Source organism: Leuciscus leuciscus (assembly GCF_965113295.1).
Source record: "Leuciscus leuciscus genome assembly, chromosome: 4".
Classification (NCBI taxonomy): Eukaryota; Metazoa; Chordata; class Actinopteri; order Cypriniformes; family Leuciscidae; genus Leuciscus; species Leuciscus leuciscus.
This window is the reverse complement of record NC_138728.1, coordinates 23,929,696-24,047,282: the sequence shown is the minus strand read 5'-3', so window position 1 is coordinate 24,047,282 and position 117,587 is coordinate 23,929,696. Positions and strand designations below refer to the sequence as shown.

Here is a 117,587-nt window from a genome sequence, read left to right as displayed (position 1 = left end):
AATAAGGGTTAAATAGGCCTATACAAAAAAATTACAAGACCGACTCTGACCACAGCTTTATTATAAACAAAGCTAACGAACATGCTCACAGTCTCTCACTGACAGGTCAGGATAGTAGTTTAACTGCTATCTCACTGGCGGAAGAGAGAAAAAAAGCTATGTACACATCTTTATTCTGCTTTGCTCTAACATAAGCGTTCACAGTAGCCTACTATTAAAAAAGCATCATGTAAACGTTAGTTACCTTCATCAAAACAAATTAAAAACACCCACAACATACACAGAGATTATTCTACAATTTCCATTTACAAGAAAATAATTATAGGCTAAAACAGCTGTTTCTCCACGGCGGGAGGGACATTTCAGTCCAGCGGATACTTGTCCAGTTTCACCTGGTTGGGCTTTTCGTCACCGAGATCCTCAGGTGGACCTTGAAGTGTAGGAAGGTCTGGTCCAAATGTAGTGGAGCTGGAGCTACAGGTGCTAGCTTGGGAAGCTGCGATGTTAGCGGCCACGGAGTCACAAATGTTAGCCGGGCTGTTGTCGTTGTCTTGTTGTATGGGGTCAGCAGAATCGTTAATCGACGTTGTAATGGGAGATTTTTGATTTTCATTACTTACTTTGATTTTCATTAACATACACTAGATTGACTACTATGTGTGTTGCTGACCATGTGATATAATGATTGATGTGAAATGCCTGCGAAGCAGGAGAAGAGGGGGAGAGCTTTGAAGGCTGAAGCCCTGACCCCTAAGGTCAAAGGGCTGTCCAATTTAGGACTTGCAGACTGTAAGTTAAGCTAAACTAAAGTTCAGTGTATAATAGGATCACTAGTGGAGTGTCTTATCCATCTCTGGAGTTTAAAGAACCTTGGAAGATAACAATAACAGAGTATAAAGACTGGCCTGCCCCTCCCTCCTGGTCGCACTTGTTTCACAGACTGTACTGACTACCTCTGTGTGGCAATTGGGCCTCTTGCAAGATAATAAATTACTTTTTAATGATCATTTGATTCCAGACTGTCTCTTACGCCAAAGATGATTGTTTAGTGAATTAAATTGCCATAACAGTTGGTGTCAGAAGTTGGGATTCCATGGCGGTTTCTTCTGGCCCTGAGTAAAGCGGATTGACGACTGATCATCCTGAAGCACCAGGCTTTAGTCTTACCTCGCAGAATGGAGAGAGAAGAGCCAACTGCTATCAGGGCCAGGAGGAACTCCACTGGAATCAGAAAGAATCCAGGTGGCAACAGAAAATCTTGGGTAAGAGACAGCAAATTTATTTTTCATTTGGGGATTTTGAAAAGAAAATTTTGTGGATGAACCATAGTGGCTGTATTTGAGAACTGAAACTAGAGCTGTGGTACGAGGAAAAGAAGAGGCTTTAAAAGGGGCGAGGAAATTGAGACCTAGAGGAGGTCAAGACATTGTCCGGACCAAAGCCGAGTACTCGTTATTGAAATTAATAGGGGCTGAAATAATTGATCGCTGGAGGAATTCCAGGGAAAGAAATTGAAAGTAAGCAGAGATTAATTCCAACCTTTCCTGATTTCGGGTGAAAATTAGAGTAAGCGCGCTGAAGTCAAATCCACATGCAATAGTGAAAGAAGGAAAATAACAGCCATTATGGGGACATCTAATAGTAAATACTGCACACCGGTATACTGTGCAATGAAAAAAAGGTTTTATTAAGCAGAATGGGGAACAATTATATATTTTATTGGTAAAATAATGATGTCTAGAGAACTTTCGTAACAGGAGTTGAAGGAGGAGGCAGCTATAATGGCTGTCTGTGCATTTTAGGGTTTTGATTGTGTTTGGATATGAGTAATATGACATTTCGTTTTTTTTTTTGTGAAACAGCAGAGATAAGTGGGACTGAGAAAATAATTATAACATTAATTTGGATTTGTTTTAATTAAATTGATGGCATATAGTACAAATTTTATACTTTATGAAGAGAAAATTAATGTGCTGCCAATGATAATGATGAAGATTATGATTTGGCTATTGCGATTGAATCCGCCACTGGTGGACTGTAAAAGAATACAGAGAACTGCTTATCAGTGGCTCTGTTTACATTCCTGATCGGGACACACTGCTTCAAGGGTGTGCAGTAAGTTGGAGCCGTTTGAAAGCTCAATGATCAAACTATAGGCAAAGAGAGTGTTTTTATTATGGTCAGCAGGGCCATTTAGTCTGTAATTGTAAATGGACACTCAGAAAAGAAAGTGATAATGTGAAAGTGACGTGTATTAATGTGGGTTTGAAAGTAGAACAGTAATTAAATGACGATATTAAAGTTTTCGTCTGAGAAAGAACTAAGAATGTGAACGCAGTGTTAAAGAAAGTCGAACGTACGAGTAAGTGAGGTAGAAAAGAAAGTTAAAGGAAAGTTGATAGATGGAAGTCGTAAGAAGATTGAAGGTTAAAAGAAGGTTGAAAGATTTAAGTCGGGAATCCTTTTGAAGGAAAGAGCTAGTGAATTGAGGAATACAGGTTGCTAAATGTAAAATGTGTAGAAAGGCATCTGATTAAACAAACAGATTGTTAAGTGTTTTGAACGTGGATGGAATAGTGTTGACCATGAAAGAACTAGGAGCTGATGTTTTGCTTTAAGAAGATAAGCTTGTGATTGGCTGAAACAGTTTGCTTATCTGAATCTGGTGTGTGCTGTGGCTGAAATGGCCAGTGCGACAGAGACCCAATCTGAGTGGAAAATTTGTAATGTCTAAATTCCCTGATGTGGGCAAAAGACAAATATGAAATATGGTTGTTGGAAAATACATGTAAATTCTGGCAAAGATGCCTAACGCTGGGCTAGATTTAAAAGATGGTAGATTAAGTTTGATTTTAGAAGTTTGCAGTGTACCAGTCCTAAATGCTTCAGGGTCTCTCTCTCTCATTCAATGTCAGCTAAAAGCGGTTATCTGAGCCTGTGTCATAAATGATAATAGGCTATTTATAGTAAGGCACAGTGTTTTAGTTGAAAACCATAGATATGGGGATGTTAAAAGAAATCATGCTACAGGCATTTCATACATTTTAAGGGTAAATGTTTTAAAAACAGTGTTGTGCCAGTTCACAGCTTTTCTGAACTAGTTCAAGTTCAGTTCATACATGCTCAAAGTGAACAGTTCACGTTCAAAGTTCACAATTTTAATTCTGAACTAGTTCAAAGTTCAGTTCATTTTACTTTTTTCGTGAGATATTCAAATAAATACTTTTTTTCACACTACGAGCTAGAAATCACTATACGTTCTTTGAAGCTGCTCATTGTAGACATTTGCTCATGACACTGCAATTGTGGGTTTCTTACCAGGTGATGAAACTTGCAGCAGTACAGACAAGGTAGACCAGTTCTATACTTAGTGCAATGAAATCTACCAGCATTTAATTAAAAAAAGAATAGGCCTATATAATATGAAATATGTATATATTATTTGATATATATGATATTATATATACATATGTGTGTGTATGAAATGAGCAAAACTCTTGAATGAAGGTAATGAAGGCAAAACTCAAAGGCACAAAAAACTTTATTTTTAAGGAAACTCTCGTCGTTGCCTGCTACGCGGCGTTGCTATGCCTACCCCGCTCTGCTGCAATTCATCACGGGTAACGTTGTGCGGAAGCCAGTATGCTATTCAACTATTCTCAGCCGGACACTACGTTGCCCGCAATGCATTGCGCACACAATGTCAAAACCATTTCTGTCTGGTGATACATGATTTAAGCGGCACCAGCGAGAATACAGGAGGGAGGAACTTTCTCTCGTTGCGTTTCAAAAGAGAAAACAGATGTCACTCAGTTTTCAATGGAAAACAAATTCCAACGTTCATTTACAGTGATGTCTGCCGTTCATGACACATAATGTGAACTAATTCACGTTCAAGTTCTTTATTAAAAAATGTGTTGCGTTCAGTTCAACGTTCACGAAAAAATGAGCGTGTTCAATGAACGCGTTCTTTTGAACTCGTTCACGCACAACACTGTTTAAAAGTAAAACTGAATGACTTTAAAGAAGTCTTAAACAATAGAAGGGACGTTTTTGACTAGTTTAATTCAGGACCAGTAACTTCTTTGTCTCATTTTAGCCTCCACCATGAAACAGGGCTGATGGGTCCGGCTACAGATGTAACAGTACACTGGATAGACGGATGTGATTAAAATTCACTGAGATTTTGCTGGTTGCCTTATGGGCAAGGGAAAAAACTATAGAAGTGTTGATATTGAAATAATATGTCTGTAAGATAGTTTTAACTCCTGAAGGTCATTAGACATGTTGGTGGCTAAAGATGAAGACAGCTTGTGATGAGTTAAGAGAAATTTCTGGATAACAAAGGTTAGGTGAATTGAGTATTTAAACTAAAGATAACCTTAGAAATGCTCATAGCATAATGTATTTTAGATTGTTGTAATGGTACTAATTTGAGTTAAACATTTATATTTTAAAATTTGTGAACTATTAAGGGTTCTAGACTATGATTTATTTAGTTACAGTCTTAGGGGGCTGTTGAAAAGATTATTTGTTTATAGTGAGAGAGACTGCTGAGTGGAGGAAGGGTACTCTGTCTGTCTTTCTGTTATCGGCCTGATAAAGCAAGCTGAAGCAAAATAATGATAATGAACAAGAACAACCCAGCTGATTTTTCTAAGAGAAAATGAAAAAAAAAAATGAACAGACGTGCTTTGAAACTGGTTAAGAGACCATGTAAAATTAGATCAAAGCTACAGGAAAATGAGAAGTTTAAAATCTTATTTAAAATTTAAATATGTTTTGAGTAAACACCAAAAGATATGAATATGAGAATATGAGCGGTTCATGTTTGGTATGTGTTTGTTTAGGGGAGCTATTCCGTTAAGGCAAATGACAAATTTTAAAGAAGCCAAAAATCTGATGAAAAGACAATACAGAACACGGGGCAAGCTTTAAGGTGATTAGTCATCAAGCTCTGTCTGGCAGTAATTATTTTTGACATTTATGGTGTTGATTTGAATTACTTTCTGGATCAGTTTAAGTATTTATGTAAATCTGAATTGTGAAGTTGCAGATCGTCATCCATTATGTTGAGAAAATGGTATAGATTTGATGGCAACAACAAAAGTGACACATTGGCGAAGGCAATATCAACTTATCCAGAGAGCCCTTCACATTTATCAATATTGTGAACTGAACAAAGAAGGGGAATGTTGTTTGACTGATACTGACCAAGTCTGTACACCACGACCTGACCTGATAGAAACAATTGATGACTTTGACATTGGAAAATGTTTGTTGATGACTGACTTAAGAGACCAAACAACAGGCCTGAAAGGCAGGATATGCGGTGAAACTGAGGGCCGCTGTCCTTCAAATACTTCGATAAGAAGATGAGATTGTGGCTTGGAGTGAAGAATGTAATGTTGGATCATGCATCAAAAGGGGGATGGTAACAATTGCCATACCTAGGGGTTCACATTTGCTGAATGCAATCGCACAGGTGGGACAATAAATGTTGGGAGGACACTGGGTTTAACTGTGGTCATTCTTCTCCCTAACAAAAGTGTTGTATGTGTGTGCTAATAACAGGGACTGTTTCAATAGGGAACGCCAGGGCAGATGCGGCAGCACCGCAGACAAAAGAAACTACGTACTTTACTATCTGACAGTAACCTCGACATTTGTTTTTCTTTACAGAGCATGCAGACTTTTGATACAGGGCAGAATGTCAGGATGGATTGTGTCGAACAGAACTGATTCTGTTCCAAATGTAGAAATATTGTTTTGTTGACATGAGCAAAGTGGACTGAGTGTTTTCGGGTAAAACAAGGACCCTAAATGCTATTCAGTGAGCAAAATTATCTGGTGACAATATGTTTCAGGCGGTTGATTCCACAGGTCACACCAAAAGGGACGACCGGCTAGACAAGCGGTCAATAACAAAATAGCTAGGGTCTGCATTCACAGGTGACAGCAGGCAGGAAATGGTTCATTCCAGTGGCGGTGCAGTCAGGATCTAAGGGAAAATCTTGTAAGGATCAGAAAGTGGTTGGAGAGGGTGACACCTGGGTCCACGCCTCTCACCTTAGACTACACCAACCAACCTCAGCAACCCCACGCGCCGACGCGGAGGGCAGTGAGGGATCAAGGACGTGCTAGTAACGTACCTCCTTTGCCAGCGAGGGAAAGCCCATTGCAACGGCACGCAAAGTGTCATATTGGTGAAGACGGAATGTCCATGGGGCTAACGAGATGATCAACACACCTGGAGGAGGATGTGGACCAACTAATGGTTTAAGTTTAGAAGAATAATTTGTTTTGTGACGATTTTGATGATTTTATTTGATTAAATCAAACTAGGGCTTAGTATTGATATGGATCTAATGATTTGATTGGTGCAAATGTTTTCAGGGAAAGTAGAAAATCTATTCAATGATGACTCTTATGGTTAGATTTTATTAAATAGGGTATTAAATAGAGCTTACTAAGTAAAACCATTGCCCTATTGAATTAAAAGTTAACAAAAAAATGAGTCTATTCTGATGATGAAACTGGTGAACAAAATGTGACTTTGATACTGATAGCGGAAGCTATAGTAACATGTGGTAAATGAATGTTTTCTGTATGTTTCTCTTTATGTTTTTATTTTCTTATTTCATTTTTGTTTAATTTTTCTGGTGTTTTATTTTTTGGAACGATGATGATATGTAAAGAGGGTTAAAAGCAGTAGCCATCCGTGTTACGAGATGGCATACAAGGACAGGGTTTGAACATGAGGGATTTTCTTATCTACTTTATCTGTTTTTATAGCATGTTTTGTTGTTTTCCTACTAAATATAATCCAACTTTTTCTTGTTTATACTGTAATGACTGAGGGTCCGACCTATAGTGTTGGGGATGCAATGACAGAGCTTGCTCGTCTAGCCCGGTTTCAGAATAAACCTTTATCTGCTTGCTGTAAAATTAAGGGCCTATCCTTGGGAAAATAGCCTGAGCTTATTTCATTTTAATCTTTTTTCCAACTAGTTTTAATTTTAATCTTTTTGCCTTATAATGAAAATTCTTATTTATTTTCTTATTATATGAAAAGTTATATGAAATTCAGAAATGAGAAGTATAAGTGTGATGTAAGACTTGAACTTGGTACGTTTCATTATGATTATTAGTACTGTGTGAGTGTTTTTGATGAAACAATTATCAATGAATGATAAAAAGGGAGGAGTGTAATGGGAGATTTTTGATTTTCATTACTTACTTTGATTTTCATTAACATACACTAGATTGACTACTATGTGTGTTGCTGACCATGTGATATAATGATTGATGTGAAATGCCTGCGAAGCAGGAGAAGAGGGGGAGAGCTTTGAAGGCTGAAGCCCTGACCCCTAAGGTCAAAGGGCTGTCCAATTTAGGACTTGCAGACTGTAAGTTAAGCTAAACTAAAGTTCAGTGTATAATAGGATCACTAGTGGAGTGTCTTATCCATCTCTGGAGTTTAAAGAACCTTGGAAGATAACAATAACAGAGTATAAAGACTGGCCTGCCCCTCCCTCCTGGTCGCACTTGTTTCACAGACTGTACTGACTACCTCTGTGTGGCAATTGGGCCTCTTGCAAGATAATAAATTACTTTTTAATGATCATTTGATTCCAGACTGTCTCTTACGCCAAAGATGATTGTTTCGTGAATTAAATTGCCATAACAACGTGGAAGGAGAAACTGTGGTTTTGAACCATTTTCTAATGTCCATTTTTGGACAGTTTTCATCTGTTTGCTTTGTTTTGAATGCAGCCAGGAATATTGCGCCAACTGAAAGTCATTTCATTCATGTATTAACGTGCAAGTGATTGGGGGGACGGCAGGGGGGTTTCCTCACTGTGGTTTTATGTTGGCTAAGCTTTATTATATTTTCAGCTAATGAGCAGTTTGTAGACATATTTTTATTATGTCTCACTAAATGTAAATTAAACTGATATTATTTTGTAAATTATATCATAATTCAATTTGGGGGGGCATAAAAGACATTTGGGGGGGCATTGCCCCCTAATGCCCCCCCATACCGCCGGCGCTGCCTGTCTGGATCTGGTCACCAATCTCTCACTTTTGAAAGGCAGTGTATCTAACTTCCACAACCGTTCAACTTGACTGAACAGCTCAACAGAAGGGGAGGAAACTGTGGTGAACAAGCACTGTGTGGTAGGAAGCTGTTGCTGCAGGTATTTTGCTGGACCCTGGAGTGTCCAACCGAGCTTAGTCTTGACTGCTGCAGGACCACCAGGAGGACCCAGATGCACTGGCTCAATTGGAACGATCAGATCAGCATTATCCGATCCAATCAGGAGGGTTGGCTGAGCACCATCGATGGGTGGGATTGCCAGACCTTGTAGATGCCGATATCTTCTCTGGAGCTGGGTAAATGGGTAGCTGTACTGAGAGAGGCCTAGGTGTTCACCTGTGAATGCGCCTTGAATGGAGAACCTCTTTGTTGGTTGGGAAGCTGGAGTGATCGTAAAGGACACACGTGAGCCTGACAGTATCTTGTGTCAGTGTGAGGTCTTCTCCTTGACCCTGTACTCCCAGGTGGCGTGCTGCAGACGAAAGCAGGATGGTTCTCTCAGAGCCATCATCCAGCACTGCATACGTGTTGAGCACTTTATCCTGGATTGCAAATTGACTCTGACAATCTTTAACAGCACCTGGCTATATCTATTTGGCTGATCCAGGTAGTGAGTCTCTGCTGTTGATGTGATGGTGGGCTCGTTCCCACTCCTCTGGTTGACCTCGTGAAGGACGGAGAGGTGTTTTGACTTACAAAGACGACACGGCTTCTTGAGGTCACAAGCAGAAGCTAGGTGAGAACGTCCGCATCTCCAGCACCTTCTCTTGACTTTAATTCAGTCCACCATCTCTGCTTTAGTAAGCTTAGCGAAACTCTCACATTGGCTGAGGTAGTGTTCTGCCTCGCAGTAAGGGCAGTATATCTTACCCTTCCCTTGGGTTCGGATAGAATGAGCTGCTTGGGAGGGCGTGTCGGACAGATAGTTACTGGAACTGCCTGTCCCATGCATAACAGTAGTGATCTTAACCTTGGACTTCTTCTGCTTGAATTCTCTCTTGTCCTTCTCACTGTGAGCTTGAAGTGAGGGTTCAATGTCCAGGCATCTGACTTCTGCCTTCAGCCACTCTGAAAAGTCAGTGAGCGTTAGCTTCAGTTTATCTGGGTCCTTCCTATACTGTTGACGACGAAATCTCTCTTGCTAGTGCTTGGGGAGCCTGCTTAGAAGGCGCTTCACATTGGAGCCGCAGTGGAGTTCCTCATGGCCTTCACCTCGGAGAGCTTTCAGCATCCCGACAAGTGACTGCACTCTGATGGAGAACTCATCAAGAGCCCTATCATCTCAGATGGGGGGTAGGCGTTCCATGTCCTCTATCTCCTTCAGCACAAACTGATATGGACGTCCATAGCGTTCATCCAGTGCTTTTAGAGCTTCAGAGTAGGGCATATTAGACTCTGCATGAGCTAGCACGAGGCGATGTGCATGTGGCACCTTGACATGCTTCAGCAAGATGGCATACTTGTAATGCTCGGACTGAGAAGGATGAAGGAGTGTGCTAAACGAAAGGCGTAGCTCCACATATTGAGCTCTATCCTCCCTTGGTAAAGTCAGGAAATGTTGGGCCTTCTATATTGGGGGGTGCATGCTGATACCCGGTGGAGGGATAATGGGCCAGCATGGCTGGGTTCCCTTGGTAGAAAGGTTGGGGTACATAAGGAGGCTGATGTATTGACTGGTGCACAGGTAGAGGCATCATCTGATTGAAAGCTGGATTTACATGTAGCGATCTGGGAGGAGCCACATGTGGGAGATGTGATGTATGAGGCTCAGGTGGCACCAGATGTGGATTTCCCAACTGAGGCTCCCTACCTTTCTCGTGTTGGCTGCTGGGTGCGGCTGCGTTGGGCTTACAATTACTTGATATGGGGTAGGACGAGAGTGAGCCATATGATGTGGCATTTCTTAACAAGCCTACTGACTGCTGTAGACCCTGGGGTGACCCTTTGGGATGGCTGGGCTGAAGATGAGCGGCTGGATCATGTTCAGTATCCTGCTTGATATCCTGAACGGCATAGCGTGGATCGAGCGTCTGCCGAGGGGTTTGAGTGACTCGGCTGAGAGGCGGAGGAAGTGTCATTTGTTCTAGCTGGTGGGTTAGTTCTGCAGCTACACTTGGGTGATCCTCAGTTCTGTGTTGGTGAGGAGTAAGGACTGGAGGAGACTGTGGCTCACCTCCTCTGTCTGGGTAGAGGTGGCGTACTGGGGTCTGATGCCGTGATGACCTCCTTGACCACTGAGCTGAGGTCTGAGGGGAATGGTGCTGCAGGAAAAGCTCCAAAAGCTCTGTTTGTTTCTTGGCCGTTTCACTCTGTTGCCGCGCTGTCTCCAAAGCCTGATGAACAATGGCTTCATTTGCATTCTGCATTGGTTGCATTGAGGATGTGCTTCTGGCAGGACTGAGTAGCTCCCTCTCATCTTCGTGCCTGTGCATCTGCGCTAAGCTATGCTGCTCTGTATATTCGACTAAAAAATCATCCAGATATCTTGGGCGTTGCACTGAGCGTTTGGGGCGCACAGGTGAAACAGGGAGGCTGATTCCTTCTTTACTGGTTGCCATATCATTGACTCTATCCGGCTCGAAGGACCATAAATTGTAATGGGGCTCTACTGGTTATGAAAATTAGTCAACGATATGGGGTGTCTAGTCAGGACACGGAAGGCAGAGATATTCGTTTAAGGGTTTAATATATCACTTTTGAAATACAGATGCACAGGCACTATTTCTTATAAACTTTACAGTGTAGGTGTGGTTCTAAAGGAAAAGAAATAAACATCGATGTTGACTAACATAAACACAATTGAGGCTAATAACTCTCCCTAATTACTTAAATAAACAGTGCTAAACATGTCCTGAAACGTGAAATACAATAAGAAAACCATACAAGCTATGCATACAACAGAGATAAAGGCTCACATGAATTGCTAATATTAACTTATCTATACAATATAATTGTAACTTACTTGTGGTCACTGATGCACACGAACACAACCTGAAGCTTAACTTAAACTGAAACTCAACTGACAGCCGATCTCTGCAAGCCAGGGCATGTCGCAACATGTCAGAAAGGGGGCGTGGTCTGAGCGAACACACGTTATACATGCTTGGTCAGGCTTACATCACTTGAGCCTTTTACACATAACCCTTTAAACATTAAAATTCCGAATAAACTTCGACTATTAGTTCTTGCTCTGCTGAGGAGAAAAACTGAGCCCGCTCTTTGGCCACGCTGAGCAGCCAATAGCAGCGTTGCTGATCAATGTTTCTACTATCGATACATATCCCCTTTTAAACCAGCGCATGAACGCGCAATTATCTCAGATAACTCAATCCAGCTATACTAATCATATCCGGCAGGTGTGTTCGAAGAACCTAATTAGCCAGATCATGATTAGCACGATGATATCATCTTGGATGTGTAATTTGATCTCGGATGTTTTAAGCAACGTACGAAGAATGGGCCCCTGGTGAAGTCAGCAAATCCTGTTAGAATTAGAGTAAAACCAGGAGTTCAGCTGCCAAGAAAACAACAATACCCATTAAGACGTGAAGCAGTGGAAGGAATAAGAAACACAATTGAAAGATTGGTAAAGGCTTAAGTGCTGGTTGAAACTACTAGCTATTGTAACACTCCCATTCTACCAGTTGAAAAGGCCAATAAGTACAAATGGAGATTAGTGCATGATTTAAGGGCAATCAATGAGATAGTGGAAGATTGGCCGGCAGAGGTCCCAAATCCGCATACGCTATTGACTAATGTTCCACCTGCTGCTAATTATTTCAAGTCAAGTCAAGTCATCTTCATTTATATAGCGCTTTTAACAATGTAGATTGTTCCAAAACAGCTTTACATTGATAATAGGAAATTAAAGTAACAGAGATTATTTGGGCTTTATAGCAGCTCTAGAATAAAGTTATTGTCCAGCTAAAGTTAGTTTGATTGATTCACTTCCGTCGCAACGATCATTAGTTATTAACTTAGGGGCCGCTAACACGACACTGTTTTAACAGAAAACTCTTAAGTTCTTTCTGCGCAAACGTCAAAAACGCGAACCAGTGAGAACGCTGATGGCATGCACATGCGTATTATGAGTTAAGTCTATAGGTATGCGCGTTTGAATATATGTGCACAGGCGTGTAGTTCTTCCCTACAAATCAACCCTCAACATACTACTTGTCTGGCCTTAAAATTTATAATACAGAATTTTTATCGCTTCCACGTAGCCACGCAAGCCGGAATTATCCCGGCAACGCTTTATCTGTGGATAGGTAAAGGGAGGGGAGGGAGGCCTTCACAGGGAAGAGCCTAGTTGACATTTCAGGACTGCATCAGGATTTATGGGGAGTGTTCCCAGTTCCGGCTGACCTAAATCTATGCAGCCTAACATTGGATTATAAAAGTCTATAATGTGTTATGTGTATGCTAGGTCAAAGAGATGTGTTTTTAGTCTAGCTTTGAACTGACAGAGTGTGTCTGCTTCCCGGACAATGTTAGGAAGACTGTTCCAAAGTTTTGGTGCTAAATAGGAAAAGGATCTACCGCCAGCAGTTGATTTTGATATTCTAGGTATTATCAACTGGCCGGAATTTTGAGAATTTCACTGTAATTGATCTCTGCTCTGCATTTTTCAGCATCCCGTTAGCGGACAAAAGCAGACACCTTTTATACAATATACATACACTATGATGCCCAGAGCCGGATTAACGCAAAGGCAAACTAGGCACGTGCCTAGGGCCCGATTGGCGGGATGGGGCCCAGACAGAGGGACAAAAATAAATAAATAAATAATAAAATGTACAAATGTCCTATCTACAATTTATTTCAATATTTATTAATTAACTAAAAAATAGTGACGATGTTTATCTTAACCATAGACTGTTACATTACTGCAGTTAAACCAATTAATGTGTCCGTTACAAAGCGGGTGCCGGCTTCTGAAAGTATGTGTAACGAACGCATCCATCAGGTGCTGCGAGGCAAAAGCCTAATAAGCACACAAAGAAGCACAGCTCATAATGCAGGTGTGTGAGTTGTCGTCATCTATTTTGGAGTGATTGCAATGTATTCTAAATATAAACTTGTACTGTAGATCAGCGTCATTTCTGGAAAAATCATTCACCGCTTTATTACGAGTTTAAAAGAGCGCGAGCGTCATTAACGTGCCCAGACGAGACGCTTTGAATTTGCGCGTACAATGAATAACATCGCGTCGGGAGCTGACTAGTAAAAAAGCTACAAAATTAAAAGACAAGACGTCTGTATTCTAAGTTAAAAAGCCAACACACTACAACATTTTTAAATGTTTCAAATAAAGGATCTCATATCTATGGGTCTATCTTCTAAATTCTGCTGATGATTAGATTATACCCTGACATTACGCCAATAATATCAGTTTATATATTTTTTTCTGCTCAGTAGCGATCGTGTCTTTCTCTTCCACTTGATTTGTGTGTATAGCATATTTAAGGTAGCAATGCAATATAAAAGCACTTATGCTCATCTACTGAAGTGGGATTCTGGAACTGTGAATAAATTGAATAAAACAGCAAAATAACAACAACAACAATAACATCTTCATTAAACAAAAAAGAGATTACCTTAGATAAAGTTTGAATAATATGTACATACAGTACCGGTAAAAGTCTGGACCCATTACTATTTTTAATGTTTTTGAAAGAAGTTTATTATTATGCTCTACAAGCCTGCATTTATTTGATCAAAAATACAGAAAAAAAAACAGGAATATTCAGCAAGGATGTGTTAAATATATAAAAAGTGATAGTGAAGACTTTTTTAAAACAACTTTTTAATAATAAAAAATCCTGAAAAAAAGTATCAAAGGTTATAAAATAAATATTAAAGGAGAAGTTCACTTTTAAAATGAAAATTCTGTCATCATATACTCACCCTCATGTTGTTTCAAACCTGTATGAATTTCTTTCTTCTGCTGAACACAAAGGAAGATATTTAGAAGAATGTCAGTAACCAGACAGTTTCTGGTCTCATTGACTTCCATAGTATATTTTTTTCCTACTATGGAAGTCAATGGGACCCAAAAACTGTCTGGTTACTGACATTCTTCTAAATATCTTCCTTTGTGTTCAGCAGAAGAAAGAAATTCATACAGGTTTGAAACAACATGAGGGTGATGATGACAGAATTTTCATTTTAAAAGTGAACTACTCCTTTAAGCACCATTTCTAACATTTGATAATAAATCAGAATATTATAAAGTTTTCTGAAGGATCACGTGACACTAAATTCAGCTTTGCATCACAGAAATATAAAGTATAGTAAAATAGAAAACCATTATTTTAAATTTTAATAATATTTCACTATATTATTTTTCTGTATTTTTGATCAAATAAATCCAGGCTTGATGAGCATAAGAAACTTCTTTCAAACACATTAAAAATAGTAATGTGTCCAAACTTATGTAGGGGAGAACCGGGGCGAAAGTAACGCGGGACGAAAGTAACAAAGCGATTTTCTCAGAGCCCTGACTATATTAGCATTTCAAGCTATGACAGCACGTTCAGTACGCAACCATTGACGGAGCTGCCAGATATCACGTGATTTCGTCATCGTTTCCCGCAGTTAGGTCCAGTAAGCAGTTTTCGAGTTCGATAAGTAAATTACTGAAGCGGTACTTTTTTTTCTAATTACAAGATGTGTTTTTCGTTTCATGTCAAACAGTAATGATCAATCTACATGTTATTAAGTGCTGTAACACATCCTGAAGTTTGCCTTGTTAGAGTTTTTCAGTATAAAAGTAAATCGGGTTTAAACGTCAGGAGTTCCTGTCGGGACGAAAGTAACACTTGTTACTTTTGTCCCGCTATAGTGAAAACAAGTGTTTCTTTTGTCGCGCTGCTAATGTGGTGACTTTCTCTGTGTTGCAGCATTTATTAAAACATGTTTATGTCATATTATACCAACAGAACATGGCAAGAGTGAGGGTCAGTAAGACAGATAGAGGTCTGATTCAGCCAGATGTTTAAGAGAGGGCGTTCACATTTAAATCAGCTGATTTCTGTGTCACCATTCCATTTACCTTAGTCACATTTAGGTTTTAGCCATACCTTATAGCTTTTCCACCTCCACCTATGTATTTTCAGGGTTTCCATCCTGATGTTTTAATGCAGATTTTAAATTTATGCATAAAACCTTGATGGAAACATGACTATTGTTACATTATGTTGAGAATTTATATTATGGTAATTTAATTTAATTTTCATATTGTTCATGTTGAAAACACATTTTATAAAATAGATTGACATTGCCAATAAAAAAAAAAATTCTAAACAATTCAAATTTGTACTGTTGGGTTATTTGAAACATTGATGAAACTGAAATTTAAAATGAAAATGTAAATTAACAATTTTTTACAAATATAAAGGCCAAAATATGTTTGCAGTTACATGTTAACAAGGTCATATACTCAGGTATATTTAGGCTAATAAAAAAAACAAAAAAAACAAGAGTAACACAAACAATCTAGCTTGTATATTGTTGTGTTACTTTTGACCCACCTGTGTGTTACTTTCGTCCCAACTGACGGGGTCGAAAGTAACATGAGCAGTCTTAAGTTCAAAGTGAAATTATACTGAAGTCCTTCTACATTTTTACAAAATACCACCTGGTATTGATAGACCACACTTGTGAGTGACTGACCACAGCAAAAATATATCTCTGTCTAAAACATCATCTTTTCAAATTATGTTTTTCTGAAAAATGGTACTTTCGCCCCTGCTCTCCCCTACTGTGTAAGTAAAAATATACTGCTTTTAAAATTAAATGTTGTATAAATAAAAAGGTTAGGAATCATATTTGTTTCAAGTGTTTTTTTATTGGGGGTGGGGGGCCTCCAACATGAATTTTGCCTAGGGCCTCCTAATGTCTAGAACCGGCCCTGATGATGCCCCAAGGATTTAAGCACTCCCCACATGTCTTTAACCAAGTTCTGAAATTAGATTTGGAAGATCTAAGACTGGATAGCACATTGATACAGTATGTCGATGATTTGCTAATATGCTCAACAACGCTAGAACAGTGTCATCAGGATTCAATCAAAGTGCTGACTAAATTAGCACAAGGTGGCCATAAGGCCTCAAAAGAGAAATTGCAGTATTGCCTGCCTCAAGTAGAATACTTGGGACGATTAATTGCACACCAGACAAAGGCAATATCACCTAATCAATTAGAGGGAATAAGCAAAGCACCACAGCCATAAACTGTGGGACAAATGATGACATTTCTGGGGATGACGGGGTTTAGTGCTGATTGGATAGAGGATTATGGCATTAAAACTGCCCCACTACGAGCCTTAATGAAACACGCAGGTCATCAAAATCTTAGAGCACAACTCATGTGGGATTCTGAGACACTGATAGCGTTTGACTCGTTAAAAAAGAACTGCAAGCTGCCCCAGCATTAGCAACGCCTCAGTATGATTAAGATTTCCACTTGTATGTCGCACATAGAAAGGATGGGTTTGCTTCCTCTGTTTTTATGCAGGAAACATGCAGCGGTAGGAAAAAACAACCTATCGTATACTATAGCACCAAATTAGGCTATGTAGCTCAAGGCTACCGACCCATGCTATCAACAAGGTTTACTTTACTAACCTATCCTGATATTACAATAAAGAGACAATATGGAGATCACATGAAGGCCATATGATAGCCCCCACCCCATTGCTTAACATTTTGATTCCAGATGCGCATGGTTTTGACCATTGCGCAAGGGGGGAGATTCTGATAAAGGATTCTGATAATGTCAGAAAAGGAACAGCAACTCCAATAGGCTCTATCCCAGTTCCAGAAAGACCGTTCAAGCATTTAGTGATGGATTATGTGGACATGATAAAATCAGTAAGAGGAATAATATACATAGACAGTTATCGTAGACAGATTTAGCAGATAGGTCGAAGCAGAACCCTCAGCAGACCAAGGAGCACAAACTGTGATAACATTTTTAACCAGAGAAGTACTCCCAAGATTCGGCATACCATCTCAGATTAGCTCTGACAATGGATCAGCACTTATCCAAAGAGCAGTAAAGACAGTAATAAAACAACTAAGGATACAACAAAGACTGCGCTGCTAACGCGTCAACGGAACAATTAAGACAAACAGGTAAAATAATTCCATACTGCCCAGCGGAATGTTTAGCAATGTTGGGGACTCACTATTACCAAAGATTTTACAATCAGAAAAAAGGGTGGGGAAGTGAAAGCAAAAAGCTTGATGTAAGAATAGACCCAACCAAACGAGAAACCCCAAATAACTACATACTAGACACATCATTAGAGTATGAATGCTTTAACAAAACTAATGGTCGACAGGAAATGGGGACATTCCAAGGCAAGTGTGCCATAATATGGCACCTAGACAAAGAAATGTATTATGACCCAAATGTGTATAAATCTTTCAGCTTAATATGCCACAGCAACAGTAAACAATAACATGACAATAATGAATGTTCAAGAGAATTGTGAAAACGCCACATTGACTTTTCCTTTGATAGAACCCCTAGAAAATCAAAATGAAGCAAAAGCTGACTATTTTTGGTTGTGTGGAGGTAAGCGACTAAGAGCCACCTTAGTGGATTGGAAAGGACTCTGTGTCAGAGTAAGATTGGCTCAGGAAGTGGGAATTGTAGACTGGGAACATAATGATATGGGAACACTGGAGAAACTTAATAGGCAAAAACGCAGAGTAAAAGAGCTTATGCCCCAGACCCTAAAGTAACGATAGACTCAATTGGACAACCAAGGGGGATACCCCATTAATTTAAAGCTAGAAATTGAGATTTCAGTAGGTTGGGAATCCATACTTGTATGGATATTACCAAATAAGAACCAAGAATGGATCAAGTATATTTATTATAACCAACAGAGATTTATTAACTACACAGATCAAGCAATGGATGCCTTAGGCCGGGGGTCGGCAACCCGCGGCTCTTAAGCGCCGCCCTAGTGGCTCCCTGGAGCTTTTTCAAAAATATGAAAATGGAAAAAATATTTTTTGTTTTAATATAATTTCTGTAGGAGGAAAAACATGACAAACATTCTTAACCCTTTCGCACGTACGATCTCATCGGTGTGATCAGAACAGTCAGTGCATGACGTAATCAACTGCTAAATTCAAATGTGCTCTCGCCCGTTGGCTGGCGCTGAGCCAGAGACAGGCGCGCTCAGAGCTGTCATATATCACAACTTTTCAGTGTTTTCAACCACATAATGTTTATTTTAGGTTTCAGACGAGACATATAAGTACTAAAAAAACAATACATTTAGAGTAAAATACACACTGATGTTAAAGGAAGAGGCAATAATCCTTTCCATTATAATTAGACACGTTTTATTCATATCATACATTGTGTAAGTAACTTTAAAGTTGACTCTATTCTTCTCCCAGTTCACCAGCCACTTACTTTGATGTATTTCGGGAGAAGTGGATGAATTCACGTGTTGTAAATCCAACAGATCCGATTCTCTGAACTGCGTCTGCGGCACAAACTAAGATGGCAGCGCATACAGCTCAACTAACGCGATCGTTATAAAGGTGTTTAAACAACAAAACACTTCCACTTGCATATATTTGACAATCGGAATATCAGATATTTCATGCCATATCTAACAAATTTGTGAATATTTTGAATAAAAAAGGAAAAATGACATAATTAAGCAGATCATCATTCATTCAGCTCTGTTGTTGCTGCGGTGTGTCACGTGACACGCAATGACGCATCACCTTGGAAACCATAAAGTGACACATTCTAAATAGAGTGCCGAAGTTATGACGTCACTTTGTAGGCCAAAACGCGGAAGTGAGTTAGCATTTTAGCACTACGGGTTCCCTCGCCCTAAAGTCTATGGGTTTTTTGAATGGGTTTTTGCTAAATCGCCTGAAATAAGGTCTGTGGTTAACAAAGCCTCTAAATATTTTCACGTTTTGATCTATGACATAAAACACACCAGTTATAACCTGCTTGTGATTTTTTAAAACTTTATTGTGTCTTAAAAACGGTGGTTGCTAACAAGTTGCTAAAAGGGACTACATCCTTTGGCGGAGACTTTAGACGTCATCATGACAAACATGAAATCTCTCACTAGCCCGCGTTTCAGCTTCACGTTCTTAGAAGTTTACCTTTCAGTTAATATAGCCTACATAACGTTATTTTTGTTTTGTCCCGAGATGCAACCACAAGTCATCGAATGAAATCTCGTTTGTTTTCCGTCCGATGTTATCCAGCGGAGACTCTGGGTTCGTGCCAGATGGAGTAAAAAAGGCTAGCAGTAGCAAGAATAAACGTTTTTCATAACCAAATCAACAGCTAAAATACCTTTTGTCTTTCTCTTAAAATATCTAAAAGCTTGTTTACTTTGCCACTGTTTAATAGATTAGATCCGCTGCAGTTTTATTAAAGGCTAACGTTACGTTGAGAAATGTGTTTAATTAAAATATTCAAAATAATACCTGGTTTATTGACTTTTATTGTAACTTGTTTGGATATAATTATAGAAAGGGTGGGTCCTGCACCTTGTGAACTTGGCTTTTACCCACCTATAATAATATGATTGTATTTGTAAACAGCATTGCCGGTAGTTAAAGCAGGCAATGATATTAATCTTTGTTATTTTAGTAGTAAATGTTAACTATATTTAATGTGCTATATAAACGTGGACAATTCCCAGAGAACACGCTGATATGTATAGCCTTAATGCACTGTAAGTTGACTGTCTGACAAATACACAAATTAAATGTTAAACTATTGCATACTACTTGTATACTATTGTAACTACACTCCAGTCAGCTCACAGTAATGTGAATGTGAGATAAAATTTACTACACAGGCTCTCACATTGGGGCTTGTGGATTACCAGGTAAAAATAGAAAATGTTAACAAAATGAGTATATATGGTTTATTTAGGGAACATATATGGTTTAATTATAATATATTATAATAAGCATTTGCTATTGACAATTCTCTTTAAATTCAACATATATAATTATATACAACTATTATATTAAATGTTTGGAATTGAACTGCGTTATGCTTGTTCAGAGATTATTTGTATAGTTATCTTAAATACATAGAACACTATTATAACTCCTCTATCTCTCCCTAGTTTTACTTACTCGATTAACCTTGTACCTCATGCTGGCCCTTACAATACCGGCAAGTAAACCAGCATCTAAGCTGCACTGTTCATGTCCAGATTTATAGTTGTTCTCTCTTCGATCTATGGTTTTTCTATCGTCTAAGAAAAAGGACATGGAAATTGATACGGCCATAACGTTAGTGCTTCTGAGATTGTTAAAGCGCGTTTTTTTTTCCTGGCGAATTAGCAAATGGTATGCAAACATACAATCAAACATAATAATACAGTGAAAGATAATCTTTAAAGTTTATTTGGGGCACAATGATCAGGCATAATAATCTTAATCACAAAGAAAATAATATTAAGGTTTATGTAAACTAACAAAATAATAAACGAATAAATAAAACATTAACAAAATATTAAAAAAATCTCAGAGAGGCACGCATAAACAAAATTAGTTTCTAACATTTTTTGAAAAACAGAAGGGGCAGTATTTCTCATGAAAAAGTGGATAAGTGTTCATACCATAGACTGTAAAAATAGGTTCATACCATAGACTGTAAAAATAGGTTCATACACAGCGCAGATCATAATGAGCGAGCGAGTGAGTTTGAGGAAGCTTGATGATGACGTTGATCCGCGACCATGGTGTGCTGTAGTCCGTTGATAGCCTACCGTTAGCATTTTATATCCGACGGCTTTATTTAGGCTTCAAAATGTATACATTTTGGATTAACTTGTAAAGATTATCTTGATAGACAAAACGTGTAAGGGTCACAACTCTTTGTTGAACACAGATCTTATTTGTTGCGATTTTCCAAAAGTCTATGGGGAAAATGCATTGCTTTTTGATCGAGGGAACCCATGCGCCGCTAACTTCCGGGTTGGCCTACAAAGTGACGTCATTACTTCGGCACTCTATAACGGTCGCCTTGAAAAACTCACGCTGGGGGGGTCAGTCAGAATATTTTAAACTTACGTGTGAAAGGGTTAAAGTTTTTCAACGTTGTAAAAATAATACACAAATAAATAAAACGTAATACATTAAAATTATAATGGAAGTTAAACTTAAAGCACCATCGTAGAGTAGTCACGTGGTGCGTCATTCTCTCCAGGATGCGCTGCAGGGAAAATAAACATTTAATCATGAATGCTCATTATGTATTTGTTGCCTAGGCTACTTATCATTTTGATACTAGGGGGCTAATAAAACTAATATAGACACTTACAACATGTGTTGCCTTCATTATAAGGCTTATATAAGGCTTTAATTTTTTGCGGCTCCAGACAGATTTTTTTTTTTTTTTTTTTGGTCCAATATTACGGTGACCGGGAGGGGACATGTTCGGTTCACTTATTTTTGTAGTGGCCACAACATATAAACTCGTGGGAACGTGATATTAAGTCGTGGGACGGTGGGAACGTCATATTAAGTCGTGGCCACGAGATAATTTTGTTGAGGTAACGGCATCATGTCGTGGCCACGCGATGCAAAGTCGTGGCCTCGAGATCATATGTTGAGGGAACGATATATTTTTCTCGTGGCCACGACTTCATATTTTGAGAGAACGACATCTATTTGTCATGGCCACGAGTTGAGGGAGCCACAGCGGCCAATACTGTAACCGTACCATAGCATAGACTGGGCTACAGCAGAGATGGAGATGACAGAAGAAATAACATTTTACTTTAAATTAGGAATGTCATATAAAGATATAGTGCGGTCTTTGGCATTAAGACATGGGTACGATGTAAGTGAAAGACACATGAAGCGCATTCTTATCCTTTTTTGTCACACGCATATTTAGGGACCGTCTCACATGCGACATTGGCATAAACGTTTCTAACTTCAATAGCATTTGAAGACAATGACTTACAGTCATAAAACCAACTGTACATTGTTCACCCAGGTCTCATGTATGATGCACACCTTTTATATTTTTTATATTTATGACAATAAACTGCTAAATCATATGCAAATATTGCTATGTAGGCCTATTTCACTACTGTATGGGATCATGCACAAAATATGACAATATTTAAAGCTCAATATCATTTGAAGACAATGACTTACAGTCATAAAACCAACTGTATATTGTTCATATAGGTCTCATGTATGATGCACATTGCACACCTTTAATATTTTTGATATTTATGACAATAAACTGCTAAATCATATGCAAATATTGGTATTTCACTACTGTATGAGATCATATACAGAATATGACCATATTTAAAGCTCAATAGCATTTGAAGACAATGACTTACACTTACAGTCATAAAACCAACTGTACATTGTTCATCTAGGTGTCAGGTATGTGGCAGTGGTGAAATACATAGCAATATTTGCATATGATTTAGCAGTTTATTGTCATAAATATCAAAAGTCTAAAAGGTGTGCATGAGACCTGGGTGAACAATGTACAGTTGGTTTTATGACTGTAAGTCATTGTCTTCAAATGCCCTCCTAGGCAGGACCAGGGCACCTCTGGCAACGATGGAGCAACCCAGATAGCACTTCAGGCCACCGGAAGCGCCTGTGCAGTTCCTCTGGCACCGTGGGACAATCCTAACTTCAAGTCTGTACAACTGAAATATGTTGATTACACTGGAAATCAAATGTTTGAAGTAATTTATCCCTTCAAAGTGATGATCCAACTGGAAAGTGAGATCTTTTACTACATTCCTGACTCCAGTCAAAGGGGGGTGGAGATGTTTGGTCTCACTTTTCATCCAGAGTGTACCTTTGTGATGAAAGCCTATTGATAAGAAAAATGGATGGTCTATTGGCCATGATTGATAGATAACAGAGAGAGGTTTATTCATGAAGATACATTCTGGGACAAAAGTGAAGGTGAGACTACAGTTAGTCCCAAAGTGGGGATGTGTTGGGGAATTTCCCTTGTCTCATGTAAAAGTCTGAATGCAGTAATACCAAGCAGAAAATAGGTCACAAGGATATGAGAATGGAAAAGTACCCAAAAACCTGTAGGTGGGATGCAGGTGTTGGGAGACACTGGAAGAAAAAAGTGTTATATAAGTTGTTTTGAGATGTTCCACCAATAGAAGAAGGTCTATAGCGTACACAAATCTAGCGTACACAAGCACTTGATCATTAAAGATGCTCCATTATTGTTGTTCACCTGTTAGTTTAAAAATACTTTGCACAATTATAAGCAAAACTACAGCCCTGAAACACCCCTGCTTTCAGGTTGATAAATGCAACATTTTTTTTTATAGAGAAGTCAATAAATTATGATTCAGTAAACATTAATCAAAAAAGAATTTCTGTAAATTGCACAGTGAACTACAAACCTTTGCTCTTATATATATATATATATATATATTTTTTTTTTTTTTTTTTTTACAGTTTTCTTTCTTTTTTTGGCTATTAATTAATTACTCTTGGATTCTTCTAGCAAAAATGACATCCAAGAAGTAATAATAATATCAATAATAATAATAATAATCATCATTTTTTATTATGCATAACAATAATACTGTTCTGATTAGCCTACTTTTTTTTTCCATATTAATAGTAGGCTAATAACATGTATAGCCTATACCTATTATTATTAAAAGTTTTGAAAATTGTAACAATGTATTTGTTTCCACAAAAAAAAATCAGAACACATAAACCTCAATAACATATTCATTATTGTTTAGCCACTTTAATTGTGCCAATACTAAATAATAACAATTCATTAGTAATTTAATAAAAAAATTTACGTAAATCACAAAATCTTCAATGGTCTGTGAAAAAAAAAAAAAAAAAAAACTTTAAACCGTTACTTTTTGGTGCGCGACTCGCGAGTCAGTATAAGCAGCTAATGGACTACTAGAGGATCGACGGGAAATATCGTAGGTAAGTCACAAATAAAATGTCGAAATAACTATAAACCTTGATATCTGCGATAATATAATGAGTGTAGTGTGTCATAATAAGGTTTGAGCTCTTTTTGTGACTCTTCTATCGACAGTAAGATCGCAAAATTAATTGGATTCAGAACATTGAAAAAAGGTAAGAAAAAAACAAGAACAATTTGTGGTTTATATTTGTTTTGTTTGTTTTTATCTCTACCTCCTAATTTTTATTTTAGTAACAATATAGTAATAAAAGGTATGATTAGTTGGCTTATGGATATAAGGCCTAAGCTATAATCTTTTTAATTATTTACATCAGTGGTTCTTAACTAAAATTCATTACTAATTCTAGATAATTAACGTTATTCAGTTTCATTTTAATTTCTAGTTAAAAAAAAAGAAGAAATATATAAAACTAAATTGAAGATTTTAATCAAACTCCCTAGTGTTATTTTTGCGCAATTTCTCAGGGACAATGACCCCATAGCGCCATCTAACGTAGGCTACAACCAGTAGCAGCTATAACCGTTTTGAACGCAGAAAACTAAACGGTATAACGTTATTATACATGTATATAATTGGTTGTATTACAAAATGTTTAGGGATAGTTCACCCAAAAATGAACATTCTGTCATCAGTTACTCAAATAGTCAAACCTGTATAATTTTCTTTTACTCTGGACTCTTGTTGATTAATGTGCGTTGTCCCTTTTAAATAAAGAAATCAAATCAAATAAAAAAAAATCTAAATATTTGTAAACCAAGCAGATCTGAAATCATTGACTTCCATAGTAAGAAAAAAAAAATACTATGGAAGTGAATCTTATTAAAGATCTCTTATTAAAATTCTTCAAAGTCAGCAGAACAAAGAAATTATACAAGTTATACAGGTTTAGAAATCAGAGTAACTGATGACAGAATGTTCATTTTTGGGTGAACCAAAAACCTTTATATGCACTGTTCGATTTCTGGTTACAAAATTTCCTATGGCAATACAAAAAAAAACAGAGATTTTTGTTCTTCAACAGGATGGAGCAAATGGAGATAAAAAATATTCAAACACTGTTTGATCAGATGTGCACATATACATGGTAATTATATAGCATAATTAATAGCATAATTTTAGAGCATGATGCAGGACACATTTTTTCTCTCTTTTTTTTTTTTTTTTCTCAGGTATCCAACAAGTGAACAATACAACAAGGTGTGTTCAGCCCTTGTTACTACCAATTCTTGAGAGACAGGACAGGAAAGGGGATATGTAAGAACATGACAAAGAGTTTTTCAATTTCATAAACCCTTTAATACTTCCTTGATATTGTTATCTTGAAGGTTATACATGTTTAATTAATATTTTTCCATTTAAGGTGTAATGGCATGAGATTCTTAAGAACAAATTCAAGAAAGAAAGATCACCCTTGGTTGACATTGAAGAGATAAATAAAGTTTGCAGCAGATTCGGGAAAGTAAAGAACCAGATGATTTCTCAGCGCATCCAACAGACAAGTGTCACCAATAAGGTAACTATATAAGACAATGTGCATATGCAATTTACAGTGTAAAACAAAATGTCAAAGTATCATCAAGTTATGTTTAGCACAGGCTTTATTTTGCTCATATATTGAAAACTCCCTAAAACCCCACTGGAAACTCTCAAAGGAGCCAGTGACAAATTACTCTTCTGTGTTCTGATGTCATTCTGATGCACCACTCTACACCAGCAGCAACATCGAGGGAGTAAATGATGAGAGCATTTTGGGGGAACTTTTCCTTTAATGGTGTGCTATAAATTTGTGTATAATTTACATTTTTAATTACATTTTCCCACTGAGATCCACTTCTAATAGTATTCTTGCAACCAAAACATTTATTATTAGTTTTATGACTATAGTTAGACTACAACATCTTAATATTCAGCTAATTTCACCAGTTATGATGTCACAAAGTCACAGATTTCTTAATGACCAATTCTTTTTTTAACTTTTAGAAAATTTCTGAAAAAAAATTATAATCATAAATGGTATTTTAACTGCTGTATATCATTATACCTTATATAGCATTATCCTTTCTTTGTTTAGGAACCCCGTGCACCCAACCCTGTGCTGTACATGAAGGGATGTGCCTTGGTTGAAGAGTCTCTCCTAGAAATATTGATGGAAGAGGAGAAGGTCTGTGAAGTGGATGATCTGACCATGGCTCTTGTTGTTCTGATGGCAATACACTTCATCTTCAACATTGAGTATGCTGCAAAGATGAGAAACACCCTGAAATTTGTTGAAAAGTTTTTAATGTGCCATAACGCAGAAACTGCGTTTGACTGAATGTGTGTGTGGGTGTAAATACATGATGTAAATACATGGAATGGGTTGTTGTGAACATTATATTTTTTCCCATAATATTCTGAATATATAAATATATAATATAAATAATAATAATCTAATATAAATAATATAAAATATATCACCCAGAGATTAAAATAGCCAATTTTGGCCAATTCAATATATTGTATGAGTGTGTGGGTGTGTAAATACATGATGTAAATACATGAAATGGGTTAATAATATTTATTGTGAATATTCAGTTGCATTCTGTTCGTTTTTTTCATATTCTATATTCTCTATATTCTATTCTAGATTAAATAAGTCTTCATTTGTACTTTCTGTCCTGTGTTCAAATTTGTATATGCCTATATTAAATAAATATTTCAAGAAGAATAATAGGTTGTGTCTGTGTTGTGAAATGGGATTAAAGTAGTAATGTATAATAATAAAACATACATACATATAGTGTGTCTAAAAAGGTTCAAAGTGTGGTTCATTAATGCACCTTTAAGTAAAGGTTCCAATTAACCTTTTCAAAAAGGTTCAAAAATGAACCTTTTCTTCTTAGAGTGTAGGGGAAGATGTTTTTAATGGTGGCAAGGACACAAGGAGTGGCAAAAAAGAAGAGATAGATATGAGGGTGCCCATTGGGCACCTACCTGTAGCAATAAGAAAAAGGTATAAGACAACTGGGAATGGTAACTTTAGATGGCCAGCTGGCATCTCACTTTGTTGCTTGTCTTAATTCTTCTGAGACCTGGAACTTCGACTCTGAAAGATTTCTTTGAGACCCGAACCAAAAAGACTGAATTTGCCACAACACTACCAGCAGAACTGACTCCTGCTCTTTCCTGATTTTTTGTAGCACCAAGGGTACCAGTTTTGGCAGAGGATATGCGTACTCACCAGCAGTGAGCTAACGTGTCCACTCCCAGAGGGGACTGTGGTAGCAAGAAGTAAAGCAGGCAGTGTGGGTGGTCTCCTCCAAGGCAAACAGATCCACCTCCGCTTTCCCAAATATGTCCCAGATCATGGTTACTGTTCTGGGATGCAGGCTTCACTCCCGTGGACTACTCCCCCTCTTGACAGTAAGTCTGCTCTGCAATTCAAGTGGCCTGGGAGGTGCACTGCCCAAATAGAGAGGAGATTCCGTTCGGGCCACAGAAGGAGGCTCCTCGCCAGATTGTGCAGCAAGCGCACACCGTTCTGATGGTTTATGTAAAGAACATGGTGATGATGAAGATGTGGGAGGAAGCTTTCTAATGCCAGCTGAACTGCCTTTAATTCTAGATAGTTTATGTGCCATGCCTTCTGTGTTTATTCTGTTATTTTACAGCTATTTCCTGAATTATTACGATCAAACACCTTCACTGTAAAAAATTTTTTTTAAAACACAAAAAAAACGGTCAAATGACTGTCAGCAATGGCTGTCATACAAAAACCATAAATTGAATGTAAAATATCCAATTTAAATAAAGTGCAAAAGACTTTTACAGAAATCTTCATAAAACTTTTGAACAAAAACACTGAATTTCTACTAACAAACACATTCACTGTAAAAAGTGAATCTCTTGCATTAAACTATATGCATGATTTACTGACTATAAGTCACTGCATCAGCAACTACACAGTTACTGGCAGATAAATAAAGCAACATGCAGCATAACATCTGTGTTTCTCTGCTCATCTTTGACTGAAGCACGGTCTTCAACACAATGGTGACCCACAAAACAGACCATACAGAAACACTTACATCTCTCAAGATCTCTGCATCTTCACTTATTACAATCCAGACTTTATTTCTTTCATACTAACATTCTTATTGAGAATTAACAGAGGTTTAGAAGTTGATGTTTTATTGAAAAGAATAAAGTTTGATGTCACCATTTTGGTAATCAGGGTTTGCTTTAGTTGGGCTCTTGATCCTTCAGTTTTTAACTTGAGTTTTTCTCCAGCTGCTTTAACTGTGTGTCTCTGATACATATTTGTTATGGTAGGAATCCAAGAGAAACTCAGATCAGAGTCACTTTTGGTCAGTTTTAGTCCTGATAGTCATCATGCAGTGGACTCATTTACTGATACCTGAAGTCTAATATCTGATTAAGTCGCATGCATGCCAATACTGTGCTGTGATACTCTGAAAGATTTTATTAAGTCATTATACAGAATTTTTTTTCAGGATCATATAGACTGCCAGTCATTTGATTTTTTAAAGATTTTTAACAATGAAGGTATTTGATCGTAATAATTCAGGAAATACCTGAGTATTAAGGTTCCCCCACAGTTGCAATTTCCAGGAACCTCAAAAGGTTCTTTTTTTTTTTCAACAGTGTTTTTTTTTTTTTTTAGTTTATTTAAATTAGAATATTTTACTTTAATTTTATGTTTTTTGTTTGGCAGCCGTAGCTACCAGTCATTTGACCAGTTCTTTACAATCTTTTTTTCTTTTTTTACAATGAAGGTATATGATCGTGATAATTCAGGAAATACCTGTAAAATAACAGTGTTTTTCAGTTTATTTAATTTAGGATGTTTTACTTTAATGTAACAGGTTTTTTTTTGGACTGCCAGTCATTCGACCGTTTTATCATTTAAATGTTTTGTTATTTTTTTATTACAGATTATATTCATAATTTGACATACATTTTTATGTAATTTAAGAAAACAGAAAAAATACTGTATGATATTATTTATAATTTTACAGAGTTTTGAGTACAATTTAAAATTAATGTAAAAAAATCACAGTTATTTTCTGTAAAATTAGGATTTTCTTTTACAGGGCAAGTAAAACCGGATGGTCTGATTCCAGCCTTTTGCCAATAAACATTCATTAAATGATCAATTCTAGTCTTATTTTTTGATATTTTGAAGCAGAAGTGGCTGCTTTATAATAAACTTAATTATTTTTCTATGTAGATTCTATATTCAGAAACTAAGTTTTCAAACTTGAAACCTATTATTTTGTTAAATAAGATAAAACATTACATGATTACAGTTTCATCTTGTGTCAGCAAAAAACTAAAAACAAAAACTTGTACAATTGCACAGCCTACAGACCTGTCACTTTATGGATGAGTAAATTCTTAGCCATGTCCTTTTTGTAAGTTATGGAGTTTGCTATTGTTAAATGTTCCATTTAACTATTATTATGTTATTATTATTATTGTTAACTTTAATAATTACTGTTGTTATTGATTTTGAAGCTGTAAGAGAGCAATAATTAAAAGAAAAAGGCGGTTGGTATCTCCCCATAGAAACATCCCTGCTCGGACCCGTAATAAAGTGACTTTTATTTTGAAACGTGCAACTTCCGGATGACGTCCGTGTTTACGATTGAACGCGTTTACGTTGCATTTTAAAACATTAACGATAATATCTTCCAGTCAGAGATTTATTTACAGCAAATGATTACTGGTGAGTAAGTTATAGCTACTTACTATTAGTGTATCTGTGGAAGGCTGTAAATATTTATCTTGATAATCCGATTGATCTATCAATCTGTCGATGGATAGATTTGACTGTGGTGTGGTGTGTAACGTTAGTGTTTGTAGATGGTCCAGTAGAGTGTCCTGAAGACTCCAGCCCCTTCTCTTCCTCCCCCTTTTGATCCAGACCCTTATAATGTGGCCCCTCTACACCTATCATCAACTGCTAGCCTTCCTCCTCACCTTCCTCAGGTATGATGTCCTTTTCCTACCACCTTCTGGTCTGTTCTTGCTATGGTAACGTTAACTGTTAATCAGTTTCTGCCTGCGTTACTGAGAGTATCTAGCTTTTCTTTAATATTGCTTTAATATTGCTAGCTTTTCTATAATATTAATATAACATTTTCTACCTGCGTTGGCTGAAAGTCTGTGTGGGGGTCCCTGGATCTGTAGTGGATGAAAAGACCTTTACATGAATGATTCGGTGACGTGTCAGGCACTGTTTTATTGTGCATAATAAGTATACTGAACTCTGTCTTGTTTGCCATCTTAGATGACGTAGCGCAAAGTTCTCATGTCAAATCACCAGAAACATACCCGGCTAAAATGATTTTGTTAATACTTTTGGTGAAGAAAGACGAAGATGAAGAAATATTGACGAAAGCCACAATATTAAATGCCATGGATCAATATTTACTGAATACTTTACAATTTTCAGATTTGGAGCCAAATTATATGAGGGTGAAAATGACTTTAGAAAAATGGCATCATGTTTTTTTTTCATACAGAAATTGGTAGGTCGGCTAGTAACCTTTTATAAGGGAAAAAGCACTTTTTGTGTTCGCCCCGAAGTTTGTATGCCTGTACTTTGAGAAATATTAAAGGTATCTTTTCGATGCTGGTTCTTATCAGTTGTTTCTTTTGCATACAGCGAATACTTGTATTCAAAGAGGAATGTCTGACTAACAAATAGAGACTAGAAATGTATCCTGTTTCCTTTTATCAGAATGATTGCATAGAACATGCTTGTCAGACTGGCAAAATACACTTAAATTAACAATAGTGTATTCAGTAGTTTTCAATAGTGTATTCATACGTTTCTTTATTTGAATATATATATATATATATATATATTCTAAGAGTTAAAATACACAGTATCGTAACTACATGCTTGAAATAAGTTTCATGGCAAACAGGGGAGTGTGCTTTCTCTCCCCAAACATGTGTATTCAATAAACCAATATTTGCCTCACCTGGATTGTCTAAAGGGATAGTTCACTTTGAAATTTAATTTTGGTATGTTTTAGCTTACCTCAAGGGCATCCAAGATGTAGGTGTCTTTGTTTCCGCAGTAGTTTCAATTTTTATATTTTTAGGTCAAACCGTTCTTGTCTGTCAGTCATATAATGCAGGTCTATGGTCACCACCTCAAAGAGCATGCACAGATAAGTCCAAATTTAATAATTCCCCAATCGTAAGTACACATTGATGGCCTAAGACACGAAACGAGCGGTTTGTGTGAGAAAACGAACAGTATTTATATAGTTTTTACCTCGTTTTAAACCAAAATCTATATTGATATTGCGATATCTGTAATACTTCTTGAGTTACAGGGGAAACAACATTTCTAGTTTCAAAATTATTTGTTCTTCAGACATTTCTCTTTAAAATAATTTTTTTTTTTTTTTTTTTACTGTAATGCAAAGTGACCCACATATGGTTTTTGATCACTGAAAATGTGGACAATTGAACAATTTTGTCATGGAGCCACACTGAGACCATATTTCTAGTTCTAAATCGTAGGATCTTGAGTTTGTTAAGAACCAGGATCTATAAAATGTGAAGATATCTTTTATATTTTTTGAGTTATAAGCATGCAAACTTGAGGTGGGAAAATGCAAAAAGAGCTTTTCCCCCATTTTTGGACTGTCACCATTGCCGTGTAAAAGGATTGCTAAAGTCATCTGATTAAAAATAAATAACGTCTCAGATCATTATCTATTCTTGTGTAAACTTAATTTAGCCAAGGCTGCAAAGCCCACTCTGTGTTACAAATATGTTAGACCTATCACTTCTGCCACTAAAGATTGCTTTAATAATCTTCCTGATCAGTTTCATCATCTCCGCATCCCAGATAGCTTAGAAGAACTCGATATTGCGACAGAAACTTTTAACTCTCTCTTTTCCAGCACTTTAGACACAGTTGCTCATTGCGCTTAAAGAAGATTAAAGAAAAATAGTCCAACGCCGTGGTACAACAAGCACACTCGGGCCTTAAGAGAGCAGCCAGAAAAATGGAGCGCAACTGGAAGAAAACAAAACTAGAGGTATTTTGCATTTCATGGAAAGAGGGCACGATTGCATACAGAGAGGCTTTAAAAGCTGCTAGATCTGCTTATTTTTAAACCCTATTAGAAGAAAATAAACAAAACCCTAGGTATTTATTTGAAACAGGGGCTAAACTAATGAAAAATAAAGCTTCATGCCCAGACGTTTCCAAGCAGCACAGCAGTAATGACTTTATGAACTTCTTCAATTATAAGATTGATAATATCAGGGAGAAAATTATAACTATGCAACTGTCTACTACAGTATCGCATCAGTATCGCATTGTAGTCTCCCTAAGGAAAAATTAGATTAATATATTGCTATAGGAGAGGAAGAATTTTCTAAACTCGTTAAATCATCTAAATCGACAACATGTATGTTAGACCCTATACCAGGGATAGGCAACTCCGGTCCTGGACGGCCACTGTCCTGCAGAGTTTAGCTTCAGCCCTGATAAAAACTCACCTGCCTGTATCTATCTAGTAATCCTGAAAACACTGATTGCCTTGTTCAGGTGTGTTTAATTAGGGTTGGAGCTAAACTCTGCAGGACAGTGGCCCTCCAGGACCGGAGTTGCCTGTCCCTGCCCTATATCGACTAAGCTACTGAAAGAGATGCTTCCAGAGGTCATAGATCCTCTTCTTAATATCATTAATTCATCTTTGTCATTAGGATACATACCAAAAACTTTTAAGCTGGCTATGATTAAACCGCTTGTTAAAAAAACACAACTTGATCCTACAGAATTAGTCAATTACAGGCCGATCTCGAATTTACCTTTTCTATCAAAGATACTAGAAAAGGCAGTATCTTCACAACTACGTTCCTTTTTAGAAAGAAATTATATCTTCGAGGATTTTCAATCAGGATTTAGACCGTATCATAGTACTGAGACAGCTCTCATTAGAGTCACAAATGATTTGCTCTTATCATCCGATCGTGGTTGTATCTCTCTATTAGTGTTACTCGATCTTAGTGCTGCATTTGACACTATCGACCACAACATTCTTTTAAATAGACTCGAAAATTATGTTGGCATTAGTGGAATTGCATTAGCATGGTTTAAATCATACTTTTCTGACCGTTATCAGTTTGTAGCAGTAAATGAAGAGGTGTCTTATCAATCAAAAGTTCAGTATGGTGTACCACAAGGCTCAGTACTAGAACCGTTGCTGTTCACTCTGTACGTGCTACCATTAGGAGATATCATTAGGAAGCATGGCATTAGTTTTCACTGTTATGCTGATGATACGCAGCTCTATATTTCATTACAACCTGTCGAAACTTACCAATTCACAAAATTAACGGAATGCATAGCTGATATAAAAAACTGGATGACTAGCAATTTCCTACTACTTAATTCTGAAAAAAACGGATTCCAATTATTGGATAAAAAACGTCCACACGTAATAACCTAGAATACTGTCTAACACTTGATGGCTGCTCTGTCAAGTCTTCGTCGTCGGTTAGGAACCTGAGTGTGCTCTTTGATACCAATCTTTCATTTGAAAGTCACGTGTCTAGTATCTGTAAAACCACATTTTTTCATCTTAAAAATCTATCTAAATTGCTTCATATGCTCTCAATGAAAAATGCCGAACAATTAGTTCATGCGTTCATGGCATCAAGACTAGATTTTTGTAATGCTCTACTGCGTGGTTGTTCTGCTGGAGTTCTTACCAGAACCAAAAAGTATGACCATATTAGCCCGGTTCTGTCAACACTGCATTGGCTCCCTATTAAACATAGTAAAAAAAATAATAATATTGCTGATTGCTTACAAAGCACTAAATGGTTTAGCTTCCCAGTACTTGAGCGAGCTCTTAACGCATTATAGTCCTTCACGTCTATTGCGATCTCAAAATTCCGGCCAGTTGATAATAGATTTTAGAATAGCAAAATCGACTGCTGGCGGTCCTTTTCCTATTTAGCACCAAAACTTTGGAACAATCTTCCTAACATTGTCCAGGAAGCAGATACACTCTGTCAGTTCAAATCTAGACTAAAAACACATCTCTTTGGCCTAGTTTACACATAACACATTATAGACTTCTATAATTCAATGTTAGGCTGCATAGTTTAGGTCAGCCGGAACCGGGAACACTCCCCATAAATCCTGATGTACTTATTACATCATAAGAAGGATGGCGTCTACGCTAAAATTAGTCTCTCTGTTTATCCGAGGTTTACCGCAGTTCGCCGGATCCAGGTCGTATCCAGATCTGATGAAGGACCTGCGCCTGGACACGGACAACGCAGTCCTGAAGTGTCAACCAGTCCCCCTCCCCTGTGAACGCTTCCCTCCCCTCCCTTTACCTCAGTACAGATAAAATGTTGTCGGGATAATTCCGTCTTGCGTGGCTACGCAGACGCGACAAAAAAATTCTGTATTATACATTTTTAAGGCCAGACATGTAGTTTATTGAGGGTTGATTTGTAAAGAAGGACTACACGCCTGCGCACATATAGGCCTATATTCAAACGTGCATACTTTTGGACTGAACACGAAATGCGCATGTGTGCGACGTCTGCATTTTTTAGGTTTGCGCAGAGATAACGGATAATCGTTTGCACCTTCGAACCTATTTCAGGGAGTGCGTTCTCGAGACACCAGGCACTGTTTTGTGTGGATTGGGCGGCCGGAGCGCGTTAAGGGTTTTCCTGTTAGAACGGTGTTGTGTTAACGGCCCTTAAGTTAATAACTAACTAATGATCTTCGCAATGGAAGTGAATCAATCAATCAAAACTAACTTTATCTGGACAATAACTTTATCCTAGAGCTGTTGTAAAGCCTAAAAAATCTGTTACGGTAATTTCCTATGATCACTGTAAAGCTGCTTTGAAACTTTTGATAGTGTCAACAATTTTAAAAGCGCCATATAAATGAAGGTGACTTGACTTGACTAATGATGCTGACATTTTTCTAAAGGCGCAGTGATAATTAATGCGATATGGCTCAGCTTGTCAGTGAACTACGGCTCTGTGTAGTAAATGCCGCTCCATCTGAAAGCAGGTGATGGCGATTTACTATTAATCAAGGAACCGGCTTTACTGACGAGATGCGCATAACAATGTCATGCGATATATCGCCCAGCCCTATAATGTGGTATTTGCCTTGTCATTATTGGTGCAACATTACAAAATGTGAAAAGAGTGAAAGGGTGTGAATACTTTTGCAAAACTATAAGAGTGTTCACAATAAAGAAATGGAAAATGTTTTAAAAAGAAGGAAAATCTAGTTTAAAACGCACGTGGCAAGTTCTTAGAAATGCATGCTTTGTATTAATGTTGGTTTCGTGTGGTTTTGAAAAGTCTAATGATTCATGTATAATCATGCAGAAATGAAAAACATTGAGGAGTTACAGTAAGTGTGTGTTGACCCATATACATGAAGAACTAAATGATGGACATCGTGTTTATGAGCTTGCATAATACATGTACTCATCTCCATTCATACTGTCTATTCTCCCCACTCTCTCCAGCTATGTCCTGCTTCACTCGTCACGTAAGACTTTTAGTAATGTGAAAGTGAGCATCTCAGCACAATGGACACCGTCAGGATTGCAGCAGAATGGCAGCGCTGTAGCTTTGTCTCCTGGAGTGGTACGCATATAATACATACTTCCCAATTTCTCTTACTTGTTTCATTTCCCATTTTTTTTCAAATTATTTCTTTCTATATAAAGAAGCAACATTTTCCCTAGCCTGATAGATAATGATGTTAGTAATGAGTATTTCCAGTAATTTTGTTGTTGAAAAAAAAAGTTACTGATTACTCAAATTTGAATCTTAAATCAAAAAAAAAAATATAAAAACAGAAAATCAGAAGAAAAAAACTTTCGAGAAGTAGATTGCAGCCATTAGTGCAATGCACAGAAACTGTATAAGGTCTTTCACATTTGTTATGGTTTAACATAGTCTTATTCAAAACCAAGTTTTGGAGAAAATGTGCTCTGCCAGGTAGGGATGACACAACACTGTATTGATGCTTGTCTTTTGAATGCCTCACAGTACTGTTTCAATATTATATTTCACATGAATACTTTTGTGAAAAAGGCAATGAGTCTGTGAAAGGGCAACACATGGTCAAGCATTAAGTCAGTACACACTTTATTCTTTCTGTTTGGCAAAAATACAAACTAACATTCTCACAACTTGCAATATAGTTGTACAAAGCATTGGAAAAGTCCAATGCAGACTTTTCAGTTTTTAATATTCATTTATAATAATAATGCTACTCACTTATTTTTTGTTTTTACTTTTGTAGACATGGGAGGATAACAAACTGTTTGCTGATGTGGGGGAGGCCACTTTGTTTTTGGGTGCTCTGGACTCAATCTTTCTCTTCTCTTATGCTGTGGTAAGTTAAAAACAGTAATATTTTGTGTGTTTGCACTTTTTACTGTTTTGTTTCTGTATTTTTTTCTGTTTTGTGTAATTGCACTTTTTACTTGTGCAATTACACAAAACAGAACAATAAAGCTTGAAATAATTTTTAAAGTAAGAAAAGTTAGGTTTGGAGTCATTCTTTTTATGAATATTAACTAATATTAACAATTGTATGAAGTGTGCCTTATCTTTCTCAATCCCATGATCATTGAAGTGTATCATTATGTCAAATCCACTCAGCTGCAAGTCAGTGTTCAATTTTTCATTAATTAAATGCTCCACATCAATCCAAAATATTTTTGTATGTATGCAATGGAAAAATAAATGAAAAATAGTTTCCTTTTCACCTTTACAGAAATTACAAGAGTAATCAATATCTAATTTAAAGCGTTCCAGCATGTTTTACTGGATATATTCTATGGATTATTTCAAAAGAGACTTATTTTACTTTGTTATTAATGTAAAATGTATCCACTGTTCGCCAAGCATTACACCAATTTACATCTTTAAACACAGATGACCAGAAAAGGCGAGCTGGAGGATAAACAATATCATTAAATATATTTGTAATGCAATTATTTGAGACTCTATTTTGTCAAATATTTGTATTGTAGAAATATGTTACCCATGATATCTGTAAAATTTAGATCTTCCTCCTGTAATGTATTTCTCAGAAGGATCAATACTTTCCAGAGGATTGAATCCAATACAACAGCAAAATCTTTAAGTCTAACTGGATGGAGAAAAAAATCTCTAAAAGTCATTGTTTAAAAGCTGACTAACTAATATAATATTATTTTCTTTGAAGTTTTAATTCAAATAGTATCTTTGAATTAAACAGTGTGATATCATCTATATCGACTTTATATTGTCACCGGCCATCAAAAAATCCTTATCAGTCGTGCACTAGCATATCCTGCTAGGCTGCATCAAGCAGTTTTTGTTTGGTTTTTGAAAAGTGAGTGTAATAAAAAGTGAGTATGTGATAATGTCAAATCGCATATAAAACAATAATTGTGATATTGTCGTAGAGGATCGCACACATCCCTATGTGACAGTGATTTGTTTGCTTTTCTTTCAGGGTTTGTATATCAGCGGGGTGATGGGCGATCGGTTCAACCTCCGCTATGTTCTGTCATTTGGTTTATGTGGATCAGCAATCACGGTTGGTATACTGTAATTAGAGCTGTGAAACAATTCAAATATTTAATTGTGATTAATCTAATATTTTATTAAGTTGAGCTGAATGCATTAAGTATAAAGCAAAGAAAACCTCTCGGTTACGTTTGAAGCCCTTGTTCCCTGAATATTAGAGGGTGCTATGGAAACACCCACCAGGTGGTACAATTGCTTGAATTGATATAGAATCAATGCGCCAATAGTGCAACAGTTGGATTCCGGAGGTAAAATTTCCATACATTATCTCCATGGTGGAATTGATTTGTAACAACAACTTATAAATGGTAAATGCTTTTGTTGAAGTCGTTAGTCCACATTTTCAACTTTTTTTTATAATCATGTTTTACAATGAAATTCTTGGTAAAAAAACGACATTACCCAAGATTCTGCAAAGAATCTCCACCAATCAGAGAATCGAAATAAGCAAGTTGCTGCAGAAGAACTCCTTAGTGTTTGATCAAATTGTTGATCAAAAAAGCACAGTTGAACTGTTGTCATCCAAAACGTGGAACGCACAGAACTGACTAAGCGCAATCAGCTAATTAGCTACCGATCGTCAGGACAAGCGAGGGTCAAAAATCCCAAAAGCTGTCATGAAGCCTGGACAGATAAACCTTCATTAAGAAGAACAATCTGTGGAGTGATGGCACGCACATGTCCTTTTAAAGTACTGATGATGCGGTGCTTTAGAGTGCAACTCTATCACCATCAGCCAATGAGAAAATTGTCACTCACACCTGGTTGGTGTTCCCATAACGTCAGCTACTGACACAGTGTCGAGCGAACCTATGAAAGGGAACAAAAATTCATGTCTTTATTTAATTACATTCACCCTCTCTTCTCTTTAGGAATTTATTTTTGGCACTTTGACAGAATGGCTTCACTTTTATAATGTGTACTTTTATTGCGTTTTGTGGGTGATAAATGGACTGCTGCAATCTACAGTTTGGCCCTGTGTGGTCGCCATCATGGGCAACTGGTTTGGGAAATCTGGGTAGGTGTCAGTATTTCTCCTCATCCTGTAATACACACACATGATTCCAGAAATTCGTGATTATATAAAAAAAAAAACATTTATGAATGACTTCAGACTTTCATGCAAACATGCAGAATTTTTATGCAAAAATATCTGCAACTTATCATCCTTGATCTAGTTTAATTAGGTGCTAAATGCGTTGAAATGACACTGTGCTGTGTGTTTTTACGCCAGTGCAAACTTGCCTCCTTTCTTAGTCAATTTATTTATTATTACATTTTATGTAGTAAATTGAGTGCTAAAACAATGAAGATAGCATGTGCCAACCCTGGTGTAGTTGCAAAATTCAATTATCTTTCAAATTATGAATATGAATATAGTCATGATAAAGGGTATTTATACTAACAGATGATGCACATTACACTAACAACTGATGCAGGTGCGCAAAAAAAATATACACCCAATATCAAAACAATATTGGCATTGTGAATGTGAACCCGTCATTACACCATGATATACTTGTCACATGACATGGCATTCTTGCACACGTGGTGGGACACATGATCAAAAATGTATTTCACCAACATACCTAATGTGCAAGTTTCCTTATGGCAGTAATTTTGCTTATACATTTTTCATATCTTCCATCTGCCAGCCGAGGCTTTGTGTTTGGACTGTGGAGTGCATGTGCATCCGTGGGGAATATTCTGGGTGCGTTTCTTGCCTCCAGTGTCCTGAAGTATGGCTATGAGGTAAGAGCACAGTACATTACTTCATTTGAGATCACGTCAATTAATGTTCGTTCCCATGAGGAAAACAGCTTAGTAAACATGCTAAATAACATCTTAATGTAAATGTCAAAATTCAAAAAGATTTCTGTGAAAGTTAATCTATATTATATTATATTATATTAAAATTCATAAATGTTTGTGTGAGGGTTATGCTTAGAGGAGGGGATCATTTGCTGTGTATACAAACAATATAGTCTTGAAAAGTGTGTTTTTGAATGTGTGTATGTGTGTTTCAGTATGCTTTCCTCGTGACATCAGTGGTGCAGTTTGCGGGTGGTGTGGTGGTGTTTTTTGGCCTGCTTACATCCCCAAAAGAAATTGGTAAGTTCATTATGGACGCTGCCAATTCTTTGTTTCTCAGTGTTTCAGTTTATCAATGTCTCTTTTATTTCTTACATCCATGTACAGTTATAGGATTAATTTACAAAGCGAACGTGCAAAGACTTATTCGAAATACTCATTCGAGAATGAGATGAAGTTTTTCGGCCTACCCTACATTTTCCGCCTACGTTAGGTTACCGCCTGACCTTTCCAATGTGATTACGTAATGCGTGAAGTCGTGGAACGTGAAGGACGAGCATTTGTGGTTTTTTGGTTGTTGAAAATGACAGATGGTTTGGCTAAATAAGAGCCTTATTCCTCGGCTGGGATCGTGTAGAGCCCTTTGAAGCTGCATTTAAACTGCAGTTTGGACCCCGTTGAAGTTCAATATATGGAGAAAAATCCTGGAATGTTTTCCTCAAAAACATACTTACAAAAATGATTTGCACAAAAATTCACAAAATAATCTTGCTACCATTTACAATTAAATTACAGCTGAAACGTTGAAGGGATGTGTAACAATAAAAAGTATTTATCATAATGTACTTTTCGATCTTACACGATCTTGGGAGCTGATTGAGACGCACCCCATAGTTGTATGTAACAGCAGCAGCTCTGGGCATGTGAACAAAAGCACACATCTTATTGGTGTTTTTGCAGTGTGATGGGAAAGAGATTAGATCCATAAAAAAATCTTTCACATTAATGACATGTGTCTGTGTCGGTCTGATCAGGCACAGATAACGACACAAGTCGTTCATTCATATCCAAATGTTTATCATACTAAATCAACTCTCGGCTCCAATCAAACTCTCAAACACCATCAATGTCACTTAGAAGCTAGCCAAATTAGACAGATACACATTGTTTATTCATTAACTTTATTCAATTTATGTAGCATTTCATAACTGAATAATACCTACCTGAAAAACTTATAGCACTATTTATTTAATTTGTATCTTTGCTCTGTTGTATTTATTTGTGCTATTGACTTATTTGTTTATTTGGTCTTATTTTATTTCTGACTGTTTATTTGTCTTTAATATTTTTAACTATATATTAGTTAAGCTAATAGTTTTTGCTATGGTGTTGAAATTGGAATGGAGAATAATGAAATTTCACTGGTATCTAATATTTTGTTGTCGTAACAACCTTATTTATTCAAATACAAGGTTACATTGGTCAAAAACAATGTAAACAATGTTTTATTTTTGGTGGCGGGGCCAGTAGAAAAATGTTTTTGCGTTGATCCCACAAATGGGCCCCTGCAATATTGAACTTGATGTAAAAGAGTGTTCTCATCTGTTGGTCTCTTTTTAAGGACTAAGTGACCCCTCTGAGACAGGTCTGAGATCAATGACAAGAGACTCAGACAGTCAGCGTCCTCTGATGAGTGATGATGAAGATGAGTTATGTGAGGAATACTCCTCCATTCAGCAGCAGGAAGAGGAACCTGAACCACAGCCCAAAGCCATCGGCTTCCTACAGGCCTTCTGCCTGCCTGGAGTCCTTCCCGTCTGTGTCCATTTAAACACTTCCTTACTTATCCTTATCCATTATTGTCGACTAGATTTGAAATGTATTTATTGTCTGTCTCTTGCAGTATTCCCTGGCTTATGCATGTCTAAAGCTGGTCAACTACTCTTTTTTCTTCTGGCTGCCATTTTATCTCAGCAATAACTTCGGCTGGAAGGAAGTTCAGGCCGACCGACTATCTGTGTGGTATGATGTGGGGGGAATTGTTGGTGAGTACCCAGTTTGGTCCTAAACAGATGTTACCAATCAAGTTTAAAGGCCAGATTTACTAACAGTAACAGTGGACACAGTTATTTTTGCGGCTGAGTTTCACTTTTTCAGGTGCAAAATTTATGGGAGGAGAGTATTTAAATGAATCACGCAAGGTGATTTACTAAGGTTTGCACTTGTCAATGTACTGGTGTTTGCGCCATTATTTACCATCCAAAAAAAGCATGTCTTAAACCAGACGTTACCTACAGATGGTGGACAACCAGAATGCCTATTACCGCCGCGCCAGCTGCCGCGGCGAAATCACCGCGGCAAAAATAAACCAGCCGCATTTCAAAGTCGTTCCCGAAATGACCGCCAGGTGGCGCAAAGGGACATTGTGCAAAACAGCAGCAATTGCCGTATTTTAAAATTTAAGTGGGTTAAATATAAAACCCTAAGCCTAATAGGCATATTGTTCATATATATAAATAGGCCTATTAGGCTACAACAGAATAGAACCAAAGATAGAATCAATTTTAGAACTGAAAAAATAGAATCAAAAGTTACAAATAGAGACAATATTAGGAGCAATGACGCTGAATATTTTTACTATTCTATTGAGGAATTAGATAAATGAAGAGCTCTCGTGAGCGATACAATTGCATAGTAATTTATAGTGATTTCAAAAGCAGTCCTTAAAAAAAAAATACATGGAGTAGTGTGGCATAATTTTTGAGAGATTACGCGGAACGCGTTTTAGTTAAGATCCTGGTTTCAATGCCCTTATATAGGCTAGGCTACTGCTTAAAAAAATGTCACAACGTGTTTTGAGATTGTTTTGAATTAAAAATTGAAGTTTAAAATGTAGTGTTTTGGCACACCAGGTCGAGTGGGGTTACGCATTGTTCAAAAATCAGGTTTTATTCTGGCATGTTGAATTGGCGTTAGAATTTTTTTTCGATTTTAGATTTCGTTAGATTTTTTTTCTCATAACAGCTAAAATAACTTAATATATGCCTTGTCTTAATATGACCTACTTAATATAGGCAATAGGCATATAATAGCCTATATAATCAATTAGCAAAACTTGGCCACTAAATATTTAATTTTCAATTATTTTAATTATCACAATTAAAGTTTTAATTTTATTAAATTGAACAAGCAGCATTTAATCAAATATTCTAAAAGATGTATTATTAATAATAATGTTATTTCAACATAATATTTCGTTTTTTCGACATAATATGTGCGTGCAACAAGCAAGATGTGTATTTGTAAATCCGGTGATGCGTGCATAGATTTTTATCAATAAACTAGTGTTTTCTGACAGTGTCGACTGCAAAGATGAAGTTGACGATCGCCATATTTGTAGTGAACGCACCTAGAGAGAAATGCACGTAAAGACATAATCAGAGAGTAGCCTTTTTCTTTTCGTTTTAAATTATTTCGTTTGAAGACATTTCAAGCTTTGTGTATTTGATGTATTTATCATGTCTGTGTGAGGCATACACTGAGTTTCGTTAAGTTAGGAGGATGAGATCCGCTCCAGCTGACGTGCAATGCAAGTGACCGCGCGGGCGCCTCCATGATTAGTGTCTGTTATATTTGCTTCTCTTACTTATCTCTTAAATCCAGCAATTGGTTGATGAAAAATTGATTAAAATTAAGATACAATTTATAGAAAACGAAATTCACTTTAAAGAAAGGTTTTCTACTAAACAAAACTTAATGAAGTGGCCAAAATCATGTCTGACCCACTCCATATCCATCTCTCGATATAATGCATCCTATCTTACTCGTGCTGTTCACTTTTCATATTCAACATAGATGGAAAAAAATAACATTAGAATATTTTAACAAATATGATACTAAATGAGATTATTTAATGGCTACAACAGTATAGTAGGCCTATAGACTCTATTTGTACAAATTGCTGCACATTCATTTAATTAAATGAAACCTTGTAACGAATTCACACTGTAGGGTAGACTGTGTACAGTTGAGACACCTTAAATAACTTGCGTTCGCAGCAAGCACAAGTTGTGATTTTTGCTGTGCACTTGCATATTAGTGTCAGCTGGGAAGGAAATATAGAGACCAGACCTCTTGGAACTTTAATTGAATACATAGCGTTGGTAAAGCATACTGAAATTACATCCCTACAAATGTATTAGGCCCTACTGAAAATAAATGTATCAAATTTAAGCAAAGTAGCCTAAATGTTAAGACTGTAAGCCCTTTGCTTTTTTCGTAGCCTATAAAGGATTCTTATAGCCGACTTTGTGTTAATTTAATCTGTAGAGGATTTTTTTAACTCAAACATTAACACTGAAATAAATGAAACTAAAGTATTGTAAATTTTTTGGCACACCACGACGAGTGGCGCTATGCATTGTTCTAAAGCCAGGTTTTATTCTAGCATGTTGAATTAGTGTTCGACAAACGCGGCGGCGCGTTCTTTTGAATGAAGAGCGCTTCTCGCTCGTGTGAGCGAACACACACTGGAACGTTAGGCCATGTCGCAACGAGTGAATCGTGGCCGAGTGGTTGAATTTACGTTACGATCATTTAGATGACACGGGTTCGAAACCCGAACTAACTTAGACTGATATTTTTATATTAGCCTATTAATGCATTGTATAGTCTATTGTTGATGCAGAGAGATTTGTCTATAGTTCTAAAACATAGTTTTTTGCTTATAGCCTATTTACAAAATAAAATCACCATGCATTTCCATTTTACACCAAGGAACAAATATTATACAATGACTTTACTTCTGTAACCTATAATAATTCCAATCGTAATTTCAAAAGCAGTTCTGTTAAAAAAACACACACATATATATATATATATATATATATATATGACGTTTAAACGACAAACAATAAAATCAGAACCAGTATTCTGTTGCGTTCATGGTTCTAGTGGCAGTAATGCATCCACGGCTTTTCAAAATGTCACAAAGCGTTTTGAGATTGTTTTGAATGAAATATTGAAGTTTATAATTAAGTGTTTTGGCACACCACGACGAGTGGCAAACTCTTTGTTTTGTTTTGCAAACTCAGCTATGGGGGGTTTGGAGAAGGCAATAGTTGCTTTATCGTGGGGGTGCAGGACAGAGGTGTTAATGTTCCGTCTTTCATATGGAGAGTGTCGGAGCCAGCCTGAGCCTGATGAGCAGGCAAAGGCAAAATTCTAAGGATTAATCTCAAAATCTCCAAAAGTCCATAGCCTATGTACAGTAGGCCCTATATCTTATTAAATTATAAATATTGTAGTTTTATTGATTGTATTTAAAGGTTTTCCACACACAATTTCAATTTAGCAGCTCTTTAATTCGCGACCCACCTCGTTTTATTGTAAGGTGAATTCAGCAAGGCATGTTGTATCTTTGAAGGAACAAAAGCTATTTGTTACAGTTTTTTCTTCGTGATTTGTGTGGATGACACACAGCGGCATATACAGTATTATCAGCTGTATGGTGTTTTTTTACGCTGAAATGCTTAATTTCGAGAAAGACCCGCCGCGCGCAGTGAGGGAGACCAAACTTACTAAAAAAATATCCAGCGCGAGAGAGGCAAAGAAAAACGCCTGTTCTTAATTTATGTTGCTTTGAACTTTTTTCGTTTTGTACCGTTTTAATTTTTTAATTTAGCTGCAATTTCTTTGACAATAGAAATTTAAAATGTTGCAAGAATAAGATTCTGTGTTTCTTATTTTGCATCACAAAGGGAATAAACTATCGATGCAACCCTGTTTAAATAAATAAACTGTCCCGACACTTTATTCATACCTTGAAATGTGCGATGGGTTTTCAAACTTAATTAATTTTCTTTTACATTTTCATTGTTTATTTTTTAATTGAAAGCAATACTGTATTGAAAGTATTTTTCTGATTTGTTCGATCTGTTTTGAAAAATGTCTTCCGTTGCTATGGCCGGGTATCACTGTCAGTCATCTCAATCTCGTGAATGATTCACACACACACCGAAAAATAATTTAGCAGATTTATATTTTTACATATTCAATCAGTCTCATTTTTGTTCAAATAATGAAATATATATATATAGGTAGGAAACTTACCTTTTAAAATGCCGCAGTTGCTGCTGTTTTGCCCTGTCACTTGCGCCACCCGGTAGGCTATAGCCTATTTCGCGAACGACTTTGAAATTCGACTGGTTTATTTTTTCTGCGGCAGTAATAGGCATTGTGGTTGATTATTTATTAAAGAATTCAATTGATAATCATAACAACAAGTAAGCCTATTTAATTCTGAATATAACAAAGAATGCTTAAACCGACTAACATCGGTTAGTAACTGCAAGTCCTGAAAATGTTTTAATTTTAACGGTAAATTATTTTAATTTATTTCACTGTTATGTTTCAGTTAATAAATCTACAAACACATTAAAATAACACGAAGTAAATGACAAGTAACCTATTGACATAGCCTTTCTAAATTATAGAAAAACTGGGCACACAATGTTAACGTGTGTCTACTTTTTTTAAATTTAATGAATTTGAATTCGTTTAAAACCACAAGATTTATCTTGAATTTATCTGTGACCTCAGCTCAGATTACTGCCGCGGCAGATTACGTCATTAAGAGAATAAACTGACACTTTTCAAAGTCTGTGATTACAGCGCCACTCAGCGGTAAAAGGCAGCAAATACACATCCCAATTTTGCCGCCGCGGGAACGGCGGCGGTAAAAGTCTCATTCTGGTTGTCCACCATCTGTAGTAGATTACGGTGGTCATTTTGGGAATGATCCAGCTGCGTCTGTGTTCTTTAATTTGCACGTTCTCAGCAGATCACATTCAGAACTTTCCACTCCCATCGGTGCTGTTTTGGAATTGCGCTCTCGTGCTAATTTGTCCTGTTTAGTAAATCTGCCCCTTAGCATTCTCTGATCACTCTAACTGAAAGATGTTTGCTGTTACCAGTGTTTATCTCATCATTGGAATTACTGATGAAATTATTTATGTCACTGATAGTAAACACAAAACAAAAAATGCACATCATACAGTAGTAACAGTAACACACTGATCTTTTGGTATCTTTCTGTGTGGTATGAATTGGCCTTTACATCTTCACAAAATTATGTAAATGCACAAGTCAACCTGACCTAAATAACATGCTAGTCAGAATGTGTGAGTCACGCTGATAATGGCTCTTTCCGTAACAATGCGCTAAAAAACACGGACAATGTATAACGAAAGCACGAAGAATTTACACTATTGTAATTGACACAGCGATGAAATGAAATGGTTCACCGAAGCAGACACAGTGTACATTCCCACCAAGCTGAGGGGAGTGCATGCCTATTATGGCTTGTGACAAAAAGAAGCACCATGTGTCTATCATCCAGCAGCTCCGTGATGTCATTATGGAGGAGTGGAAGAGGATCCCATCAACAACCTGTGCAGCTCTGGTGAATTCCATGCCTAGGAGAGGATTAAGGCAGTGCTAGATAACAATGGTGCTCACACAATATATTGACACTTTGGATACAGTTTTGACATGTTCACTTAGGGTGTACTCACTTCTGTTGCCAGCTATTTTGACAATAATGGCTGTATGTTGAGTTTTTTTCAGAGGACAGTAAATATATACTGCTATGCAAGCAGAACATTGACTACTCTAAATATATCCAAGTTTAATTTCCATAGTATTGTCCCTTGAGAAGATATACTAAAATGTTTGCTGAGCCAGAGCTTTTAGTGCCGACGCCTCTCCAGCAGCGAGATAGTTTGCAAACGTCTGGTCAATTGGGGACATCGACACATAGCCATGTTCATGCATCCCCTCGACATCAGTGTAGTTTGCCCGCTGCTGACGATGGATACGTGCAGAATATGGGTTCTTCCACGCCTTCTTGATCTCAGTATGCAGATCAGGAAGGAATCCTGATCATATGAGGCGCATGCGCACGCGGCGACTCGCAGCTACACGTGTCGGTGTGCTTGTTTGTGTTTTGTCAGTTGTTTTGTTTTGTTTTTCTGCGTCTCAAAATAACCTTTTTCACTCAACACTGATGGACGCGGAGATTTGTTCTATACCCTACCAGAGAATGTCTAATAGGAAGAGAATTGGCACTCTCTGCTTACTTCCGGTTTCTGGACTGGCTGCAGTGACACGTCTCTGTCCATGCGGGGGCGCTCGCAGGCGAGTGCAGAATGAATGGAGGTCTATGGCGCTATACCCATCAAAATCCACTTTTCACAGGATATCATTTTTTGTCTAGTAATTTGAATGTTGTATTCGAAAGGAGATGCAAAGAAATTACACATTGCTGGGTGTTAGATTTTTTAGAGTCACTTATTTGCTTTAAAAAGTCTTTTAAAATGTCAATTACGTCATACACATCGTACGACCAGAGATACTGCTTTACGGCAATCCTTCAGTCACTTTGGTGCTTTCGTGCTCTGCACTTTCTTTTCTCTCGAGGCATCGATAACACAGCTGACAGGTAAATACACGTGCTAGAAGAGTTTTTGTTTTGTTTGTTTCTGGTCCCGCTTCGGATGCGACGATGCCATCAAGCGGTATCTCTGGTCGTAATCAGTCCTTCACTGACCAATCAGCGTTCATTAGCTGAATGCTAGCGTGTTACGGGCAACAACAACTCAGCCTGTAAGAAATCGAAAGGACATAAGTACTCGTTCATTCAATTTTCGACCTATAACCCATGTTGAACTTGCAAAACCTACAATAAAATTTGAGATTTCTCAACGGCAATCGGGTGAAAGAGACACATTTAGCCGTCTAGCCCCATAGACTCCCATTCAGTCTGCACTCGCCCGCGATCACCTCCAGTGGAATTCTAATGGAACTGCAACCAAGATCGATACAATGGGGCTAATAGGAAGTGCCAAGGCTCTCCGTAGACGGGCTCTGACCCTACTGAAAAACTGGAAAAGGAGAGGCTTGATGGAGAAAATGGGGATTATTGTTTTACTGACTTTAATCCACCTTAGTTTGTGTGTGTTTGAATCACCTCAGGAGTCGGTAAGAATCCAATATTCCCGGGAGTTTCTTTTACAATGGTACAAGCCTAACAACGTGAAACAACCCACGGGATTTGGCTATCCTGATTTGGGAAGTTTTCCACCTGTTGCTGTTGGACAAAAACAAAATCGCTCACGACAAAAGGATTCTACATTTAAAATTCGGAAGAGAGGACGGAAAGGAGGTGTTCGTCAAAAAATGAAAAAAACAAATTCTCTCTAAAATTCCTCTCCCTACAATTTTGTTAACAAATGTGCAGTCTCTACGTAAAAAGACGGATGAGCTTCAAGCTATGGTGAAGTTCCAGCATGACTTCAGGAATGTTTGCGTGATGGCGTCGGGATGAGACGGCAACCGGTAAAGCACAAGGAGGTGGGGTATGTCTGTATATAAGAGAAAGCTGGTGCAAATATGTGCACGTTAAGGGGAGAGTGTGCACGAAAGATATCGAGTTATTGACTGTGGCACTAAGACCTCAGTACTTGCCCCGGGAGTTTCCTCAGCTGTTCGTTACGGTAGTTTACATCCACCCCCGAGCAAATGAGGATAATGCGGTAAGGGAGATTGAACGTGTGTGGTTCATGAACTGCAATCTGCATCTCCCGACGCACCCCGTTTTATTCTGGGAGATTTTAATAAGTGTTCTTTGAAGAAATCACTGGGCCACTTTAATCAGTATGTAACTTGCCCAACACGTAAGGATTCAATTCTGGATTTGTGTTATGGGTCGATTAAAGGAGCTTACAAGTCATTCGGGAAACCACCTTTGGGAACCTCCGATCATAATATGGTTTTACTTGTCCCTAAACTGTTTGGAAAAGTAATTAAGACGAAAGTCTGGTCTGAAGATGCTACGTTACGTTTAAAAGGGTGTCTGGATTGTACAGATTGGACTGTTTTTATGGACTCTGGTTCAGACATTGATCAAGAAACAGATGAAATCTGTAGTTATGTGACATTTTGTGAGGACATATTAATACCTGTGAAATCGTTTAAGAAATTCCCAAACATTAAACCGTGGGTTACAAAATCACTCAAGATTCTTCTGTCAAAAAGAAATAGGGCTTTCAAAGAGGGAAATACTATAGAGCATTATATGCTAAAAAGAGAAATTAAGTGTGAAATAAAGAGGGCTAAAGCAGTTTATAAGGAAGATCTTGAGTTCAAATTGAAAAATGGAAATTTAAGTTCTGTTTGGGAGGGGATGCATTTAATTACAGGTCAGGATAGTAGGAAAATAAATAATAGAATTAGTTTGAACGGATTCAGTTCAGATGCAGCTTTATCACAGGATTTTAATGATTTTTATAAGAGATTTGATACGCATGATTTTAAATTAGAAATTGAGGATTTGAAAAATAAGTGTAGGATAAACAGAGATAATGTTGGTGTCCCTTTTGATGTAGGAGATGTGATAACAGTGTTTAAACAATGTAAAATCAGGAAGGCACCGGGGCCTGATAATATAGGGGGTCGTTTACTCAAGGAATGTGCTGAGCAGTTAGGACCAATATTTTATGACATTTTTGCCTGGTCCCTAAAAATACAAAAAGTACCTGCACGGTGGAAGCAGTCTACTCTGATTCCATTGGCAAAAAAGCAGAATGCACAGGTATTAGACGATTTTAGACCTGTGGCGCTTACATCCTTAGTGATGAAATGTTTAGAAAAATTAGTTAAGAGAGAAATCATGCCCAAGACTGAGAGTTCTCTAGACCCTCTTCAATTTGCGTACAGAAATAAGCGAGGCGTAGAGGATGCTGTCGCAACTCTCTTACATTTAGTATTCCAGCATTTAGAGAAGCCGAAAACTTTTGTTAAATTACTTTTTATCGATTTTTCATCTGCCTTCAATACCATTCAGCCACATATTTTAATTGATAAACTCATTGAAGAATTTGGGTTGGATTTTAATTTGGTAGGCTGGATTTTAGATTTCCTTGTGCAGAGAACACAGCGAGTCAAACTAAACGACTGTTATTCTGAATGGTTGGTGTCATCGACTGGGTCACCTCAAGGGTCTCCACCTCTCTCCCTTATTATTTATTTTGTACACTAATGCGTGTAAGAGTAGTTTTGGAAATAGGCACATCTTAAAATTTGCTGACGACTCTGTAATCGTTAGCTTATTGAGTGAGGAGGATTCTACGCATGGTCCTGTGGTTGAGGATTTTACTGTTTGGTGTCAGAATGCTTTTTTAAAACTTAATGTTCTGAAAACTAAAGAGATGACTATTGATTATAGATTGAAGGGGAAATCAATTGATGATAAGCAAATAAGTATTAATGGAGCGGGTATCCAGAGTGTTGAACAGTACAAGTATTTGGGTACTGTATTAGATTGTAAATTGACGTTTTCCGCAAATGGGTCAATGACGTGGTGTGTCAATTCTGGTGTCCCAAGCATATTCATAATATAAAATGTATACATTTTTAAATGCACTTCATTAAGTGACTCAACTTCCCCCTCTTTAATTACTCATGTGAGAATTCATTATAAATAATTAATCTTTAAGGAACTATTGAGCTCAAAAGTCTCAAAATGTAATTCCGGGTAACTGTCCTGGCTTAAAATCTGAATACAAAAATACAACAAAAATAAAAAAAATATAAATAAAAGTATTTAAAATCTACTTGGGCATAATTGTATTGATGTTTTCAATGATTCCTACAAATATAGTGATAATACTAAGCTTATTGACATTTTTATGACAGAACGACTTTTGTCCCCAAATTGTGATTTCTCTAATGACTCTAATGTCAGTCCTGGATAACAGACATCAATGACCATTTTGGACCATAATGCATTTTGGTATGTCATGTGACATAATATTGTATCAAAAAGAAGACCCTGAAGGAGCACTAGAACATGTGCAAAGGTCAGGAAGCGTCTCTTAAAATGTCGATATTTTGATATTTCGGTCACTGGTGCACTTTGTAGCAATATCATGTGACCTTTTGGATAACACTAATAAAACATTTATAATGATTTTATATTAAAAAACGTAATCGGTTACTAACGTAACCTCGGTTCTCTCTAGAAGAGGGAACGAGTATTGCGTAAGTTAGCTTACGCTACGGGTAAAGTCATCTTTTCTCGAGATATGAAGCCAAAAAATTATCCTTAATTTTTATTCATTGTCAACGCAGTGCAGCAGCTAGCAGACCTAGAGCAGGCTATCTAGCGCGCTCATTGGCTGCTCCGCGGCAACTGCAGCAGCCTACCAGTGAGCCTGGCGTGACGTCACGCCCTCACGCGTCACAGCCCGCCAGAATGGGAGTGGCTTAGCGTATAAAAGGAAGGCTCGGAGGCTGATACCCTGGTTTTCGTCGACTGAAGCGACAAGAGCTCGTGGCGCGAGCACGGCGGGTTACGCAATACTCGTTCCCTCTTCTAGAGAGAACCGAGGTTACGTTAGTAACCGATTACGTTCTCTTACGAGAGGTTCTCTCGTATTGCGTAAGTTAGCTTACGCTACGGGAACCCCTTTTCAACGCCGTGCGCGCCCAGCATCCACTACATGAGTCCCAGGGGAAACCCGGGGAACACTGATAAGTGGGAAACAGGTGGCCGACAGTTTATTAGTGGGCCAGCACATGTTCATAAGCACACATTAGGGGGTGCAGAGCGGCTCGGCCGGTCTATACTGACATAACCCTTTCTAGTGCAGCTCAACCAGGAGAGCTAAACCGAGTGAGTAGCCCGCGCACAAAAGTGTGGGCAGGACATACACACGACTCAGACTGATAAAAGTTTAGCCTGCAGGGCGGGGACTTCCAGGTTATAAAACCTAACAAATGTAGAGGGGGAGGCCCAGCCTGCCGCTGTACAAATGTCATGAATGGAAATCCCGCTGGACCAAGCCCACGATGAGGCCATGCCTCTGGTGGAATGAGCCCGGATGCCCAAGGGGCACTGCAGGTTTCTGGACGCATAAGCTGCCGCGATAGCGTCCACTATCCATCTGGACAGACTGTGTTTCGAGGCGGCGAGACCCTTGGTGCGCCCTCCAAACGAAACGAAAAGCTGCTCCGAGCGCCTGAAAGCGGCGGAGCGCGTGACGTAATTCCTCAGGGCCCTGACAGGATAGGGTTGGGTATCGTTTAAATTTGAACGATTCCGAGTCCGATTCCGATTCCTTGTTTCGATTCCGGTTCCCAACGATTCTCGATTCCGATTCTTTTAAGAGGCAGGGTCAAAAAAAGTTTAAGATATTTTAAATGAGCTTAGCTAACCAACGGTCTTTCTGAAGAAAATAATCTGACCTTCTCCATCAATTTGAATTCTATGAACATTTTACTTTTTATTAACTTTACTATGAATTTCTCACAGGGCTGTTTTCAACTACAATATAAATATCAAATCTATGAACTTGAATATTATATAAATATTATTAATTATGAATATATTTTCACAGGGGTACACTTTCCTCAAGAGAGCTTTATTTTTGAAAACCTCACAAACATTTACACATGACAGTGTATGATACTGCAGGTACTTAAACATTACCTTGCTCCCACTGATGGGCTAACCTGGTGCAGAATAGAAAAACTATTAGAGACAACTTTTAAAACTCAGTCCAGATTAGCAGCAGGTATATTATAAAATTAGGAACAGTTCTTGTTCAAGAAAATTATCATATCCGCTTTCTCAGGCAGGATGCGTGAGCGTTCTGGACAAATTGTATCTCCTGCTGTGGAGAAAACACGTTCGCTCGGAGTAGATGACGCTTGAACACATAAATGAGAGAAAGCGAGATTCGACAGCAAAGGATAAGTCTTTTGTTGGTTCCACCACCATGCAGCAGGGTCCTCAGACATAAGGACCAGTGGAACTTCCTTGTATATCTGCAGCTCTCTCTCCACTTGTTTCTTGATGGACATGGAGCTCTGCTGTGACACTATGTTCTGTGCCTCTTCCTCAGCAAACAGTTCCTCCAGTGGAGTCTTCCTGGGCAGTTTGCAGGGAGGCTGTTGCTAAAAAACAAAACAAAAGGTTCATCAGTATTATTTATCACAAAAAAAAGGGAAAACCTCCATTAAAGGCATGATCATTATTTAAATTGAAAACCTATAAAGTATCAGCTATTGTACACTTACACTCTCCTGCTCATCCTCATTCTCAGACTGCATGGTGTCCCCATCAGCTCCACCGTCTTCCTCTGTTGACTACAAAGAACATAATTAGCATTTTGATTTTAATAGCTGAAAATGACAGTTGTGTGCATGAATGACATTTCACCTTTTCAATCAGATTTCTCTGGATCTGGTCCCAGATGGTGTCATCATCATCCAATTTATGTTTAAAGCGTGGATCCAACGCAGTGGCCACTTGGAGAAAGTTCCTGATCTCATCATTCTGCAAAACACGTGTTCTTTAAATGTTTTAACAAGCCACAGGATATTTCTATTCTAGAACAATTTCTTTCCAGGTGCCCTGCCTCAGTCACTTACCTGGTAGCGCTTAGATAGGTTTGCCCAAACCTGCTTTTTAAGACTTGACACAAAGACTGTGTCTCCCTCTTTTACAGCCAGGTGTGCCTCAAGCTTTTTCAGGATAGGCAGAATCTGTCCGCATGTGGGACTTTTTTCGGAGGACACGCAGAGTGTTGAGGTGTAGAGCACCTTCATCAGGTTGATGAAGTCTTCAGCTTTCCTAAAATCCTCCAAGTCTGTATGTTAAAGAATTAAGAACACATAGATTGGAGTAATACAAATATTATATTTTTTTCTTAACAAAACACCTAACATATGCACTCCCTAGCAGATTTAGCACATTCACTAATACTGTTCTTTGAATTCGTATTCTGTGTGTACTGGCATTTTTTGTCTGAACTTTTCTATCTATCTCTACCTGTCCCTATCCATATTTTTTCTCAGCCGTTGATCCAAGCTGGCTGCCTGAATTGCAGGGTACTGCTCTGTGAATCTCTCCAGCATTAGGTACAGAGAGTTCCACCGTGTTCTCACGTCAAGAATGAGTGAGTGTTGGGGCAGCTCTGACAAAAACAATAACATCAATTTTTTAAGTCATATAACAGATGCTTTTTCATTCTAGGAGACAAACAATACTTTTGTACAATTGTATTCAAATACTGTAGTACTGCAGAGCTCATAAATAATAATAAGATAGATCAGACATATAAAGTCATTACGTGTCACTGTCAATGCACAAGAGTTAAATAAAGTGAACTTTGACTTACGTAGAAGTTGTTGCTTCTCTTTGAGAACCACCTTGGCCATTGAGCACCTCTTCAACCACACAACAATGGTTCGGACCTTGGCCACCCACTGACTCACTGAATTTAGGGAGTATAGACTTTGTGCTGCTAAATTAAGTGTATGGGTGAAACAGCACAGTTTTACAAATTGCAGGCGCTTAATAGCCACATCCATGTTGGCAGCATTATCTACGGTGACTGCTACAATTTTATCAGATATGCCAAACTCTGACAGAACATCACTAATTTCCTCTGCAACAACACAACCGGTCTGTGCTTTGTACACAGCCTTTGTTTTTAGCACTTTTTGCTGCATTTTGCCCTCTTCTATGTAGTGTGCTGTGATGGTGAGGTAGTGGTCCTGTGTGATGCTACTCCAGCCATCACATGTGAGTGCAACAGCGCTGACTTCACTGAGCTCTGTAATAATGTTTGACTTCTCAACCTTGTACCACGATGGGATTAATGTGTTTGAAATGTAATCCCTGGAAGGTGGTGTGTATTTTGGGTTTAGAGTTTTCACCATGTCCCTGCAAACATAAACAAACATGTTATGAAACGCGACCCTAGCTCAGTATCAATTAGCTTAGCTCTATCGTTATTGCTTAACTAACCTAAATGTTGGTGATTCCACCTCTGAAAAGGGATGCAGCCTTTTCACAATGTGTGCAGTGACCTTTCTGTGGCACTCTTCCTTTTGTTGCACTGACATCTTCCCCCTTGCCGCTATGGTGAACGGAGTAACGTTAGGCTCAGCACATCGCGGAGTACTGGAGTCATCAGCCTGGCTAACTGTAGCAATCTCAGGTTGTAAATTGTCTATGAAAAAATACGTGGGCTAATTTGTTAGCTGCCTCAATGTTGGCGCAAGAGTCAAGACATATTATTTTTTGTATGTATTGTTTTACTTACCGGATTCGGACTGCAGTGTAGTCACTGTGGTGCCAGGCTGGGGGTCGGAGCCAGAGGAAGAGGCAGCGGAGGACGGTCTGCGCAGCGCGTCAAATACAGGGCACACATTTACTTGCACTCCATGACCTCGGAGGTGCTTTATCATGTTTGACGTGCACCCTCCTATGCACGAAACAATCTTGCTGCAAATGTTGCATTTTGCCGAGATTTCGTTTTGTTTCGAAAAGTGAAGCCACACTTTGGACCGCCGATGCACGCTGTCCATGTTCGATCGCTCGTTATACCAAAACTTCCGGTGGACGCTTCTTCGTTGGTGTTCAGCGGTTTCTTCTTCCGGTCGGCGCCGGGCGGACTGTGAATCGAAACTTTTTTTTCTCTTTCTTTTAAGCTTTAGGAATCGAAACTAGGAATCGAAATTAAAACTTTTGAACGATACCGGGAAAATCGCAAAGCTAGTCCCGGTTCCAATCGATACTCGATACTCGATACCCAACCCTAAGGAGGTTACTATCAACCTCGCTGCCGGATGCCGGTAGGGCTGAGAGGGAAATGACCTGCGCTCTGAAAGGAGTGCCCATCACCTTGGGGACGTAACCATGTCTCGGTTTGAGAATGACTATTGAGTCATAAGGTCCGAACTCAAGTCACCCACGCGTTTAACTGAAGACAGAGCTATCAGAAAAACGGTTTTGAAAGTGAGGTATTTCAGATCCACAGTGTCAAAGGTTCGAAGGGATAAGCTTTCAGGGCCTCTAGGACCAAAGACAAATCCCAGATCGGAACCGAGGGGGGCCGCGGGGGATTCATCCTCCTGGCTCCTTTAAGGAAGCGGATGATGAATTCATTCCTTCCTAATGCGCGGCCGCGCGCCGAGTCGGCGAACGCTGCAATAGCCGCAACATAGACTTTGAGCGTGGAGGGGGCCTGCCCGCGTCCAGCAGCTCCTGAAGGAACCACAAAACCCACGAAATCCCACACGCTTGTGGGTTTAAATTTTTCCCCGTGCACCACTTGTGAAACACAGACCATTTTGACGCGTAGAGCCGTCTCGTAGAGGGGGCTCTAGACTGCGTGATCGTGTTCACGACCCCTTTTGGCGAATCAACGAGTATCCGTTGATTCTCCACGCATGCAGAGACCAGCGCTCTGGATGGGGATGCCAGATCGAACCGCGGGCTTGAGAGAGAAGGTCTCTCCTCACCGGAATCGGCCATGGGGCTGAGTCTGCCAGCCGCATTAATTCCGGGAACCATGTCTGGTTCTCCCAGTGCGGGGCTATGAGGAGCACTGAGTGGCGCTTTTCTCTGATCCTCCCGATCACCTGGGGTAACAGCGAGATCGGGGGAAAAAGCGTACAGCGGGAGGCTGGGCCAGGCTTGGGCCAGCGCGTCCTCGCTCTTCGAGAAGAATATCGGGCAGTGGGCGTTGTCGTCTGCTGCAAAGAGGTCGACTTTCGCTCTGCCGAACAGGTGCCATAGAAGCTGGACTGTCTGGTGGTGCAGAGACCATTCCCCGGGGGGAACGTTGTCTCTGGACAGTCTGTCTGGGCCGACGTTCAGGTGACCGGGCACATGCGCGGCTCTCAGCGAGCGCAGCGAGCCCTGAGCCCAAACGAGGAGGCGTTCCGCCAGTGCGCAGAGGATTTTGGATCTGATCCCGCCCTGACGGTTTACGTAGGACACCACTGACATGTTGTCTGTGCGAGCTAGTACATGGTGTCCTCGCAGGTATGGGAGAAAATGTTTCAGTGCATTCTCGACCGCTAGCATCTCCAGACAGTTTATGTGAAGGCATTTCTCCCGGTCTGACCAGAGGCCATAGACAGGTCTGCCCTCGAGAAACGCTCCCCAACCTAGGTTGGAGGCGTCTGTCGAGATCGTTTTCCGGTGCGAGATAACTCCCACTGTAACTCCCCGTTGGTACCATTCGGCCGCCAGCCAGGGCTGCAGGGCTGAGACGCAGCCCTGATTCACACTGACTCGCGAGCCGCCGGCAATCCACGCTCTGCGGGGCGCTCTCGCTTTCAGCCAGCGCTGAAGCGGGCGCATGCGCAGTAGGCCCAGCTGAAGCACCGCTGCAGCTGAAGCCATGTGGCCCAACATCCTCTGAAATGCTTTCAGGGGGAAACACCTGCCTTACTGAAAAGACGCGGCGAGATGTCGAATACGGCGCGCATGCTGTGTCGACAGTCTGGCCGTCATAGCCACCGAGTCCAGCTCTATTCCCAAAAAAGAGATCGACTGACTGGGTATTAATGAGCTCTTGGTCCAGTTGACCGAGAGACCCAAGCTTTTCAGATGGCTGAGTAGCGCTAGTCTGTGGGATAGGAGTTCTTCCTCTGACTGCGCTAGAATCAACCAGTCGTCCAAATAGTTCAGAATTCGCATGCCCTGTGTTCTCAGGGGAGCGAGGGCCGAGTCCATGCACTTCGTGAACGTACGGGGTGCTAAGGACAGGCCGAACGGGAGGACGGTGTATTGATATACCTGGCCGTCGAAGGCGAATCTCAAGAATGGCCTGTGACGGGGTATAATCTGAATCTGAAAGTATGCGTCTTTCAGAACGAGAGAAATAAACCAGTCCCTCGGGCGGATTTGCGCGAGGATTTGTCTGGTTGTGAGCATTTTGAACGGCCGTCTCATGAGAGCTTTGTTCAAATATCTCAGATCTAATATGGGTCTGAGAGCTCCGTCCTTCTTGGGAACGAGGAAATAGCGGCTGTAAAAGCCTGTCTCGGTCAGAGAAGGATGCACTCGTTCTATCGCCCCCTTGCGCAATAGTTTCGCTATGTCTGTATGAAGCAGATGGGCTGCTTCTGTATTCACTCTCGTCTCGGTCCGTGCTCGAAAGCGCGGGGGACGGCGAGCGAACTGCAGCGAATAGCCCCGTTTCACAATGTTCAGCACCCATTCTGACACGCCCGGGATAGCTTCCCACGCTTCCGCATGCATAGCTAGGGGTCGAATGGCCTCTGGGTCCCGGCCGCTGCACTGCGCGGGATAGGGAACTCGTAGCAGAGGAATTTGCGCGGTGCGCGCGCTGTCGATGCTGGGGAACGGGAGCTCGCTGATAGCGATAACTGGCTGGACTGCACTCAATGACTCGGTCACTTGGGACGGAGAACGTTTTGCAGTGAGAAACCCGTGACGCGAGAGCGGCGTGGGTGTTAATGTGTTTATCAGTAAGTGTGAGCGCTCGTGGGCGGGCACAGGGCTTTCATTCATAACATGGCCAGTGTTGGGGAGCTTTATGTGATCTAACCCCCGGGGCAGCTGTGTGACAGAGCGGGCAGTGGGTAGGTGTGAGCACTGACTCGTGGGCACAATTCCTACGCTTATCACTCGAGCGGCGCGTGCCCGCTTTGTGAGAGTGAGCTCTGTGAGAGACACAGGGGAGATCGTGCTTGTGTGTAGGGGTGAGCACTAGGGCTGTGGGCACATTTCCTACACATTTCACACCGTCGGCGTGAGCCGAATAACCAGAATTAATACTCTTTTTCAGATTTCTCTGGGTCGCTGCGCGAACGGCGTTTGTGTGCAGGCGAGCGAGTTGTGTAACTGACTCGTTGGCTGCAAAATACACATCTGCAGTCGCCTTTTTAGGTGACTGACAGCGCAAAATGCTTTGAAGGCTCAAATGTTTAGACCCTCATAGTTACTCAAACACCATAATGTGAGCGGGAGGGTGCGAGGGGCGGGTTCACTCTGCATGTGAGAAGCTGGCCGCGAGCTCGGCATAAAACACTTTTGCCGCCAGAGCCGGACTCGAACGCGGGTCTCTGGTGCGAAAGCCTGAGATTCTGCCACTGAGCCACAGGGGGAGAATACATAGGCTATCGGTTCGCGCGAGCATATTATAGAGCGTCGTCATGTTTCGTGTCGGCGTTAGTTTGCAGGCGTGCGTGCATTGTAACAGGCTCGTTTACTGCAATATTAATATTTCCAGCCGCCTGAACTCAGAGGGGACTGAGAAATGTGTGAGGATTGGAGATTGGCCTGGCCTCAGCGGGGCTACAATTACTCTCTCCTACTTTCGCCGGAGAGTGAGGCACGCGGGGTGCTGAACATTGCTCGTGACCGTCCGCTCTAACATCCCTTGAGAACGGCGCAGTTTGCGCGGCACAAGCAAAGGGAGAGAGCGCGGGAAGCGGGGCGAGTAGTCAGAGAGCGTCATGTTTTGCAGGCGTGCGTGTATAATAAACAGGCTCGTTTACTGCAGTATTGATATTACCAGTCGCCTGAACTTGGGAGGGGACTGAGAACTATGTGAGACATGGCGGTCAGTCAAGCCTCGGCGGGACTCACACACTCTCGTTTCTCCTTTCGCCGGTGAGTGACGGGCGCGGGGGCGGTAGCTTTCTTGTAACGTAAAGAAAAACTAGCCCCGTGATCGTCCGCTTCTGCGATCCCTTGTGAGCGGCACGGTGTGCGTGGCTCGAGCAGAGGGAGAGAGCGCGGGAAGAGGGGCGAGTAGCCAGAGAGCGTCATCATGTTTTGCAGGCGTGCATGTACTGTGTAACAGGCTCGTTTACTGCAGTATTGATATTTCCAGTAGCCTGAACTTAGGGGACTGAGAAATATGTGTGAATGGATGTGAACACTCTTTTCTCCTTTCGCCGGGAGACGGGCGCGGGGTAGCTTTCTTGTAACGTAAAGAAAAACTAGCCCCGTGATCGTCCGCTTCTGCGATCCCTTGTGAGCGGCACAGTCTGCGCGGCTCGAGCAGAGGGAGAGAGCGTGGGAAGAGGGGCGAGTAGCCAGAGAGCATCATTATGTTTTGCAGGCGTGCGTGTACTGTGTAACAGGCTCGTTTACTGCAGTATTGATATTTCCAGTAGCCTGAACTTAGGGGACTGAGAAATATGTGTGAATGGATGTGTAACACTCTTTTCTCCTTTCGCCGGGAGACGGGCGCGGGGGGCGGGGTAGCTTTCTTGTAACGTAAAGAAAAACTAGCCCCGTGACCGTACGCTTCTGCAATCCCTTGTGAGCGGCGCAATTTGCGCGACTCGAACAGAGGGAGAGAGCGAGCCCCGTAATCGTCCGCATCTCTGACATCCCTTGTGAACGGCGCAGTTGCGCGGCTCGAACAGAGGGAGAGAGAGAGCGGGGAGAGGTGCGAGGCATTTGAAACAACGCCTCGTAGGAAATTTCTCTTTTAGAAGCGAGAGTATGTGTCGCAGCGGTGAACACACACAGCAGTAAAAGGATATGACGCCGGATAGCGTAGCAGGCACGGATGGCTGAAGGCGGCGAAGACGGCCGGCTTCCTCAGACGCTTTCCTAGGCTTGCAGGCGCTGGTTTCAACGGCGGCGGCTTCTCTCAGAGTGCAGCGATGCGGAGAGCTTCGCTGAAGAGACGAAAATCAGGGTATCAGCCTCCGAGCCTTCCTTTTATACGCTAAGCCACTCCCATTCTGGCGGGCTGTGACGCGTGAGGGCGCAACGTCACGCCAGGCTCACTGGTAGGCTGCTGCAGTTGCCGCGGAGCAGCCAATGAGCGCGCTAGATAGCCTGCTCTAGGTCTGCTAGCTGCTGCACTGCGTTGACAATGAATAAAAATTAAGGATAATTTTTTGGCTTCATATCTCGAGAAAAGATGACTTTGCCCGTAGCGTAAGCTAACTTACGCAATACGAGAGAACCTCTCGTAAGAGAACGATCTATTTGATCTAAAAGGTTACCTTAAGTGATGATAGCTAAGTTGTAGTTTTCCATAGGTGGTTAAGTTAGTGCCTGATTATAAAGAAAAAATATTGGTTTTTGTCATTCCTGGATAACAACATGTCATTCTTGTATAACAAAAAACCTCTGTTAGCCAGGACATGTCATCCGTTATCCAGAATGACATATGCACAACAATCTAGTTTTTAATTAACATTTGTAAACTTTTAGGCAAAGTTATTATTGTTATATTATTAACATTAACATTATTTACATAATTGTATGTTTTTTTGCCATATTTTAGCTGTCATTCATCTTGATTTCATATGATTCAATGAGTCACATGGGTCATTATCAATGAATTTAACTTTTTTAAATCATTAAAAACTTGTCAGTGTCTCTTACTTTGTTTCAAGTTTGAGTGTTGGAAAGGAAAAAATGATACTGAGGATGGTTTTTTATGGTAATCCTGAAAAATATTGCAGAATGTCCTTCCGTCTAACGTCATTCCGGCTAACAATGACACAGGCAATTCATTTAACCCATATTTGTGTGTTAGATTACACAATTCAGTTTTTTGTTGAGTTAATGATAAAACAAGTCTTATTTACTTTATTGGAAAACATTTTTAAACATTTTCCAGCTTTTTTTTAAATTTGGTTCTGAATTTTGAGTTATCAGCAGCCAAAACTGAGCCCATGTCTATATGAAATCCCAAATTGATTATATTAATTGTGATTAAAATGTAGTTTTACGAGCACTAGTTGTACTGATATCCATAATTGGAGCTCAACAAACATTTGTATATGCCAACAATGGTAGAAATGTAATTAATTTAAAAATTCATTACGTTACCCAGGAATGACATTTTCATGGGGAAAAAGATCTGATTCACCCAAAAAAGTGGTTAATTACATTCTTGAAATGTGTACATGTCATTGCATTACATACACAACACTCTAATAAGTATAGAAAGTCCTAAAATTAGACATTTTTTGGCAGTTTTATTTTTTTTCCACATCTTAATCCTTATCCGTCATTCACCCAAATACTGATGCTTTATGTAAGAAGGGGCAGCAAAGATTGTATTGCTTACGGAAACTGAGGTCATTTAATGTGGATAAAACATTGATGTGCATGTTTTATAGATCCTATATTGAGTCATTTTTATCCTTTTCATTGTTGTGCTGGTTCAACTCTCTGAATGTGAAAAATAAAAACCGTATTGAGAGGATGGTAAATCAGGGAAACAAAATAACAGGGAGGCAGCAGATGACTATGGCTCAGTTATACCATAGACAGGCTTTGGGTAAAGCCGAGAACATTTTGTTAGATGATTCTCACCCCTTGTATTCTGAGTTCCATCTTCTCCCGTCTGGTAGCCGGTATAGAACTCCGCTTAGTAAAACTAATCGGTTTAAAAATTCATTTGTCCCCTCAGCTGTAAAGTTTTTAAATTCTAGGTAAATGTATTTATTGGGTACCTTTTTTTTCTCCTATTTTCGTGTATGTGTGTGACACTGTTTTATGTGTATGCTTGTTTGCTGCAACCAAATTGCCTTCGGGAAATGAATAAAGATGAACTGAACTGAACTGGAATGGAAGGCTCACGGGAGCTGGGGAGTTATGGTCAGAAAGGAACCGCTCATCCAGCCTGCCGCAAACAAGTCCTTACTTCACACGCTCCCACGGCAGCTGAAGCACGCTCCATAACACCCAACAGCTCATCATACGCAGGGCAGGGAGGCTGTGAGGGTTCAGGTTGTACCTTTTCTTCACCCTCTCTCAAACTGATTGGCGAGCTCCATCTGTGAACCCCATGATCCGAGTCTCCGCAGTGCCTCAGCACGAGCGGGACCCGAACCACTGGGCCCAGATGCCTGTCCCTCTTCCCTCGAGAAGAGGGCCAGACGAGAGCAGAGTTTTCTAAGTGGAAAACTCTCACATTCTGCACAATCAGATCCCTCAAGAGCTGATTGTGCGTGCTCTTCACCCAAACACTAAATGCACAAGTCGTGTGTCATTTGGTGTCAGAAACGAGATACGGATCCACACACTTCTTGAAACGCGGCTTGTTTTCACTTGCCATAATTCTTACCTTTTTCAGGTAATTGTAAATCAGACAAAACAGTCCCTGAAGATGAAAAGAGGATGACATGTTCTCTAGGCGCCCCTTTTATATTCTGTATGATTGCTAATAGTGTAATGTTGCACAGCTGTTTTTAACCTTGTTTTACCCCTAAGCAAAGAATGAAGAAATACTTTGCTCTGAGTATATTGGCACCTTTAGACCTGAGGTAGTTTGCAAACACAGTTTAAGGATTTTGCTCATCTCTTCTAGGAGGAACAGTACAAGGCTTGATCTCCGATCTTTTGGGAAAGCGAGCTCCTGTGTTAGTAGTCAGTTTGCTGCTGGCCATGGGAGCATTAGTGGGATACAGCCGTAAGTTTAGAGAAGACTAATTCATATTGTCTTGAGAATCTGAGTACCATTTCTGTCACTTTCTTTTATTGCTTAATTTGAGAAATGACAGCTGAATAAATGTTTTTTTGTAACTTTTTTATTTCTTTCAATGCTTGTTCAGACTCCCCAAATGACCAGATAGTGAATGGAGCTCTTCTAGCAACAACAGGTGACACATTATAATATACTGAAACAATTTTTAATTATTTAATTTTTAACTATTAAATAAAAAAATTAAAGCTCAGTCAACAGTTATTCCTCCTCCTTATCTAAGAATGTATTAACATTGAATATTTCGGGATCATTTTATTTCAGGTTTCCTTATTGGAGGCCCATCAAACATGATCAGTTCAGCAATCTCTGCAGATTTGGGCCGACAGGAGGCGCTGCAGAACAGTCAACAGGCTCTGGCCACAGTCACAGGAATCGTGGACGGCACAGGCAGCATTGGAGCTGCGGCGGGACAGGTAATGCATCTTCTAAAGGCATTCTTTAAATTGTTCTCTTTGGTTTTAGACCATTAACTTAGAGGTGTCAAACCTCAGATTATTATAGAAGTTTAAAGTCAAGTCAGGTCACCTTTATTTATATATAGCGCTTTTTATAATACAGATTGCATCAATGCAACTTCACAGTGATAACATGAAAATAATACAACAAAGTTTGTTTCTAGAAGAAAATTGCGTCATCGTCCACCCTAAGTAAGGCAGATCAATAATATTGTTGAATATTAAATGTCCCCAACTAAGCAAGCCAAAAGCCAGGGCAACAGTGGCAAGGAACCAAAACTCCATCAGGTGACAGAATGGAGAAAAAAACCTTGGGAGAACCCAGGCTCAGTCGAGGGCCAGTTCTCTTCTGGCCAACGAGCGAACAGTGTATGATTATGATCCAGGCAGCATTACAGGTCAGAAGTCAGATTGGTTGTGTCGATGAGGCCTTCACAGGGCTGATGAGGCTGGCACTTCAGGGATGTGTCATGGATGGGTCCAGGTGCAGGTAGGGCTGTGACGGTATGGGATTTTTTCTTACCACGGTAAAGAAGCAACAAATCTCGCGGTTTGGCGGTTAACCGACACCCCCCCCCCCCCCCCCCCCCCCCCCCCCCAAAAAATAAAAAAATCACCCGCAGCCGCGTCACACACTGCAGACGCGATCAAGAACGCATGTAGCTTGTAAATGACAATGGAATAACATAAAGCAGTATTATTTATTAACAAATAAACAAATTAACATTTATATTAAATTGTAAATATTAATAATTAACTAATTAGGTAGGCTTAAGGCCGGCGACACACTGGCTGCGTGGTGTGAGTGTGGCGTTTCTGTTGCGTGTCAGCTGCGTGGCTTTTTCCATGTCTTTGCACATCAGAAACAGCGCTGCTGCTGCTAGGTGACATATAAGCCTCATTGGTGATATATTCGACATATGGGGAGAGAGTTGTGGAAGGCCTATACTTAATGTTAAACATAAATATATAGCAGCAAATACAGCGTCGGCAGTATTGACGGCAAAATAGGCTACAGAATATTTCGTTCTGTATTGACAGGTGCAATATTTGAAAAATCGATAATATATTTTTTTTATTACATTTATATCTGCATTTATGTCAAAACCTAAACTTTCAAACATCAAAATGTAATTTATTAATATGTATTCATGTCAAAATGACATACAAACATCTTTTCCTATTCTATTTTACCAGGAAACGTTTCCAACAGGCTTGCGTGAAAAATAGGCGTCGGTTCTATTTCTAGCATGCACGCGTTTTCCGCGCGGCTCGTGCCGCAACTGAGACGCGCGTCTCACGCAGGCAGTGTGCAAGCTCTAACCTGTTAACATGGGAGCCGAAATAAAAACGGACACGCCACACAGCCAGTGTGGCGGCCGACCTAAGGTAGGTGTGCTGCACTTAAGTCCAGCAAACGCCACAGGATGGTTAATTTTTCTAAGATGTGGTCTTAAGTTAGTGGTATTTCCTCGCGAGACGGATACTTTTGTGCGACAAATACGGCATATTGCCTTGTCCAAAGACACAGTATTTGGCTTAGACACTAGATTCGTGGCTATTTTTTTAATAATGTCACTCAGCTAGCGCCGTCAACTGTTATTGCCTATACCACATAAGAGAGATCGCTACTTGCAATTAAAATCTAACACCAACTGTTTACGTTATGCTTGTCTTTTATGCCTGTGTTTGTTTGTATTTAATTGAACATTATCTGTAAACATCACAAGTACTGAAACCTAGCAGTTAATTAATAATAATCAGACACACACAAAAAATAAATCCCCCATATGTTTAACGGACTGTCCCTCCTTTGCGCAGGAAGCGTTTTTTTTTTTCTCCAGAAGCCCTTGAACACGGGATTCGCAGAATACAGTAAATTATAAGCAAATATGAATGTGTTTATAGTTCATATTACACACCATATGCACTCCTTTAACTTTCAGCAAAAAGAAAAGAAAAGAAAAGTGCGGTGATGACCTCACACCGCGGTAGGCATCTCATTAACGTGATATTGCGGTGATGCGGTTATCGTCACACCCCTAGGTGCAGGTCCACCATCTGATCTGGATACAGACGGGATCCATCTGACTTCAGTAAACAGGGAGGGACTGGTTGACACTTCAGGACTGTGTTGTCATCGTGTCCAGGCGCAGGTCCTTCCTCGGATCTGGATCCGGCGGACTGCGGTAAACCTCGGATAAACAGAGAGACTAATATTAGTGTAGAGGCCATCCTTCTTATGATGTAACAAGTACATCAGGATTTATGGAGAGTGTTCCCGGTTCCGGCTGACCTAAACTATGCAGCCTAACATTGAGAATTATAGAAGTCTATAATGTGTTACGTGTATGCTAGGTCAAAGAGATGTGTTTTTAGTCTAGATTTGAACGGACCGAGTGTGTCTGCTTCCCAGACAATGTTAGGAAGATTGTTTCAAAGTTTTGGTGCTAAATAGGAAAAGGATTTACCGCCAGCAGTCGATTTTGATATTCTAGGTATTATCAACTGGCCGGAATTTTGAGATCGCAATAAACAGAATCTCTGTTTTTTCAGAATTAAGTTGTAGGACAGGGGTCGGCAAGTAACTTTGGCCGCGGGCCAATATTTTTTTTAGCCAGTAGATGGCGGGCCAGCTACACGGAGTAGGCCTATGGATACAAATTAAATACTCTTATATAGGCCTATAATTGTGGAATATGATGTGTCCGTCACGTCCGTGGATCATTCATTCAATCTTTTTTTTTCAAATTAAAACCAAAAATAAAAAGAGGAAAACGACTTGTTTTTCCATTATTTATTTCCTGAACTGAAATGAAATGGAAAAAAACGAATATAAGGACGGGTTTTCTGATTTTCTGATTGTGCTCAGATCAAAAATAGAAAATATGAATTACTGGATTAGACAAATTTTAATTTTAATTTTTAATTATTTCATTTAACACCTTATGCATATATCAAGGAAATCATTTTAAACAGATCAAGTACTATTGTGGTAACAGATTACAGCCATTTTAATAAAAGTGTGAATAGCAATCATGCCTCATTCCGTACAGTCCGACTTTTGAACTTTATTCCTTTTTTTTAATTATTATTTATTCGGGGACACACACATACACACCTAAGGTTTAAGGAGGTCTGCGCGGGACTGTTTTTTTTTTCCGTCCCGCTCCCACAAGGTTCTATTCAGCAACCGCTTAAAATATACTCGGTGTTCACCCGCTTTATTTCCCGACCTGACGGTTCCGCAAAATTTAGATCTCGTTTCCATAATCTCACATTCAAATGTCTCTAACGGAAAGGAGGAGATTAAGTAGCCTATAATAATTATAAATGCTATACAAAAATTGTGTTCGTGTCAATATAAATAGGCTATTTTAACATTGTACTGTCAGCAGAGAAAAAAAATGCCACAGAAAAAAAAAAATATATATAAATAACATAAATTAAATAGGACAAAGCCTATCACTCAAATTTCTAAGCAACATAAACGAAAATCATATTGCCCTACTAACGAAATGAAGTAGGCTATTTTCTGCCGAACTATTTCAAACATCCTTGCAAAAAAAGAATGTTGTTGACTGACAATGGTTTCAGTCCCAAACAGCTCCTCAGAGATAGGTGTACAGGCGGTCAGAATTAAGTGCGGATACGCTGTCAAAAGATGTCGGGAGTGCGAGTGGGCTATTGTCAGTCAGACCGCCCGCTCCGTCCAAAGTACACCAGAGTTCTGACCGCTAACGTCTTTTGACGCGCGAATGGACACAAAGTGGTCAAGCGTATAACTAGACGCGGCAGGCGCGAATTTGACGCGCTATTCACGTCCGGTGTGAACGCACAGTTATACTTTAAAATGTAATCCCGCGCCGCATGATTCCCTATGGGTGTTTCACACAGTATGCAGCGGTGAAATCGCCGTGCGACTACGGCTTTTCTCAAGTAGTGGAAGAGTTTTGTGCAGCATTTAGGACTTCCAAAATAATCCGGCGGGCCAGAAAATATTGCAGGCGGGCCAGTTTTGGCCCGCGGGCCGCCAGTTGCCGTTCCCTGTTGTAGGAAGTTGCTAGTCATCCAGTTTTTTATATCAGCTATGCATTCCGTTAATTTTGTGAATTGGTAAGTTCCGTCAGGGTGTGAAGAAATATAGAGCTGCGTATCATCAGCATAACAGTGAAAACTAATGCCATGCTTCCTAATGATATCTCCCAAGTGTAGCATGTACAGAGTGAACAGCAACGGTCCTAGTACAGAGCCTTGTGGTACGCCGTACGGAACTTGTGATCAATAAGACATCTCTTCATTTACTGCTAACAGTCAGATAAGTATGATTTAAACCATGCTAATGCAATTCCACTAATGCCAACATAATTTTCGAGTCTATTTAAAAGAATGTTGTGGTCGATAGTGTCAAATGCAGCACTAAGATCGGGTAACACTAATAGAAAGATACAACCACGATTGGATGAGAAGAGCAAATCATTTGTGACTCTAATGAGAGCTGTCTCAGTACTATGGTACGGTCTAAATCCTGATTGAAAAATCACGCAGACATAATTTCTTTCTAAAAAGGAACATAGTTGTGAAGATACTGCTTTTTCTAGTATCTTTGACAGAAAAGGTAGATTCGAGATCGACCTGTAATTGACTATTTCTGTAGGATCAAGTTTAGTTTTTTTTTAACAAGCGGTTTAATCATAGCCAGCTTAAAAGTTTTTGGTACATATCCTAATGACAAAGATGAATTAATGATATTAAGAGGAGGATCTATGATCTCTGGAAGCATCTCTTTCAGTAACTTAGGGGGTCTAACATACACGTTGGGGTCTAACATAGGGTCTAACATACACGTTGTCGATTTAGATGATTTAACGAGCAATTTTAGCAAATTCTTTCCCTTTTATAACAATGAATGAATCGAATTTTTCCTTAGGGAGACTACAATGCACTCCTTGATGCGATACTGTAGTAGACGGTTGCATAGTTATCATTTTCTCCCTGATCTTCTATCAATCTTATAAGTGAAGAAGTTCATAAAGTAATTACTGCTGTGTTGCTTGGAAACTTCTAGGCTTGAAGCTTTATTTTTCATTAGTTTAGCCACTGTTTTAAATACATACCTAGGGTTTTGTTTATTTTCTTCTTATGGGGTTGAAAGATAAGCAGATCTAGCAGCTTTTAAGGCCTCTCTGTATGCAATCGAGTTCTCTTTCCATGAAATGCGAAATACCTCTAGTTTTGTTTTCTTCCAGTTGCCAGGGGCGTCGGACTGGGGGTAAAACCAGTACTGATTACCAGGGCCCCAATGGGAGAGAGGGCCCTTGGAAAGTCTGGAATATATTTTATTTGGAACATGGGGGCCCATCAGGACTGCCTATGCATAGGGCCCGTGATCTTGTGCTACGCCCCTGCCAGTTGCGCTCCATTTTTCTGGCTGCTCTCTTAAGGGCCCGAGTGTGCTCGTTGTACCACAGCGTTGGACTATTTCCTTTAATCTTCTTTAGTGCTGGAAAAGAGAGAGTTAAAAGTTTCTGTCGCAATATCGAGTTCTTCTAAGCCAGGGGTGACCAATCCTGCTCCTGCCAATCGACTGTCCTGCACAGTTCATCTCCAACCCTAATCAAACACACCTGAAGCAACCAATTAAGGTCTTCAGGATCACTTGAAAATTAAAGGCAGGTGTGTTTGATTAGGGTTGGAGATGAACTGTGCAGGACAGTCGATTGGCAGGAGCAGGATTGGGCACCCCTGTTCTAAGCTATCTGGGATGCTGCTGAGATGATGAAACTGATCAGGAAGATTATTAATAAAGCAATCTTTAGTGGCAGAAGTGATAGGTCTAACATATTTGTTACACAGAGTCGGCTTTGCAGCCTTGGCTAAATTAAGTTTACACTAGACTAGATAATGATCTGAGATGTCATCGCTCTGCTGCAGAATTTCAACGGCATCAACATTGATTACGTGTGATAATATTAGATCTAGAGTATGATTACGACAATGAGTAGGTCCTGACACGTGTTGTCTAACTCCAATAGAGTTAAGAATGTCTTTAAATGCCAATCCCAATGCATCTTTTTCAATATCTACATGTATATTAAAATCACCAACAATTAGGACTTTATCTGCAGCCAGTACTGACTCTGATAGAAATTCAGCAAATTCTTTGATAAAGTCTGTATGGTGCCCTGGTGGCCTGAATACAGTAGCCAGCACAAATCTCAAACGTGATTTATCATTTACACTATATATTGCTACATTAAGCACCAACACTTCAAAAGAATTATATTTGAAACTAGACTTCTTAGTAATTCTGAAAATCTTACAAAAAATTACAGCAACACCTCACCCTTTGCCTTTCAGACGAGGTTCATAACAGTAATCTTGCGGGGTGGACTCATTTAAAGTAATGTAATCGTTTGGTTATAGCCAGGTTTCTGTCAAACACAGCACATCTAGGTTAAAGTCTGTAATCATATCATTAAGAATAAGTGCTATTGAAGTAAGGAATACCATCTCTTTTTAACAGGTCAGGTCTACCCCAAAAACGTTTCCAATTGTCTATGAAATCTATATTATTTTGCGGACACCACTTAGACGGTAGACGGAAGAGCAGTGTTTTGTCCCGCGACTGCAGCGCCTCACCGTCACCCAATTGCCCTGCTGCACAGGCTCTAACACAGCCAGAACCGAACAATGTACAGAGTTCACTAAGTTAGTCGCATCCAAAGCAGTATCTAAAGCCCTTGCAATTAACCTCGATTAAAGTTTGGATGCGTGTCTCTAGTTCTGAAATCTTCCCCGTCAGCTTTACTATCTCCCTGCATTTATCACATGTAAATCCTGTGCTGAGTAGGGTGACCAGACGTCCCGAAAAAATCGGGACAGTCCCAAAGTCTAAGCGGTTGTCCTGAATCTTCCGAATCCGGCCCTAATTGTCCTGTAAATTATAGCCTACTAAAGCAAAATCTTGAGTAGTTATTGTCTGATAAAACATTAAAAACTGTCCGTGGAGGTTGAGTCGTCGTGCAGCCAGCCCCCGCCGGCTGCTCATTGGCTGCAGCATCTTTTGTTTCTTTTGTTGAAGTTCTACAAAGATACCGTAGGCGCGAATGAAGAGAGCACAAGTTGCAGCAGCCGTGGGGACAGTGAATGTGCAAGCAGCCAGTGGTAAAGGAGTGATTGATTGGTCCAAGTGGTTGAGTGGTTGGTCCTGCGTTTCCAGGCTAGCGGCACTGTCAAGTCAAGTTTATTTGTATAGCGCTTTTCACAATACAGATTGTATCAAAGCACTTTCACAGTATTAAATTAAAATAATACAACAAAGTTTGTTTCAAGAGGAATTTATTGATTGATAAAATAAAATTAAATATCCCCAAAATATCCCCAACTGAGCAAGCCAAAGGCAACACTGTGTGCAAAAAAATACTTGGGCCTAATGTCTGATGTCGGGTTACACAAAGCAAATCATCTACAGAGTTATTTATTTTTCTTATTTAATGACCGACAATTTAGTTGTAGGCTAATAATAATTTTGGCATAAGGCTTATTAGCGTTAGGCTATAGCCTGAAAGGTCTGATTTAAGCACTGTTACAACAGTCATTGTTGTTGTTCTTTTCACAATGACATTTGAGTTCATGATTTTAATGGGGTTTTTTTGTGGCAGACTAAAGACTAATGACAGACTGTTGATCTTTGAATAAAAATATGTTTGGTTCAGGTTTGAAATTCATTTAAAAAATCACATTGAAACAAGATGAGGCACTTGATTATGTTGTTACCATCCAAATACAGAGGATATGAAGTGCAAGTGACAATAAGAAGAGAAGATGACATGACTCACCGTGTTTGTTGACTGATCCTACTCACCTAAGTTGCTTGATGAACTCGTAAAAGGCGCGAACGCGTGCGAGAAAAAATAAATGGACGGATGGCACGCTAACAAGCTAGCGAATTACTAGCGTGTTGTGCTAGCAATAACGATTTAGATTGAAGCTAGCGATGTCAGGTTAATGTGTGATGTTGAGTAAGCTATGTTTAGCAGTAAAAACAGCAAGGAATGATAGTAAATAATGATTCAAAACCGAAAGATATACAAAGCTTACAGACGCAAACCAACACAACAGCAGCAGCAGCAGCACAGGAGCAACGAAGCAGACAAGAGCAATCGCAATGGGTAACTATGGTGAGAGCAGGAAGAGTCTGTCTTAAAAATAATAATAATTATTATTATTGAACCTTGCTGTATTAATGTGGCTCATGAAGTCCAGAATAATCCTTATGCTGCTTTAATAACTTGTACAAAACATTATTAATCAATGCCATAGTCCTCTACTCATAATCCAATCAAATGCAAAAGGAATAAAATCAAGTCCCTATTCCACTGTTTAGATTCAAGATGAATGGCGTGCTCAATTCCTTTTAAGTTTGATTTGGTTGCTCTTCGGTCCAAGGTAAAACATTTAAGAGGCAGTGTAGAGAAATGATTCTCTGATAACCAAGGCACTCCTTAATTAAAATGTCTTTATTACAAAATTGACATGTCCTAACTGGACGTCTTTAAAAAGCCCACGCGTAGCGCCATGGAGCCTTCTTCAGGGCATAATGAAGCAGATGAAAAACTGATCTTATAATGACAAACACACACAAGTAGAAGCAAACACACAGGTGCTGGCAATCAGTGTTAAAGGTCTACAGATAATTACTAGGACACACCTCTCACACGGTTCTCAGCACTGAAGCTATAAATCACAATAATAAACAGAAACACGGGCAACAAATAGCATGCATATATATTCATGCATACATTGCTAGGGCACGCCTCTCACATGGTTCTCAGCACTGAATCTGTTGATCACAAAAATAAACAAAAAACACACAAGCAACAAATAGCATGCATATACATTCATGCATATATTGATAGGACACGCCTCTCACATGATTCTCAGCACTAAAGCTGTTGGTCACAATAGGCTTGTTTGAGATGAGCAAAATCTGCGCAGAACCGATCACCGGTGATCAGCGCGAGATGCATGCCGGTTAGAAATGTGTCCGAGTGCGGACCGCCTGGCTCTGATGTCATGCTGACGTATGTCAAAAATCTCTCGCGAGCGCAAGGCGCACGTGTCGGATTTTGCAGTCGAGCGCAGTTGCTCTCCACCGACTGCGCTGATCAAAAGCACGATGGGAAACGACTTGCTGACGACACAGCTTAATGCTCATTGGTTTAAACAACTGTGATGTATTGTTCTCTTTTAAAATGTTTGATTTTAAAACTCTAATATCAGGTTTTATGTGTATATGTTATGTGTGAATATTCCCAAACTATCTGACAGTGCGATCTCTTTGGGTTATGCAATAAAATTTTTATAAAAAAAGAAAATAAAAACACATATGTCTGTATTAAAGAAAAAAAATGTTGATAAACATGTATTTGGAATGGAATTAAATAACAAGTACTTTGGGTGTCTTGTTCATTTTATTTATTTTCATATAAAAGCAACATAACTTGAATTACATCCAGTTTATTAGCAACACTGCACAAGCGTGAATCCCGCGATATCCATCTTTGATCTCGCAATGGTCAGATCCACTACGAGAAGAGAGATCTGTCCGGCTTGCCTGCGCTTTTTTCACTCCTCCCCTCACTGCAGCCGCCTACTCTCGCATACATTTCAGGCGAGGCAAAGCGCATCTCAAACAAGGCTATTGTAAGCAAAAAACACAAGCAACAGGTAGCATGCGTATATTCATGCATCCACATGCATATACATTCATGCATACATATGCATACACATATACATATACAATACATATGAAAAATAAGTAATCACAAGAAAAACAATATTACAAAATCACAGAAAAGGTCTATAATCTATCTCCTCATTTAATCCTGGATAGTCCATTGCTTTAAAACTCCATATCCAAAAGGTTTCACGTTGCAATAACCGTTTTAAAATGTCACCTCCACGTATTGATTTTTTAATAATTTCAATGCCCTGAATTCTCAAAGATGATGGGTCACTATGATGTATTTCTTTATAGTGTTTGGCCATAGGGTAATCTTCGTTGTTGACTCGGATTGCGTATTTGTGTTCATAAAACCGCTCTTTTAGTTTTCTTTTAGTTCTGCCCACATAGAAACACCCACATGGGCATTGTAGGCGGTAGACCACATATTCAGAGTTGCAGTTAATAAAACCATTAGTCTTAAATTCTCTCTGCGTTCTCAGATCACAAAAAAATCTTACTCTGAATGACACCCTCACAATGACTGCAAGACCCACACCTATAGGTCCCCCACAATCCTTTTTCTAACCATGTTTTTTGTTTAGGACCTGGAAGGTAGCTTCTTACAAGTTTATCCCTTATGGATGGTGCCTTCTTGAACACAGTCATAGGCGGCTCTGGAAAAACGCTTTTCAGAATAGGATCACTTTGAATTAACCCCCAATTGGACTTAATTATTTGTTTCATTTCAAAGGCACTACTACTATATTGGGTAACAAAGACAGGTCTAAAGTTGTTTTTACCCATGTCTTTCCTCCTCTTTTTCTTTTTTAGTAGTAGGTCAGAGCGTGTTGTGGAGCGTGCTTTTATTCTTGCTTTTTCTATTATCATTGGTGAGTAGCCAAGCTAATTAACATCTCAAAAAATACATTAACTCAAGACTCTGTGAATGTGCTATCAAAAGGATTGACTTTTTTCGAAAAGGTGGACCTTTTTAGGTTCTATAGAAATCTTCATTTGAAAGTATGGTACCATCAGTCGAATAAACTCTTGAATAGCACACTTGAATTGAATTTTGATACCACTCGTGATGTCAGGAGACAGTTTAAGCCTAAGTCAAACTTTATGCCTATGAGTTCTAATCCCACTTTGATTGCTTTTACCAAAAATGTTTCTCATGACATAGATAATATGTTTGACAAAAGACAGAACAGAATAAAACACAATCTCTCAAAACGCGAAAGAGATGCACTCTAACAAAGAATGAGCAGATAATAATAAAGCCTGCTGACAAAGGGGGTGCAGTTGTAGTAATGGATAAATGTTCATATATTATTGAAGCTCAAAGACAACTAGGAAATAATATTTATTATGAACAACTGCAGAGAAATCCAATTGTAAAAATGAAAAACGAACTGAGGGACATTTTATCTTTTGGTAGAGACCAAAAATGGATCTCAGACAATGAATTTGCTTTTCTAATGAATGAGAATCCCCAAATGCCATGTTTCTACATGTTGCCTAAGATCCATTAGAATTTAGAACAACCTGAGGGTAGACCCATTATCTCAGGCAATGGATCTCTGACTGAGCCCTGCTCCCAATTTGTGGACTTTTTTATAAAACATTTAGTGCGGGATCTCCCTTCTTTCATTGAAGACACTACTGATGTGCTATGTAAACTTATGAATATCACAGATGTTAGAAATTGTTATTTGGTGACTTTAGATGTAGCCTCCCTATATACCAATATTAAACACCAGGAAGGCCTATTAGCCTTACAACATTATTTGTTACATAGTTCGGAGACGTCACCACCCAACCATTTTTTACTTTCTCTCACAGAATGGATTTTACACAATAATGTGTTTCTTTTCCAAGACAATTTCTTTAGACAGCTCAAGGGCACAGCGATGGGTGCATGTTTTGCTCCTAATTATGCCAATTTATTTTTAGGTCACTGGGAAGAGCAATACATATATAATCGATCTAGTAACAAATTCTGTGATAAGATAGTATTTTGGGGACGCTTTATCGATGATATTCTTTTTCTTTGGTCTGGGAATGAGGAAGAACTTTTGCAGTTTCATGAGTACATCAATACAACTAACTCAAATATAAAACTGTCAATTGAACATTCAAAAACATCTATTCATTTTTGGGATTTGACTATCTCTATAGATGACAATAATCTCTTGTACACAACAATATATAGGAAAAGCACAGATAGAAATACTTTATTGAGGGCTGACAGCTTCCATCCAAGGAGCCTGAAAGATAACATTCCTTTTGGACAATTTCAGCGTCTTAGACGCATCTGCAACAAAGACTCTGATTTTGAAATGCAGGCTCAAGATATGACATTAAGGTTCAGGGCTAGGGGCTACTCACCAATGATAATAGAAAAAGCAAGAATAAAAGCACGCTCCACAACACGCTCTGACCTACTACTAAAAAAGAAAAAGAGGAGGAAAGACATGGGTAAATACAACTTTAGACCTGTCTTTGTTACCCAATATAGTAGTAGTGCCTTTGAAATGAAACAAATAATTAAGTCCAATTGGGGGTTAATTCAAAGTGATCCTATTCTGAAAAGCGTTTTTCCAGAGCCACCTATGACTGTTCAAGAAGGCACCATCCATAAGGGATAAACTTGTAAGAAGCTACCTTCCAGGTCCTAAACAAAAAACATGGTTAGAAAAAGGATTGTGGGGGACCTATAGGTGTGGGTCTTGCAGTCATTGTGAGGGTGTCATTCAGAGTAAGATTTTTTTGTGATCTGAGAACGCAGAGAGAATTTAATACTAATGGTTTTATTAACTGCAACTCTGAATATGTGGTCTACCGCCTACAATGCCCATGTGGGTGTTTCTATGTGGGCAGAACTAAAAGAAAACTAAAAGAGCGGTTTTATGAACACAAATACGCAATCCGAGTCAACAACGAAGATTACCCTATGGCCAAACACTATAAAGAAATACATCATAGTGACCCATCATCTTTGAGAATTCAGGGCATTGAAATTATTAAAAAATCAATACGTGGAGGTGACATTTTAAAACGGTTATTGCAACGTGAAACCTTTTGGATATGGAGTTTTAAAGCAATGGACTATCCAGGATTAAATGAGGAGATAGATTATAGACCTTTTCTGTGATTTTGTAATATTGTTTTTCTTGTGATTACTTATTTTTCATATGTATTGTATATGTATATGTGTATGCATATGTATGCATGAATGTATATGCATGTGGATGCATGAATATACGCATGCTACCTGTTGCTTGTGTTTTTTGCTTACAATAGCCTTGTTTGAGATGCGCTTTGCCTCGCCTGAAATGTATGCGAGAGTAGGCGGCTGCAGTGAGGGGAGGAGTGAAAAAAGCGCAGGCAAGCCGGACAGATCTCTCTTCTCGTAGTGGATCTGACCATTGCGAGATCAAAGATGGATATCGCGGGATTCACGCTTGTGCAGTGTTGCTAATAAACTGGATGTAATTCAAGTTATGTTGCTTTTATATGAAAATAAATAAAATGAACAAGACACCCAAAGTACTTGTTATTTAATTCCATTCCAAATACATGTTTATCAATATTTTTTTTCTTTAATACAGACATATGTGTTTTTATTTATTTTCTTTTTTTATAAAAATTAAATTGCATAACCCAAAGAGATCGCACTGTCAGATAGTTTGGGAATATTCACACATAACATATACACATAAAACCTGATATTAGAGTTTTAAAATCAAACATTTTAAAAGAGAACAATACATCACAGTTGTTTAAACCAATGAGCATTAAGCTGTGTCGTCAGCAAGTCGTTTCCCATCGTGCTTTTGATCAGCGCAGTCGGTGGAGAGCAACTGCGCTCGACTGCAAAATCCGACACGTGCGCCTTGCGCTCGCGAGAGATTTTTGACATACGTCAGCATGACATCAGAGCCAGGCGGTCCGCACTCGGACACATTTCTAACCGGCATGCATCTCGCGCTGATCACCGGTGATCGGTTCTGCGCAGATTTTGCTCATCTCAAACAAGCCTATTGTGACCAACAGCTTTAGTGCTGAGAATCATGTGAGAGGCGTGTCCTATCAATATATGCATGAATGTATATGCATGCTATTTGTTGCTTGTGTGTTTTTTGTTTATTTTTGTGATCAACAGATTCAGTGCTGAGAACCATGTGAGAGGCGTGCCCTAGCAATGTATGCATGAATATATATGCATGCTATTTGTTGCCCGTGTTTCTGTTTATTATTGTGATTTATAGCTTCAGTGCTGAGAACCGTGTGAGAGGTGTGTCCTAGTAATTATCTGTAGACCTTTAACACTGATTGCCAGCACCTGTGTGTTTGCTTCTACTTGTGTGTGTTTGTCATTATAAGATCAGTTTTTCATCTGCTTCATTATGCCCTGAAGAAGGCTCCATGGCGCTACGCGTGGGCTTTTTAAAGTTGTCCAGTTAGGACATGTCAATTTTGTAATAAAGACATTTTAATTAAGGAGTGCCTTGGTTATCAGAGAATCATTTCTCTACACTGCCTCTTACCTATTACACTGTATTTTCTTTTTCACTCTGAAATATGTCACACTGCCAAAATTATATGTATTTTAGTTCTATGTGTGATATTTATTTTGTTTTTAAAGGCATTATTTTCATTATTATGGACCCTTTTCACATTTCCAGGGTTCTCTGAAGCAGAAATCATCATAGTTGGGCAAACTTCTATAGTGGTGAATGGGAGAGAACAGCAAATATTCATTTTTCCCGTTTGCTCTAATAGCTAAAGAAAAAAACTGCGTTTTCACGACTTTCCAAAAGAGAAGAAAAAATAGAGAGACACTGATTACAACAGTCAGAAGAGAAAAAGATATCAAATTTGCCATCACTCCCTCGGCCATTGTATTAGAAACACCCGCGCAGCAGCGTTAATTATTTTTCTTTGTCATTTACTGACAAGGTTGAATTATTATTATTAGAAAATAATGGACACGGCCACGTAAAGCGAATTATTTTCTAATAATTCAATGGACTGGGAGTCAGTATTTCTCTAGTAACAGAGGCTTGAGCCATTTATAGCAGTCTAATGCAGTTATTAAAGAGTGAGAGAGAGAGAGAGAGAGATTAAGCGGGTGTGAATTACCTGAGAGTCTGCGCATCTCAACAGTGTTCGGCACCAGCGTCTCTACAAATAGCAAAACTGTAAGTTTATTTACTTCAAGTACAGCGCCGTTATTACTTATAGCTTTTAAGTTGCAAAACTATTTTATTTATAAAATCATCAGAGCAGCACTGACAACACATTTCTGTGCAAGTGTGTGTCCTTACTGTATGTGTGAATTTGAATGGGAGAGTGAGAGTGGGAGACTAATGAGAGTGGGAGATGTGCTTTCCATACATCATAAAACGTTATTTTGTGGCAAAATACATTGAAATAATTTGACGTTTTTATCCTTCTATATTTAATATAAGCTTGGTCAGTGTCATTGTGGATTTTGGTTCTTTTGCTGTTGTAGGCTGTTAAAGTACTTTGAAAAAATGTAATAAAAATTAAAAAACATAGTTGATACTAGATTTGTTGACTGAGTAAATGTCATCAAAATCTGTGAAAAAGGTTCCATTTATTGTTGTGTTTTTGCTGCAAAAAATTGATGTATAAGTACTAATTTTAAAAATGTCTCTGTCTTTTAGTACCTGGTGTCACTTATTGAGAGCAAATTTGGATGGATGTGCGTCTTCTATTTCTTCATAGTCATGGTAGGTAATTGTAATGGAACAGTGAAGCACTAAAGGCACATCTTTTCATTAGACAAAAACTATTCAGTGAACAGTGACTCATTTTTAATTGTCAAATTAAAGGTGAAGTGTAATTTGTGTAATTAGCATCACCAGACTGAATCATTAAAACAGGAAATGGACCAAAAATATGAATGACTCATCCTGAACCACACAGAATTGTGTCCAATCAAATGCTCTCTAGAATAAGAATGTACCTACCTTTAAAGGAGAACTTGGTAACTTTTTTAACTTAATAAAACTGTCTAGAAATCATTTGGATGGTTAAACAACCTGTTCTGGTGATATTGGTGACTTTCCCCGCTCCCCCCAGCGTTCCCAGGCGGAAAACCAACCTTGCAACTTGCGCACTGCCGTCCCGGCAAAGTGAAATTGGAAGTCTCGTGAGAAGCGAGAACTAGAACGAGAACGAGCGCGAAACACAAATTGCTTTACGGCAATTCGACATAAACACACACGCATGTATGATGTATTACCAGATTACCCACCTCGGTAGACATAGCTCCACGCGATACAGTTGGCTTGCTCCGATCAAAACAAACGCACATGAGCAGCGGTAGAGAGGGGGAGGAGGCCGCCGCAAGTGAGTTTTTTACGACTGTGTTGTGAAATATACGCCCCCCCACAGCTGTAGGGGGAGCTCGTGGGGAAAACATGCGACAACAAAAGGGAAAATCAGCGAAGAAGTGACTAGAGTTCGCTAGAGTTACAGAGTTCTCCTTTAATACCATTTACCACTGACTAGCAAGCAGAAAATCATGCTTCATAATATGCAACGAAAAATGTAATGAAAACGTATCGGCTATACTTTTAAAAAAACTAAAGGAAGGGCACAATCTCTTTACTGTGTCCAATCCAAACTTCCTGTTTCAATAGGAAATACATCAACACAAGAAAGAAAACTGTGCTCATCAAACCATTTCATGGATCTTTAAGCTTGTAAACGATTTGAACACTGCGTAAATGAGCATGATCTTCTCCTTAAATGTGCCATCTACTCTAAAGTCAATGTTCTGAAAGCTTAGAAGGCTGAGACTTTAACATTTGTCTTTCTCTCATCCACAGACAGGGTGCAGCGCGCTCTTCATCATTCCACTCCTCTTCCGTGAAATCCGCTCCTTATGCCGAGACAGTCAAGCTCGAACACATCAGCTCTGAGGTCATTCGGGTGACTTCTTTTGCCTGAATCTTCATTGAAAATCTGACATTTTGAAAATACAGACTTGCTTTTGTAGCACCTCTTATTTAAGTTTTTTTTCTCGAAAACAGAAACCTCACATTTAGTCTGGCTACTCTACATCAAGTAATTGTTCAGACAGGCAGCAATTCTGTTTATTTTTCCTGTATTCTAGTCTGATCAGCAAACAAGAATAAACCTATCCTCAAGTAATTTCATTTATGAAGACAGTGAATGTTGCTTAAGGTCTGTTTCTGTTTTATTTCGGTGTATTGCTGTGCTGTTTTTTTGGGGGGTTTTTTTTTTACCATTTGTTTTTTAAATTCTAATTTTATAATTGTTAGAGGGCAGGACCCTCTTGAGTTTAATTCATGGTGATTGTAGCCTGATTAAATTGTTGTATTGAATGGTTGCTTGAACTGAAGAAATAGATTCATAGCATCATCATGGGGTTGTAATTTATGTGTTAAATTTGCACCAATTTTTAAATTCACACTGAAAACACTCAGTTACACTTTAGTATCACATAAGTTAAGTGTATTATGGGATGTTTAAATGTAACACTACAGTTCAGCAATTTGATGTTTTGTTTCAACTATTGGAACCTGTACAGGTATTGCTCAAATGTTTGAATTATGTGATCCATTGTTCCTGCATATATATACCTATATATAAGTAATAATAAATTCAGGCAAACATCATGTCTTTATTGATTTAACACATTAGAGTCAATCATTGATTCAGTCAAGGACTGATTAACAGAGCTTGACTGTTTTTACTGAGCTGTATGTCAATGTCAGTAAAGTGCACATGCGTCTCTTATCATCTTGTCCTAAATTAGTTGTATTCACTGTAGTTATTGTTTATCTTCTTTTTTCAGTCAAGTGGCAACTGTTCAGTGGCAAACATTTTTGACATCCAGTCAAAACTATCCCTTATGAAACAAAAATATATGGGAATATACTGAAAAATGTAATTAAATATGATAAATATATATACATTTCCATATATGGGAAACTGGCGCTTATATTTTCTAATATACTGTAATATATGCATGGACCATGTATGGTTACACGTTCATACATGCAGTCCTGGACCACTAATGGTCTCTAAAATCAACTTAGGCTTACGATGCTGGTCAGAATTATTGGGACTACTAAATATGAACGAAGTAGCCTGTGAAAATAAATCTGTATTGTTAATCTTTTTGACCTTTTATTCAAATAATTCACTTTTTTTTTTTTTTTTACCTTTTATTGAAGTAAAACAATTGAAAGTCTCATTATGTAATACATGTTTTACTCTAAATACATATTGGCCACAAATTAATGGCACACTTTTATTCAATACTTTTTGCAACCTCCCTTTGCCAAGAAAACAGAGTTATCATTATAGGTAATTCCTGATGGATTTGGAGAACACCTGACAAGAGATCAGAGAGCACTCCTTACAGAATCTCTAGAACCTTCAAATTCCCAGGTCAATGTTGTTGCACTGTTCTCTTCAGTTCAGATCAGGGGATTGGGATGAAACCCATTTTTGTGTTGATACTTGTTTTGAATCATTGTCTTAACCAGGGGCCTGTTTCAGAAAGGAGGTTCAACCAATTCTGAGTTAAAACTTGAACTCTGAGTTGACTTACCCTGAGATGGGAAATTCTGAGTTTTCGTTTACGGAACAGCTGAAATGAGTTAGTTCAATCAACTCCGAGTTGACTGACTCTGAGTTAAGCGCGTGCACCACAACTATAAAAAGCCATTATCAATGGAGTGCAGATATTATGAGTCACCATGGCAACAGCGCCAGACAAAAAGAGGTCTGCATATTTCTCACCAGCAGAACTGGATGAGCTTCTGCAAGCATATGGAGAGTACGAACACATATTATTATTAAATATCAGCTCCGGCAGCGAAGGACAGAGAGTTAGCTAGGGAGAAAATAGTTGCTCGAGTCAATGCATAACTTTACATTTTAATTACTGTTATACAGTGATGGGTGTAATTAATTACCAAGTAATCTAAATACTGTAAATTACAGAAGAATTAAGAGTAATCCCTTTAATTTAATTAAAGTAAAATCTGATGTAATTGCATTAGACTATAGAACAATTCTGTATATTTAAAGCCACACTAAGTAGAAATTGTGTTTTTGTCAAACAGCGATCCCTAGAGTCGCTGTGGAATACTTGCACTGTCGTAAATTATATTATAACATTTTTACATGATTGCAGCTAAATCACAAGTAAATAGTCTATAGTCTAGGCCTACTGTATAATTTAATTTGTGTTGTTTTTATTGGAATGTAAACATTACAAAATGCCAGATAACATCAATTAAGTTAAATGTACGTCGCATTATTTCATAACATTGGCCGTTATGATGTCATTAGACATGATTATTGCAATTTATCATAATAGTTTGCAAATTGTGCTCGTTTACACTATTTACAACCTCTACGTTAGGCTTATTTATGATAACTATGTGAGATATTGAAAGCTGTTCTCATGATAATCGCAGGAATCAACGTCAACAGCGTCTGATATCCCTCAGGACTACGTGATAAATACACCTCACAACACCTGAGTTCAGCTGGCAAACTAATTTGTGAGGCATAGCTATCTGATTTATCAAAACGATTCCATTTACACCTGGTCACATAAATGTATTTTTGCGAAACGGATTTAAATTCGATCTTCAATTCTCGCGCTATATGCAGATTTAATGGAGTGCACGTCACCGAGATATGAGCTGCATTTTATAGATCATCAGCTAAAATTTCAAAATCAAAGACCGCAATAAGAGAGAGCAGTAACAGCCCTGGTAAGATCATTTCGTTTCTTTACTTTTAATGATGAAGATTGTGTGTTAAGCGTATGCGACTTACTTTTACTTTGATTTGCGATAGTTTGCACGTTGGCTTGATGCAGTTGCTCATCTGCGGTGATGCGTGTTCCAGCGCGTCGTCATATCTGGATATAACATAATAGAGCCCTATACAACGCTCTCACACGTTTTTTTTTATTTTTATTTAGCATTTTTGGGAGGAGTACAATTTACATATGTGGTTTCAACAACCATATGCATTTACACTTGTCCAGTTTCGTCTGGAATGCGTCTCAGATCTCCTCCTGAAGTGGTTTGAGCGGTCGGATTCAAATCCGTCTCAAATGCGTTTCGGAGGGCATTTAAACCTGGACTTTTCACGATCGGATAGCTATCCGATCTGAGAAAATGCATGAAGTGGCCAGGTGTAAACAACCCCCATGACAAAAACATACGCACGAAAGCCGAAAACAAACGCTGGTTGGCCTCTCATGTCCAAATTTGACGAAGTGGTGGGGGAAGTGACGTATGCCGTAAAGCAGTCGAATTTTGTAGTTCTTTTTGTGCTCTTGTTACTACCCGAACACCGAAGTTACATAGTGCCAGTAAAAGCGATGCAGACCCTGTCAGGCTATGGCAGACGTGTCATTCAACCTATTGTAAGTTGATGTACCATCACAAGGATCTTGGAAATATATTATGAAGGTTGAAAAGTTACATAGTGTCGCTTTAAAGTCTTTACTTTACAGTTAGATTTAAAGTATCCTCTCCTTGAGAGAAAGAACATGTTATCTTAATGTTTTGAGAAGACTCTCCTCCTCACCAAATCCAATCTTGAAGAAACTGTGTCTGTGTTTGTTAGTATTCTTGGTTACAGGTTAAGGAACAAGCGGAAATATAGTGGCCAAGCCCCTGAAGCAGCAGCAAGAGCAGGAATAGTATAAACAGCAGAAATTGAAGAAAAAAGAGCTGGTTTAGAAGTATAGGTGAAAATGAACTCAAAATGAACAGAAGTTCAGATGAGAATGAACATAGAATGAACAAGACATACATGAATCCAAGAGGAAGAAAGATTAGTACAACGTTGAATAATAAAGGAATCGACATGACACAACATTACACACAATTTTTTTAAATCATGCCACATGGGGCTCGAACGCGTTATCTCTGGGTCAGAGACCTGTCACTCATATCATTGCGCCACTGGGAAGTTGTGTTTTTGGCAAGATGAAGAAGGTCCAATAGTTCAAGTGAGAAGCAATTCAAAATGAATAATTTTTGTATAAATTTGCTGCATGTTGTATTTATCGAGTTCGTTCACATATAGGCACCATGTCTGGAACAGAAGCAACTTTTCCACCACTTAAGGCCACAATACCTCTTGCGATCTGGGAATGTGCCACACAGCATTCAAACCCACAACCGGAATGGTTCATGGTTCATGCTAACCAATTAGCATGCTAAGCTAACTACCATAAGGCAACAAATACAGGTCAAATTTGTAGAAAAATATATCGGGAACGGTATCAAAAATCTAAAATCTGTTCAGTCACTTCTGTGTGGCTCGGTCCAAAGATCATCTGAGCCAATTTTCAGAAAAATTGTACAAAATTTGAATGAGGAGTAGCACAAAAAATTGAACACTGTACTTTTCAAAATGGCCACTAATGTAATGGCAGAGTCTTATTGTAAGATATTGATTGTGATTACCATAATGAGTGGAATCAGGTGTACTAAGTTTCATTTTACATCTATTTACATTCACATCTACATCAAAGGGTTCAAAAGCTATAACCCTTTTAATGTTGCATTTTTGAACTGGTGGTGGCGCTATAGAGTTGGTCCTACAGACTCAAACATTGGTCCAATTACTATTCATTACAATCACTACAAGTGTGGAAGGTCACGACGTGCCTAAATTCAGGGTCTGAATGTCAGAACAACTTAAACCAAGAGAGGATCAACAACAGCAACATTTTGAAGAGGTGAAATTGAAATATTACTCTAACCACAAGGAATTAATTACAACTTTTATGTATAATCCCAGTGGTATTCCATGAACAATTAGAAAGATAATAGAAATAAAACAGTGCACTGTACAGTATCATGAATGCCTCCATGATCTTGCTGTTCATTATCTGTCAGATTTTCTGCACCAATGCGTACAGGTTCAGTCACTACTGTTAATAATAATGTAGCCCCTATTTTTATAAACATATTTGATTATTGTACGTACAGTAAAGGAGGTATTGTCAAAATTTCACCTGTAGAAAGTCAGTCTGGTCATTAGGAAAGCACTACAGCCTTTGGAACATGACAAAATACTTTAGGTGAATTACAGTAATATTTTCATAAACTTATTTGATAATTGTACGTACAGTAAGGGAGTTATAGTCAAAATTTCACCTGTAGTAAGTCAGTCTGGTCATTAGGAAAGCACTACACCCTTTGGGATATATATAAAAAAAAAGACTATAGGTGATTAACAGTTTATTTCATAAACATATGTAATAAACATATGTAATAATATGCTCATTACATAAACATATTTGATAATTGTACAGTAAAAGAGGTATTGTCAAAATTTCACCTGTAGTAAGTCAGTCTGGTCACTAGGAAAGCACTACAGCCTTTGGAACACGAAAAAATACTTAGGATGAATTACAGTAATTTTTATAAAAACATATTTGTCAACTGTACGTACAGTAAGGGAGTTTTTGTCAAAATGTCACCTGTAGTAAGTCAGTCTGGTCCGTAGGAAAGCACTACAGCCTTTGGAACACGAAAAAATACTTAGGGTGAATTACAGTAATTAAAAAAAAAACATATTTGTCAACTGTACGTACAGTAAGGGACTTTTTGTCAAAATGTCACCTGTAGTAAGTCAGTCTGGTCCGTAGGAAAGCACTACAGCCTTTGGAACACGAAAAAATACTTAGGGTGAATTACAGTATTTTTTAAAAAAACATATTTGTCAACTGTACGTACAGTAAGGGAGTTTTAGTCAAAATTTCACCTGTAAGTCTGGTCACTAGGAACATGCTACAACCTTCAGGTATTAAAAAATCCCTTTGGTGAATTAATGTAATTTTATTCTAAAAATAGTAATGTACATTATGTACAGTGAGGCAGGTTTCCTAAATACAATCATTATAATGCACTTTTTATTGTTGCTAAAGTACAATCAATAGCATTAGAACACATAATGTGAGAGAGATTTGCTGGTACATCTGTACTTTGCAAAAATGTAGTTGTCTGTTTGCACACAATGAAAAAAAATATATAACTTTTTAGACGGTCCCTATCTTCTTTACCACACACATTGAATGTTCACTGAATTTGTATGCCATTAAAACAATATTTGCCCATTTTGATCGATTGTGGAGAGTGTTGTAGTTCACCATCTTTGTCCTAAAGATCATGTAGCTGCTTTTATTTTGCAAAAATGTGCTTTATTGCGCTTGTTATTGAGACAGTTTTTAAGCAAAAAAGTGCGAATGTGTGAATATAAAACCAACTTTACCTAAGTACTCCATGCGGTCTAGGCCATGTTATTTGGCGTTATGCCAAATGTGATATACTTCATCTTTTCCATTTGTTTCAGGTGTTTTTCATGTAATTATAATTTAATGTGATTATTTACAGTGTGCACCATAATGTTGGAGATTTCAGCCCTTCGTGAAGTGAAAGTGTTGGTGTGTAAAAGTTGATTATTATGTGAGTGTTATTTTCTCTAATTTCTCACAAGTGAAAAAACAGTAAGTGGGTAATATAAAAATGTACTTATGTTGTTTTGTTTTCTTTGAACAGTATTCCCACTGCCGTATTGTATTGTATCGAAAAGTTTTGATAACGGTCGTTACTCTTATTTCTGATTTTCCTTTCCTTTCCTTTCTTTGCATTTTAAACGGTTGTATTACTGCATTGCCGTGCTACGTTCACACTGCAGGCTGAAACGACCCAATTCCGATTTTTTTGCCCCTATGCGACCTGTATCTGATCTTTTCATGACAGTCTGAACGACACAGATCCGATCTTTTCAAATGCGACCCAGGCCACTTGGGTATGTGGTCCAAATCCGATACGTATCCGATCTTTTCAAATGCAACTTCAGTCTGAACGGCCAGGTCGCATGTATCCGACCCGCACGTCATTGATACGCGACAAACGTCATAAGTCTGCGTTGAAGTAGTCGTCGTTTCGAAAACAGACTGCATATTCGTCGAGCTGAGGTAAATCTGCCCAACGGGTCGACCTTGACGAGCCTGTTAATTAAAAAAATAAATAAAAGCCCATGGCCACCATCATTATATATCCAATGTGAATAAGAGTAGACTAACGTTTATGTTAACTTATTTGTGCTGATATTAGATAGGTCAGCGGCTGCTGTCTGGCTCTTGTGTAACGGTCGCTGCGCGCGTGTGTGTGTGTGTGTGTGTGTGTGTGTGAGTGAGTGAGTGAATCACAGTTAGTTAAAGTTTGGCTACTTCCGCAAACAACAAGTGACCGTTGAGTACTCTTTTGCGCATGCGGGTCACTTCTGGGTCATTTCACGTTCACACAGGAGATCACGTTCATTCAGGTCGCATTTAATTGGAAATGTGAACGGCCTTGCAAAAATAATCAAATTTTTTCAAATAATCGAAATTGAGCCATAAGCCCTGCAGTGTGCACGCAGCCTAAGAGTCTTGTGTTTATCATACACAAGTGGACTGTGATATTTAGCTGGTTTTAATTGTCACCAGCTCTGTGAACCTCATTCATTTAATTTAGTTTTTTTTTCTGCTCTTTTCTGTTTATTTTGTGAACATTTAAGAACTGGAACTGTTTCTTATCAATTAAATTGATAAACCACATTTGAAAATCAGTAGTTTTTATTTTATATCATTAAAGGAATAAACTTAAAGTAGATAGAACCCCAAAATGTGTTCCTGGTGGTAAGCCTAAATCCCCGGTCACTCATTTTGGTACCAGGAGTGGGGTTGTTTATTCGATCTGATTATTTTATTTTTTTTGACGAGTGTAACAGGTACAGAAAGTGTACTGTTTAAATGTATGTATAGTTTATTAGAATTCTCACAAAATTGTTTGTTTACATGCACCTGATATGACTGCCTAAGTGAAATGAGTACCTTTCCCTTTAATTGATGTGATGTCATGAGTCAATACAATTTCCTGTTCTGTCCCCTCCTCTTCCTCTTTGCTTTGGTGATGCACTGAGAGGTGAGGTTATTTTGGGCTCTGATAATCTTTTTTAATCCTAATTTTAATTGTTGCTTTTATGCCTATATTTTCACTCTAATTTATGTGTATAATATTATTTTATCTATCTGTGTGGTTATTTTTGTCATTTCATCCCATTTAAAGTATATTTTTGCCTCTGGGCCTAAAAGTGAAATGAGAGCACATGTGACGAGTTTACATCACATTTGTTTTATAGAGATGAAGCGAGGGCGAATCTCACTAAGAGGCTGATTATATTTGTTTTATATCAGGTATGTTTTCTGTTATATGCATTTTATTGTTCTATGTGATTTATTCCTCTTTGCTTTGGTGATGCACTGAGAGAGATAAAGCGAGGGCGAATCTCACTAAGAGGCTGATTATATTTGTTTTATATCAGGAATAAAAGATCGGTGAAACTGCGAATGCTGTCTTGTTCTTCTCATACCACCCAAAACACAACGCAGACAACAGACCAGTTACACGAGCAGTATAGTTGGGTTAGACAATACGGTAGTGGTGAATATTTTGCAGAGACTGAGGACGTCTGGAGTGTGGAGGATCGCTGTTGTGGACGAGATGGCCAGTGTTGGACTGATCGTGTTTCCAGTGTGTCAGGCGTGACGGCTGTTGAGGAGACTGGTCCAGCTTGACAGGGTTCCTGTTGTCGACGTGTTAGCTCCCAGGATTCCACGGCTGCATCCGGAACTGTCCACCAGCACAAGGGTGTGTTTGAGCTACCAAAAAGGACTGCGAAGGTTGAAGATTGCGCCAGAAATATTTATCTTGAACTGAGTTGAGTTAATTCTGAGTGGATGCTATTTGACCTGCTTGTGTAAAAAAAAGTCTGAGTCTGAAGAAATGCCTGAAGAGGAGATGCACGTCCCTGTCGTTGGGGCTGTGGGACATGACGTCATAGAGCAATTGAGGGGGCAGATTTAAAGGGGTCATATAATGGTACATGCACTTTTACAAGTTGATTGCACTGAAATGTCTGTTGGCAGTGCCTGTACACAACCATCCTATCATGATTAAAATCCATCCAGTGGTTTTGTTTTAATCTCCTTATATGTTTGACCATCTATGAAATCAAGCCGTTCGATATTGTGACGTCATAAGATCGTACGCCCCTCCCGTGATTGTGATTGACAGCCGTGCTTCAACACAAGACCCGCCCTGAGCAAGCTGTGACAGCCGTCGTCATAGTAGTCCGCCATTGTTGATATGCTGGAGTAGAATGGCGTCTACACGATTGTGGTGTTCTGTTCTTAGATGTAATAAGGAACACAGCAGTCATTTGGATGTTCCTAAATCTGAGCCGTTATAGATGCAGTGGCTGAGTTTTGTTTTTGAAGAGATATGCCCAAAGGATTGACGCGGGGATTCCCTCACGGGGATTCCCCACGATCGTCCATGCTTTCATGTTTACGCGAATCATTTCACACCAGACAGCTTTACAAACGAGAAAAAACGGATCGGTACCAACGTGTTACTGCTGAACCTCCAGAAGATGTGAGTGTAATGTTTTATTAACCTTTATATTAGTATTTATATTAATCTTTGCGAAATTTGCAAACCTTGCTGCAGGCTTCACGATGAATGCATCGAAGGTTTACACTCAGGGTACATTACAGCATGTTTTCTATGTACGACGTTCTCAATATAATTCATAATCCCACGTTTATAATGAACAACGCGTGGTTATTGTGTTACAAACGGTGTACGCACAGAACAGAGGGGCGGTGTGAGCAAAGCTCATACATTATCATTTAAAGACACATGCACTGAAACGGCGTGCTGAAAACAGAGCTGTTTTTGACCAGGTAAAATTAGTGTTTTCTTACAATACTAATGAGAATTTTTAATTAAAGTATATTACAAACTTTTAATTTAGACCCTAAAGAATCATATTAGCTTGTACAAAAATGGCATTATATGACCCCTTTAAGTTAAGTGATTGGAGGAATTAGAGGACAATGAGTGACGTACAGGCGCGAGAGATCACTTCTGGCGCTTTCCGGCGCTTGCGCAGACCGAAGCGCCCGCGCCTTCAGATCACTTGGACGTGGCTGTGGTTACAAGAGATAAAAACGATATAAATACTGTTCGTTTTCTCACACAAACCGCTCGTTTCGTGTCTTAGGCCATCAATGTGTACTTATGATGGGGAATTGTTTCATTTGGACGATGGAGAATTGTTTTAATTTGGACTCTGTGCTTGTGTTTTGAGACAGTGACCATCGACCTGCATTATATGACTGACAGACAAGAACGGTTTGACCTAAAAATATCAAAATTGAAACTACTGCGGAAACAAAGACACCTACATCTTGGATGCCCTTGAGGTAAGCTAAAACATATCAAAAATTAATTTCAAAGTGAACTATCCCTTTAAGCTTTGCAGCAAAGCAATCCCCAGGTGGCTTGGCAAACGAGGAGGGAATTTTGCGTGATCAGTTTGTGGAGGGTGTGCGAGATGCTGCGTCAAGGCAAGAGCTGCGTAAACTAATCAGAGATAAGCCCCACTTGACCCTGCTTGAGGTTCGAAAGGAGGCTGTTCTTTTGTCCATGGAGGAAAGCAGGCCAACCAGAGTAGCAAATAGTCGACCAGTCCATTCAGAATTGCTTGGTCAACTGGGTGATACTTCTGTCGGGTCTGAGAAACAAACTTCTACTCTGTTGAATGATATTTTACAGGTGATTTCCCAGCAGGACAAGCGAATAAGTGAGCAAGAGCAGACTATTTCCGAGCTCACCAAGGCAGTCAAGGAGTTGACTGTGCAGCGTTCAGTTTCTGTTCCGCAGAATTATGTACCCGTATCTAAGCCGCCTCTCAGGTTTACAGAAGAGGGAGAACTTATCTGTTTCAGATGCAACGGGGTTGGGCATATCGCTAGACATTGCACCGTGAGACGGGGTGGGAGACCCAAGAGTGCTGGCAGGACAACTGAAGGGCAAGAAAAACCAGGTCCTTCTGTTGCAGGCTGTCAGGCAGCACAAGGGGTAGTATCTGGTTCACCACCTCTGGGAACTGGTCGGGACAGGTTCTTTGAACAGGCTGTTGGAACGTGCCCGATGGTGGACTTGAAAATCAAGGGTGTGCCAGTGTCATGCTTGTTAGACACTGGTAGTCAGGTCAGTACTATTACTGAGGGGTTCTTCCGAGAGCATCTATTTGGGGATGATCGAGATGTGTTGTCTACCTCAGGTTGGCTAAAGATCACGGCAGCCAACGGTTTAGACATTCCCTATTTGGGTTACATGGAGCTGGATGTGGAAGTTATGGGGATGACCCTGCCTGAATGTGGTTTCTTGGTCGTTAAAGAAACTCCTAGTCCGTCGTCGGTGGCCGTGCTGCAGACAGATTGTTCATGCTGAGTTTGACACCATGCTGGGTGGTAGGCTGGATTCGGACTGGAGGGCAGTTTTCCAGCAGGCACAATCAGTTGAGTTAGTTGAGCGAGTTTCATTTGCACGGGTCGTGGGTAAGACTCCTGCTCATGTGCCTGCTTGGTCGGCAGCTTCTGTCCTGATTAAGGGGATGGAAACCAGTAAAAAGGATGGTTCAGCGTGGTTGGTAGAACCAGCAAATACGGCCTTACCAGGAAGTTTAGTTGTAGTACCTACCTTGATTACATCAGAGTTGTGTGTCCAGTGAGAGTACTTAACTTGTCTCAGGAAGATCTTTGGCTTCAGCCTAGGGCCCATCTAGGTATGTTGTCTCCAGTCGATGGTTATAGTGTGGGTTCGTCCTGTGAAGTGAGGTTCCAGCGAATTTCCGCAGACACAGAACAGGTCACTATGGGTGAAGGTCATGGTTCTGAGCCTCATGCCCAGTCAGTCTTGGATCACATTGACATGGGAGGCACACTTGAACAGCAGGTTCAGTTAAAAGCTGTGCTGGGCAAGTATTCAAGCGTGTTTGCCATGGAGGACGATGATTTGGGTTATACAGATAAAGTTCAGCATGAGATACAGTATATCTGACTGATGACGTACCAGTGAATCAGCCATACCGGCGAATTCCACCAAATCAGTACCAGGAGGTCAGAGAGCACATCACCAAGTTGCTGAAAAAGGGTGTAATTCAGGAGAGTGGGAGTGCTTACGCCTCGCCTGTGGTACTTGTGCGCAAAACTGATGGGTCGCTACGGTTGTGCATAGATTATCGAAAGCTCAACGCCAAGACGAGGCGTGATGCATTTCCACTACCCAGAATTGATGAGAGCTTCGATGCCCTCAGGGGAGCGAAGTTCTTTTCAACGGTGGACTTGGCCTCTGGGTATCATCAGATTGCGGTGAGTGACCGGGATAGGGCCAAGATGGCGTTCACCACACCTTTTGGTTTATTTGAGTACCGGAGAATGCCGTTTGGGGTCTGCAACGGACCATCTACCTTTCAGCGGCTCATGCAGTCTGTTATGAGCGATCTGATCTTTCAGGTGTTGATTGTGTACCTAGATGACATTTTGCTGTTTTCACAGACCTTTGAGGAACTTCACTTGCCCTTTCATACTCGAGACTGATGCGAGCCAGAATGGCTCAGGGGCCATTCTGTACCAGGTACAGGATGACAAGAAGCTGGTAAATGCATACGCAAGCAGAAGGTTGCGTAACGCAGAGAGAAACAATCGCAATTACAGTAGCATGAAGCTCGAACTACTGGCCCTTAAGTGGGCTGTAGTCGAGAAGTTTCGTGGCTATTTAATTGGGTCTTAGTTTGAGGTGATTACAGATAACAATCCGCTTTGTCACTTGCAAACTGCGAAGTTAGGAGCGATCGAACAGAGATGGGTTGCTCAGCTGTCTGTCTTCAACTTTGAGGTGAAGTACAGGCCAGGCAAGAGTAACGCTGCAGCTGATGCTCTGTCTAGGCAGGAGTTTGCAGGGGAGCCCGAATCCGTTCTTGACGCTGAGTGTGTAGCGATTTGCAGTGTTTTTAGCCGTGGTACAGCTTTGGAACCTGGACTTGAGTGCTGTAGGTTAAGGCAAATACGTGTGCTGGAGGCTGGAGAAGCAGTCGCTAGTCTCCAAGGTAACACTCATATGCTTCCTGGTTACACTAGGGAACAGCTGGTCGAGTTTCAGAAAAGTGACCCTGTTCTGAGGGAATTTAGAGAGTTTTGGAACACGAAAAAGAGACCAGATCACCAGGAAAGAAAGTCTCTGTCCAGGTCTGTGAAGTGCCTTCTGAAGCAGTGGAGCCTCTTAAGTGAACGAAATGGGTTGCTGTATCGAGTAGTAGATGGCCCTTCTGAGGAATGCTGCTGGCAACTGTTGTTGCCGGGTTGTTTGAAGAAAACAGTACTGCAGAGCGTGCACGACGATATGGGGCACCAGGGCATTGAGCCAGGGCCGTGCACAGGGGGGTGGCCCGGTGGCTAGAGCCACTGCCCTTCTGCCCTCATCAGCTGAGGTGCCCCTCTCGCCCCCCTCCCTAACCCTCCAGAAGATTCCCATAAAAACTTTCTGTTATCGCTCCGCTAAAGATCCACTGATTCCGCTAATCCGCTCTGTGTTTTCCTGATCGCTCCGCAGCGTCACTCATAGACAAGCACTCGTAGACAAGCTCTCCGACAACAGTTTCAGAATAGAATGTCGTCCCATTCACAGGTCGATTACAAATTACAATCCACATTACAGACAGTAGTCGATCCACAAAATTAGTATTTTGATAATATGTTTTTGTATTTCTGTCGCAAAATGTTTTGCTCCTGGTCTTCAAATAGTGCTAACAACTCGTGCAACATCCATGTTCTTGGAAGAAAAGCAAATGTGTTTCATGCCATTAGCCGCCTTGTAACCTACTATACTAAGGTACTATTCATTTAGATTAGAACACATTTAGATAATATATAGTATATTACCTTTTTATTATGTTATATTAAATATATATAAATATATTAAAATATTATAAATATGATGTATGTTATAGATAGATACTAGTATATCAACTAAGGCAAATGATTATAATGGGAAATATATTTACAGGAGTTAAAGTGTGAAAAACTGTCTGCTAAATATTCTATACATAATGATTTACCCTCTGGCTTTCTAGAACTTTGATTCAATTTTTGCAATGTTGAATAGGCTTTGTCTACAAAATCTGCAGACAACAGAAAATGTTATTTATTTATTCGTGATTTATTTATTAGTGTTATTTAGATTAGATTAGATCAGGTTAAATAATTTGATTGAACAATAATTATAATTTTCACTACTCCCAGTGTATGATTGCAGAACAATATATGTTTGAAAATTGATGAAGCAACAGATTTTGTGTGAAAATAAATTAGAAAGGTGGTTTGTTTAAAAATCGTATTAATGTATGAGGTGGCAAGGAGGTACACACGGGGTAAAACCAGCACGGTAAGACACAGTATTGATAAAAATACTTAAGCTAAATTAATATGCTTTTAATAATGTCTAAGTTGATACTTGTTCAAACCAATCACTTTAGCAAAGTTTATACAATTTTTGGAGTTATTTTGATAAATTAAATAATAAATGTTTGTTCAATAAATATAGGCTATCTTTCATAATTTTCATTTTAAAAATACAGAAACAAGATTCTTGAGATCTTTGTATTTAAATTGCTACATAAGTCTAAAACATTAAAAACATATATAAAATAGTAGATTAAATTAGCACAGAATCAACTTTGATCAAGTCAATGATCAGCCAAATTTCCAAGTCCATCATCAAAAGCGTTTATGAAGAAAAGTGCTGAGCAGAATTTGTGCCATCGAGTGGTAAAAAAGAGAATTAAGTCAAATGCGCATTTTACCCCGGTGTGACTTTATAACTGTTGTAACCTGTATATCATTTCAATTTATACTTTAACTGTATAATATTAAATTAAATGTCTATACTACTTCCATAGGATGAGGCAGCTCAGAGAGTGAGAGCCCACTGAGCATCAGACAGTTAAACTGGCACTGACATTGAATTATTTAATTGGAAGAGTAATTATAACAACATAAATTGATTTTGCACTAAATTCTAATTGTAATCTTATTGCCCATATAAAAGAGTTGTTTTTAATTTTCTATATTAAGATGATACTGCCTCATTCAAACTCCTTATAGTGCCCCCTTTTTTGGTTTAAGCCACTGCCCCTCAAAATGTCTGTGCACGGCCCTGCATTGAGCGGACCTTGGGGTTGTTGAAGCAAAGGTGTTTTTGGTCCGGTATGTATGAGGATGTGGAGGAATGAGTAAAGAAGTGCCAGCGTTGTATCCTTACCAAGAGGCCTCAGCCCAAAGTCCGTGCCCCGTGAGAGCATTCTTGGCGACCAGACCCCTGGAAGTGATTGCAGTGGACTTTACACTCATAGAGCCTGCTTCTGATGGGCGTGAAAATGTTTTGGTCGTTACTGATGTTTTCACAAAGTTTACACAGGCGTTTCCCACCAAAGACCAAAAGACGGATACCACAGCAAAAACCTTGTTGAAAGAGTGGTTTATGAAGTACGGAGTCCCTGAGAGGTTGCACTCCGATCAAGGTCGTAATTTCGAGAGCGAGGTCATTGCTGAGCTGTGCAGACTCTATGGTGTGAAGAAGACCCGAACCACCCCTCTCGAGATATTGTCGACAATTTGAGTCATCCATGGGTAAATACAATGTTTTGTAAATATATTGTTGTTTAATACCATTTGTGGATGTATATTTTGTGTTGATTCGGAGAACTGTCATGTTTGGGAAGTTATGTTGTGTGTAATGTCCACGATGATATGACGTCACTCCATGCGGTCTAGGCCATGTTATTTGGCGTTATGCCAAATGTGATATACTTCATCTTTTCCATTTGTTTCAGGTGTTTTTCATGTAATTATAATTTAATGTAATCACAGATTTACAGTGTGCACCATAATGTTGGAGATTTCAGCCCTTCGTGAAGTGAAAGTGTTGGTGTGTAAAAGCTGATTATTACGTGAGTGTTATTTTCTCTAATTTCTCTCAAGTGGTAAATAAGTGGGTAATATAAAAATTTACTTATGTTGTTTTGTTTTCTTTGAACAGTATTCCCACTGCCGTATTGTATTGTATCGAAAAGTTTTGATAATGGTCGTTACTCTTATTTCTGATTTTCCTTTCCTTTTCTTTCTTTGCATTTTAAACGGTTGTATTACTGCATTGCCGTGTTTAAGAGTCTTGTGTTTATCATACACAAGTGGACTGTGATATTTAGCTGGTTTTAATTGTCACCAGCTCTGTGAACCACATTCATTAAATTTAGTTTTTTTTCTGCTCTTTTCTGTTTATTTTGTGAACATTTAAGAACTGGAACTGTTTCTTATCAATTAAATTGATAAACCACATTTGAAAATCAGTAGTTTTTATTTTATATCATTAAAGGAATAAACTTAAAGTAGATAGAACCCCCAAATGTGTTCTTGGTGGTAAACCTAAATCATTAATAACGGCATAAGTCATATTTTTTGGCAGATCTGATCATCCTAGCCACTGCGTTTTGGACTTTATGTAAGCGGGCAAGTGATATAGCATCAATTCCATAAAAAAGAAAGTTACAATAGTCCATTCATGTGAAGACCAAAGCTGAAATTGCTTTCTCAAAATCTAAAACTGATAATTTTTAAGTCTTAGAAAAAAGACGTAAATTTTAAAAAAACTGCTTCTCATAACAGTTTATTTGACTCCATTTTTAAGTTACTGTCCAAAACAAAACCCCGATTTTTCACACTGGATTCAATTCAATTCAAAGACAAATCGGTTGTGTTTAGTTTATTAAACTTATTGTGAAGTAATTATATGTAAAGAAATACATAGACCTTAATGAAGGCACATAGAAGGTTTTGAATGAACTGCCTTCAAGTGATTAGTTTGGAGTTGTGAACTGTGAAAACGTAGCACTTGTCAAAACAGTACCAAAGTGTTTTAAAAAACTGTATTATGTTCATTTGTATTCTGATATATATAGTGTATTACAATCAAATAAAGACATACATCCAAAAATATTATAAACAAACATTTTATCAGTGATTTTTTGAAGACTATGCAAACTCGTACATCAGTCATATAAAATTAGCTAGTATTAACATGTTTTACCATAAGTAACATTCAATCATATAGGAGTATACATGACTACAAATTCACAAGAAGTATCATGCACTGAATACAACACTGTTGAAATATCTGCAACAAAAGCTGCGGGGTAAAAGTCAGCTGGCATCACATCTTATGACCACATATAGTGCAAAATACAATAGTTAATTGGTGATAACAAGAGGCACTTGAAAACACAGAATGACAGAATAAATTGAACGTGAGTTTTTTCAAAAAGTTGTTCAAAAACAGACCTGGAACAATGAAAGTACACACAACGTCCTGTAAACCTGAAGTGAAGTACAAGAAAATTCATTGACATTTTGCTGTACTTCTGAGGACAAAAAACAAACAAACGCTACATCTTACATATTGGTTTTCTTATACATCTGTAAGTGTGTATAAAATGAAGGTCATTGTCATTTCATGAGGTAGAGTACTAATATTTTCTATTACTGCATTTTAAAAATATTCAAATGTATGCACTGTTTTAACATGTGCGTTTGCAATGAATGCAAATAATAATAATAATAATAAATTGCCTGAACAACTAGTTGACAAATCTGTCTTTAAAAAACTGAAACTGGAATTCTACTAAAATTCTGTTTAAATTGCAGTTTAATATTTCAGCATGTGGGTTTGGTTTAGGCTTAATTCGATCTTCCTGACAGAAGTTCAATGGGTTTTAAGGCTTTCTATTTATTGTAGAGCAATTATTTTGGTTAACTGCATCAGCTGCCTCTTTAATACCAAATAATTTCAAACAAATAGCTAATTGAACAAATTTAACACATATTTTTTAATATATCACACATGCACAGGACAAAAATACAGTATTGTACAAATGATTGATGGAAAACGTCCTTGCAATTTTTGCTAATACTACAGGTAAGATTCAAACTTAAGACAAATGTAGCTTTTCAACATATTACATTTCCCCCCAATTTTGCAAGATGAAGCCTCATGCACAATCACAGGAAACGTGGTCACTCCTCAAACAATATTTCAGGGGCAATATCCATTTAAAAACATTTACAAAATCTCTTTTTACATAACTTCAATGATATCGAAACATACCTTGTGTTTGCTAGTAACTCTGTAATATTTTTGTAATAATAGTCACTTTTATTTTATACCCAAATTGATTTGCTTCAAGAAAAACATGAATGGCTCAGGTTAAACATATCTTTTTTGTAATATGTAAAAACAGGAATATAAATAACAAAATTGGGACAGTATAATGGTAAGACATTGTTACAGTAGCCAGCACTGATGCCACTTAAAAGGATCAATGCATTTTGAATCTGAGGAATGCAAAATGTTTTTGTAGTGCATTTTTGTAAAAGTTCACAGTACTTGCTTATATATAAATAAATGTATGTATGTATATTCAGTGCAAAAAAAAACAAAAAAACATCCATAACATTTTCAAATTTGACTGTGTAACACAGCATAGCACAAAATATAAAAAGTCATTTAGTTTTTAGTTTAGTAATGCATTCAAAATGCATTTGATTGATTTAGCAAGAGAGTGAATGCTTATTCAATGACTGGAATTCAATTGCTTCTAATTATTCAAATGTATGATAAAATCGGAATTTGGATCTAATTTACAATAGTCATGATTCCATGTTTTAACAATAAAATCTGACAAAGTACAAGAGGTTAAGATTTTTAATAGGTGCAGCATATATATATATATATATATATATATATATATATATATATATATATATATATATATATATATATATATATATATATAGCCTATTAAGCCTTATTTGCTGGTCAGTTAGAAGAGCTACATGAGCAAATATTGTATGTACATTTATACAAAAAAAGTCCAAGTAATGTTTACTGTCCTGGTGAAGCTTTGTGATGAAGAAATCTTCTTTTTGACACTCTGAAAAAGTCTGAAAGGGAGAAAAGCATTTTAGCATTTTTAATATTAATATTAGTGGCTAAACAACTAACAATAACATTATTCGTTTGTTTAACAATGTCCCTGCTCACATCAGTCTGGCTTTAACCCATTGAAACTGAGAATGTAAAGTGTGCGACTGTATACCTGTGATGTTTGCTTGTCTGCGTTTGACCCCCAGCAATGCAGCCTCTCTCTTCTCTGGCTTGGTTCCCCTCAAAGTTCCTCTGGTCCAAAGCTCTAGATATTTCTCTGTGGCCTTTGCTGGAGACGAACAAGCGCAGGATCCTTCTCCAACAGCTGCTTCCACCATTTGCTTTGCCATACCGGGCCTGACCACACAGCTATGATAGAACGCTGGCACGTCCTGGCACCGCAGCTCCTCCCACTCAATGCAGCCAGGGAAAGGCTGGTCCCTCTGAAAGTCAAAGTTCCAGCGTTGTTTGGCGTTCTCCACGCTCATGCAGAAGAGCCTCTGGAAGTCCTGCTGCAACTGCTGGTGGTCCACAGGGCCAAAGAGGTTCCGCCGAATTACTGCTGCCTGAGGTTTTATGTCCTCCTCCTGCCTGGCCAGCAGCCCAAAATCACATGCAGCTGGTGTCACGGACATGTTCCTGTCAAACATGGACAAAGAAGAGAAATGCCCCAAAAGTATAGGTATTAGAGTAAATTTGTCTAGACGTGTTACCGGCACAACACTTTTCTACATCATTTTCGCTCAATGTATTTGAACCCAATGGCATTTTGGTGATTGCAAGTCAGTTATCCTCGTCCACACATTTGTGACTGTAATGCAAGGCATTCAGACATTTTAAGTGTGATTTAAGTGTCAAGTTACTTTTTGCACTCACTGTTTATATGGGTAAATGATAAATATAACTGTCCAACATAAAGATGCTGTTTACAATACCAAGTTCTTACACTGTAAAAAACTATTTTCATGATTTATCACAACTTTTTATCTTTTGTCAAATCAACTTAGATGATTAATGTGGTTCAGATAACATCATATTTTGAGTTTCTATTAATTAAACCAATTTCCTTCATTGATTAACTCATTTTTTTTTATTTCAATGAACTCAAATTTTAAGGCAACCAGGTAACTTACTTTAAGTTAAACCAACAATAGTTTTTTACACAACAAGAATATGTTGGTTTAATATGGTTTTCAAAAACCTTTATGGCAACTAATATTTTGATTACGTGATTTGATATTTTGATAAATTCAGAAACTGAACTAAAAGCTGTATTGTGTTTTTAAATGTATGTAAAAAAATAAGTGATATATAAATAATTATCTAATATCAAATTATAAATATAATAATCGAATGACGCACTTTGTCTTGTGTGTTATTTTTTTTTATTGAAGCTCCACTTTTACAGTGTGCTTCAAAGAGTCGTACATGAATCAAATAAGTCATTTTATTTACATTTACTCTGTACGATCGCACTATTAAACCACTGAAGGAGAAAATTGTGAGTGAGACTTGTTTACATCGAAAAAGTAGGCGCGGCACGCCTGTTAAATTAGTAGCCCACTACACTACTACACTTCACGAGCACGCGCGCACGAGAGGATAGAAAACAGCAGGAATGACTGACACCTTGTTCCGTCACTCATTATCAAATACCTTTTAAAATCGTTACCAATAAAACAGAGGACAAGCATTTAAAATCCCTCAATGTCAAAAATAAATAAATAAATAAATAAATAATAATAATAAAAAAAAAATATATATATATATATATATATATATATATATATATATATATATATATATAAACTCACCATTCGAGTAAAAGCAGAGCTCTGGATGAGGAAGATTAAATCCACAGCTACCGTTTCTAATGCACTTTCTGATCAATGACAGAAACTAACAACCTGAACTACAAACACGACAGGAGAAGCGAAGCTCTCAAACTCATCTGACTGCTAGTTGTTTGTTATGATGGCAGGACTGCCCACAGTCACATGACACGCACAACACTACTGCATTCAATAAGAACATTTATGTAACGCAAAGTCAAAAACAAGAAATTATCTACTTAATGCATTGCTAACAACACAAAATAGTATAAATACATTTGTAGAATGTACGTACCTTTTCCACGTCTTAACCTAACTTATCGTCATACACATGTGGAAAGTAGGTCAAATCCCCCACCACAACCCACGCGCGCGCGCTTGACACACATTCAGTGTTTTTCTCGTGTCACGTTCAGCCAGGCGCGCGACCAGGAACTCCAGTCACGTTGATCTGCAACGTGACGAGGAGGAGCTACACACTGCATTTGATTTTCTTCTGTTGCGACGAAGGGAAGGGATAGAGAGCAGATACGATTCAATGAAGCTATGCTGGGAGAAACGAACCTTTCCTGAGCATTGAATCAATTGAACCAAATGCTTCGCAAAATGATTTTCTGTTTCGAAGCGCTCGGGATACACGCTGTGACCACACGCTGTGACCACAGTCTATGGCTGTGACCTGTGCTGGTCAAAACTGTGTAAATGCAAGAAAGACATGCATAAAAAAATGCACAAACCAAACATGCATAAAAACTTATTTTACAAACCCATTGCAAATGTATTATTAAAAGCAGGGGCGCCGCTAAGGGGGGGAAAGTTAGGATGATTCTAAGGGCCCAGATACTTTTGGAGGCCCCAGAGATCGATTTTATTAACGGAATGGATGCGGTAGGGGGACCAACCTCATATTCTTTCATAGGGCCCAAAATTGATGGTGGCGCCCCTGATTAAAAGTATAATATATTAAATGCAATAAAATGGAACCCCATAATATGGAACCCCGTTCTGGTGTGCAATGATGATGCAATGGTGCATATGGGATTCCATTTGTGCCAAAATTATGTCGACATGCTGTCTGTCTATGCTGTGTGTCATCTTCCATGTCTATGTGTCTGTTCACTGTTTATGTCCATGTCTGTCTGTCTATGCTGTGTGTCGTCTTCCATGTCTATGTGTCTGTTCACTGTTTATGTCCATGTCTGTCTGTCTATGCTGTGTGTCGTCTTCCATGTCTATGTGTCTATTAACTGTCTATGTGATTGCCCACATGACTCAACTTTTGTCTTTGTCAACTCAACTTACTCCTGTCATCTGTCCTTGTCGTTTGACTGTGTCATCTTGCTGTGTCAATGCTGCATGTGTCATGACTATGTGTTGTTTCACTCTGTCATTACCATGGTCGTTACTATGTGTCGTCTTCTCTCTCTTGCTTCATATTGTTGCTTTGTGTTGTTGCTATGTGTCGTTGCTATGCGCCGTGTCACTCTGTCGTTGCTTTATGTTGTTTCACTCTGTCGTTAGCAAGAGCTAACGTTAGCTAGCAAGAGTTCCAGCAGTTGATGTCACGCAATCTCAGCATGCACCAGTCAATATCAAAACACTGCCATCGGAGCTGAGCCAGAATTAGCTAGCTACGTTACTAGCTAGTTGCACCTATTGTAGATAGCTAGCTAGATAAATAGATAATTTATTGATCCCAAGGGGAAATAATTAACGTTAGCTGCCTATTTCAATAAACGCCTTGATTCAGCATGGTGGATAGCTGCTGTGCGCCGGGATGCCAGAACCATCGGAAAAAAGATAATGGATAGCATCTTATGGGATTTCTAGCTAGCTAAAGATCCCGAGAGAAGAAGTAAATGGATTGGTTCCACAAAACGTGCTAGAAGAAGACGGAACCAAACCGAGCGATGGGAGCCCACAAACAATGGATTTCGGTTATGCTGTGACCACTTCATATCAGGTAACGTAACAGAAATATCTTATTTATGTAGCTAGCTAACGTTAGCTAGCAAACAGGCTAAAACGGTTTCTAATGGTTGAGGCTAGTAGGGATACAGCTAGCTAGCTACATGCCTTTCCTTTCTAGCCACAACCTAGCCTGACTACGTCAGACTTCGTACTTCCGCTCAATTTCAGTTCGCTTCAGTACTCAGTCTGAGATAGCGACCTGTCTATCAGTTTTCCTCCGGCCTGAAAACAGCCGGCTGAGGGCGGGCTGAGAGCCGTGACGTATACGCTGATTGTACCGTGGATGCGTAGATTTACTTCACATAATCTGCAAAAGTCGTTCACAGCCATGTTCACTCCGGTATTTCGCTCGATGGTTTTGTTTTCGCATCATACATGTGTTTACAGTGGAAGTTAGATGCGGCTGAGCCAGCGCATAACACACGTCATAACCAAACGTTATGTGATTGGCTTACGGGTAACCAATGATTTTAAACTTCAGACAAGCGCCCCCCGCGAGAAAGAAAACGCTTTTCTATTATGCCCTTCCAGACTCTGTCTACGAAGCAAAGCGAAGTAGCAGAGTTTGGTATTACCAGGCTAGCCACAACCATTAGTTATTACGAAAAGGCAAGTTCTACCTATGCAGTATGGCATGGATTTTGTGTGGATTACAAAGGCTAACGTTGGCTAACCTAAAAGAAGCACTGTATTCATATTTAAATCCTAAAATCTCAGACTATACTGACTGATATTGCACTATTCCTTCCCTATCTTTTGTATATTTTTTGTAAAATGGTAAGTTCTATTGTATTTTTATACTGTACACTTAACAGTATTTTTTTTTTATATTTCTTACTGTCCTCTGTTTTTATTCTTTATATGTTAAATGAGTGTTGTAGCATAGCCTACTTTAGAGCAAAGATTAACCAGAGTCAAATTCCTTGTTTGTTTACTCAAACCTGGCCAATAAAGATGATTCTGATGTTGTTTCTATGTACTTATGTTTTAGGGAAAAGGAGTGAAAACCCTCTGTCACCTGACTACGGCCACATCCACACGAATCCAGAGCGTTCCCTATCCGATATTTTTTTTCCTCGTTCTAAAAAAAAATTCCGTAAACACGGCGTCGTCTCAAGAAATATCTGCGTACACACGAAAACACTGAAACCGACTGAAAACGATGTAGTATATATGCCAGACCAGTATGTGGCGCTGTAATTCTGCCACAGAGATACACTACACGGAGAAGAATTAAGAGCTCTTTGAGCATGCGCATAACCTTGCGCGCTGTATACGAACCCACAAGAAGACGACGAAGATCATGGCGAATGCAACAACTTCAAGAGCAAGAGTGGAGTCCTTCGTATGGACTGACGACGAAGTCGAACTAATACTCAGAGTCACACTCGACTACAAGTCCACCAGAAAACGTTGACTGGGAGTCGTGTCAATCCAAATATTCTGATATAATGGACGCGTTTCCGGCACAGTATCCGAGGGGGCTAACCGATAAGGATTTCCCTCACGATGCTAGCATGTTATCAAAAGCCCAAGTCACCGCAAAGATATAAATATACGCAGCAAATACAGGCATGCAGTGGACACAGGGCGTCGAAGTGGCCAAGGACGGGTAGTGCTCATATTTTATGAGCTTTGCGAGGAGATCTGGGGTGGGTCGCCTGCTACACGCTCCATCGAACTTAGGTAAAGTTGGTTTTATATTCGATATTCGCACATTCGCGGACTTCCGCGTTCAATAACTCGTGAACTAAACGTTGTTGCTACAGAAAACACCTATCACATATAACTACAGATAAAACACCAGAAGCTACAACATAATTTTCCTCAAAACGATCTTTCCTTCGCACTGGACAAAATACATTGATCTCTATGTGCAGGCTGCTAAGAAGGGACCATCTGCAAAGTGCAAACCCGAAGGAAAGCTCGTTTTGAGGAAGATTTAAATATAAAAACAATATTATTTGTGTAGTAACAATATTCAGCTCACGAGATATTGAACACGGAACTCGGCGAATATGCAAATATAAAACCAACTTTAACCAAGTTGCAGACTTGATCATGTAGGACCTCAGTACCACATACGTGGACAGCACCATGAACATTGTCAAGTAAAAAAAAAAAACAATATTGCCAATGCCAACCAGGGTACAAATAGTTTCAGGTTTGATATTTGCTGCGTATTCACCTAGACTGCTTTAGTGTACTTTTGTGTAGGCTACTGTACATACAGTACGCAAATATGTTTTATGTAAAAGTTACAGTAATTCACCAAAGTGATTTTTCATGTTCCAAAGGTAGTGCCTTCCTATTGACCAGACTGACTTACTACAGGTGAAATTTTGACAATACCTCCTTTACTGTACGTACAATAAACAAATAAGTTTAAGAAAAAATTACAGTAATTCACCTAAAGTATTTTTTCCTGTTCCAAAGGCTGTAGTGCTTTCCTAGTGACCAGACTGACTTACTACAGGTGAAATTTTGACAATACCTCCTTTACTGTACGTACAATAAACAAATAAGTTTAAGAAAAAATTACAGTAATTCACCTAAAGTATTTTTTCCTGTTCTAAAGGCTGTAGTGCTTTCCTAGTGACCAGACTGACTTACTACAGGTGGAATTTTGACAATACCTCCTTTACTGTACGTACAATAAACAAATAAGTTTAAGAAAAAATTACTGTAATTCACCTAAAGTATTTTTTCATGTTCCAAAGGGTGTAGTGCTTTCCTAGTGACCACACTGACTTACTACAGGTGAAATTTTGACAATACCTCCCTTACTGTAAGTATAGTACAAACATAATTATTATTATTAAAAAAGAACCTGTAAATTTATTTACGATCACGACCTTCTTAGTGAGGCACCCTTGGCGGTCAAAAAGGGTTTAAATTCCTTTAACACCAACAGAGTGGTTAGTGTAGCTCATCACTCAGGTGGCATAATTAAGGGTAGAGTCCAGGCATCAATGAAAAAGAAGATTTACAGGGTTGAAGTGAGTTAGCTCGGGACACGGGACACAGCACTGCGGCATTGTAAAAACACTCAATAATAACCAAAACACTAGCGAAAGCGGTAGGTAGGTAGAGAGGACCTGGACTTTGGACCCGGAAAGAGTATTATCGGAGAGTGGTTACGTCACGACTTAACCGAATAGTATGTTCCTAGTGATCACTCAATTAACTTTGATAAATGTATTAGGTAAAAGTATGTATTAGAACTGCTGTTCCTGTCACATGCCTGTCCTGTCTTGTGTTGCACATGGGTGTTTTGTTATTTTGGGCCATGTGCTCTTGTCATTGTCTGATCCCTCCCACTTGTTATCTGATTATTGTTTGAGTTCTCCCACCTGTTCCCCCTTGATTAGTTTCCCTTTATTAGTTCCCACTTGTTTGCAGTCTGTGTCGATCGTTGTCTTTGTTTTCCCCTGGTGATGTACCCGAGTTATTCCTGCCTTGTTTTGTTGTAGTTTGGTTTTTGTTTATTGTTTATTAAAATTTCCTTTACCGCACTTGAATCTTCGTTTCACTTTCTGACCAACCGTGACAGAACGATCGACCATGAAGAGGATTCAGCGGAAGGATTCACTCCAGCCTCCTATTTCCTGCCCTCATTTTGAGCGCATCGAGAGATTTTGTGTGTTGAGTTCCCTTCGTCAGAAGGGGACTGACATCCGAGAGTTTTCATTGAGGTTCTGCGCTGCTGCAGAGGGACTGGGGCTTGGGGTTATGGCTATGAAGGATTTGTTTAATTACGCCCTTGATGAACCCATCGACTTTATGGTCATGAGAGCCCTGAGACATCTGACGTTTGAGGAATTAGTTAATTCCTTGGAGCGTCACTGTAAACCCCCTGCTAAGAAGGTTCCAGTGCCGGTGATCCCAGTTCCGGTGGTCCCAGTTCCGGTGGTTCCGAGTCCAGTGGTTCCAGTTCCGGGGGTCCCAGTTTCGATGGTCCCGGATTCGGTGGTCTCGAGTCCGGTGGTCCGGAGGCGGAGGAGGAAGAGGAAGCACGTCACGTCTGTCCAGCCAGAGACTGTTCACGTCACGCCTACCCAGCCAGAGACGGTTTACGTCACGTCTGCTCAGCCAGAGACTGTTCACGTCACGTCTGCCCAGCCAGAGCCAGTGTCTGTTCCTGAGCCAGAGCCAGTGTCTGTTCCTGAGCCGGAGCCAGAGCCAGTGTCTGTTCCTGAGCCGGAGCCAGAGCCAGTGTCTGTTCCTGAGCCGGAGCCGGAGCCAGTGTCTGTCCCTGAGCCGGAGCCAGAGCCAGAGCCAGTGTCTGTCCCTGAGCCGGAGCCAGAGCCAGTGTCTGTCCCTGAGCCGGAGCCAGAGCCAGTGTCTGTTCCTGAGCCGGAGCCAGAGCCAGAGCCAGTGTCTGTTCCTGAGCCGGAGCCAGAGCCAGTGTCTGTTCCTGAGCCGGAGCCGGAGCCAGTGTCTGTTCCTGAGCCGGAGCCGGAGCCAGTGTCTGTTCCTGAGCCGGAGCCGGAGCCAGTGTCTGTTCCTGAGCCGGAGCCAGTGTTTGTTCCTGAGCCGCAGCCAGTGTCTGTTCCTGAGCCGGAGCCAGTGTCTGTTCCAGTTCCTGAGCCGGTGGTGCCAGTTCCAGAGCCGGAGCCGTTGGTGCCAGTTCCAGAGCCGGAGCCATTGGTGCCAGTTCCAGTGCCTGAACCGTTGGTGCCTGTTCCTGAGCCGGAGCCGTTGGTGCCAGTTCCAGTGCCTGAGCCGTTGGTGCCAGTTCCAGTGCCTGAGCCGTTGGTGCCAGTTCCAGTGCCTGAGCCGTTGGTGCCAGTTCCAGAGCCGGAGCCGTTGGTGCCAGTTCCAGTGCCTGAACCGTTGGTGCCTGTTCCTGAGCCGGAGCCGTTGGTGCCAGTTCCAGTGCCTGAGCCGTTGGTGCCAGTTCCAGAGCCGTTGGTGCCAGTTCCAGTGCCTGAGCCGTTGGTGCCAGTTCCAGTGCCTGAGCCGTTGGTGCCAGTTCCAGTGCCTGAGCCGTTGGTGCCAGTTCCAGTGCCTGAGCCGTTGGTGCCAGTTCCAGTGCCTGAGCCGTTGGTGCCAGTTCCAGTGCCTGAGCCGTTGGTGCCAGTTCCAGTGCCTGAACCGTTGGTGCCAGTTCCAGTGCCTGAGCCGGAGCCGTTGGTGCCAGTTCCAGTGCCTGAGCCGTTGGTGCCAGTTCCAGTGCCTGAGCCGTTGGTGCCAGTTCCAGTGCCTGAGCCGTTGGTGCCAGTTCCAGTGCCTGAGCCGTTGGTGCCAGTTACACCGCCCGAGGGGTCGTCGCAGCCCTTGCAGCCCGAGGGGTCGTCGCCGCTCTGGCCGCCCGAGGGGTCGTCGCCGCCCTGGCCGCCCGAGGGGTCGTCTCCGCCCTGGCCGCCCGAGGGGCCGCCCGAGGGGTCGTCTCCGCCCAGGCCGCCCGAGGGGTCGTCTCCGCCCTGGCCGCCCGAGGGGTCGTCTCCGCCCTGGCCGCCCGAGGGGTCGTCTCCGCCCTGGCCGCCCGAGGGGTCGTCTCCTCTGTCCAGGCCACCCGATGATCTGTCGTCTCCGCCCTGGTCGGCCGTTGGACTGTCGTCTCCGCCCTGGCCGCCCGTTGGACTGTCTTTGCCCTGGTCTGTCCCTCCCGTCCCGCCCTGGTCTGTCCCTTCCGTCCCGCCCTGGTCTGTCCCTCCCGTCCCGCCCTGGTCTGTCCCTCCCGTCCCGCCCTGGTCTGTCCCTCCCGTCCCGCCCTGGTCTGTCCCTCCCGTCCCACCCTGGTCTGTCACTCCCGCCCCGCCCTGGTCTGTCCTTCCCGTCCCCCACCCTGGTCTGATGGAGCGTCTGGTAGCCGCTCCGTAGGGAGGGGGTAATGTCACATGCCTGTCCTGTCTTGTGTTGCACATGGGTGTTTTGTTATTTTGGGCCATGTGCTCTTGTCATTGTCTGATCCCTCCCACTTGTTATCTGATTATTGTTTGAGTTCTCCCACCTGTTCCCCCTTGATTAGTTTCCCTTTATTAGTTCCCACTTGTTTGCAGTCTGTGTCGATCGTTGTCTTTGTTTTCCCCTGGTGATGTACCCGAGTTATTCCTGCCTTGTTTTGTTGTAGTTTGGTTTTTGTTTATTGTTTATTAAAATTTCCTTTACCGCACTTGAATCTTCGTTTCACTTTCTGACCAACCGTGACAGTTCCTTGTACAACACAATTCTTTCATTGATTAAAAAAATGCAGATATTTTAGGTTAATCATATTTTCAACGTTATAAATAAGCAACACCCTTATTGTAATGATTCAAGTTAAGTTTTTGTTATGAAGTCCTGAAGAAGTGGATTCTGGAACACACTGCTGCTTCAATGTATATCTAATGAGTGATTATAATCAAGGTATTAATCAATAGTTTTCCTTCTATATATCAAATGAGTTGAATGACTTCTCTAGGCTTATGAGATTTTACTTTGTTATAGAAATTATCAGTGTGATTATCGAAAATGTTATTTCATGTATCCTTTAAATGTCTGTATTTGATATCTGAGGAGTAATGTAAGGGTCTGGCCCATGCCAGGAATGCAGTAACAGTGCTTGCTCATTTAGCCCGGCTTAACAGGTGTTGTAACACTTCTGTTACAGTTACAGTATACTAGGCTCAGTGCTAGGTTCCACTACAGGAGCAGTGATTGATGTAAGATGCATTAATAACCACAGAATCAGTTTAAATTGCCGGCTTAATACGTTTAGTTGACATCATAAAACTTTTTGTGTTCACGTTGTAACGTGGAGTTGGAGGGAAGCTAATCCACGAGACTATTAGCATAGCTCCGGCAGGAAATAAAGTAGCAAGGCAGGAGACGAAGTGGAGGGATTTCCAAACTGCATATTTATTTCTCAGATACAGACCATACAAGCCAGGTCTCACGGCATATAAACTATTGCCTTCACCAAAAATAATAACCAGACAGAAAATGTTCGTGACCTATAGCTTTCACCAGCGTCCACATTACTCGAGTCAAGGAAGTCGAGTGGGGGTTAAAGGTGATATTCAGTGACAAAACAAAAAGGAGGCACCACCGTGTGGCGTCAACTGGTAATGCTCCGCTACACTCCGGCTGTTACATATTCCCCCCTGGTAATAACAAGGCTGTCCTCAGCCGTACACAAATGAAGAAGCAGCCAAGCTACGCTTAACACCTCATTATACATGAACTTGATGAAAAGTTAGCCGTTACACACAGAGAAAGACACAATGACTAGCCTACAGATATACATATCAATGAACAGAGTGTACAATTAAAACAGAGAAATACCTAGTAAACATATCAGGTGAATGAGTACAGTGCAATATCCCAATTTTATAGTTTTTAGCAAAATCCTTTTTTTTATATTTTTTTTATGGCGGCCTATAAAAGCCTGAACCACACAGCAAAAATGAGGAGATAAAGACTTCAGAAATACTCTGCAAGGAAATTTGAACTTTAGCAAAACCTATACCACCAAAGTAGGACACTCAATGTAAACACAAGGTATGCAAAAAAAATAAAAATAGTACCATAACTCAGAACTGTGAAAGGTGCATTGCATTTCAATCTTTAACAAACACTTGCTTATTACAGGTCAAGTCTGTCAGTATGGTAAGCGTTTGTCCATCTGTTGGCCGACCAACCAGACGTGATTCTGGGTCGACGTCTCGGTCTGAGGTCGTAACGGTCAGTGTTACCAGGGTTTGAGTCAGACACACTCATAGCTGAACGGTCCACAGAGTCAAAGTCCATGACTGGCGCTGGGCCAGAGTCAGTGTTACCATACGAGTCAAAACACATGTCTGCAGCAGGGAGGTGAGACTGGCTGTCAATCTGGGTGATGGGCTCCTCGTCATCCCGAGCCCAAGTTTCAGTTTGCTCTTCAGCCGCAGTACGCCTGCCGGGGGAAACAGAGTCCCAAGTGTGGAAAGGTTGCAAGTTAACTACATGAAAGACCCCAGCATCCACGCCGGTGTCCAGCTTAGTCAGTCTGTAGTTGACATCTCCCAGTTTTTGACTAACACGGAGTGGGCCTGTGAACAGGGGTGCCAGTTTAGCAGTAAAGTTGGACTGTGAGTCAGATCTGGGATGTGTCTTAACCCTAACAAGGTCACCAACAGCATAAGAGGCCTGACGGCGTCTCAAGTCATAATAGTGTTTTTGTCTTTTGTGACTGCGGTCAAGAGCCGCTCTTGCGTGGTCATGAGCTTCCTGTAGAGAGGCCCTGAGTGTCTCTGGGTACGGCACACCAGGATCATCCACACCGTCACTGGATGGGTTTGTTATGAGGTCAAGTGGGGTGTCCAGCTCCCGACCATAAAGCATCATGGAGGGGCTGAGGCTTGTGCTGTCATGCGGGGCTGTACGCAGGGCAAAGCAGATTTGTGACAGGTATTTATCCCATGCAGTGTGTTTGTCCCCAACATAGGCACGTATGGCAGTTTTGAGAGTCCTGTTAACGCGTTCAGTCGCATTTGTTTGAGGGTGGTAGGCAGTCGTGAGCCTGTGCACCGATCCCAGAGTGGAAACAACATGTTCAAACAACTCACTGACAAAGGGTGAACCTCTGTCGGAGATCAGGTAGGTTGGGGCACCATGTCTTGCAAACACCTCACTGACAAATTTTCCTGCTGCCACCTGCGCTGTTGCTTCCTTAACTGCACACACTTCAATCCACTTAGAGAAATAGTCAACAAAAACCAGCAAGTGGGAGTTACCGGATGCCGTCCGGGGCAATGGTCCAACGAAATCCACGCCTGTGTACTGCCAGGGCTTTTGGGGAGAGATGGGAACCATGAGACCAGCCGGTCTCCTCTGGCTTGGTTTAGTGAGCTGACACACTGAGCAGGACATGACGTATCGCTTGACATCTGCTGCTATCTTGGGCCAAAAAAATCTTAACCGCAGCCTTGCTAATGTCTTTGAAAAACCGAGATGACCTGCAGTGGGGTGGTCATGATAATAGGACAGCAAGGTGCCTCGGATTGATGTAGGCGCGTAAAGCTTCAGTTCTTTCAGAGGTTGCAAACCACATCTGGCTTTCGGGTCAGAGTAGAAAAGCAGACCATCATGAACAACAAACTGTGGGGGGCTGTGTATGTCTGAGTCAGTGTGCGGATTCACCTCTAGATTTCTGAGAAGCTGGCCAATGTCCGGGTCATCATTCTGTAGCTGTTTCAAATGCGAGCGATCTGCCAAGAGCACTGGGGGTAGAGCGCGGAGGTCCAAACTGCCGATAACAGCATAGTCGGGCAACAGGTCTATGGGAGCGTCGTCAGTCAGGGGCAGGGGGTTGCGTGATAGCGCATCTGGCACAGTGTTGCGAGTGCCGGGCTTGTGCACTATTGAGAAATCAAAGTCTTGGAGCCGCAGTGACCAGCGAGCCAGCCGGCCCGAGGGGTTTGGGCGGGACATGAGCCACCTGAGGCTGTTGTGGTCGGTGAAATTGGTTACATGGAGGCCTTCCACGTACGGTCTAAAATGTTCAAGAGCCCAAATCACAGCCAAACACTCTTTTTCTGGGGTGGAGTATGGCCTTTCTGCTTTGTGCAGAGAGCGACTTGCATAAGCCACAGCAACCTCTCGACCGTCTGAGTCTTTCTGCATCAGAGCAGCTCCAAGCCCAAGGTCACAAGCGTCAGTGTGAATGAAAAAAGATCTTGAGAAGTCGGGGAATCTTAGGACGGGTGCAGATGTGATGAACTTTTTCAAAGTTTCCATGGATTCCTGACATTTGTCATCCCAGCGGAAGACAGCATCTTTCCTCGTGAGTACATGGAGGGGCTCTGCATGGCGAGCGTAATTCGGGACAAACCGCCGGTAGTATCCGGTCAGTCCGAGGAACTGTCTGACATTTTTCACGGTGGATGGGGCCTGGAACTTTGTCACAGCTTGTATTTTGTCCTCATCAGGTTTTATGCCAGAGGGTGTGATGCGGTAGCCGAGGAATGTGAGTTCACTCAGACAGAACTGACATTTCTTTAGCTTCAATGAGAGACCAGCGGTTTTGAGTCTTTCAAGTACCTCTTTCAGGTCCTTCAGGTGCTGCAACGACGATATCATCTAGATACACCGCACATGTTTTGTAAATGAGACCAGCCAGTACAGTGTTCATTAGCCTTTGAAACGTAGCTGGGGCGTTGCAGAGACCAAAAGGGAGTACACGAAATTGAAAGAGACCACAGTGTGAAATAAAGGCTGTCTTTGATCGTGACTCTTCTGCAACTGCCACCTGCCAGTATCCTCGTGCTAAGTCCAGTGTTGTGATGAACTGCCCCCTCGCCAGAAAGTCAAGTGAGTCATCAATATGTGGTAAGGGGTATGAGTCTTTTTGTGTGACTTGGTTGACGCCTCTATAGTCTACACAGAATCTTGGGTCAGAGCCAGGCCTGTTAACAATAACGACAGGTGCGGCCCACGGGCCAGTGGAAGGCTCAATAATGCCGTCTTGTAACATCTGCTCAACCTGTTCTTCAATGATTCTTTTCTTTGTTGGAGAGGTGCGATAAGGAGGGAGGTTTATGGGCTTCGCGTCCCCAGTGTCAATTTGGTGTTCAGCCATTGAAGTGCGCCCCAGATGACCATCAAACATGTCGTCGAACTGGGTGAGGAGATTGAGCATCGCTGCTTTCTGTCCATCCTCAAGGCTCGCCTCAGCGACTTTGGACCCGAGACTGGTTTGCAAGGCGTCCAGTGACATGATGGCTCCCCCTGCAGTAAATGATTCATCGATACAGTCCTCATCCTCGTCCACCACAGGGCAAGGGATGTCCTCCATTAAGACGGTTCTGGATGGGACGTGTATGGTCAGGGAGGCTCGAATCATGAAATCCATGCCTAGGATGAAAGGGGATGACAGATTAGGGATTATGGCAAAACGTTGGTAGAAGCGTTTCCCCATGAAGCCAATAGAGAGCCAAGTCACACCGTCAGGTGTACATGAATCATTATTGGCAAGTCTCACTGTTGGACCTATCCATTGATGCGTTTTCCTTGGATAAGAGTCATTAACACAGATGAGATCTGCGCGCACCGCAGAAAGTGAAGCGCCTGTGTCTAAGGTTGCATCCACAGGCACAGCATTAAAGTTCACTTTAGTTCTCAGTGGTGTATTCCAGGGAGCCTTGGAGTCAGTGTCCTCAACGTGACATAGGACGTGCTGTTCTTGTGGGATTGAGGCTAGTGGATGAGGCTCAGTCAGCGTCTGGAGGGAGGATTGCCTCTGCGAAATGTCCTCCCTCCTCTGAAGTTTCCCGTCTGCCTGTATGGAGGTGGTGTGTCAAAAGACATGCTGTCTGTCTCGACGCGCTGCACACCGACATCTGTAGACACAGGTGCTGGGGTTGAGGAATTTGGTACAGGCTGTGACCTAGGAGGTGGTGGCACCTGAGATACCGTGTTGCAGGTTGGGCAGGTGCGAGACGTGAACCCAGGGCGAGAGCATTTATAGCAATGGGGCTCACTATTCTGGTTTCTCCTCACCTGTGGGGGAGGAGACTGGTGTCCACTTGGCCCCAGGACCGTATGGAGTTCATGTGCACGCAGTAACAAGTCCATCACTGAGGGGATAGGGGCTCCATACAGTGCACCCAGTCAAACATATAAGGTCCATGTCTGGGTCAAAGTCAGAATCACCAGCTTGTGTTTTTGGGCGAGTTGCCATTATCTGCACTTTTAAGTCAAATACCCACAATGAAATCAGCTTTAACGCTGTCAAGGAGCAAGAGTAATATAACTGCCCGACCTTAGGCTTAATAACAAAAGCTCTACTAGAATACACTTAGCACTACATATGAACAGCACGTGCACCAAACGCATTAAATACCAAAAAGCATGGCAATATGAGAAAATCACTGAAAATGTGATACTACAGTGGCACAATACAGGCAACTCAAAACTTAAAATACATTTAACTCAATTTTTTTGTTTTTTTTTGTTTTTTTGATAGTCACACGGTTCTCCAAAATACTCACAGAGTCCAACTCACAGAGTCCAACTCCCCGAGAGAAAATTATGTTCGCGAGTGTTTAGCAGGCCGTCAGCAGACACATATCCAATGCACTCGGCAGGCAGGGAGGCAACGTGAAGTTCACACAGTTATCAGTTCTCACGGCTGTAATCACGGTAGCTTTAGCTCTAGCAGAAGGGGACACGTGCGTCGAAGAGGACGGCGAAATACACACTCACGCGGACACCCACGGTGGAGAAAAGTACAAAGCAGTCCGGTCCGGTCTAGTCCTTCTTCGCGTGCTCACGCGAGGTCCAGGTAATAATGTTCGGGCGCCAGTTGTAACGTGGAGTTGGAGGGAAGCTAATCCACGAGACTATTAGCATAGCTCCGGCAGGAAATAAAGTAGCAAGGCAGGAGACGAAGTGGAGGGATTTCCAAACTGCATATTTATTTCTCAGATACAGACCATACAAGCCAGGTCTCACGGCATATAAACTATTGCCTTCACCAAAAATAATAACCAGACAGAAAATGTTCGTGACCTATAGCTTTCACCAGCATCCACATTACTCGAGTCAAGGAAGTCGAGTAGGGGTTAAAGGTGATATTCAGTGACAAAACAAAAAGGAGGCACCACCGTGTGGCGTCAACTGGTAATGCTCCGCTACACTCCGGCTGTTACAACGTGAGTTAGTTTATGAATCCTTTTTCTTTTATTTAAACCTACTATTTGGCTTAAAAAGATACTATTTTCAACCTAGGTTATTATTAGTCTCCAGTTGTATCACTAATTTATGTGAGTTAACTCAGCTTTATTCTGGATAAAGTTTAGTTCTTAAGTTTCAAGGTTTAGTTCAAGTTTGGTTAAATTCCCTGTTAGTTTCAACCGTTTTCTATTTTGTTGTTCGTACCCCCCAAAAAAATATTACATGTCAGAAAACACCATTACAGCATTAACATGAAGGGTTAACAAATAAAACAAAAGCAAAAAAAATAAAACAAAACAACTCAAATTGTATTCAGCAAAAGACTGAATAAACTTGTATTTCACAAGTAATTGTCTTTGTTCTCTTAAGTGTCAGTCCTTTAGTAATTGTCCTGAACGGTTAATCCAGTGTCTCTGTGGATCCACAGCAGCTCTGCAGTGAAATGTGGATCAGTCCTACCAGTTTCTGATGAAAACCATGCAACATCCGGCAGAGGCGCTTTGCTCCTGTGTGATGCACAGTTCATGGGGTCACTGGGTGGCTCGCCATCTTACATCTCGCACGTGGAATCCATAGACAGTATAAGAAATGGACAGAGTCATCTCATTGGAACTCAATTGAGGCAAGTGAAGCCCGTTTTCAGCGATTTTTTAGGACTTCCGTTCCTGACGCGCAGACTCAAACTGAGCTTGACTACGTAGATGTGACGTGAGCAACCCGTCTGTCTTCTAGTGGCTGTGGCATGAGAAATCTGAATCATTCCCTTCCGAATCTTGCAGAGACGGAGATCGTGAGTAGGAGGTGTCCATGAGCTAGGAGCAGGAGAAACTTTTGCTAGGTATTCTGATTAATTATTTTGTCATTTTGCTTCCACGTCCCCCCGATTGCCCGCGAGCTTCTCCTCCCGTCAATACGGTAATCTCTCTACTGTGCGACAGAGAGTCGCGTGGTTATGACGCAATCATTAGCCTACTTTTACAAAAACTGTTTTTACGGGGCCATAACGTAAGCTACAAGGTAATGGAGCATTTTATACATTGTCGTGTTTCTTTAGAAATAAATAATGGACAAATGGAGTCTTTAAACGCCTCAGATGTAAAGTTATTCGCTGTCAAAGTGACG

General features: G+C 39.9%; 2 protein-coding genes and 2 long non-coding RNA genes across 6 annotated transcripts; 1 reads left to right on the top strand and 3 right to left on the bottom strand.

The window, feature by feature from the left end:
• Nucleotides 1-25,361: 25,361 nt before the first annotated feature.
• On the bottom strand, nt 25,362-29,976 carry LOC309497224. The gene is made up of 3 exons (XR_014205448.1): nt 29,832-29,976; nt 27,301-27,600; nt 25,362-26,317 (listed from the first exon to the last, which is right to left on the bottom strand). It is a non-coding gene; the product is annotated as an uncharacterized lncRNA (long non-coding RNA).
• On the top strand, nt 29,937-81,734 carry slc37a3 (solute carrier family 37 member 3). Of its 2 annotated transcripts, XM_082167435.1 has the most exons (14): nt 29,937-30,071; nt 35,630-35,750; nt 36,415-36,507; nt 37,618-37,701; nt 38,564-38,709; nt 39,347-39,443; nt 39,719-39,803; nt 41,125-41,318; nt 41,407-41,548; nt 63,680-63,781; nt 63,924-63,971; nt 64,118-64,269; nt 79,735-79,800; nt 80,905-81,734. In XM_082167435.1, the coding sequence occupies exons 1-14, from the start codon at nt 30,016-30,018 to the stop codon at nt 80,995-80,997; spliced, it is 1,479 nt and encodes a 492-aa protein (XP_082023561.1). In that variant the 5' UTR covers nt 29,937-30,015; the 3' UTR covers nt 80,998-81,734. The 2 variants fall into 2 exon arrangements, with proteins under 2 accessions (XP_082023561.1, XP_082023562.1); XM_082167436.1 differs by lacking the exons at nt 79,735-79,800; nt 80,905-81,734 and adding an exon at nt 77,345-77,582.
• Nucleotides 68,361-77,338, bottom strand: LOC309497225. The gene is made up of 2 exons (XR_014205449.1): nt 73,545-77,338; nt 68,361-73,503 (listed from the first exon to the last, which is right to left on the bottom strand). It is a non-coding gene; the product is annotated as an uncharacterized lncRNA (long non-coding RNA).
• Nucleotides 81,735-98,037: 16,303 nt separating the features above from the next.
• On the bottom strand, nt 98,038-102,308 carry cdkn1d (cyclin-dependent kinase inhibitor 1D). 2 transcript variants are annotated; one of them, XM_082167462.1, is made up of 4 exons: nt 102,151-102,308; nt 100,196-100,662; nt 99,893-100,040; nt 98,038-99,842 (listed from the first exon to the last, which is right to left on the bottom strand). In XM_082167462.1, exons 2-3 carry the CDS (start codon nt 100,656-100,658, stop codon nt 99,982-99,984), a joined length of 522 nt encoding a protein of 173 aa, XP_082023588.1. In that variant the 5' UTR covers nt 100,659-100,662; nt 102,151-102,308; the 3' UTR covers nt 98,038-99,842; nt 99,893-99,981. The 2 variants fall into 2 exon arrangements, with proteins under 2 accessions (XP_082023588.1, XP_082023587.1); XM_082167461.1 differs by lacking the exon at nt 102,151-102,308 and adding an exon at nt 101,838-102,113.
• Nucleotides 102,309-117,587: the final 15,279 nt, after the last annotated feature.

Coding starts and splice junctions, on each gene's coding strand:
- slc37a3 (XM_082167435.1), top strand. CDS start 30,016: ATGTGGCCCCTCTACACCTATCATCAACTGCTAGCCTTCCTCCTCACC. Junction 63,782..63,923: donor AGCATTAGTGGGATACAGCC/GTAAGTTTAGAG, acceptor ATGCTTGTTCAG/ACTCCCCAAATGACCAGATA. Junction 64,270..79,734: donor TTGGAGCTGCGGCGGGACAG/GTAATGCATCTT, acceptor TCTGTCTTTTAG/TACCTGGTGTCACTTATTGA.
- cdkn1d (XM_082167462.1), bottom strand. CDS start 100,658: ATGTCCGTGACACCAGCTGCATGTGATTTTGGGCTGCTGGCCAGGCAG. Junction 100,041..100,195: donor CAGACAAGCAAACATCACAG/GTATACAGTCGC, acceptor TCTCCCTTTCAG/ACTTTTTCAGAGTGTCAAAA.